This window comes from Ovis canadensis, chromosome 9 (genome assembly GCF_042477335.2).
Source record: "Ovis canadensis isolate MfBH-ARS-UI-01 breed Bighorn chromosome 9, ARS-UI_OviCan_v2, whole genome shotgun sequence".
In the NCBI taxonomy this organism is placed as follows: domain Eukaryota; kingdom Metazoa; phylum Chordata; class Mammalia; order Artiodactyla; family Bovidae; genus Ovis; species Ovis canadensis.
In genome coordinates, this window is record NC_091253.1 from 44,859,412 (window position 1) to 44,990,213 (window position 130,802).

The window sequence follows — 130,802 nt, forward strand, 5'->3', positions numbered from 1 at the left end:
TGTATATAACATTTCCTGCATTTTGGATGACTACCTCAAGGCAAATTCCTGGGTGTAATATTAGTATAATAAATGGGCATGAATATTTTAATGATTCTCAATCTAAATTGTAAAACCGCTTCCCCAAAGAGTTTTATCACTTTGTATTTCCTTCTCTGCCTCTGCTTACTCTGCTCCCTGTGGGGTCTCTGCAATGAAGGCCCTGCCCACAGCAGCATCTGAGTGATCCTGGAGGCAATTACAATTATGTCAAGTACTTTATATACTGTAGCTACATTTACCTGAATCTTCTAAATTTTTGTTACATTTTCTAATGTCATTCTTAACATATAGTAATGCATTTGATTTTTATATGTTAAGCCTTTAACTGTGTGGATCACAATAAACTGTGGAAAATTTCTGAAAGAGATGGGAATACCAGACCACCTGACCTGCCTCTTGAGAAACCTGTATGCAGGTCAGGAAGCAACAGTTAGAACTGGACAGGGAACAACAGACTGGTTCCAAATAGGAAAAGGAGTACGTCAAGGCTGTATATTGTCACTCTGCTTATTTAACTTATATGCAGAGTACATCATGAGAAACGCTGGGCTGGAGGAAGCACAAGCTGGAATCAAGATTGCCGGGAGAAATATCAATAACCTCAGATATGCAGATGACACCACCCTTACGGCAGAAAGTGAAGAGGAACTAAAACACCACCGCTTGTTGAAAGTGAAAGAGGAGAGTGAAAAAGTTGGCTTAAAGCTCAACATTCAGAAAATGAAGATCATGGCATCTGGTCCCATCACTTCATGGGAAATAGATGGGGAAACAGCAGAAACAGTGTCAGACTCTATTTTTGGGGGCTCCAAAATCACTGCAGATGATGATTGCAGCCATGAAATTAAAAGACATTTACTCCTTGGAAGGAAAGTTATGACCAACCTAGATAGCATATTGAAAAGCAGAGAAATTACTTTGCCAATCCATCTAGTCCATCTAATCCAAAGGTCCATCTAGTCAAAGCTATGGTTTTTCCAGTGGTCATGTCTGGATGTGAGAGTTGGACCGTAAAGAAAGCTGAGCACAGAAGAATTGATGCTTTTGAACTGTGGTGTTGGAGAAGACTCTTGAGAGTCCCTTGGACTGCAAGGAGATTCAACCAATCCATCCTAAAGGAGACCAGTCCTGGGTGTTCATTGGAAGGACTGATGCTGAGGCTGAAACTCCAGTACTTTGGCCACCTCATGCAAAGAGTTGACTCACTGGAAGAGACCCTGATCCTGGGAGGGATTAGGGGAAGGAATAGAAGGGGATGACAGAGGATGAGATGGCTGGATGGCATCACTGACTCAATGCACATGACTTTGGGTGAACTCCGGGAGTTGGTGATAGACAGGGAGGCCTGGCGTGCTGCAATTCATGGGGTTGCAAAGAGTCAGACACAACTGAGCAACTGAACTGAACTGAATCACTTTATTCACATCTTGTTTTTTTATTTTCAGTTGATTGCTTTAATGTTTTAGTCATGAAAAGTGAACTATACTTTTCACTACAAAATGATCAGTTTTCTTTCTTGCCAGTATTTGTTTTCTTATTTGTTTCTTGTCTTATTGTAGAAGACAGAACGTCCAAGCTAATGTTTAAAAAACAGTGGTTTGTTTTTATCAGAAACATTCTTTGCTTCTAGAAGAGTTTTGGGAACATAAGGCTGCAGTATTTTTAAGAAGAGTTTAGGAAAATGACAATCCACTAAAAGTAAGGAAGAGAAGATCACCAAACAGCACACAGAATTGCAGAAACCAATACAGGGTTTCTGCGTCTACTTCAATGTGTAACTGTAAAAGGTCTTTTCCTGTAAATGAAAAGAAATATATGACATTTGCTTAACCAGGACTGGCTTAAACTGGGAAAGATAAGTTTAAAGAAGATTTTATTTAATCTCATTATAATGAAGTGAAGAAAAGAAAGATTAAGATTAAGGATAAATTTTAATCTCTAATTATTAAGGGTATAATTGTGTTCATAGTATTTTGATGTACAGTAAAAGTAAAATTTAGCTAAATTTGTATTTCTCATCAACTGATTATTATTGGTTTGGATTTCCCAGATTTTATTTCATGAGCTCATTTTTCCTTTGCTTTTCATAGACCCTAAAATAGCTAAGTAACCTGAAATGCAGTCATGTACAGACTTGAGAATTGGACCAGAAAGAAGGTTGAGCATGAAAGAATTGATGTTTTTTAACTATGGTGGTGGAGAAGACTCTTGAAAGTCCCCTGTACAGCAAGGAGACCAAACCAGTCAATCCTAAAGGAAATCAATCCCGAATATCCTTTGGAAGGACTGTTGCTGAAGCTGAAGCTCCAATCCTTTGACCATCTGATGTGAAGAGTCAACTCATTGGAAAAGATGCTGATGCTAGGAAAAATTGAGGGCAGGAGGAGAAGGGGTGACAGAGGATGAGACAGTTGGATGGCATCACTGATTTAATGGACATGAGTTTGAGCAAACTCAGGGAGATGGTGCAGGACAGGGAAGCTTGATATGCTGCAGTCCATGGGGTCTCAAAGAGTGGGACATGACTGAGCAACTGAACAACAGTAAATGATCCCTAATAGTAAGAAAAATAGGCTCACAATTAGGCATAATTTAGATATAATACTCTGTGCAGTGAAAATTCATTGTCTTTTCACTTTCCCTCCCAACATAAACACTGAAAACTTCCCTTAAACTTGCTACAAAACTTTATTTCTGTATTTCCCTCTGTATTATTCCCTCTTCTCACTAATGATCTCTGTACACACATGTGTATACACACATATTATAATACAAGCTTTCAATAAGCTTTTAGAGAAGAACGGTCATTTATTTTAACTTATCCCTTGGAATATCTTTTCAAAAACTAAGTACTAAATTTTTTGCATCTACTAAGCATGGAGGGGAAACACTAAGCCCCTTGGAATTAATGTCCCCAGATGAAGAGTTTCTCAAACAAGCTGCCTTCTGATAGTAAAAATACCACCTAACCTTCATCAGAAACACTCACAATCTTTATCATCTTCATCCCAGGATTCCCACTATACCCATATAATTGGCTAGTTCATCCACCCTAATCTACTTTAGTGTCCCTTCCTGCCCATCAATCACCACGGCCACTGTCTCATTCTAAGCCCTCCAGCCTCAATTCTAGATCATCCGATTGTCTAAGAGCTGACCTTCCTAACTCTGCTGCTGCTGCTGCTGCTGCTAAGTCACTTCAGTCGTGTCCAACTCTGTGCGACCCCATAGACGGTAGCCCACCAGGCTCCCCCATCCCTGGGATTCTCCAGGCAAGAATACTAGGCTATGTCTATGCAGGTCCAACCTCCTTGCTACTGTCAGCCTACTCTTTGAAAAACATCACTTTAACCAAGTCATTCCTTAGCTTTATAACCTTAGAGTATTTCTCCCAAATAAAATTAACATCATACAAAACCGCTGTGTGTTTCATGAGCTCCTGTTTTTGTCTCGCCATTGCCCAATCTAATTTCTAAATTCCCAATACATGCCCATCTTTCTGGTCCAACTATATTCTATCCATACATAAATACACAGTGTTCACTTACACTTCTGGGCTTTCTGTTAGGTGATGTGTTTCACAGGTTGTACCTTTCTTCCTCCCTAGCTATTTCCCAGATTGTACCCAGTTATCCAGTCTCAGCTGGTCTCAATTTCTTTTTAACATCCGCCATTCATCTCTTCCTTCTTCAAATGCTGGGGTCTAGACCACAACACTGAGTGTGCCTGAGTCTTTGCATTGTCTGGGTTTTGTCTCATGTTTGCTGCCCATGCTTCTCCCCGTATTACACAGCACACCCTCGCAGCCTACCTTACACCTAGTAGTTTGTACCTCCCTCCTCCTAATCCCTATGTTGCTCCTCCTCCCATCACTTACATCCACTAGATTTTATTTTCAGTATCTGTGAGGCTTGCTTGCCATTGGCTTTTGATGACAGAGAAACTGCAGAGCAAGCCCCCGCCAGAAAGAGAACCAAGGTGGCTTCTTCGCCCGCCAACAGCTTCTTTTGTCTCCTTCGCCAATGAAGCTGTCAAGGTCAGAGCTCAGAAATCTTTCCCATTAAAAAAAAAATTAATGCATCATGTTTTTGCCAAACTAGCATCTGTTTCCATGGAGACCCACAAAACTCTGAAGTTAGTAGCAGAAAGCCCTGGGTCTGGATCCACTTGGCCTTCAGTGTCACCTGGCGTCATCACAGGGTCTGGACATGTCTGGGCCATGGGGCCTTGGTTGTCATAGAGAGAAATGATCTTGCCTTTCATACTTTTACCTGGAAGAACCCCATCACATTTGCATAGGTTGACTGACAGGACGTGTCATTCTAACATAGATAGTGCGGTGAAGAGGGCGCTGGGCAGGGAGGACAGCCCGTGGGAAGGGTATGCAGCCAGGGCCACACCCCACCTGGAAGGTGGGGTGGTGGGTGTTCTTCTCCCACTGCAGCTCTGGGGGGCAGTAAAAAGGGGTGCCAAGAGGGGGCTCTGATCCATACATTCTGCAAATAGCTCTGTGCAAGGGACTGTGTTCAGCAGGAGACAAGCAAGCTCAGCCTTACCTTCACCCCAGTGAGTGGGCTGTGGCATCTGAAAGATGTGGCAGGAATACAGGTGGGTTTGTGCCAGGAAGGACACAGAGGCCTCAGGACAGGTGAGACCGTGAAGCAAAGCAGTGAGAGAAGGAAAGAAGAGTAGCCAAGGAGAGGGACTGTCACCCAGAATCATCACCTTGCTACACAGCTGCATGACCTTGAGCCAGGGGCCAGCATCTCCTGCCTTACAGCATCTCCGAATCTTACAATAAAGGAGAATAAGAGCCAAGCGTGCTTCTGGGCGCTGCACCAGCTCTACACCTGGCAGGTCTCATGGGTTGGCAGGACAGCTGCCTTCCTGGAGTGGAGGCGGGGCCCACCCCCAAGTGCCCTGCGGCTCCAAGATCTGGGGTATCTGTGCACGAGGCTGGTTCTTCACTTCGCACACATTGCACAAAGCAGTCTAAATAGTCGGATGCGCTGACACTGTTAAAGAAAGCAAGACAGAGGTGAAGAATGAAAATGCTGTTTCTTTGCAGGAACTGTTATGGTAAGTGGCAGAGAAAGGATGATCCGTGCTGGAAGCTGCAGCCCAGGGGCAGCTGGGATGTGAAGGGCACAGGGCTCCCGGCTTCACGGAGTCACTTGGTCACCTGTGACTCCAGTCAGTCCCAGTGCCCTCCTGGCCGCAGCTTCCTTCCCTTCTGGGATTTTTTCACACTTTTAGATTCTGTCCATGGAATAATTTTATTAGGAGTAAAAAAAATTTGAAGCATCGTTTCTGCTAAATGCACATCACTTCCACACCATGTCAAAAAATCCCGAGTCACAGCATTAACATCAGGGGCATCTCTGAGCTCAGTTCTTCTCCTGGTTCTGCTGTGCTCAGTGTGGTTTCAGTCCCCCTTCATCCCCTTGTCTTGGTCTTATCACTGCTCCTCTTCCCTCCTGGAAGCTTTTGTCTGGGAGAGTCTATCTGCATCCACAGATGAAGCTCAAGTGTGCAATGCTGTGTCCTCAGACTACCTCTGTCTCCACCCTTCTCATAACTTTCCCATAATTCCAGGTCCCCAGGGCACTGCTCCCATGCACCTCTGCCCTGCAGTTATCATGGGCTCTCATCCTCCCTCGACTCCAGCCTCTCGCCCCCTTTCTTCCCACCACATCCTCCTCCACAATCTTGCCATTTGTCTTCTGGGTCTGCCAGACCAGTTCTTCCTGCCCTAGTCCATATTCCATGTTACTACCAGGATGACTCTTCAGAAGCAAGATTTGATGACTGCTACACCTCTAGTTAAAATCTGTCAATGGCTAGCCATCGCCTAAAAGATAAAATCCAACTGCATGCTTGACATACAAGGAATTTCTCATCTATATCAACTCACCAGCATCCCTGGCTTCATTGTTGATGATGCTCTTTTCAGAGTCTCAGCTTCAAGGAGTTCTCTTTACTCCAGAACTACTCAGTCTTCACCTCCATTCAAGGCACCCTTATACTAATCACAGGGCTTCCTAGGTGACCTAGCATTAAAGAATCCGCCTGCCAGTGCAGGAGATACTGGAGATGCAGGTTCAATCCCTGGGTCAGGAAGATTTCCTGGAGGAGGAAATAGCAACCCACTCCAGTATTCTTGCCTAGAAAGTCCCATGGACAGAGGAGCCTGGTGGGCTACAGTCCATGGTGTCATAAAGAGTTGGACATAACTGAATGAACTGAGCACGCACATACTAATCACACTATATTAATTACACATCAATTGCCACTCTCAAATTCTCACCTTCTCATTGACAGAGGGCATTGTGCTGCCCACATTTGTTCCTCCAAGGCCTGTAATAGCACCCATTGCATAGCAATTCCTCCATGAATGTTAATTATACTAGAAGGGGAAATCAGTTCTTTGTTTCTGAGCCTTGCAATCTTAGAAAAGGATTTTGAACAGAAAAGGTAATATCTATTTCATCACCATTTCAGTAAACTCTAGCCTATGTTTCCATTAAGACACCAACACAAGTAATAACACTTTATTATTCCTATACAAGGCAGCTAGGAATTAGACCGTATATAGCCTAGAAATATTCAAGCTCCCAGTGTCCCTGCCAGGCTTAGTCCCATACTTTCCCTGATTAGATAAAATTACTAAACTTCTCCCAGGGCACCAGGCACTTCCAGAACATAATCGCTGTGATGCTCTAAAAACGATGTCTGGTTTTCCAGTCTGCTAAGATATTATTTAGAACTTTTGTATTTCTAAGTGTTTCTCAGCCTCTGAGAAACAGCACCACTTCCAAAAGACAGCTACTGACATTTCTCAGGATTCACTTGTGAGCTGGGACAACCCGGTCTATTATGTACAATCAACCAAGAACAGCTTGGTCTTTAAAATTTCCCTCGCTTGCTGAGTTTGCTCTGTTCACGTTGACCCCAAGGTTTATTTTAATTTAGATTGTGCAGGAAACATGTGTTGACCCACTGGGCATTCCATCAGGCTCGACTCGCCAGGTGACTTCCTTTAGATGTGGACCTGTCTGGAGTAGACTGATGAATTGAACTACGCTTATTAAATGGGAATAACAGCGAGCATGTGAAATCAAATCAAAGGTGCTTCTGAAGAAAGGCAGAAACACAAATCCTACAGATGAATATTTCAGCACAACATGGGTAGTCATTTAATTCAAAGACTCTAGTTTGCCAGAGAAAGTCAGCACGCAGAACATGCAGCTCATCAATCTTAATTGACTCTAACAGCCGCAGCAACCCTGAGCGGTGTCACATGCAGACAGAAGACAAGCACAATTACACCGCAGTTCTCAAAAGACCTGCAGACATCTCCAATCAGATAAAGGGAAAGGATACTGAAAATCAAGCTGAAAGAGCTGATCGAAAATTAGGCTTAGAAAGTGTTGTTTTTTTGTTTGTTTTTTTTTTTTTTGGTGAAAAGGGCCCATCCTATTATAAATCCTGATGAGTTCAACTACTTTAGAAAATTGTCCAGCAGTAACAGGTGGTGAGAAGGAAGTGGCAACCCACTCCAGTATTCCTGCCTGGAGAATGCCATGGACAGAGGAGCCTGGCAGGCTACAGTCCATGGGGTCGCAGAGTCAGACACGACTGAGTGGCTAACACTAACTACCCAGGTGGGAAGACAGCTTGACAGGAGTGGGCATGACATGGGGGACTGGCTGGCACTGTGGTGCTAAGGGGAGGAGAACATGTAGCCCAAAGCACAGTGGGGCACCCAGGTGGGCACAGAGGGCCCAGAGTCATGTGTTCAAAGACTCAGCAGGTGAACCCCCAATCAGGCAGGTGTGGAGGGTTAAGAGGAGGGTGTGCAGGGGTGGTGGGCAGGGGGAGATTGCTGAAGTTGGAGGTCAGCGCAGCAGCGGGTGCAGAGGATGCTGGTGTCAGAGGAGTTCTTCCTTCCTACCTGGGTACCAGTGATGCTGCGAGTGAGGGGCCAGCTCCACTTCAGGAGGAAGCAGCCAGAGCGGGCAGGGCTAGGAGGATCCTGGGAAGAGACAGGGAATTTGTGAATTGAGACACACTCAGGAGTGCTAATAGTCCCTTGGCTATCCAAGTGTGTATGGGGATTTCAATCAAATAGCACCTTCTGACTGATGACCCCCAAAACTGTGTCCTCAGCCGTGCCTGCCTCCCTGGGATTCAGACTCACACACCCACCACCACCTTGACAGTCCCGCTGCGCGTCTCATCCTCCTCTTGACCGTGACATACCGAACAGAACACTCACTTCTCCACCCACCTGACCTGCCGTGACCCGTCTCCCCGACTCAGTAAACAGCGTTCCCCTCTCCCCCAGCTGCTCAGAGAAGACTCATTCAAGCTGTTTTATTTCCTTCAGAGCTCCAGCACCACTCTGAAACTAGCTGTTTTATTCTACAGGTTTGTGTCTGGTGCCCACCTCCCCACCCCCCACCCGGAATGCAGGCTCCAGGAGCACCAGGGTTTGTGCACCGTCATCCCCCTTACCCCTCCTCGTACCTAGAGAGACTGGATAGCTCGATGAACACAGATGGGAGGCGTGTAATTCAGGAGCACACGGTCACGCCAGCTTCACTGAGAGCCGCCCACCTCCATCTAGAGCAGCAGCTCAAACTCATGTGGAGAATGAACTGGAGGTTAAAGCATGGGTCTCCAGAGTTTCTGAGCTGTTGGCCCAGGATGGCAGAGCCAGCAAGCCCCCAGGTGAGGCTGACAAGCCCCTAGGTGAGGCCTGGGGTCAGGTTGAACATCACGGCTTCAGCCAAAACCAGCACAGAGGTACTGAGAGCACTCCCACAGGCCCCCGGGGATTCTCCCCACCTGACAGTCCTCTGGCCAGGCAGCCCGGGTGGGACCCACAGGAACATGGAGGAAAGAGGAGGGGCTACAGCAAGATAGGGGTGACCCACCCGTGGTGGCTGGTCTGTGAGGCAGAAAGAGTGGACTTGAGTGTGTCAAAGGAATTCCACTGAAGAACAGAGCCGGGGCTCAACCGAAAGGAGCATTGCAATCAAGTTCATAGGTCTGGTTGGTAAGGAAAGGGGAGGCTTGGAGAATCTGTAAGTCTTAGATCTGGTTTTGAAAGATCATCTCAAGGAACAATATGGGCCACAGGAGGTAAGGAGGAGAAGGCAAATGCAAGCTTCCAGAGCAATCTCTGCACAGGAAATATTTGAACATAGGACTTCTATTTAGGAAGTTCGGTTTTTATTCATCGAGTTTGTTTAAAGTTGTGTGAGCATGCACTACATTTTAATCTGATGAAACAAAGGAAGGAGAGTGACTCAAGTCTGGTTTCCTTTCAGCTGGAAAATGTCATTATGATCGCAGTGGTGTCTAGAGGCCAGGGGACAGTCACAGAGACACTCACAGTTCCTCTGAAACGGCCTCGTCTCAAAAGATTGGCTTCGTTTATTTAAGGCTTTCAACACAACCATGTGTTCATGAAACAGGCAGCAGGTAACAGGAGACGCAAACTCCCAGGGCTCAGGTTTTTCACTCTTTGCAAAATGTAGAAAATTCATTGTGGGGTGAAATTAAAGTCATAACAGCACATGTTGTCCGAACTCCAGAAAGGCCTGAATTACACAAAAAAAAACAAAGGAAAAAGGGGAAGGTGGTAGAAAGAATGATTGTGTGTCTTCTTAAAACCAGACACTTTTGTTATAAATAAGACCATGAATAGGCTTCTGTAATTTTTAACTGGGGTTTCCCCTGTGGCCCAGCAGTAAAGACTCTGCCTACATTGCAGGAGATGCAGGAGATGCAGGTTTGATCCCTGGGTCGGGAAGATCCCCTGGAGGAGGAGATGGCAACCCGCCCCAGTATTCCAGCAGTGCTGCAAGTCATTTCCGTTTCAATAGCATCGTTGAAGCCTTCACACTCTGCTAGCCTTTGGTTTCATTCCGGGTGAGCCCAGGGCCAGTGCTAGAGGGAAGCCCGGCTCTCAGGCTGAGCAGAGACCCTGGTGGGTGGACACTGGTGCTCAGCATGGGATGGAGAGAGTTGTCCAGCTGGCAGTACCATTGGGCATTTTCATAGGATCATGTACTCACACAGCAGTTGGTAAAACACGTGAACAAACATAACGCCCGATTACTTTTCAAGATGGCGCAGCACTTAACAAGTACAAGGTTATTTGCTGACCTTTCTTAGGAAAAGGATGAGCGCCTTGACCTTTTTTAAGTATTGACAAAAGTTTATTTCACAACTACTAATATAGAGTGATATATATGATATTAATTATATAGGTGTGTGTTTGTGTATAGGATATAAACTGAGTTCTAAAATTTTAAACATAATTATTAAAAAAAAAATCAGGTTTCCCCTGTGGGGAGCCTTGACTTCTATATCCCCAGATACAGCACACAGTAGGTACCCAACAAATATTTGATGAACAGATAAAGGAATTTTCTGACAGTGTCTCAGATTCATCTTATTGTTCAAAAACTTCCCTGGTGGTCAAGTGGTTAGGACTGGGTGCTTTCACTGCCAAGGGCCTGGGTTTGATCCCTGGTCGTGGAACTAAGATCCCACAAGCCAAATGGAGTGGGCAAAAATCTATATATATCATTGTTCAGGCAGGTCAGTGCCCAGGGATCCCACAGTCATCGGGGTTCACTGTATGAACTAGCCTATCTTCCATATTTATAAATGTTTTATTAAAAGGTCCAGGTTTATATGGAAACCTATTCTGCAACTAGGCAGAAACTAAAGTACAGCTTTTTATAAAAAGATATTCTGTTCTAGCTTGACACTAATCAAAAAAGCTTTTAAAATGAACATTTTCATTATCCTGAAGTTTCTTTTTAGTGACAGTCTCATTTATGTGTTCACTGATTCAACCTCTTCCTGAGACTGTCTTTGTCACTAAAACCAATTTTCCTTTTCTTTCTCTACAGACAGGTTTGTATACTTAAAAACTTAAAGAGGCATCATCATTAAACCAGGTTTATTTTGAATCTGTGAGAGCTGACCAATCTACCCCCTCTCCAACATCACAGTAAGTACAGATTATATATTATGCTTTCTAACTATATACCAAAGGCATACATATAAATGGGAAAAACCACATATATATTTGCCTTTGTCAATTCACTGCCATTCATTGTAATGCACTGGAAACCTAGGTTTTCATGCAAATTAAAACAGAAATTCCAAAGGTGAGCTCTTCTGTTCCCAACTCAGATAAACAGAAAGGATGGTATTCTACACTAAAGGCAAACACTGAATAAGCCAGACACTGTATAACAAAAAGCCTAACCCTTAGAGGCTCAAACTGAAATGATGAAAGTGCACAGACAAAGCACTATGCAAATATAAATCCCAGGAAAATGGAATTCTCCTGAGCTCCACCCTGGAGTGCTTTTCTTGCTGGTCAACACACTGCCTTCCAGTCTTGACCATTGCCTGGAGAGGGTTCTGCCCTGACCCCGAGTCCAAGCTGAACACCCACTTATTTAAAACTCTGTTCCTTGGAAGAAAAGCTATGACAAAACTAGACAGTGTGTTAAAAAGCAGAGGCATCACTTTGACGACAAAGGTCTGTATAATCAAAACTATGGTTTCTCCAGAGGTCATGTACAGATGTGAGAACTGGACCATAAAGAAGGCCGAGCACCGAAGAATTGATATTTTCAAACTGTGGTGTTTGGACAAGACTCTTGAGAGAATGAGATGGCTGGACGGCATCACCAATTTAATGGACATGAATTTGAACAAACTCCCAGAGATGGTGAAGGACGGGGAAGCCTGGTGGGTTGTAGTCCATGGGGTCATAAAGAGTTGGACGTAACTTTGTGACTGAACAATGACGAATTTCAACTTATTATTTGGAATAACCTGAAATTTAAACTTTGGGAAGGGGGAGAAATATGTCTTCTTCCAGCATTTACACTTAGGAAAACAAAAGCTTCATGCACCTGATGAAAACTAATTTTCCAGGAGTCTTTTATTTCCCCGGGGCCAAGGGAGGATCCAGTCCACTTTCATTTGCAAGCTCTTACTCCCCATTCAGCTCAGAGGCTTGAGCTATGGTGTGAGAGCTCGGTGTCTGGTTTCCTTTCCAGATCTGAGAGGAGCTCTGGTCCCCCACTAGACAATGAAGACTTAAGAATAAAACTGACCAGCTAGCATCCATGTCCATGAGTTTCATTATTGGCAGGAGCCAGCAATGTGTGTGAACAGGAAAATATCTCAACCTGAGAGCAGGAAAGAACTCTCATCTGCCGCTCGACAGCTCTCCTGGGAGACAGGGCGGCAAGCACACAGCTGGGAGGGTCATGCCCTTGAAGGGGCTGGCTTTTGACATCTCAGCTCGAGCTGGGGCCAGAAGCATTCATAGTTTCTCATCTGCTGCTACGTTTCCAATCTGAAAAAGGCCAGGAAAGTTTCATCATCTGCTACAGCGAAGGAAGGACCAAATTGCCTGCCCTCTCCTTCAAGGTCTGCACAACGGCACAGCCTCAGCCCTGAGTATTCACACCTCCTCCTAGAGACATAGTCAGACAGGAGCCCCCTGCAGACCAGTGCTTCTCTGCCTTCTGGTGTGAATTTCTTTACTTAGCTATCACATTGTCTGTTGGGATATAACATCCACGAGAGCAGGGCCTTTATCTCCTAATCTCCAGTGTGTGGACTGTGTGTCTGTGCTAAGCTGCTTCAGTCGTGTCCAACTCTTTGCGATCCCGTGGACGGTAGCCTGCCAGTCTCTTCTGACCATGAAATTTCCCAGGCAAGAATACTGGAGTAGGAAGCCATTCCCTCCTCCATGGATCTTCTCGACCCAGGGATCCAACCCATGTCTCTTATGTCTCCTGCATTGAAAGGAGGGTTCTTTACCACTAGTGCCACCTGGGAAGTCCAGCATGTAGATCAGTACCTTGAAAATACTCAGCAAATATGTTTTGAGTAAATCAATTTATAGATGAATGAATTTGCACATCGGCCTTTAGCACTCTAGCTCCATGCTGCAATTGCCTGTTTCTAACACCTTCTACATTCTTGGTTTTACTCCATGAAGCTGTCATTCCACAACAAATTAGACAGCTGCGTCACAATCCACAGCTTTGTTAGACAATCGACATCCACCACCCTGTTCTAACACGCAGCCGAGCTCTGAAACTGCCATTGCCAAAAGATGTTGACAATTCCAGGGAGAAGGAAAACAGAAACAAACAGATACTTGTTATATACAACATGCAAGATTTTTGTGTGTGCATGAAGCACTACACACTATGATTATGGTGGCTCAGTGGTAAAGAATCCACCTGCCAGTGCAGGAGTCACAGGTTCGATCCTTGGGTCAGGAAGATCCCTTGGAGAAGGACATGACAACCCACTCCAGTATTCTTGCCTGGAAACTCCGACAGACATAGGAGCCTGGTGGGCTACAGTTCATGGGGTTGCAGAGTCAGACACAACTTAGTGAATGAACGGCAGCACATATCCTAAGCTGACCACTGAGGAGCATGTCTCATCTTGATGAGGCCATAAGAGGTGGACTATTACCCTAAACCCCCAACACCCATGGGTGATCAAGACAGGAACACATACTCTGAGTTGGGCAGATTTTTTCAGGACTTTGGAGCCACTATTTTAATCCTGCCTACACCGAGGAGAACTTCTCATGAATGACAAAGGATTCTCTATCACAAGATTTTAAAATAACATTCTCATGTCACATTCCGAGACAGATCTCAGAAATTAAAGCATCAGGTAGTTTTAGGAGAAGCAACAGTTCCACGAAGCTCATCGTTCTTTTGTTCCTGTGGTTAGCAGCCCTTTGCTCTAGATGTTTCATGGTAAGTTACTGAGCAGATCCCCAAGTCCTTACACGAGCAGGTGTGCCCCTCAGGAGGACCTGTCTGTGCACCAGGAACTCCTCTGGAAGGGATTGGATACATATAGCGTGTCCCCAGTTCTGTAAAAACTTCAGTTTTAATGAATGTGATCCTGATGTCCTTACCTGTCAGACCCCAGATACTGGAAGAGGCAGAGCGTGACCAAGAGAAACATTCTCCCCCAGGTATGTAAATTGCTCAGTATCAATCACATCATATAAATACAGCACAGCGGCCCTGCACTCACGCAGCATGCATGCATGCCAAGCATCAATCGTGTCTGACTCTTTGCAACCCTATGAACTTTAGCCTGCCAGGCTCCTCTGTCCATGGGATTCTCCAGGCAAGAATGCTGGAGTGGGTTGTCGTGCCCTCCTCCGGGTGATCCTCCCAACTCAGGAATTGAACCTGTGTCTCTTACATCTCTTGCATTGGTAGGTGGGTTCTTTACCACTAGCACCAAATGCTCCTTCATAAATTCACTGATGCCTGACAGTATCACTAGGGTCTATCAACAGTTCTTCATCCAGGAACCTAGACTTACATAAGCATATAAGTGTGGATGGTGTACTTCAAGTATTAATTAAAACATAAAAAGATGGGGACAATCTGAACATCACTTGTCAAGGAAATGGCTAAATAAATGATGGTGTGCCCACATGATGCCATATCACTCAGCCATGAATATCCACAGTATTGGGATTTTATTTTAATCGTATTGAATATCTTGTGGGAGAAAATTCTGGTGTAGGTACCTGTGTCTGGAGAGACACAGCACAGTTCATTGTAATTTGCTCTAAGAAGGGAAAGGTTGGAGATGAAATTAAAACAGAGAATTTTCTTCATTTTAATTGCACCTATATTGTCTGGGTTTTTCACATAAGCAGGTATCATTTATCATCAAATAAAAATGTAAAACTATGTAGGTGGTAAGCATTAAAAATCCCCAAGTATAGATACATAGATAGCAAAGTAAGTAGGTAGATAGATAGAGATTACTTTGTGTTCATTCCTAAGATAAACCTACTGAAAGCTGGCAATTCAGGATTTGACTATCATGACAAGAACACAAAGAAAATTGTTCTCTTAGGATTAAAAGGAAAAAGTAACTGCTTCCAATTCATCTGGGGTAAAATGACTTAATAGACTCCACTCTGACTCCTCCAATGTCAAATTGACCCATAATTTCTTTCCCTTCACTTCTGTGCCCATTTTTAAAAGACATACAAGTCATATGATATCAGCCTTTTATCAACAGAGAAATTTTACCAACCCTGGATTTCAAGAAATCCTTCAAAGTTTCAACCTCAACTAATTTCACCCTCAGAGCCAGAGGCTGCAAGACCTGAGCTCTCCAGACATGCTGACAAAGACCAAAGGAGATAAATGGTTTATAGTCACAGACTCTGCCCTTTGTTCAAAGCTGAGTCTGAGCCGGGAAATGTAAAGTTTGGATGAAACTTGAAACTTTCATCACAGCAGCAGAACTTTGTTCTTGTGTGTCTGGTCTTGCCCTCAAAGACTCAGTTTCCACACACCCTCTACAGACCAGGAAGACAGCTTTTGGTTTCATCTTCTCTTTTTAGAAATAAAAGGAGGACAAGAATCTTAACAAAGCTCTAGATAATACATAGATACAAAGCGAAAGGCACCTGCAAAATTCGCAGCAGATACAAATAAGCTCTGTTATCACTTAATATATACGTTGTGGTATATATTTCCTATGTGCATAGATACTCATGGAAGTGAAACTGTTAGTCGTTCAGTCGTGTCCAGCACTTTGTGACCCCATGAACTGTAGCCCGTCAGGCTCCTCTGTCCATGGGCTTTCCCAGGCAAGGATACTGGAATGAGTTACCATTCCCTTCTCCAGGGAATCTTCCCAATTAAAAGACTTTAAAATTAATACGCTATTTGCTAGCCTGTTCTCTTTTAAACAAAGCTGTGTCCCAGATATCTTTCATCTTAGTCTATAAATATAATTTACACCATCACATTTAGTCACCACACAGCATTTCCTCATATAGATCAATTATAATTTATTTAACCAATCATCTACTGATTTACATTTAAGATATTTCCTCATTGTCTCTGTGACCTGTTGATTCTAAAATCGCATCAAACACTGTCACCATCTATGTAGTTTCAGATTAGAGTAAAGGGTGTCATCACCATCTCCTCTGCATCCTTTGGACGATGGGGAATTTGCTGGAAAGAGAATTAGAAAGTGACCAAACTGACGGGATTTTAGAAATTCCAAATTATTATTAAAAGATTTGAATTAAAAAATCTGAGGCTCACCAAATTAGAGCACAATTGCAAACGCAATAAATCTTGCATATGCATTGTTATAACACCACTATATTCTAGAGAACAATTTATAAAAAAAGACTAAACTTGGCTATCACTTCAGATCCTGGGATGTAACCATCTATGTCATTTTCCTTCTTTCCCTCTCAAAAATGATATTTCAGGTCTCTGCCTATGTGAAAGTGCTGATACTTCTTGAAGAATAACTGACATCACCTCATTATTCCTTGTCATTCTCAAACGAAAACGTTTCAAACAGATCCACTAGTGTTATCAAATTTCATGTCTGTTCCATAGTGTTGGTGAGCACCACGCACACTACTGAAATATCACCTGCTACCTATTCAATTAAAACCGTAAGCAACTTAGAGTCATTGGATATTTTCGTTAGCTTAAAACTCCTTTTGGAGGTTGGATGTTGCATTGGTTTCTTGAGCCTGCCAGTTATGGCAGGCTAGGTGGTTTAAATAGCAGCTATTCATTTCTCCACAATTCTGAAGGCTGGAAGTCAGAGGTCCAGAGTGGGTAGGCTTGGTTTCATCAAAGGCCATTCTCTTTGGCTTGAAGACATCCACCTTCTCCTTGTGTCCCCACGTGCTTGTCCCTCTGCATGTATCTCTGGTCCTAATTGCTCTTTTTGTAGAGACATCGGTCCTATTGGATTAAGGCTCACCCTAATGATCTCATTTTAACTTAACTACTTCTGTTTAAAAAAAAAGTGAAAGTCACTCAGTTGTGTCCAACTCTTTGCAACCCCATGGGCTGTAGCCCTCAAGGTTCCTCTGTCTGTGGGATTCTCCAGGCAAAAATACTGGAGTGGATAGCCATTCCCTTCTTCCCAAAACAGGGATCAAAACTAGGTCTCCTTCCTTGCAGGCAGATTCTTTACCTTATGAGCCACCAGGGAAGCTTCTCCTTGTAAAGATCCTATCTTCAAATACAGCTGCGTTCTGAGGTCCTTGGGGATTAGCACTTCAACATGGAAGATGTATGTATACATGGATGGATGGACAGATGAATGGGTGGATGGATGGATGAAGAGAAAGACAGAAGGCTTCAAGAGGTCTCAGAGATGTGAGATAAAAGATAAAAATATTAAAAAAATGATCCCAAATAATAGAATTCTGATCTGAAATTTGGTACCAGGAGACATGATTGCACTTTGCTTTATGTTTGCTTAAATATATAAGTGGAATGTCTTTAAAAGGATTTACTTTATCAAAGACACAGAAAGAAGAAAAGGAGTCAAATTATGAAGGAACACAGATTAACACAGCTGCTAGGAAACATTTCTACTTACGAAACACATTAAAGGTGATGCAAGATAATTAGCAGTGTTAACAGTACTAAAGGTGATTTCTATGGTAACTCAGCACATCAATTCTGTGCACATTATTAATTCAGCAGATAATTTTTCCAGCTGCAGACTCATAGCTTGTAAAAATTAAAATACCCCTTAAGCAACTCAATTACTTCTACTGTGTAACCGCTGGGTCTCCTGAAGAACTGATGTCCCGTTTGCTCTTATTGATGATTCTCTCTTGCCCTCCGCCCTCCTAGCAGCTTCAGGTCACACCCAGGACAGACCCCTCTCCAGTTGGAAATGTACATTTCATACTAATTATTATTAAGATATTATGTTTGATCTGACTTCTCTGTAGGAAATGAACTGCATCTTTGGGAATCAGTAGACGTTTAACACATCAGAAAAGCAATTAGCTAAGTAGCAGCCTAATATCCTGAGACTACTCCTCTATCTCTGAAAGGCAGCTAATTTATTCCCTGTTGACTAATGAAATGATCCCTCAGGTTACTGTTAAGTATTACTTTCAGAAAGAAATCCTTACATTTCCTAGCAATTAAATACAACTTGCTGCCCTTTAGCATCAAAGATAATATTTCAAGTTAAAGTACGCTGCCCCCTCTCCAAACTCTCTTACCCCCTCCTCCAAACACCACTTTCAGAACAGTTCAGTTCAGTTCAGTCGCTCAGTCATGTCTGATTCATCGCAACACGCCAGGCCTCCCTGTCCATCACCAGCTCCCGGAGTCTACCCAAACTCATGTCCATCGAGTCAGTGATGCCATCCAGCCATCTCATCCTCTGTTTTCCACTTCTCCTCCTGCCCCCAATCCTTTCCAGCATCAGGGTCTTTTCCAATGAGTCAACTCTTCCCATAAGGTGGCCAAAGTATTGGAGTTTCAGCTTCAACATCAGTGCTACCAATGAACACCCAGGACTGATCTCCTTTAAGATGGACTGGTTTGATCTCCTTGAAGTCCAAGGCACTCTCAAGAGTCTTCTCCAACACCACAGTTCAAAAGCATCAATTCTTCAGCACTCAGCTTTCTTCACCATCCAGCTCTCATGCCCAGACATGACCACTGGAAAAACCGTAGCCTTGATTAGATGGACCTTTGTTGGCAAAGTAATGTTTCTGCTTTTGAATATGCTATCCAGGTTGGTCATAACTTTCCTTGCAAGGAGTAAATGTCTTTTAATTTCATGACTGCAATCACCATCTGCAGTGATTTTGGAGCCCCCAAAAATAAAGTCTGACACTGTTTCCACTGTTTCCCCATCTATTTCCCATGAAGTGATGGGACCAGATGCCATAACTTTCAGAACAACCAGGCTTGAATTTTTCAGTCTTCAATTTTGAAGTAGTTTCCAAACCTCTCTAAGCCTCTATTCTCATCAATAAAATAATCTTACCAGGATGTGGCACATTAATGAAATAATATGTGCAAAGGACAACATATAGGTTATCAATAAATATCACCTTGGCTAACAGATTGTGAGATTAATTATATGATTATGAACAGACATCCTTTCATGGAAGCCATGCCATTCTCTTGTCAAATCAGATGTGATTTTATTTTTGGTTCTAGTTTCTATGGGAAGCACAAACATGAGTCTTCTAGCATCGTCTGGTTCTACAGGGTTCAGCTAGCCCCCTCATTTGGTATGGACAATCTCCTCCTCCAAGGTGTACATGTGAAACATCAAGTCAGCTAAAGGGTGAGACAAAGAAAGGGCCTAGGACAGGGCAGAACATGGTGTCTGTGCTGCTTGACCTCCGTGCATGTTGTCACACTTCTGGTCTCTGCCTGAACCTATTCTATGTTGTTATTCTTTAACACCCAGTCCTGGGAGCCTGGTCTTAATACATTTTATAGTAAACAACATTGTGTTTATCTTGATCCATTCTGAAAATATTGACCAAGCAGCTGGTGTGGGCCAGGCTCTGAGTGGATGTGAGTCCTGCCCTCCAGAAGAGAAGAGCATCTGGGACAACATCAATAGCAGCATGGTACAGACTTATTCTAGCCTAGGGCTCCCTCCATCCACACACAGAATGAAGCTAGACATTTGCCAGCTTCTTGATTAATCCTGCCCATCCTCCTCCCAGCTCTTCCTCTCTGAGCTCTGTACTCCTTGGGAAGCCCCCTTTCACCTGGAACTTCTTGCATCAGCTTGTCAGGGGCCCCTCAGCTGTCTCACCCTGGACCACATGAGCTGCTGGTGCCTTCAGTGCCTGTGTGTGGGTCAGAGTTCAGAGCCCTCTTCTTGACCTTTCCCTCAGCTTCCTCCTCCCACAGCCCCTTCCTCTAGGTAAAGGTTCTCATAGATGGTCCACAAACACTTAGGGGTCCTAGAGACCATTCCAGGTGTGCACCAGAACAAAAGTTTTCACAATAATTCATAGACCTCTCCAATCTCAAGGACTTTCACAGCGACAGTGCAAAGCCATGGTGGGCAAAACGGCTGGTGCTTAGCATGAATCAAGGCACCGACTCCAAACTCTGCCAGACATTATTGAATCCATCACCTCAACTTTAGAGTCAGATAATAACTGAGAACCTGCTGTACAGCACAGGGAACTCTACTCAATTCCCTGTGCTGACTTAAATGGGAAGAAAATCCAAAAAAAGGAGGGGATATGTGTATCCGTAGAGCTGTTTCACTTTGCTGTACAGCAGAAACATTCTAACACAACATTGTAAAGCAACTGTACTCCAAAAAAAATTAATTTTTTAAAAAAGCCAGAGCCTACTTAAGAAGCCTAGGAGACAGCCTCTTGGAGCAATGCCACTTAATTTTTCCAGGGCTGTCTGGCTAGGTCTGGACTGTTATGTGAGAGAGAAATAAGTTTCTAGATTGTTGAAACAACTTTTTCATGTGTCTTTTGTTGTAATGTGCTTGTACCAAATCAATGCATAACTGAGGACAATTTCTTAATAGCTACATTTGTTTCTACTGTATTCTCAGGTTTGACTCTCAGAATTTTGAGTGCTAACTTATCATCAGGAAGCGAAATCAAGGATCATTACCGCCCCAGCTCAAAGTACTGGGAGACAGTGATTCTCCATTACTCTTCCCCAAGGTGGGGATATCAGGCTCTGAGTTCACTGCCTCTGCCACAAATAGACACTCTTTTCCAAGAGACTGCTGTGCACCTCTCCATGGCATCTTCTTGCCAGACAGTTTACCAAATGATTCAGGGAATGTGGGGTATGAGTAAGAAATTAATAAGAAGTCCTTAGACTGTATTGTTGCTTTAGTTCCTCAGTTGTGTCCTGTTCAATCCTGACTAGGAATTGAACCCGGGCCCTCAACAGTGAAGGTGCCAAGACCTAACCACTGGACCGCCAGGGAAGTCCCCTGTTTGCTCTTTCAAACTGTCTATTACTGCCTCCTTGGTACTATTTTTAGCAACAAGTAGTTTTCCTTTTTAATTGTCTTCTTTCTTTCATTTTTTTTTTCAAAATTTCTGGGAATAGAACATGCTTGCTGGCCAGTACAATGCCTCTGGCACATGGTACCTTGCTGAGGCCCCCCGGTAGGTGATGTGGAGCCCTTCCTTCCAGGACTTTCTCCAAGTTTACACAAACAGTGCACACTTAGAGTCACAATTTAGAGAAGGTTTGGGGTTATAAAAAAAAGGTTTGCTTTTGTAAAAAAAGAAAAAGATATGATGAGAAATGTGTCACCTTGCTATGTTTTTGTCCATACATATGTCCTTAGGATAATTTCTTTAGCCAGTAAAATATCTGATTTGATGATAAAACACTTCTTCTTGATATCATATATCCTTCTGAATTGATAGCATCTGAGTTAATCGACTAGGTGGATGGGAAAATAAAAGCCCAGATGATTAGAAAACAGTATGGAGGTTCCCTAAAAAACTAAAAATAAAGCTACCTGTGATCCCACAATCCCACCCCTGGGCATATATCCAAAAAGAAGAAAACTCTAATTGGAAAAGATACTCTACATGCACCTCAGTGTTCATAGTAGCACTGTTTACCACAGTCAAGACCCAGAAGCAGCCCAAGTGATCATCAACAGGTAAATGGATAAAGAAGATGTACATATGTACAGTGGAATATCACTCACCCATAAACAAGAATGAAATTTTGCCATTTGCAATAACATGGATGGGCCTAGAGATTATCATACTGAGTGGAATAAGTCAGAGAAAGAAATATTATATCACATACCTGTGGAATCTAAAAAAATAACAAAATTATTTTAAAAATAGACTCATAGACATAGATGCCAAATTTATGGTTACCAAAGGGAAGCAGGGTGGGGATAAATTAGAAGTGTGGGATTAACACACTACTATTCATGAAATACATAAGCAAGGATTTATAGCACTGAAAGTTGTATTTAGTATCTTTTAATAACCTGTAATGGGAAATAATCTGAAAAAGCATATAGTGTAGTGTTAGTTGCTCAGGAGTGTCTGACTCTCTGCAACCCTATGGACTGTAAGCCTCCAGGCTCCTCTGTCTATGGAATTCTCCAGGCAAGAATACTGGAGTGGGTTGCCCTTTCCTACTCTAGGCGAATCTTCCTGACCCAGGGATCGTACCCAAGTCTTCTGCATTGCAGGCAGATGCTTTACCATCTGAGCCACCAGGGAAGCCTGAAAAAGAATATAGATATAGATATATCAGAATCAGTTTGCAATATACCTAGAATGAACACAATATTATAAATTGATAGTTCAATACAAAATGAATAAATAAAGATAAATGTCCAACATGGGCTTCCTTCATAGCTCAGTTGGTAAAGATTCTGCCTGCAATTCAGGAGACCCAGGTTTGATTCCTGGGTCCAGAAGATCCCCTGGAGAAGGAAATGGCAATCCCCTCCACTATTCTTGCTTGGAAAATCCCATGGACAGAGGAACCTGGTGGGGCTATAGTCCATGGGGTCGCAAGAGTCGGACACAACTTATTGACTAAACCACCACCACCACCAAATGTCCAACATGGAGTTACAGACACAAAACAGCAACCAGATCACACAGTCTTATGTGCAATGCTTGAAAAACAAAACTTAACACTAAAGAGATTTTAAGTAGGATGGTGACAAGCTAACTTTTGTTTTCAGTTATTTGCTCTGATGGCAGACAAAATAAAAAAGGCTGGTACCCAGGACAGAGAAAAGTAGAATACTGTGAGATGTATTTAAGAGATGAAGTAAACAGCACTCAGCGACTTGATGACTGCTATGAGAAAACATCAAATCTGCTGCTGCTAGTTGGCTTGTCTAGACAGAGGCTGGAACTACCCAGCTGAGAGACAGAAGGCAGAGAGGCTAGTTTGGATAGCTTATAGATGTGTTGAATCTGAGGATTGTCTTTCACGGCCAGGAAGGGTTAGCCAGCAGTCAGAACACATGTAAGACTAGAGAAGCGGGCTGATTAGAAATCAGTAACTTGTGAGAGAAACTGCCAAGCTATGCAAACAACTGGAATTATCCTGAGAGTTTGTGGGAATAGAAGGCACGAGTCAGGAGTGGGACCATTGAAAATACCACTGTCAATTTGTTGCCACCAGTTGCATGACTGTGTGATGTTTGAGCTTTAACTGTGTTAGTTCATTCAATCTCATATCACAGATCTGCCTTCCCATTTTTCTTACTAGAACTTCTGCAACTAATTTGTAAAAAAGTACTTACATTTACATGGACATCAAACTTTTATATTGGGTAGGGTAACTTATGATCAGATTTTCTCATAACTTTTTAAGCTCTACAAAATTATGCCGATCTTCTAAGATTAAAATTTGATGCTGTAATAAAGAAATTTGCCACTGTAATAAAGAAATTTGCCTGATTATTAAAGCACACGTATAAATATAATTGAAATTCACCTTTGAAAACAAGCCTAGCAGGTCATGTTTATTCTCTAAAAATAGTTATTTTGTCAGTGAGTAACTAGTTTTTAAGTCAACTGCACTGTGAGATAATGGAGCTTTCCAGGTGGTGCTAGTGGTAAAGAACCTGCCTGCCAACGCAGGAGCCGCATGAGACATAGATTTGATCCCTAGGCCTGGAAGATCCCAAGGAGGAGGGCATGGCAACCCACTCCAGTACTGTCTGGAGAATCCCATGGACAGGGGAGCCTGGTGGGCTATGGTCTCAGAGTTGGACGCGACTGAATTGACTCACGCACTCTGTGAGATGATGCAAGTCACAAGGTCTCCTGGGGCTCTGAAATTATGAGAGTCATCCTGCCTGCTTGCTCTGAAAGAGCTGTTTTCTCTGAGTCAGAAATGTATCTATACAGACCTAACTATTTTACCATAATATTGGACCTCTAAAATAGGAAATATTCCATTTTTATTCTACTTACATATATTTGTTTCTAGAGCTCATTGTTCAACATTTAATAAAGAACTGTTCATTGTGTGGATAAGAATTTATGTTTCCTCTCAAACATATCACTTAATGAACTTAATTAAGAATGTGCTGGAGGTCTGCTTCTTAGGGGGACATTTACAAACTACTCTGGGCTTTAACAAATTAAGAATGTGTTCCTTGAAGTCAGATTATTACAGAAACATCAAATTAAATTTTGGATGTGTTTTACTGTTTAAGCATGCAGGATGAGCTTCATGATGCTTAACTTCTGAGTTTGTTTAATTATGAACTGCTAAGCTAAGATCATGGCATCTGGTCCCATCACTTCATGGGAAATACATGGGGAAACAGTGGAAACAGTAGCTGACTTTATTTTGGGGGGCTCTAAAATCACTGCAGATGGTGATTGCAGCCATGAAATTAAAAGACTCTTACTCCTTGGAAGGAAAGTTATGACCAACCTAGACAGCATATTAAAAAGCAGAGACATTACTTTGCCAACAAAGGTCCGTCTAGTCAAGGCTATGGTTTTTCCACCTAACCTGCCTCTTGAGAAATCTGTATGCAGGTCAGGAAGCAACAGTTAGAACTGGACAGGGAACAACAGACTGGTTCCAAATAGGAAAAGGAGTACATCAAGGCTGTATATTGTCACCCTGCTTATTTAACTTATATGCAGAGTACATCATGAGAAACGCTGGACTGGATGAAACACAAGCTGGAATCAAGATTGCCAGGAGAAATATCAATAACCTCAGATATGCAGATGACACCACCCTTATGGCAGAAAGGGAAGAGGAACTAAAAAGCCTCTTGATGAAAGTGAAAGAGGAGAGCGAAAAAGTTGGCTTAAAGCTCAACATTCAGAAAATGAAGATCATGGCATCCGGTCCCATCACTCCATGGGAAATAGATGGAGAAACAGTGGAAACAGTGTCAGACTTTATTTTTGGGGGCTCCAAAATCACTGCAGATGGTGATTTCAGGCATGAAATTAAAAGACACTTACTCCTTGGAAGAAAAGTTATGACCAACTTAGATAGTATATTCAAAAGCAGAAACATTACTTTGCCGACTAAGGTCCATCTAATCAAGGCTATGGTTTTTCCTGTGGTCATGTATGGATGTGAAAGTTGGACTGTGAAGAAGGCTGAGCCCCGAAAAATTGATGCTTTTGAACTGTGGTGTTGGAGAAGACCCTTGAGAGTCCCTTGGACTGCAAGGAGATCCAACCAGTCCATTCTGAAGGAGATCAACCGTGAGATTTCTTTGGAAGGAATGATGCTAAAGCTGAAACTCCAGTACTTTGGCCACCTCATATGAAGAGTTGACTCATTGGAAAAGACTCTGATGCTGGGAGGGATTGGGGTCAGGAGGAGAAGGGGACGACCGAGGATGAGATGGCTGGATGGCATTACAGACTCGATGGACGTGAGTCTGAGTGAACTCCGGGAGATGGTGATGGACAGGGAGGCCTGGCGTGCTGTGATTCATGGGGTCGCAAAGAGTCGGACACGACTGAGTGACTGAACTGAACTGAATGTACGGATGTGAGAGTTGGACTGTGAAGAAAGCTGAGCACTGAAGAATTGATGCTTTTGAACTGTGGTGTTGGAGAAGACTCTTGAGAGGCCCTTGGACTGCAAGGAGATCTAACCAGTCCATCCTAAAGGAGATCAGTCCTGGGTGTTCAATGGAAGGACTGATGCTAAAGCTGAAACTCCAATACTTTGGCCACGTTATGGGAAGAGTTGACTCATTGGAAAAGACCCTGATGCTGGGAGGGATTGGGGGCAGGAGGAGAAGGGGACAACAGAGGATGAGATAGCTGGATGGCGTCACCGACTTGATGGACATGAGTTTGAGTAAACTCCAGGAGTTGGTGATGGACAGGGAGACCTGGTGTGCTGCAGTTCATGGGGCCACAAAGAGTCGGACATGACCGAGTGACTGAACTGACTGACTGACTGAATGCATTTATAATTATCACGACTCTTAACTTAGGAATTGTATATATGCTGACTTCTTAAAATCCATCACTTCCAGATTGTAGTAGACGTTTCTGTAAATAAATACCCCTGCTCCCTGAATCAACTTTGCTGCTGTTTACGTCTCTTCTGCTCTCTATATAATTAGACTATTATTGGTTAGGTTCTACAATTATTATTTCACTTAATCACCATGCAATACCACTGATGGGATTAAGTGTCATTATCTGCATTTTATAGATGGAAAATAAAAAGGGAGGCTAGTGAGGTTAGAGGACTTTCCCAAGTTCAAACACGAGAAGTGGTAGAACAAGGATTTGAACTCATGTCTTTCTGACTCCAGAGTTCACTCTTCTTCATCACTGCATGATGAAAGCCTCTTTAAGCAGAGCACCTGTCTGTTGACACTTGTCTGTCCACCCCCGCCACAGTCCATGGTACTGCACCCTCAAGCAGTCTTACTGGATCAATGAAGGAATAAGAAAATGTTTTCAAGATGAAGTCATGTGGGAATACATAGTATAGTAATTCTCAAAGCAAACACCACTGGGGTAGATATAGAATGAGTACCATCCCAATTTGCCAAGTGAGGAAACCAAACCTCGAAAGCCAACATAACTAAGACCAACTAACACCTGGTAGGTTTGAGCCACACCAGGTCTTTTATCCCCAGAATCAGTTCTGTTTGCACTGCATCCCACAGAAATTTAATGTTGTGGTGTTCACTGAGAGGGAGACACAAAAAGATCAATGGAATAGAATAGAAAATTCAGAAAGCCACACAAACACAACCAACTAAATTTTTACAAGGACATAAAAGGAATTCAGTGGAAGAAGATGGTCTTTTCAACAAAGGGAACTAGAGCAATTAGATATTCATAGGCAAAGAAGAAGGAAAAGACAAACTTCAAACTACGTGTCATACTTTATACAAAATTAACTGAAAATTGATCATAAATTTAAATGTAAAACTATAAAAATTTTAGAATATAGGAAAAAATTTCCAGAACCTAGATCTTTGTGAAGAGATATTTCAGACATAACACCTAAAGCATGAACCCTGAAACAAAAGTTTGGTAAATTGAACTTGAAAAATATTTATTCTACAAAATATCCTGCAATGATACAAAAAGATAAGGTAGATATTGGGGGGAAATATTTGAAAACCACGTAGCTGACAAAGGACTTATGTCTAGATCCCTCAAACCTCAAGAATAAAGCCACAATCCAGTTAGAAAATGGGCAAAAGACATCTCTTCAAAGATGGTATACAGACAGCATATAAGCATATAAAAAGATGCTCAGCATCACTAGCCTTTAGGGAAAGAAAGTGGAGACCACAGTGAACCATCACCGTACAGTTGTAGGAAATAACTGTTGTTCATTTAACAACAGTTAAATGAAAAGTGGTGACAATACCAAATGCTGGACAATGCAGAGAAACTGGACTTTTCATAGATTGCTGGTGGCAATGTAAAGACTATACAGAAGAATTGTACAAAAAGATCTTCGTGACCCAGATAATCATGGTGGTGTGATCACTCACCTAGAGCCAGACATCCTGGAATGTGAAGTCAAGTGGGCCTTAGGAAGAATCACTACGAACAAAGCTAGTGGAGGTGATAGAATTCCAGCTGAGCTATTTCAAATCCTGAAAGATGATGCTGTGAAAGTGCTGCACTCAATATGCCAGCAAATTTGGAAAACTCAGCAGTGGCCACAGGACTGGAAAAGGTCAGTTTTCATTCCAATCCCAAGAAAGGCAATGCCAAAGAATGCTCAAACTACCACACAATTGCACTCATCTCACATGCTAGTAAAGTAATGCTCAAAATTCTCCAAGCCAGGCTTCAGCAATACGTAAACTGTGAACTTCCAGATGTTCAAGCTGGTTTTAGAAAAGGCAGAGGAACAAGAGATCAAATTGCCAACATCCGCTGGATCATGGAAAAAGCAAGAGAGTTCCAGAAAAACATCGATTTCTGCTTTATTGACTATGCCAAAGCCTTTGACTCTGTGGATCACAATAAACTGTGCAAAATTCTGAAGGAGATGGGAATACCAGATCACCTGACCTGCCTCTTGAGAAACCTCTATGCAGGTCAGGAAGCAACAGTTAGAACTGGGCATAGAACAACAGATTGGTTCCAAATAGGAAAAGGAGTACATCAAGGCTGTATATTGTCACCGTGCTTATTTAACTTACATGCAGAGTACATCATGAGAAACGCTGGGCTGGAAGAAGCAAAAGCTGGAATCAAGATTGCCAGGAGAAATATCAATAACCTCAGAAATGCAGATGACACCACCCTTATGGCAGAAAGTGAAGAAGAACTAAAGAGCCTCTTGATGAAAGTGAAAGAGGAGAGTGAAAAAGTTGGCTTAAAGCTCAACATTTAGAAAACTAAGATCATGGCATCTGGTCCCATCACTTCATGGGAAATACATGGGGAAACAGTGGAAACAGTGGCTGACTTTATTTTTCTGGGCTCCAAAATCACTGCAGATGGTGATTGCAGCCATGAAATTAAAAGATGATTACTTCTTGGAAGGAAAGTTATGACCAACCTAGATAGCATATTCAAAAGCAGAGACATTACTTTGCCAACAAAGGTCGTCTAGTCAAGGCTATGGTTTTTCCAGTGGTCATGGGTGGATGTGACAGTGGACTGTGAAGAAAGCTGAGCACGGAAGAATTGATGCTTTTGAACTGTGGTGTTGGAGAAGACTCTTGAGAGTCCCTTGGACTGCAAGGAGATCTAACCAGTCCATCCTAAAGGAGATCAGTCCTGGGTGTTCACTGGAAGGACTGATGTTGAAGCTGAAATTCCAATACTTAGGCCACCTTATGGGAAGAGCTGACTCATTTGAAAAGACCCTGATGCTGGGAAAGATTGAGGGCAGAAGGAGAAGGGGACACCAGAGGATGAGATGTTTGGATGGCATCACCAACTCAATGGACTGGATTTGGGTGGATTCCGGGAGTTGGTGATGGACAGGGAGGTCTGGCGTGCTGCGGTTCATGGGGTCGCAAAGAATCAGACATGAACGAGTGACTGAACTGAACTGATGTAAAATGGAAAACAAATTTGTCTTCTTAAAAAACTGAAATTATACTCACCAATCTAGCCATTGCACTCCTGGTAATTTATCCCAGAGCGATGGAAAGTTATGTCCACAAAAAAACCTATATGTAATTGTTTATAGCAGCTTTATTACTACTGACCCCAAATTGAAAATAACCAAAATGTCCCTCAGTCAATGGATAGTTGAACAAACCATGGAATATATATATGTTGTTATTGTTCAGTCACTAAGTCATGTCTGTCTCTTTGTGACACCATGGCCTGCAGCATGCCAGGCTTTCCTGTCCTTCACCATCTCTCAGAGTTTTCTCAAACTTGTGTCCAATGAGTTGTAATGCCATCCAACCATCTCATCCTCTATCACCCCCTTCTCCTCCTGCCCTCAATCTTTCCCAGCATCAGGGTCTTTTCCAATGAGTCAGCTCTTTGCATCAGGTGGCCAAAGTATTGGAGTTTCAGCTTCAGCACCAGTCCTTCCAATGAATATTCAGGGTTGATTTCCTTTAGGATGGACTGGTTGGATCTCCTTGCAGTCCAAGGGACTCTCAAGAGTCTTCTCCAGCTTGAATTCAGATAAATTTCTGCAAGTTGTTATTGATTTCTACAGGAAATTTCCTTTCCTTCCAAAGGAGTAGAATATTATTTTAATTTTCTCAAGTATGTGATAGTAATGTACAAAATCACTCCTCCTGGAAAAGTGTTTTCTAACTCTCTGTTTACTTGATTAGGCATCTGGAGGGAGCCTGTCCGGATTTGAGGAAGTTCATCTGAGCCCCAGGGCCCCAGACCCACCTCCAGGAGCCCTCGGTCAGCAGTGTGCAGGCAACGTCCATACTTCTCTGGCCGATGGAAATGGAGTCCAGGAAGTAGCTCAGAGCCAAAATCAGCTAGCTGTGAATGACAATTTATTTCCATCTCTGATAAACTGCTTACTCCCCAATTAACCTCTTCATCCAGAAAATGCTTTTCTCCCAACCAAGCTCACAGCTTCCTGACAGCAATAAAAACGTTAGAGCCCATCAGCTCCACTGGCTGACACTCAGTGTCGGTGTTACTTGAAGTTTATATTTTAAAAGGCTCATGAGGGGGGAAAGTCATTCAAAACGCATCTAGCCCTTCAAATATGTTCAAACCCAAGGGTTCGCTGTATTCCAATTACTCTGGCAAGTGCTTTACTAATTAAAACTTTTAAAAACTTACAAACAGAACATAACCAGGGAAAGAGAATGGACGATAGCTTCTGCCCAAGAGACAAAGTTAAAAAAAAATTATATTTAAAGTAAGATATTTTAAAATACCGTGTGCATGCTAAATCACTTCAGTCATGTCCAACTCTGTGTGACCCTATGGACCGTAACCCTCCAGGCTACTCTGTCCATGGGGTTCTCCCGGTAAGAATACTGGAGTGGGTAGCCATCCCCCCTTCCAGGGAATCTTCCCGACCCAGGGACTGAACTCGTGTCTCATTATGTCTCCTGCATTGGTAGGCAGGTTCTTTACCACTAGGGTCACCTGGAAAGCCCAAAATACTGAATACTTCAAAGAAAGAGTAGGCTTGATGAAGCAAGCTTCCCGCCCCCCAAGAAACTTAGAAAAAGTCTTCATAAAATCATAAATCCTTCTCTGAAGGATATAAATATCCATGGAAACAAATAACATGTGACAATAAAATTAGCTTCAGAAACAGAAAAAATAGAGGATATTCACGTACAGGGAGAAGAGGTGATGATTCAAGACTCGGTGATCTCTACATATATTTTAAAAATTATTCCCTGCCAGAAAGGATTTGAGATAGCCTTAAAGGATGCATAAAATCTGACCAGATAGCATAAATCAAAATAGGAGACCAAAAGAGAAAGAAAAACAATGTTGTGGACATAAGATAGAGATGGGATATATATCCTCACAGCACAGAATCGGAAGCCAGGGAAAGGCACACAGGGGATATACCCGGCAAGCAGGTCTTTCCTTTAAGCCTCACTTCCTTTCTGCTTCTGCTTCAGCCTCAGACCACATCTCTCCTTTTTATTCTGGGTGACTCCCTGAGGGTAATCAGTGAGGACAAGTGAGAGGATGGGGATTTAGAGACAAAATCCCAAGAAATATTGACAGGAGCTGGGTACTTTACTATTCACCTCTCACTGTGCCAGTTGTCCGTGTGATGGGATCAGAATATAAAGACTATAAAAGGATGTGAGGGACTCCATGGTGGTCCAGTGGTTAACATTCTGTGTTCCCTCTGCAGGGGGCGCATGTTCAATCCCTGGTCTGGGAAGTTCTGCATGTCATAAGGTGAGGCCAAAATATAAAAATGATAAATAAACAGTACAAAATGAGATAAAGCTTGCAAACTTTAAATACATGGGTGTGAGTGCGAATGTTAGTCACACCATCACTTAGCTGCTGATTCCTATCTCATTAAAATGATAAAATTTCTAAAACTTTAAGGATCCACTGGGGATTTTTGCATGCTGAGTCACTCAGTCATGTCCAGCTCTCATGACACCATGGACTGCAGCCTGCCAGGCTCTTCTGTCCATAGGATTTCCCAAGCAAGAATACGGGAGTGGGTTGCCATTTCCTTCTCCAAGGAATCTTCCCGACCCAGGGATTGAACCCGAGTCTCTTGCAGCTCCAGCACTGGCAGGCAGATTCTTTACCTGCTGAGCCATCGGGGAAGCCCATTGGAAGTTTTTTAATGCTGCTAAAAGTTTCTTCTACAACCCTGGTTAGAAAATTAAGTACTCAGTCTAAGCATTAAAGCTTTCTCATTATCATGTGTAAGTTCTTTAGCAAGAGATCTGGGCTAGATCTGAAAACAGAATGCACGTGTTAATTTCCTCAAGCTCCTGGTGGTGTCACGTGATCACCATCTGAAGGACAGGTGATGAAAACGTTTTTAAAGTTTCTTACTCTTTTTGGTACATATTCCAAAAATGTGGGGGACCATCTTGGCTGTTTGAAAAAGCAGCAACCACCCATAAAAAACAGTCCCCCTGTTGCCTTGGTGATCATGAATGATGAAGTCATTCTGCCAGAAACCTCATTCACTTGAAAATTGAAGTCCTTGAGTGACAATAAGCCAAGGACACTGTAATATCAGGGTGGGGGGTAAAAAGGAAGTTGCAAAGTCTAAGACACAGCAAGGCACTCAAACAGGAAGGGAGTGCCTCAATTCACTTTATTGCAAGGTCTAGGAAGAATGGATGGCAGACACACTCACAGGAATCCAGTGTTAGAGACCAGGTGGCTTCCAGAGCTGAAAAGAATGTCAGCTAATTAAAAAAAGGAGAAGAAGAAAATTTACCTGTACACACTTCTATTACAGTGATAAAAAGACAAAGACATGCCTCCAAGACAATGACGCTTTTCCACACAACTGACCTTCTGAGCGCCGAAGAATTGATGCTTTTGAACTGTGACGTTGAAGAAGACTTTTGAGAGTCACTTGGACAGCAAGGAGATCAAACTAGATAATCCTAAAGGAAGTCAGTCTTGAATATTCATTGGCAGGACGGATGATGAAGCTGAAACTCCAATACTTTGGCCACCTAGTCAGATGCAAAGAACTAACTCATTCGAAAAGACTCAGATGCTGGGAAAGATTGAAGGCAGGAGGAAAAGGGGACGACAGAGGATGAGATGGTTGGATGGCATCACTGACTCGATGGACATGAGTTTGAGCAAGTTCTGGAAGTTAGTTTTGGACAGGGAAGCCTAGTGTGCTGCAGACCATGGGGTCACAAAAAGTCACACATGACTGAGTGACTGAATTGAACTGAACTGAAGATGGTGGAGGTAGGGGAAGTGGCACAGAGTGAAAGCCAGCACCCTCACCTTGAACTTGACCTCAGAACTGTACAAAAGTTCTAGATTATCTATGAAGTTGGAGGAGTGGAAAATTTGAATATCTCATTTCATATAGCTCAAAGACTTTGTAAAAATGAGTAAACAAAATAAAAATAAAAGTTGCTCTAGAAAATCTGGAGATTCTTTCATCATGAGCCACTGTTTTGTATCAGAGTATTGGGTACACTGATCTCCAGACCAAGGTTTTCCTGAGGGTGGTCTTCAGAACACCTGTTGCAGAATCAGCTGATGTATTCATTAAATGCGCAGAATCCCAGGAGGCACCCAACTCATAGGTTTTACAATTTCCTGGGTGATACAGGACTGTGCATTTTGAATCAGTTTCCTCCTTCATGGGTGTACTCTGCTATAGAACCAGTGGTCTACATTGCAGGACAGGCTGAATGAGCTCCAAATGACAGTCGAGAATTTCCAACGGTCCTGGTTCCCCTCGTTGCTTTCTGTCACCCTTTTGCAGAGGAATAATCTAGGATATCCCTCCAGAGTAACTTGTCTTGGCAGTCTTTGTTCAAGTGGACAAAATGCTTTCTGCCCTGGAAGTTTCATCTTCAAGCTCATCCAAGAAGATTTGAACAGTTTTCTAGACTTTCCTAGTTTTCCCTCTTTTTCCCAGATTAACAAATGCAGTCAATTGAAGATAAACAGCAAACTGAAAGTCCAGAAATGCTACATCACAGGAAAAAACGACTTCAAGTGGAAAAGTAAGTGTTAGTTATCCAGTCATGTCCAACTCTTTGTGACCACATGGACTATTGCCCACCAGGCTCCTCTGTGCATGGGATTCTCCAGGCAAGAATGCTGAGTGGGTAGCCATTACCTTCTCCAAGGAATCTTCCCTACCCAGGGATCGAACCCCATCTCCTGCATTGCAGGTGGATTCTCTACTGTCTGATCCACCAGGAAAGCCCAGAAATGCTATATCAAAGGATAAGACGATTTCAAAATTAACTCTAAATATGTGGTAATAGAGATCTCTACAAGCCTGCTAGCTTCCACGGATTGTGCGTGTTACAGTCAACCATGCATGGAGTTTTTGTTGAAAACCTGAAGAGACCCATACATCATAGCCCACATTTCCACGTCTGCCATCTTGACTGAAAGTAAATGTTGTCCAGCCAGAGGGGTGGCCCCAGGAAGCACTGGAGTCTCCAGAGAAGGGTGAGTAATCCCTGTCTGGGCAGAGGCTGGCAGCAGCCTCTGTAAAGGGCTGATCTAAATTTATATGCTTTCCCCGCTTTGTCTGCTCTGTCTCTGAATGTCAGTTTCAGGAAACATGCCCCAGAGAAGACATACAGCTACTGAGCTTTCCAGATGGGTGAGGGAAGGTCAAAGTATTTATGGCAGAAAAAAACTGCTCTTGGGTCAAAGCTGACTCAGAAATCGCATGTGTTACTCTGCATTCTTTCACTTTAGCAAAGGCCCACAACCCGCACAGAGGTGCAGAATCAACTTGCTTCTCTTTCTAAGACCCCATTCATATTTTGTAGCCTTCAAAATGTCACTGGAGAGTTATTCAGAGTTATCTCTGAAACAACTTCCTCTCCTGAGTGAATGGGAAAGTCAATCTGGAAGAAGCACAGAAGAAAGTGTGTATAGATTTAAGGTAAGGATTCCCTTATAGCTCAGTTGGAAAAGAATCTGCCTGCAATGCAGGGGACTCAGGTTCTATCCCTGAGTCAGAAAGATCCCCTGGAGAAGGAAACAGCAACCCAGTCCAATATTCTTGCCTGGGAAACCCTGTAGACAGAGGAGCCTGGTGGGCTACAGGTTTAGGGGCAAAAGTGTGGAAAACCAGACCTGACAGTTTGCTAATCATTCATGAGCAGCCCCTGGAGAAATCAATTATGCAAACCATCCATGTTCACATGCAGGCTCCCTGGCGTAGAAAGGACTTGAACCTAGTCACCCTTTCCACTACATGTTCCATCTTCTCATCGTCATTTTCCATCCAGTTTTCAGAAGAAAAGCCTGCTGGGTCATCAAGCCATTCCACATTTGTAAATCCCAAAACTCCGCAGAAATGCTCCTTGGAGAAGAATAAAACTCTAATATCTGATAACATATTATTAAGAGTCATGATCACTGTAAGCTGATCTTAAAGCATTAAAAAAATCTTGGTTTATTTACAAAATATTCAGTTTGTTATTCTTGCTTAGTCACTAAGTCATGTCTGATTCTTTGCAACCCCATGAACTATAGCCTGCCAGGCTCCTCTGTCCCTGGGATTTCCCAGGAAAGAGTACTGGAGAGGGTTGCCATTTCCTCCTTCAGGGGATCTTCTTGACCCAGGGATAGAATCTGCATCTGCTGCTTGGCAAGTGGATTCTTTACCACTGAGCCACCTGGGAAGCCACATAACAGATTTCATTCTAATTTTATAGAAGAAAAAAATTTTTTAGTTAATTTTCATATGTAGAGAAGTAACTTCAAATCAACTCCCAATAATCCAGGTGAAGGACTGCAGGCAATGGCTTGGAATGAGCAAATTGGCAGATTTTTAAAAATCTATTTACCTCTGTATTTCATTAAGATGAATTATTTTAAATCAGTGTATATAACACATGACATATGAGAAAGTTGTTTATATTTTAGATCCTTAGTGCCTATCAATCAGCTAGTTAGTAGGACAACATGAATAAACAAAGAAAGAGAAAAGTGTTTCTCAACTTCAAAGGAAACTACACTGAAGCGGTCTTCACAGTATTATCCAAAAATGAGCAGAGAGCGAGTGCAGACCATGGAGAGACCATTAAACAGTAATCAACAGCTATGAGCAAAGGTTCTGGCACCATTTCCAGAATTTTAGGAGAAAAAAAAAGATTTTATGAAGTATAGGAAAAGTACATTTTATAATTTTTTTAAAAACATTACTAATGCACTTTGCTTGGATTGCACAGGCCATCACAACTGCCTATAAGACAGTTGTGAGAGAGGGGCAGACCGCTTGTCATTGCCCCCATGAACTTGGAGTGGCCGCTGAGGCAGAGAGCTCAGACCGGGAAGGGCGCAGCTGGGACTCACACGGCAGCTCAGAGTCTGAGTCCAGGGCTGATGCGCCTGTGTTGTCAGAGTACCAACGCCATTGTCTTTCTCAACCAAGACATTATGGTAAGAACGGAAGACACGGAGGTTAAGGTGCTCGCGTGCCCACTATTCCAGGTCAGCGTCCTCACTGCGTTTTCTTCTTCCACACTCTGTGCTCCTGTGATAAAAATAAATCAAGTAAGCAGCTTTCACCAACACTGCAGTAATGAATCTACAGCCCTGTGGTTACTGTTCTTCAGTCGCTCAGTCGTATCTGACTCTTTCCGATGCATGAACTGCAACACACCAGGCTTCCCTGTCCTTCACTATCTCCTGGAGTCTGCTCAAATTCATGTCCATTGAGTCGATGATGCCATCCAACCATCTTATCCTCTATTACCCCCTTTTCCTCTTGTCCTCAGTCTTTCTCAGCATCAGGATCTTTTCCAATGAGTTGATTCTTTGCATCAGGTGGAGAAAGTACTGGAGCTTCAGCTTTAGCATCAGTCCATCCAATGAATACCCAGGGTTGATTTCCTTTAGGATTGACTGGTTTGATCTCCTTGCTGTCCAGGGGACTTTCAAGAGTCTTCTCCAGGCCCATAATTTGAAAGCATCAATTCTTTGGCCCTCAGTCTTCCTTATGTTAGCCCTTAAATGTGGCCTGAAGTTGAGTGCCTTTCTGAAAGTATTTTAGAGGATGAAGGAAGGATTGTAAGGTTCTTACTTCAGTTCCCCAAATCAAGTCAAGCTGGAAAGTAATGCTGAATTTGTCCCTTTTCATTCTACTGGAATGTCAATTTCAGACTTCTTTCAATGCTGTTTCACCCTTGAATGGCAAAAGACAAATCAAAGGGCTCACCAAGCAGGGAAGGTTAATTGGCAGCCACTGTAGAAAACAGTATGGAAGTTCCTTAGAAAACTAAAAATAGAGTTACTATATGATCCAGCAATCCTGCTCCTGGGCATATATCCAAAAACGATGAAAGCTCTAATTTGAAAGAGTACATGCACCCCAGTGTTCATAGCAGCACTGTTTGCAACAGCCAAGACATACAAGCAACCTAGATGTCCATCAGCAGATGAGTGGATAAAGAAGATGTGATCCATATATACAATAGAATACTATTCAGCCATAAAATGAATGCAATAATGCCATTTGCAGCAACATGAATGGACTACTAAGTCAGGCAAAGACAAATATCATATGATATCACTTATATGTGGAATCCAAAAAAACAGTACAAATGAACTTATTTTCCATACAAAACAGAAACAGACTCAGTCACAGAAAACAAACTTACAATTACCAAAGGGTAATGGGAGGAGGGATAACCTGGGAATTTGGGATTATCAGATGTACACTACTATATAAAATAGATAAACAGCAAGGATTTCCTGTATAATACAGGGAGCAATATTCCATATCTTATAATGACCTATAATGGAAAATATTCTGAAAAATATATATGTAACTGAGTCACTTCGCTGTACACCTGAAACCAACATAATATTGTAAATTAACTATACTTCAATTAAAAAGAAAAAAGACTCACCAAGCAGATGAGACAAGTTCCCAAACATAGCAAAACACCCAGCCAGGTCCCTTCTCCCGCTTCACCCCACGGGGGTGACATGCACTTGTCACACACCATAGGCCACCAAGGACATCTTCTTTGTCAAGCTGGCCAGCCCTGCACAGACGCAAGGAAATATAGCCACATCCTTCTAGGTCGCAGGATCCTGGGCAGGAAGCATCTCGGTGGGCTGAGATGCTTCTGGGAGGGCTGGCAGAGATGTGCTCAAAATCAGGTTACAAAGACTCAAGGTGAGGTTTTACTCAGAGTGACAGCACTGGGCTGGACTTTAATCCTGCCTTGAATACCACTGCCTCCAAGTTGAGCACAAACTCTGCAGTAATGAATCTGAAGTAATGAATAGTCTCACGTCCCTGAGCGCTATAGCACAGAACCCAGGCCCTTTCCAGTGGGAGGTGAGGGGCCTGTGCCTGTTCAGTCATGTCCAACCCCCTGCAACCCCATGGACTGTAGCCCGCCAGCTTCCTCTGTCCATGGGATTCTCCAGGCAAGAATACTGGAGTGGGTTGTCATTTCTTCCTCCAGGAGATCTTCCAGACCCAGGGATTGAATGTGAGTCTCCTGCATTGGCAGGTGGATTCTTTACCGCTGAGCCATCTGTGAAGCCCAAAAAAGAGGGAGCTGAGAGAGGATTTATTATCTCCCTTCGAAAAGCAAGAGTGAGAGGTGGCTAACAGCCCAGATCTCTACCTGGGAGGAGGGATCCTCTGCTCCTTCACCCCCTCAGTTCAAACACTGACCCTAGGAACTCAGCACTTTGGAGTGACATAGCACTACAACACAGTTTGAGATGCAAATTCACCCTGGTTCCGACCTCAGCCTCAGGCAATCTACTGCTCCAGACGAACCATTCTCAGCTCCCAAGAAAGCGTGGTGACGTCACATGTCACACTCAGATGTCTCTGTCAGCTTGCAGCTTCCTCACCCCGGGCCACCCCTATCTGTGGTGCTCACCCCTGCTCTCCATACTGCTCATGGGTTTCTCATTGGACATGAGTTTGAGCAAACTCCAGGAGATGGTGAAGGACAGGGAACCCTGGCGTGCTGCAATCCATGGGGTTGCAGAGAGTCAGACACGACTAAGCAACTAAGCACAACACAACACTGGTGGCTGCTGTGACTTTAAAATGACCAACCTGATTTTTAAAGCCCTGGGGCTCTCAGGCACCATGAGGAGGGGTCTCCAAGAAGCAAGAGGCTAGGCTCTTGGCAGCACTGTTCCCACCCAGACCAGAGACCCTGCCCACACTGGGGGGCTTAGCACTGCGGGCCTTTGGAGCCCAAGTCTGTTTAACCAGTCCCTGATCAGCACTGTGAACTGAGAATCTCTGCCTCTCTGTCTCTGTCTCTTTCTATCTCACACACACACACATACACACACACACACACACACACACACACACACACACACACACACCATTCCTTGGTGAGAAAACTGCTGCGTAAGATAAGAGAATAAATTCTATTTTCCTTGATTGTACTTTTAAACGTGCAGAACAAAAGATAAGATTCGGGCACTTTTATCTTCAATAAGTGGTTCTTGAAAAAAGTCAAGATAAAGATGAAATGATGCAATAAATGAATCAGAAGTGAATTAGAAAGGAAAGCTTCATTAGAATCATGCATCCCTGGCTCCAGGAGCCACCGTGATTAGTTTAGGTGGCTGCTTTGGGCTTCCATCCACAGATCCTAGGGGACTGAAAGCCCAGAGTGTCACCACCCTAGCTGGAATTCTTGAAGAAATAAAAGGATGGTAGGAAAGAAAGAACAGAAAAATCTCAGAGTTGGACACGGAGTACTGAGCAGGCAGAGGACATCATTGCTTTAATGAGTGCAAACACCATCTGTTCATCTTCTCTCCACCCCCACAAACCTTTTCAACCACTGCTACCTACAGGGGGCTGCTCACAGCCCCCCACCCAGGTGGCTGCTTCACCTTTGCCCACACTTGTCCACCCACAGAACAGCCACCCCCAATGCAATCATGAGGTTCACTGCCTTCCTTGTAAGGCTCTCAGTTCTCTGAGGCAGAAGCTGGGATGATCTCGTCCGCCACCCAGTCCTCAATATCTAACTCACTGCCTGAATTTAGTCGGTGTTCAATTAAATACTTGTGGTCAGGACTGAATGGGCAGTCCTGACCTCAGAAACCCATTCAATGCAGTACTCCAGGCAGACTCTATCAACCCATTTAAGTTGACACAGGACCTGAAATCTGTTTACCATCTGACAATTAATAAGTCTAAGTTGATCAGAAGGCAACATCCACTAGCTGTGGTTGACATGAATTCACGTCATTTAAGTATTTCCAGCTTCCCTGGCACCTCAGATGGCAACGAATCAGCCAATGTGGGAGACCTGGGTTCAGTCCCTGGATTGGGAAGATCCCCTGAAGAAGGGAAAGGCTACTCACTCCAGCATTCTTGCCTGGAGAATTCCATGCACAGAGGGGCCTGACAGGCTACAGTCCATGGGGTCACAAAGAGTTGCACATGACTGAGCGATTAACGGTTATACATGCTAATGGATTCATTTCCTCTGAAAGAGTAAATGGCTTATTGTCAACCTCATTTCACTTGCCATAGAGGAAATCCGCTCTTTACTATAGTTCTAGACACAGAGACATTGTAAATACATTCGCTTGTTCACCTACAATATCTAAACACCAGATGTATGTATTTGTACTCAGTTGTGTCTGACTCTTTGTGACCCCCATGGACTGCAGCATGCCAGTCTCCTCTGTCCACGGAATTTTCGAGGCAAGAATACTGGAGTGGGATGCCATTTCCTTCCCCAAGGGATCTTCCCAACCCAGGGATCGAAGCCTTGTCTCCTGCAATAGCAGATAAATTGTTTACCACTCAGCCACCAAGGAAGCTCAACACTAGACACAGGCTCTAAACAATAACCTGGTTCGACTACTTAATAATAATCCTGAGAATTACTGACTTGTAATACAATTACTGCTTGGACTTTCAAATCCTATTTTATGTAATTTAGTTCCTTTTAATGTGAGGAGACATTTTTATATTTCCAAAGAAAAAATTCACTATCACCATATATTCAATATCACTCCATATGTATATATGGAGGAATGTTTACTTACAACTGGTTAAAACAGTAAATTTTATATTATTTGCAACGAGGGGAAGTAAAGCAGAAGTTGGGCAGGAGAGCAGAGCATAATTGATCAGCATCTGTTCCGGCTGCCTTGTTACCTTAATCAGGATCCATCCACATGAAAACTTTAAGCCTCTGTTTCTTCATACAGAAAACGTTAATCACAATGCCAGACTCACAGATGTTTGAAAGAAAAGAAAGGAGATGCATATAATTGGATGCACAATCTGATTGTTGCCCAGGGACTTGGACTTCTAATTAGTCTGGGTGGCCAAGCCCCAGGCCAGGAATTCATCTAAGGGAAGATACTCCCAGAACGCTACTAACCCGTTCCATGGAGGCCTGGGTCCTCCAACTCAACACTTGGTCTAGAAGGTTGCAGATCCCTGATAGTGAGATGAGTTAGTAAATGAAAACACTAAGAAAATGACCAGAAAAGAGTGAGCATGTATTAGTCAGGATCCCCAAGAAAATCAGATAATCAGGTTGTATTTCCCCACGTGACTCAGTGGTAAAGAATCTGCCTGCAATACAGGGGGCCTGGGTTCGATCCCTGGGTCAGGAAGATCCCCTGGAGAAGGGAACAGCAACCCACTCCAGTACCTGGCAGGCTACAGTCCATGGGGTCGCAAAGAGTCGGACACAACTGAGCGTGAGACTTCCCCTCTCTGTATTATATGACATAGATTTACATATATAGAGAGGTGAGAGGGTACGTGTGTGTGTTCTCCACTGGGAACCATAAATTTTGCAGGGCTGTTAGGATTCCCTTGTTTTCACAGAAATTGGTTCAAACACTTTCCTCAGGCTTGCTTATCCACTCACAAAGATTCCTTGTTGATATACTGTCTTTAAGTTCTGTTTTTCTCATTTTTAAAAAAGTTTTATTTATCTGGTTATCCCATAAAGATGGCTAAGCACCAAAGAATTGATGCTTTCAAATTGTGGTGCTGGAGAAGACTCTTGAGAGTCCCTTGGACAGCAAGAAGATCAAACTAGTCAATCCTGAAGTAAATCAACCTTGAAGTTCATTGGAAGGACTGATGCTGAAGCTCCAAAACTTTGGCCACCTGATGCAAAGAGCCAATTCATTGGAAAAGACTCTCATGCTGGGAAAGACTGAGGGCAGGAGGAGCAGTAGCAGGGGGTGAGATGATTTGATAGTATTATCGACTTAGTGGACATGAGTCTGAGCAAACTCCGAAAGGTAGTGAAGGACTGGGAAGCCTGGCTTGCTTCAGTCCACTGGGTTGCTGAGTCAGACTGAGTGACTGAACAACAACAACAAATGTGAGAGATGACAGGTGTTGGCCAAGCTCAAGGTCAAGAAGTTTTCATTCGAACATGTGATTGTGTTACCATGTAGGCTTGCATCTAGCACTTTCTCTGTTGACTCCACGTGAGAAAAACTGAAGTTCGCTACAGATATTTCAAAGTTACGTAAAATACACGGCAGAGAGCTATTCCAAGCATTACAGGTATTCTTCTGCTCTCTTCTCTCATTGTCCTCTCTGTGGTCTTTGCAGAAATGATAAACCTTGTGAATGCTGATAAACTCACAAAAGATGGAAAAGCTCACCATTAGTATATCAGGGCCACATGAATGTTGAAGATAGGGAGCTAAAGGACTATTGTAACTCCAGCAATCAACAGAGAAAATATATCTGCAGTGAGAGAAATAATTTTTGTGTGCTTCAAGAGCACTGAAAACATTCAGCTTATCGATTTTAAAAGAACTCTCACACACTCTCTTTCTCTCTAAATTTTCCAGCCAGAAATCCATCCGCTTTGTGCAGAAGCCAGGACCACATGGCCTTCTACCTGCAGGAATTTCTTCTCCACTCTTTCTATTGAAATGGGTGCAAAACTTACTGTCAATGTAGGAGATAGTCTGTCCTAAATCAAGAGATAGCCAAGAGAATGAACAATTCTCATGTGTCAGTAATGCCTAACGCGGCTCCCGAGTTAGGCATTACTGACACTAATGTGTCCATCTACCTTGAGACCAGACTCCTGCCTTTGTTTCCTTCATCAATCATTCTCAGTGGTCTGGGCCATCTGGGCCGTCTGTCCCATGACCACATACCCCTGCCGCATGTGGCTCCCTCAGCTGCATTTTCATCCGATCATGCTCTGTCTTTATGAGTTCTTCCCTAAGACACCAGAATGCCTCTGGAATGCCTTCCTTATCCAATATACAGACACCCACAGAAGCAAATTCAATATATCACAAACAATTTACAGGCTCACTTTCATATGACTTCCTGAATCATTTGGAAATTATAGAAATCAACTTTGACTAATTCAGCAGGAATTCAGTAAATGTTATTGAGTGGCTCAAAATATCTCTTAGAGGCTGGAGGACCAGTGGCCGAGGTTACATAGCCAAACAGCTCAAAATCATGCTAGCAACTATCCCTGTGGAGACCTCCCCACAGCCACTGTCTGCCCGGATGCCATCCCCAACACCAGGCTCAGGACCCTTTGCTGGGAGCCCCCACACTCACACCACTGTTCTTGGGAGCGGGCACTGCTCATGCTAAAGGATTTCCCTGGTGGCTCAGTAGTAAAGAATCCACCTGCCAATGCAGGAGACCTGTATTTGATTCTTGGGTCCAGAAGATCCCCTGGAGGAGAAAATGGCAACTCTGGGAAACCCCACGGACAAAGGAGGCTGGTGGGCTACAGTCCATGGGGTCACAAAGAATTGGACACGACCGAAGTGGCTCAAGGCAAATTTGGCCTTGGAGTATGGAATGAAGCAGGACAAAGGCTAATAGAGTTTTGCCCAAGAGAATGCACTGGTCATAGCAAACACCCTCTTCCAACAACACAAGAGAAGACTCTACACATGGACATCACCATATGGTCAACACCGAAATCAGATTGATTATATTCTTTGCAGCCAAAGATGGAGAAGCTCTATACAGTCAGCAAAAACAAGACCAAGAGCTGACTGTGGCTCAGATCATGAACTCGTTATTGCCAAATTCAGACTTAAGTTGAAGAAAGTAGGGAAAACCACTAGACCATTCAGGTATGACCTAAATCAAATTCTTTATGATTATACAGTGGAAGTGAGAAATAGATTTAAGGGACTAGATCTGATAGACAGAGTGCCTGGTGAACTATGGACGAAGATTCATGGCATTGTACAGAAGACAGGGATCAAAACCATCCCCATGGAAAAGAAATGCAAAAAAAGCAAAATGGCTGTCTGAGGAGACCTTACAAATAGCTGTGAAAAGAAGACAAGGGAAACGCAAAAGAGAAAAGGAAAGATATAAGCATCTGAATGCAGAGATCCAAAGAATAGCAAAGAGAGATAAGAAAGCCTTCCTCAACAATCAATGCAAAGAAATAGAGGAAAACAATAGAATGGGAAAGACTAGAGATCTCTTCAAGAAAATTAGAGATACCAAGGGAACATTTCATGCAAAGATGGGCTCGATAAAGGTCAGAAATGGTATGGACCTAACAGAAGCAGAAGATGTTGAGAAGAGGTGGCAAGAATACACAGGAGAATTGTACAAAGAAGAGCTTCATGACCCAGATAATCATGATGGTGTGATCACTCACCTAGAGCCAGACATCCTGGAATGTGAAGTCAAGTGGGCCTTAGAAAGCATCACTACGAACAAAGCTAGTGGAGGTGACAGAATTCCAGCTGAGCTATTTCAAATCCTGAAAGATGATGCTGTGAAAGTGCTGCACTCAAAATGCCAGCAAATTTGGAAAACTCAGCAGTGACCACAGGACTGGAAAAGGTCAGTTTTCATTCCAATCCCAAAGAAAAGCAATGCCAAAGAATGCTCAAACTACCACACAACTGCACTCATCTCACACGCTGGTAAAGTAATGCTCAAAATTCTCCAAGCCAGGCTTCAGCAATACGTAAACTGTGAAATTCCAGATGTTCAAGCTGGTTTTAGGAAAGGCAGAGGAACCAGAGATCAAATTGCCAACATCCGCTGGATCATGGAAAAAGCAAGAGAGTTCCAGAAAAACATCTATTTCTGATTTATTGACTATGCCAAAGCCTTTGACTGTGTGGATCACAATAAACTGTGGAAAATTCTGAAACAGATGGGAATACCAGACCACCTGACCTGCCTCTTGAGAAACCTATATGCAGGTCAGGAAGCACCAGTTAGAACTGGACATGGAACAACAGACTGGTTCCAAATAGGAAAAGGAGTATGTCAAGGCTGTGTATTGTCACTCTGCTTATTTAACTTATACACAGAGTTCATCATGAGAAATGCTGGGCTAGAAGAAGCACAGGCTGGAATTAAGATTGCCGGGAGAAATATCAATAATCTCGGATATGCAGATGACACCACCCTTATGGCAGAAAGTGAAGAGGAACTAAAGAGCCTCTTGATGAAAGCGAAAGAGGAGAGTGAAAAAGTTGGCTTAAAGCTCAACATTCAGAAACGAAGATCATGGCATCTGGTCCCATCACTTCATGGGAAATAGATGGGGAAACAGTGGAAACAGTGGCTGACTTTATTTTTTTGGGCTCCAAAATCACTGCAGATGGTAATTGCAGCCATGAAATTAAAAGATGCTTACTCCCTGGAAGAAAAGCTATGACCAACCTAGATAGCATATTGAAAAGCAGAGACATTACTTTGCCAACAAAGGTCCGTCTAGTCAAGGCTATGGTTTTTCCAGTATTCATGTATGGATGTGAGAGTGGACTGTGAAGAAAGCTGAGCACCGAAGAATTGATGCTTTTGAACTGTGGTGTTGGAGAAGACTCTTGAGAGTCCCTCAGACTGCAAGGAGATCCAACCAGTCCATTCTGAAGGATATCAGTCCTGGGTGTTCATTGGAAGGACTGATGCTAAAGCTGAAACTCTAGTACTTTGGCCACCTCATACGAAGAGTTGACTCATTGGAAAAGACCCTGATGCTGGGAGGGATTGAGGGCAGGAGGAGAAGGGGACGACAGAGGATGAGATGGCTGGATGGCATCACCAACTCGATAGACGTGAGTCTGAGTGAAACCCGGGAGTTGGTGATGGACAGGGAGGCCTGGCGTACTGCAGTTCCTGGGGTTGTAAAGAGTCAGACATGACTGAGCGACTGAACTGAACTGAACTGAAGTGGCTCAGCAACAACAATAATGGCCTACGCTGCTGCCCTCACCTGGATGAAGTTTCTGTTAACCCTGCTTCTTTGGGACACAAGTAGATAAATAAACAGGTATATAATCTTCCAAAATGTGCTACTTTAAAAAAAAATGCATTTGGCTGCACCAAGGTCTTAATTGTGGCATAGGGGATCTAGTTCCCTGACTAGGGGTTGAACCGGACCCCCTGCATTCAGAGCATGGTGTCTTAGACACTGGACCACCAGGGAAGTCCCTAAAATGTGCTACTTTTAAAACCTCTGTTGTTAATTATCTGGGTTAGAAGCTGAAATTTATTCTTGGGGTGACTCCATCTGTGTCCTGGGCTGGACCATTTTTATGAGCAGTTTTGCTCCTACGGGTAAGTCTAGACTGGTCTTGAACATTGCTGAAGAAATCCAAAATACAGATGCTTCCAACGATGTCCATTTTATTATGACTAAATATGGAAAAGTTACCTCTGTGGTGGCAGAATGCGTCTCTGTAGGGATGGACACGAGGTGAGAGCTTTCGGTTTCCCACTGACAGAGCTATAATCAGCGAGTCTGCAGTCCTGGTGGTCTGTTGGGGGAAGACACAGCTAGGAGATCCATCTCCCAGACCTGCCACCTGTGAGAAGGTATCAGAGTCAGTGGGGAAGGATTGTGAAGTGCAGGCAATGACTATGGGGACAGAGCGTGTCAACCACCACCTGTTCCAGGTTATAACTGAGCTGGGTCCCCTCCCAACCTTCACACCAGCCTTATGCTCACCTGCTCTGTTTTGTGGACTAAGGGGGTAGGACCTGTTGGTGGGGTGGGACATAAAACAGATGGAGGGATTCACAGACACAGCAACATGGTGCATGGCCAGAGATGGAAGGCAAACAGCTTGAAGTCACTTCTGTAAGAGGGAATAAGTAAGAGTCAGGAGAAACCCTGACCGCAGCCCAGAACCTTCAGACTCACGCTTTGGGACTTCAGGATGGAGCTTGCAACAGTCCTGTTAGATAAGGGCTCAATTATTTTGTTTAGATATTAATGGGGAGGTTATCCCCAAGGGCTGGAGTTCAAGAACAGAGACATGGGGACTTCCAGTGGTTAAGATTTTGCACTTCCACTGCTGTGGGCATGGGTTCAACCCCTGGTCAGGAAACTAAGGTCCCACAAGCCGCGTGACACAGCCAAAAGATAGAGAAATTACAGAGACCCTGAGGTACACATGAAGTATTCGTTTTTGGGGAGAAGGCTAATGATGACAATAATTAAAAGCTGATAACCAAATCTGAGAATAAAAGCAATAAATTCAAACATATTTTCAGCTCTCTGAATGGGAAATAAGATTTTTAGAATTGGGTTTTCTCTAAAGCAATAATACCACACCAAAATTCACTGCAATAAGAAATTCTCATAAGTTACTGCTCTATTAAAGTATAATGTAATCCCCAAGGAACTCTACAATGGGATTATAGCTAAAATCCCTATTTAGCCTTCATTTCATTTGGCATTAATGACCACAGCTAGGAGATATATACTTTATAATGTGAAAAGATTATGATTAGTCATTCTGGATGGTTTATTAACTTGTCAAGACACTACATGCAAATAAGAACTTGATGCTCTTTTTGTCTATCTCCTCCAACCCCTGATCACTCAGGCCCTGGGGCTTTTCCAGGAGAGGGTGATTTAAGTCCTGGGCAGCTCAATTAATGTACTTTTAAAGCAGGAGGCATTATTTATATATATTTATATCTTTATTTATATTTAAAGTGGTAGGACCAACAAGGTCCTACTGTGTAGTACAGAGAACTCTGCTCAATATTCTGTAACAACCTAACTGGGAAAAGAATTTGAAAAAGGATATCCATATACGTGTATAATTAAATTATTTTGTTGTGCGCCTGAAATTAATACTACATTGTTAATCGACTGTTGCTGTTTAGTTGCTAAGAAGTTTCCAACTCATTGCCACCCCATAGACTGTAGCCCCCCAGACTCCTCCATCCATGAGATTTCTCAGGCAAGAATATTGGAATGTGTTGTCATTCCCTTCTCCAGGGGATCTTCCCCACCCAAGGATAGAACCCACATATTCTGCATTAGAAGGTAGATTCTTTACCCTGTACTCCAATATAAAATAAAAAGCTAAATAACATTATTCTAAAAAAGAGAGATTGAACCATGAAAAAAAAAAGAAGAAGAAGAATTGGTGACAGCCTTTTATATAAAAACAAACTTCGCAGCCTCTTGTCCTCTTCTTGTCTCTTCTTTCTAAGCCAGCCCCTACGGAGCAGATTGCACATTGCACCACACCAGATGGTACCCAGTATTGGTTCACTTTCCCAGCAGGCTCTGTGAAAAGAAACACAGCTTTTGTGCTGACTCAACGCTTCTGACAGCAGATGGGTGGGGTTCTTCCCCACGGCCTGCATGGAGCCAGTGTCAGAACCCACTGGCCGAGGGCTCAGTCCCATGAGTGCCCACCCAATTCAATGCCAGTGTCAAGTAGCGGGGTGCCCAGGTCACCCACACTTCTGTCCAACTCACCTGTAACCCAGGGTCCCCATTACTCTCTCTTTCAGGCTCAATCATTTGCTACAGCAGCTCATAAAACTCAGAGAAAGGCTTGCTTATATTTACCAGTACATTATATAATAAACTGAAAGTGATTCCTGGTGGCTCAGACAGTAAAGAATCTGCCTGCAGTGCAGGAGACCTGGGGTCGAGAAGATCCCCTGGAGAAGGAATGGCTACCCACTCCAGTATTCTTGCCTGGAGAATTCCATGGACAGTGGAACCTGGTAGGCTACAGTCCATAGGGTCACAAAGAGTTGGACATGACTGAGTGACTAACACTTCACTTCACTTTTGTATGATGAAGGATGACCCACCTATGATACACATAGGTCAGAAGGTTCTGGACACAGGATTCCTGTCCCCATGGAGTTGAGGTGGGCTACCCTCTGGCATGTAAGGTCTTCACCAGCCAGATGCTCTCCAACCCTGTACTTTGGGGATTTTTATAGATACTTCTTTTTTCCTTTGGAAAATATAATCATTTTCATTAAAATGCTATCCATGTTACCATGTTATCCGTGTATCCATGTTAACAGGTAGACTAGAGCTATTTTTAAATGAATTAACATTGTAAACCATTCACTGTTAATTTTTGATATGGTAAACATTAATAAATATAATCCATCCAAACAAAGGCCCTTTTATCAATAGTTTCTAGAACAAAAAGTTTGAGAACTTCCACCTTGGAGAAACTACTGCCCAGAGCACCAGAGTTCTGGAAGCAAGCCATGGCCATGCTGGCCTTAGGAGCCAGAAAATGTAGCCAAACCCAATGGCCAGTGAGAAAAGGTCAGCAAACTGTGGTTCTCCATCCAGGGCAGCCTTATATGGTAGAGGCTAAAACAATAAGGAACGCAGCAGTTATATTCATCAATGAGGATGAATCTTTGGAAAATACTGATATTTGAAAACTATGTTGCAGAATTCTTACCATGTGAGCATGTTCATATAACAATGTAAAAAGCACGGAAAACTGAGTGTAGATTAAGGACTCACCTGCACTAAACCATGAAGGAAAGCAGGGGATGCTGAACACAGAATTCAAGATCCTGGTGTGTTTCCTGATTCCTGGCCTACACTCTCCCACCAGGATTGCAGTGCCTTGGACTAACTTTGTCCACAGTGCATTTTAGTCACTTATTTGTAGGCAAAACACTCTCAGAAATAAATCACAGCAGGATCCTCTATGATCCACCTCCCAGAATTCTGGAAATAAAAGCAAAAATAAACAAATGGGATCTAATTAAAATTAAAAGCTTCTGCACAACAAAGGAAAATATAAGCAAGGTGAAAAGACAGCCTTCTGAATGGGAGAAAATAATAGCAAATGAAGCAACTGACAAACAACTAATCTCAAAAATATGCAAGCAACTTATGCAGCTCAATTCCAGAAAAATAAACGACCCAATCAAAAAATGGGCCAAAGAACTAAATAGACATTTCTCCAAAGAAGACATACGGATGGCTAACAAACACATGAAAAGATGCTCAACATCACTCATTATTAGAGAAATGCAAATCAAAACCACAATGAGGTACCACTTCACACCAGTCAGAATGGCTGCGATCCAAAAATCTGCAAGCAATAAATGCTGGAGAGGGTGTGGAGAAAAGGGAACCCTCCTACACTGTTGGTGGGAATGCAAACTAGTACAGCCACTATGGAGAAGAGTGTGGAGATTCCTCAAAAAATTGCAAATAGAACTACCTTATGACCCAGCAATCCCACTTCTGGGCATACACACCGAGGAAACCAGAATTGAAAGAGACACATGTACCCCAATGTTCATCGCAGCACTGTTTATAATAGCCAGGACATGGAAACAACCTAGATGTCCATCAGCAGATGAATGGATAAGCAAGCTGTGGTACATATACACAATGGAGTATTACTCAGCCGTTAAAAAGAATTCATTTGAATCAGTTCTGATGAGATGGATGAAACTGGAGCCAATTATACAGAGTGAAGTAAGCCAGAAAGAAAAACACCAATACAGTATACTAACACATATATATGGAATTTAGGAAGATGGCAAGGACGACCCTGTATGCAAGACAGGAAAAAAGACACAGATGTGTATAACGGACTTTTGGACTCAGAGGGAGAGGGAGAGGGTGGGATGTTTTGGGAGAATGGGAATTCTAACATGTATACTATCATGTAAGAATTGAATTGCCAGTCCATGTCTGACGTAGGGTGCAGCATGCTTGGGGCTGGTGCATGGGGATGACCCAGAGAGATGTTGTGGGGAGGGAGGTGGGAGGGGGAGTCATGTTTGGGAATGCATGTAAGAATTAAAGATTTTAAAATTAAAAAAAAAAAAAAAGCTGTGGTACATATACAAAATGGAGTATTACTCAGCTGTTAAAAAGAATTCATTTGAATCAGTTCTGATGAGATGGATGAAACTGGAGCCAATTATACAGAGTGAAGTAAGCCAGAAAGAAAAACACCCATACAGTATACTAACACATATATATGGAATTTAGGAAGATGGCAATGACAACCCTGTATGCAAGACAGGAAAAAAGACACAGATGTGTATAACGGACTTTTGGACTCAGAGGGAGAGGGAGAGGGTGGGATGATTTGGGAGAATGGGAATTCTAACATGTAAACTATCATGTAAGAATTGAATCGCCAGTCCATGTCTGACATAGGGTGCAGCATGCTTGGGGCTGGTGCATGGGGATGACCCAGAGAGTTGTTGTGGGGAGGGAGGTGGGAGGGGGGGTCATGTTTGGGAACGCATGTAAGAATTAAAGATTTTAAAATTTAAAAAAAAAAAAGAAATATTTTGAAAATTAAAAAAAAAAAGAGAGAGAGAGATGCATTTACTTATTTGACTGCATCAGAACTTAGCTTCAGCACTCCGGGTCTCTAGTTGCGGTGTAAGGGCTTAGTTGCTCCACGGCATGTGGGATCATAGTCCCCTGATCAGGGATGGAACCAGTGTCCTTAATATTTAAGGTGGAGTCCAAACCTAGTATTGCAAGGTGGGCCACCAGGCAAAATCAACCATCTTCAAACCTCTTGGGGGCACAGACAAGGTCATTTAATTTTAGATTCCAGATCCTACCATCCCTCAGATGACAGGCATTTAATATTTATTTGGGAGTGAATAAATAAATACTGTTTTCTTACTTTACAAAACAAAAAAGCAATGGACCGCATACTTGGCGATGGGAATTCAGCCCTGCATTCTGGGACTGAATGAAAAAGGAACAAAGTCTTTCTTATCTACTGGATCAAGTCTTCAGATTTTCAGCCAGGGCTGCTCACAGGTAATTTGAGCAGCAAGTGTCAGATTATCAAGGATATTGTGTGTTTGTTGTTGTTCAATCGCTAAGTTGTGTTGGACAGTTTGTGACCCCATAGATTACAGCATACCGGGCTTCCTTGTCCTTCAGTATCTCCAGGAGCTTGCTCAAACTCATGGCCATTGAGACGGTCATGCCATCCAACAATCTCATCCCCTGTTGTCCACTTCTCCTCCTGCCTTCAATCTTTCCCAGCATCAGGGTCTTTTCCAGTGAGTCAGTTCTTCGCATCAAGTGGCCAAAGTATTGGAGTTTCAGCTTCAGTATCGGTCTTTCCAATGTATATTCAGGGTTGATTTCCTTTAGGATTGACTGGTTTGATCTCCTTGCAGTCCAAGGGACTCTCAAGAGTCTTCTCCATGTGGTGACCCAAGGAAGACGAAAGAGAAGATGAAATCAAGGAGGGTCTTGTAATACAGGAACGGAAAAACCAGACCCTAATTGACCTTCCCTCCCATCCCCAATTCTATAACTATTAATGAATTTCAGGTCCTCCTGACTAGTATAACCTGTCTCCCCTCTGACCCCACAGGGAGAAGGTATTTGCCTTACTCTTCCCCCAACCCAGTATACATGCCTCATCCAAATAGCAAATGACCTGCAAGACCCCTATCCCTCTCCTTGTACCCTGGCTATAAAAGGGGACTAAGGACCCCGTTCAACGTCAGTTCTCCCCTGAGCTGGCCCACTGTTCTAACAGCATCTCCTGTTCTAATGAACTTTATTTCCCTCTCATTCTGTCTCATGTCTGAAAATTCTTTTCCAACCCGCGCCCGGACCACAACATCCAACACCACAGTTCAAAAGCTTCAGTTCTCCGGCACTCAGCCTTCTTTACGTACAACTCATCTGAAAACTGGCAGGGTCATCAGGCACTAATGGGTGGGATTTATTTAACACAAGCGCTACCTAAGGGTGTTGCTAATCATAGTCCTATGAGTTGAGTACCCTTCCTATCACCATTTTACAGGAGGAGTGACACAGAGATGTTGTCACTTGCTCAAGGTCACAGAGCTACTGAGGAGGAGAGTGGGAAAACTGTTCTCTGGGCAACATCAGAGACTCTCGAGCCAGAACCCGAGGCCCTTCCCTCCAACGCTGTCTGTCCTCCTGTGTCTCAGGTGAGGACCACCCTTCCCTCCAGTGCTGCGATCCTCATCCTTGTGTGTCTCACGTAAAGACCTGAAGGGCAGGGCCGTGGCTCAGCCCCAGCACATACGCGTTTTTGTCTGTTCGCCCCATTTTCCCTCTGCACCGCTCACAATGTCTCTTCCTCTATTGTGAGGACTGACTTGACGGTTCTGGTGATCTTGTTCCTCCCTGCACCTTTGAGAAGTATAAGAAAGTGCTGCTCTCCACTCGGCTTGCTGTGTGCCCAGATGAGCACCTAAAAGCCAGCAAGCTACGGTACAGGGCATCACTGCTATTGTCTGCCTCCCTGAAAGGAGGAGCAGAAACTTCATTTGGAGGTCAAGGTTCTCGCAAAAACAAACCCTCTATTGAAATGACATCTCACGACACCTACCGTGAATCAGTGACCAAAACAAGGTCATGATATTCAAGTCCAGAAACCCATTTGCATTCATGGAAATTTAAAAAAGAATCTATCTGTGTTTTATTCACCAAAATTAGCATCACCAAGGTAATGGCTGAGTGGTATTGAAAAAGCGGATGTTGGCAGGTAGCTAGGAAAACAATCAGGCGGCTTGGGAATTCAGGTCGCGAGCAAGTACAGAGAACAGTTACAGACCCACGAGTGCTCTGGACAATGGATCCCAAATTTGATTCTAAATTGAATGTGCACGAGTGTTGCAGAGGGCTCTCCAAGCTGGTGAGCCTCTCTTTGATAAGGAGTCCATCCCACAGACTTCCTCCTGGTAACTGGGGGAAGTCACTAAGTACCGACTCTGTGTCAGGACCTTAAAGAAGCCATTCTTGCAAATTCCTGACCTCATTTCATCTTCATAACAATGCCACCAAATAGCACAATTGACACCATTCTATGGATGGAAAGCTGCACATACAGTTATTTAGCCCCAGGAAATGCAGTGCTAACTCAGTTTAGTTCAATTGCTCAGTCTTTTTCGACTCTTTGTGACCCTGTGGACTGCAGCATGCCAGGCTTCCCTGTCTACCACCAACTCTCAGAGCTTGGTCAAACTCATGTCCATCAAGTCGGTGATGCCATCCAACCATCTCATTCTCTGTCATCTCCTTCTTCTGCTTTCAATCTTTCCCAGCATCAGGGTCTTTTTCAGTGAGTCAGTTATTTGCATCAGGTGGCCAAAGTATTGGAGCTTCACCTTCAGCATCAGTCCTTACAATGAATATTCAGGACTGATTTCCTTTAGGATGGACTGGTTGGGTCTCCTTGCAGTCCAAGGGACTCTCAAGAGTCTTCTCCAGCACCATAGTTCAAAAGCATCAATTCTTCGGTGCTTTGTAGTCCAACTGTCTTTTTAGTCCAACTATAGCCCAACTCTCTCTTTATAGTCCAACTCTCACATCCATATGTGACCACTGGAAAAACCATAGTCTTGACTAGATGGACCTTTGTTGGCAAAGTAATGTCTCTGCCTTTTAATATGCTAAGTTGGTCATAACTTTTCTTCTAAGGAGTAAACGTCTTTTAATTTCATGGCTGCAGTCACCATCTGCAGTGATTTTGGAGCCCAGAAAAATAAAGTCTGTCACTGTTTCCACTATTTCTCCATCTATTTCCCATGAAGGGATGGGACCAGATGCCATGATCTTAGTTTTCTGAATGCTGAGTTTTAAGCCAACTTTTTCACTCTCCTCTTTCACTTTCATCAAGAGGCTCTTTAGTTCTTCTTCGCTTTTTGCCATAAGGGTGGTATCATCTGCATATCTGAGGTTATTGATATTTCTCCCTGTAGTCTTCATTCCAGCTTGTGCTTCATCCAGTCTGGCATTTTGCATGATGTAGTCTGCATATAAGTAAATAAGCAGGGTAACAATATGCAGTATACTCCTTTGCCAATTTGGAACCAGTCTGTTGTTCCATGTACAGCTCTAACTGTTGTTTCTTGACCTGCATACAGATTTCTCAGGAGGTAGGTCAGGAGGTCTGGTATTCTCATTTCTTGAAGAATTTTCCAGTTTGTTGTGATTCACGCAGTCAAAGGCTTTGGCACAGTCAATGAAGCCAAAGTAGACGTTTTTCTGAAATTATCTTGCTTTTTCTGTGATCCAACGGATATTGGCAATTTGATCTCTGGTTCCTCTGCCTTTTCTAAATCCAGCTTGAACATCTGGAAGTTCTGGGTTCACATACTGTTGAAGCCTAGCTTGGAGAATTTGGGGCATTTCTTTGCTAGTGTGTGAGATGAGTGCAATTGTGTGGTAGTTTGAACATTCTTTGGCATTGCCTTTCTTTGGGATTGGAATTTAAGATTTGAAATAGCTTAGCTGGAATTCCATCACCTCCACTACCTTGTTTATAGTGATGCTTCCTAAGGCCCACTTGACTTTGCATTCCCGGATATCTGGATGCTAATTACCATCTTTCACAGGACACATCCCACCAGCCAAACACTGGTCCCCACAGCCCTCCTGCCTGAGAAAGGAAGAGAGCAGAACAGAATAAGGGCCCTTGAACTGTAACCACCTACTCTTCCATAGGCTTTTAGTGAGCATCCCTCACCTCTTCCCTTGTGGCTCAGCTGGTAAAGAATATGCCCGCAATGCGGGAGACCTGGGTTCAATCCCTGGATTGGGAAGATCCCATGGAGAAGGGAAAGGCTACCCACTCCACTATTCTGGCATGGAAAATTCCATGGACTATACAGTCAATGGAGTTACAAAGAGTTGGACATGACTGAGCAACATTCACTTTCGCTTTCACTCGCTTCTTCTGTGAATAGTTCACATCCAAATTGAGCACCTACTGTTTACCGCCCTGAGTGAGGGGCTGGGTGCAGGGCAGGGATACCAAAAACGCTGTGCTTTCAGGGTGCTCGCAACCTTGGGGATCGGCGAGGGAGACTGGGCTCAGGAAGCCTCTTGAGGAAGGCCCCAGGCTCTAAGGAGCCTATGAGGAGAACAGGAGGAACCAGGGGTGTCACCAGAGACGAGCCAGAGGCACCTGGAGGAAGCTCTGGGGGGCAGGTGGGACTGCTCCCCAAGGAGTGGGGTGGGGAGAACCCTCTCCCAGCATCGGGCCCCACTGTGGCAGGGATGGCAGGGATGGGAGTCTAGAGAAGCCTGGGATGTAGTCTGTGCTGCATAGGTCAACTGAGAGGGATGCAGACATGTATACAGAGGAAAATATGTGCTCTAATACTCTTATTCAGCCTTAGTTATCATCATTAAATCATCATTATCATTATTAACCTATATTAATTATTAATCAGTATTAACCATCATTAAAACCTGTAAGTTAACTCAGTAAGGAGGCCATCAAACTGACAAGGCTCTGATGGCTTCATAGCACAGGAAAACAAACCAAAACAAAACCTCAAACTGTGACTGCCTCCCACTAGGAAATTGCACCTAAGTACCATGACAACTGGCCAGCCATGCTGAGCTCCACCAATGAACAGCCTCCTTTCTCCCTCCGTCTCCTCCTCCCCGAGGAGCATCTCTCCAGGCTCCAGCCTCCCTTGACCTCCAGCACCTCCTTCTTCACTCTGCTGCCTGGTTCCCATCAACTGTTGCTCAAATAAACTCTTAAACTCTTCTCTGCACCTCAGCTGTCTTTTAACAAACCGAAGGCCACAAGTTCCAGAAACAATTAAATGGATGCTTTATAATCTTGGGGATTCGCTGGCGGAGCTGAGAGAACCCAGGGAACAGAGCAGCAGATCAGCTGGTGATGCCTCAAGACAGGTGAAGATTCTCTGCAGTCAGGATTACTTTGTATTTTTCACCAAGAAATGGAGTAATACACAATAGACACTCCTGTGAGCTTATAGTCTAATCAAAATGGTTAACTGTTGTAAAACTTTTGATCTTGAGACTCTAATACTGTTCTACTTGTGAGGAATTTTATTTATGGTATGGATGTTATCAAGGCTTATGTTACTTACCAAACGTGGTAGTTAATTCAACTTTGACAGAACTCGCTTTGTTTTAATTGACCCAGATAACAGAAAAAGGTGTATAAATTTTCTTAGAGTTATGAAAAATCATTCTTAAGGTTTCTTTCTTCATCACATAAATTGTACATACAAAAATAAACTGTGATCACAGCAGATCCAAATTATAAATACAACACAAAATCTGGGCTTTTTAAAAAATAAATCTATATATATAGGCATGTATCAACTCACATAATTGAAATTATCTGTATATTTTTGTTCTTTTTTTTTTTTACTTAAAATACAAAAGGCTGCCTTGTATCACTGAGAATTCTTCAACAAATTACCAGTGGCTGTGTAATGTCCTCTGGAGAAGGAAATGGCACCCCATTCCAGTTCTCTTGCCTGGAAAATCCCATGGACGGAGGAGCCCAGTAGGCTGCAGTCCATGGGGTCGCTAAGAGTCGGGCACAACTGAACGACGTCACTTTCGCTTTTCACTTTCATGCATTGGAGAAGGAAATGGCAACCCACTCCAGTGTTCTTGCCTGGAGAATCCCAGAGACAGAGGAGTCTGGTGGGCTGCTGTCTATGGAGTCGCACAGAGTCAGACACGACTGAAGCGACTTAGCAGCAGCAGCAGCAGCAGTGTAATGTCCTCACATACAGATGTTTCTTGACTGATGCATTAACTTCCCTGTTAATGGTTTGGATTTTTTTAAACCATTAGAATAGCTATTCCATGAATAGCTGTGATGAATTTCAGGGAGCGTCAGTTATGATTTCCTTAGACTCCTATAACTGGAGTGACAGAATCCAATGGTGCTAGCATATTCAAAGATCTTGAAACCTATTGCTGTGTTGCCTTCTAAGAAGGGTCACTGAGGGAATTCCCCGGTAGTCCAGTGGTTAGAGCTTGGAGCTGCTGGGGCCAGGATTCAGTCCCAGGTCAGGGAGCTAAGACCCTGTAAGCTTTGTGACACAGCCAAAAAATAATTAATGAATGAATTTAAAAGATCACTAACTACCCCTCCATCCCCTTAGTGAACATCCAATCACTCTTCTCCTGCCTTCTCTTCCTTCCTCGGCCTTCCATTCCTGAGACGCCTAGGGCGTGACCTTCAGCCTGCACTCAGGATGTTTTCTAGCCCAGCTGGACCTTAGTGGCACCGTCTCTCCCCGGTACTGCTGGTCACTCTGTGCCGACAGTACCCTGAGCGGGCGGTCCACCCTGACCGCCCCTTCCAGGTCCCTGCTGATACTGTGCTCAAATGTTGTAAAATCTATTTAGCTACTTTTCCATACCTGCTCCAGCTTCTTCCCTGATGCACCATCAACTCTCTGTCTTTTTCAGGAATAAAGGATGACATAAAAAAAAAAAAAAAGGATGACATGTCCTGAGGCAAGGATAAGGGTGGTTCTGGGGGGCCGAAAGCGCTCACCATGCAGCCTGAACCTCCGTCCCCCACTTCCAGCACCACAGACCCTCAGAGAGCTGGCATAACTCAGCTGAGACTAGGCTGCCTGTTGAGGGGCGTCTACCAGGGGCGTGATGTCATTAGACCCCAGGAATCAGCCAGGTCTCAGCCCTGACTGCGGGATGGCCTGGCCTGCCCAGGGGCAGCCCCAGTCCCAGCTCGTCATCCGTCTCCATCCAGACAGCCTCCCCTTGCAGCCCTCAGAGCTGGTGACTTATAGCAAAGGCCCTTAACCACCACCCTGTCTCAGCAACACTGCCTCCTCCCAGACATCCTGACCCCAACGCTGGGAAAACTCTGGGCCAGAGCCACACTCAGCTTGTGGAGGAACAAAAGCAGGAACAAAAAAAGAGGGAAAGAAAACATGAAAACCAGGAGAGAGAGCAAGAGAAGAACAGAGGGAAAGAAAAACTTAAGAGGAAGGAGGGAGGGAAGAGAGGATGGAGTTAATTGGCTCATTATCTAGTTAATTAGTTGGCTAGTTGGTTGCTTGGTTGGCTAGTTATCTAATTAGTTGGCTAGCTAATTAGTTGTTGGTTGATTGGCTAGTTATCTAGTTAATTAGTTGGTTCACTGGCTAATTAGTTGATTGGTTGGTTGGTTGGCTAGTTGGTTAGTTAATTATTTGGTTAGTTGGCTACTTAGATATTTGGTTGGCTAGTTAGTTTCTAGTTGTGTTTCTCTCATAAGAGAAAGCCTATGGCCTGGCTTTGGGCTCATACCCAGTCCAGCTGACCTAGCTGGTGACAATGCACCCTGCTGCCTGATGGGAGACCAGGTTGCTCCCTCTGGGAGGCTCACGTGACAGAGGAAGGAGCTCACACACCTGGGTCCTCACCTGCAGCGGCCGAGTGACCCGGACCCCAACTGCCCACTGTCTGGGGGATTCTTCAAGGTTGCAGTGAAGGCAGCTGGAAGGCTTTCTTAACACCCTCTGTTCTTGGCTCTCGGATTCTCAAGCACTGTTTTTAGTACATTTGACTTGAGAGTCTTTTGTGTGCTGGAAATTCGGGGAACGGAATTTCTGCTTTTGCAAGGCCAGAAGTTAGCATCAAGGACATGAAAACCTCAGCTTCAAAAAGTTCACGAAACACCCCATTGTTGATGTTTTGCAGAAACCAACAAAATCCTGTAAAGCAATTGTCCTTCAAATAAAAAATTTAAAAAAAAATTTTAAATACATCCTATCATGAGTGTGTGCATTTTCATAAAATTCATGATTTCTTACAGGGTCTCTGAAACCACAAAACAGTGAGAAGCTTTGATTTAGAGCCACAAATTCTTTGTCTTTACCAAATGGGGTGATTTGCCTTAAATAGATGTGGCAGGTAAACAACAGATTTATGCCTGACATAAAGAGAAAAGACTTAATAAAGACTCTCTACATGTTGGGGAAGAAGAATGCAGGAGGGAATGAAGATTCTGCTGAGTCCAGAAAGGGTCCCTGTTCCCAAATCCACAGTTCTGAGCAGTGGGAAAGACAACCAAGTTTCTCACAGCCCCTTCTTGCCCCAAGATGGGAAGTGTGAGCTTGTATCTGGATAGATAAAATGCCATGACCTCAGGCCTTCATGAGACTCCATGTTCAGAGGGTTTGCCCTGAAGATGGATGCGCTGCTCCCAGGGATCAGGGCATGGAAATGAAGGCACCAAATAGAAAGTGGCATTCTCACCAGCCCCACTCTGCATTTGCAACATCACAGGATTGACCAAAATACGATTTCTAAGATTATCTTCACTCAACAGCAATGTACCATATTTAAGGTGGAAAAAACCCCACGTGGGTTTATGGAACTTGGATAAAAAGGTTCACCAAGACCAATACTTCAGATTGTTCTTGTTTTGTGAAGTGGAAAAAAGAGCCAGTGAGGAGCAGTCATGACCTCAAAGCACAGCCCGCGGGGAGGATGCTGTCAAAAGAGATGCCGATGGATGATGAAACCGTCGTCTGTTTCCTTCCCCATGGACAGGTGATGACCTCTCACTGGCTGTCAGTTCAGCGTGGTCCTCTCTGTGGGCTCCCGTGGTGTCCACGCGCAGACAGTTTGGTCTCTTCTCTGGAATGCTCAAGCTTTCCAGGTGCCAATTTTAGCAAGTGCATCTTTGCAAGATGGTCCCAAGAGTGGCTGTGCCTGGTGATGACCTGAGCTCCCTCTCTGCTGAGTAGGTGGGTCACGTCTCATCCCACCAGGATCAGTCAAAGCTGCAAACAGATCACCCTCAGAGACAGCAGGGCTGCTGAAGAACAGCCAGCGCTGTAAAGTCTGTCAGGTGGGGACTGACTCGGACCTACCCCATCTGGCCACAGGATGTCAGCGGTCAGGTGAGGAGGGCAGTCCTGCTGGTGGAGCTCAGAGGAAGCCAAGTGACTGAGGCCTTAGGAAACGCCCCTGGGAAAAGCGACACAGACCTCAAGTCTCATCTCCTCATCTGTAATTTTTTCCTGTTTCTCTAAACCAAAGCAGTACGTCAATCCTGGCAACCACATGAGACATTTTTAATTTTTCTTTTAGAATTAAGCACATTTGCCCTATATTAAAACTGTGATTCCTCTCTCTTCCTATATTATAAATTCTTCAAAGACAGAAGTAGCATCTCTTACACATTCTTTTATATACACATATACACCTGAACACACACACGTGGAAACAAACACACATGGACACACACAAACCCAAAACGACACACACTCCTGGGCACAATAGCTACTTAGGTCAGGTCACAGTAGTTTTTAACAACTTGGTTGATTTGAATTGAATTAATGTACCATACATCAAAAAATTTGCTAAGATTTTTTTCAAATAAATACTGATGGATGGTCTGATTATACGGTGGTGATACAGAAACTCTGTGGCTAATCATTTATTTCCATCTCAGTGTTATGTTTTCACCTCAAAATAAAACGTAATTTGAGTAAATCTGCACCAGACATTAATCATATGCTTATTAAGCATCACTTTGAAGCTTGGTTATGCACAACATGTCTTTTATAGTTCAGTGCCTGGGTTAGTTTTCACTCGGGATGCCACCTGAATTTTAACATGCTTGGAATGTTACAGATACGATAGGAGGGTTTACCTCACACGGCTCAGCCTGAAGCTGGGCCTGTCCAGGCAGATGGGCCTGTGGGAGCCCCTCTCAGGTACCACATCCAAGATCCAGGGAAGTCCCTCCACTCATTTTCAATAGAGTTCTACTGCTCGGTCATCTAGTTGCTTAGGTAGTAAATTGGGTGCTTGTTTTGACTTTAGAATATCTCTGATAGGCAGCTACCCCTGATTTTCCTTGCGTCAACCGGGTGTTAAAGCTGAGGGCAAACCCCATTAAGTTGGCTAAGTCACTTGACCTCACTCGGGCCCTCCACCTTTTTAAAACAGGGGTAACAGCCGTAGCCTCACAAGAGGGCTGTTGCAAGATTCAGACGAGGAAAAGCATTCACAGGACTTGGGGCAGGCCCTGCACACAAAGTCTGATCATGGTCTTCACAGCTCACATTCTATCACGTGCAGTATTTTCATCCTATCTTGTTTTTAATCTCCCAAATTAGTCCTCGCTCATTTACGCTGATTCCATCAAGCTCTGTTCCTGGACTCTATCCTGTCCCTGGTTTATAAACTGATGTTTATGCCAGTTCTACCCTGGCTCTATTTAAAGCCAAGTACTGTTAATGCCTCCAACTTTAAATCTTTCAAAACTGTTTCAGCTCTTCCAGATCATTTGCATCTCCATGCAAACTTTCAAATCAGCTTGTTTATTTCTACATCGAAGCCAGATGGTACTGCTGTTGGGACTACATGGAACCTATGGACCAACCCAGAACTGACACCCTAACCATGTGCATCTCCTAATCCATGGTCAGAACGTATCTCCTCCTGTGTGTCGTCTTTTTTCATTTGCCTCAGGAACCTTAGTTTTCAGTGCACAGATCTTATACTCTTGTTAAATTTTTGAAGTGTTTTTACACTATTTTAAATTTCCAGTTGTTGGTTGCTAGCCCACAGAAGTGTTTTTCACATGTGATGGCCCACCCACTGGTCTTGGGCAGGGGCTCTTGTCCTCTGACTCCCACAAGGGATGCTGGTCTCCCACAAGTCTGGTGACTGGGCACCAATGACCCTGTCCTTCTCACCTGGCTGTCACGCAGCTCACCTGCCACTCTCCTCTCTGCCTCAGGGATTTTTACTCAGGGTTTTACAGCCTTTTCATCTCTAGGTATCTCTTCCACGTGTGTCATCTCACTGCCAGTTACTTTCATCCATGCCTCATGTCAACATCCCAAACAAGACATCCTGGTGAGCGTGTCTCCTCCTGGGCCCACCCCCCTGGGGCTGTCATCTCCAGACTTGCTGCCTGTGGGTCAGGCTCCCATGCTGAGCCGTCAGCTGTGTGGGAGCAATAGGAGGCAGGGCGCGAGCAAGGCAGTGTGTCTGCAAGCCCCACTCAGGACCCCTGCCCTGGGGGGATTACAGGCATTGCTGCTCTCTTCAGAGCGAAAACTCTCACTTTTTCAAGTTTCTCCTGATGTCGGGCTACCCAGGAAGGAAGGTCTTTCTCTCACCATTGACACATCACATGACGCACGTCTGTTTCACCTTGCTGTGTCAAAATGTGGTCTGAGGCGTCCCGCACTCAAATAGAAACACGATGAAGATAAAGCAGCACTATTCTAGAATGAACGTGCTTCTAAAAAGTAGAATCTTAAGGATAAGACTTGTTCTGTGTTATTCCAAACGTAGACCTTGGCCCAAATGTTGAAAATCACTTAAAAAAAAAAAAAAGAAAATCACTAGAAACTGGTACCGTCTCAAAGCCAGAAACATTCTAACCAGGTCTTTTATAATAAAACAGGTACTTGTGACTGTCCAGGTACAATGTGTGGGAATAAGCTTCACCTGCCCTTTTCACATATCTTCTACAATATGAAGGCCGACAAGACACAAAAAAGAAGTTTCCCACCACAAAAAAGAATTTTAAAACAATAAAAGTAGTTAAAAATAATTTTTAAATGGGCAGAGGACTTGAAGAGGTATTTTTCCAAAGACATACAGATGGCAAACAGGCACATGGAGAGATGCTGAACAATAATCACCGGATAACTGCAACTCAAAGCCACAATGAGACGTCACCTCACAGCTGTGAGAAGCTATCATCAGCAAGAGGAGGTAACAAGTGTTGGCAAGGATGTGGCAAAAAGGGATCCCTTGTGCACTGTTGGTGGGGATGTGAATTGGCACAACTACTGGGGAAAAACAGTATGGAGGTTCCTCAAAAAGTTAAAAATAGAGCTACCATACAATCCAGCAATTTCACTTTCGGGTATTTATCCAAAGGAAATGAAAACATTAATTCAAAAAGCGATCAGATTTGTGGTTGCCAGAGGCATGGGGTGGGAGAACTGGGAATTGGATGAAGGTGGTCAGGTCAACCTTTTCAATCTTTTATCCTTAAACAGGAGATGGTGCTAGGAGTGTCTTTCTATAGAAGAAAACTTACCATATAAACTATTAGCCTTACCATCTTTACAATCAGAGAACTGCTCAGAATGAAAAGTGAAAATGAAACAAAAATGAGACTCAGACCAGGCAATGAGGTTAAAAACAAAAGGCTCAGATCTGGGGGAGGTAAATCTCCAGGCCATGGATGCCCCTGTGAAGGCTGGGAGTTCCAGAACAAAAGGTGGGAGGTAGAAATAAAATACCTATTGGCAATATTTAAACCAGAAAGTATTCAAAGAAAACAGACCTGAAGTACTAAAATCCAAGAGTAAATAAGAAATCCGTGAAAATAACCTATAGCTAAAATTCCTCACTGTGCTTCATAAGTCTTTTAGATGACAGCGTCATGGTAAGAGTTCGTTTAACATTTTAAGGTTTTCTCAATATTAGCAGAAGATTGCTGCAATGTGCATGTGTGGATGTGCATGTGTGGATGGGTGGGCGGATGGATGGAAGACAAAACTCCGTATGAATTCAAAACATTTATTTACCATTCACTACCCTGCAAACACAGTTCTCCCAATTCGGTTGGGACGAAAGGTACTTTTGTTATAATAGTTCAAGTCAGGAACAAGGAAACAGAAAAAATGTATTTGGAGTGAGAATGTTTTAATAACCCTATATTCATTCCAGAGAACAATAAATACAGAAATTATGAGCAGTATATGTAACAGTAATATTTTCCTCAGATACAGAAAGCACCTACTTTAAGACAAATTAACGGGAAATCAGCATTGGGAAAAGCTACACAAAGAAGAAATGACACATAAAATGAGGAATGGCTTGAGCTTGACCGCAGTTACTGAGACCCACTCCAAGTCTTCTACCCCAGGTGAGAGGGCAGCTGGAGATCCAAGAGAAGCCCTGAGCCCATTCAGCTCCGGGCAGCTGCCGTCTGCGGCTGTTCAGACTGGAGTTGTTTACCAAGATATTCCCTGAAACACAGGAAGGAAACAGCAAGGGAGGTTAGAACCGAATCAGTAAAGAGTCCTTTTCAAAACTAAAGCACAATATACACTGTCGTCTCTACTCACTTTAACATCTAAAAACTAGCCCTGGAAAACTGATCTTGCCTAAATTCAAAAGTACCAGTACTCCACGAATTTTAAACACTCCATCTACCATGTACAGACGAGGTGTGACCCACGTAAACGAGTAATTCTGCATCCAACCACAAGCAACGTTTGCCTTCCTGTCAAGTCTCGTCTGCTGCGCTCTTTTGCAACCTAATAAGTTCAAAATCAACCTACGTACAAATCCAAGTAGGACCGACACATGAGAAGCCTCCTGACATTAGGAAATACAAGCTGTCTATCCCTAGAGACCGACACAGGCACATGTGAAAACAGCCACTGGAAGTAACCTCCAGGATCCGACAGTTAATCGGAGCCCCTTGTTACTTAGCGCTCACTCCGTCTACACTGGTGGAGTCTGAAACCTTCGCCAAGATGGTACTGCTGAACCCACAGGACAATCACAAGAGCCGAAAAGTGATCTCATTTTATAGAGGAAGCAAACTGTGGCTTAGAGAGGCGGTCTCCAAATGTTTCAGGTGATGTTCTCTCCTTCAGAAAATCAACTGGACAAGCACCCAGTCAGCGTACGTGCTGTGCGAAGTTGCTCCGTTGTATCTGACTCTGCAACCCCATGGACTGCAGCCCACCAGGCTCCTCTGTCCACGGGATTCTCCAGGCAAGAACACTGGAGTGGGCTGCCATGCCCTCCACCAGGGGATCTTCCCAACCCCTGCAGGGATTGAACCCGCATCTCTTACATCTCCTGCACTAGCAGGCAAGTTCTTTACCACTAGCACCACCTCGGAAGCTCACAGTCTGTGTATACTCAGCTCTGAACTGCAGATGGGTACCACTGTGATTCCAGGACAGAGAACCTTTCCCTATCTTCTGACAAAGGACTTGCCTATTGTTTCTGAAGTAACTAATAAGGACAAGAAAAAGGTTTTTTAAGAACATTTACAAGATTCCTCCTATAACAAGGGAAACATCTTGAGTTTTGGACTAGAGATCAGATTCACACTCCAGCTGATCACTTGGTGGAGAGCGGGTTCTCGGTGTTCACTGGGGGGCTGGCTGAGGGATGAGTGTGAAGGTGGCTCAGTGGGTGCAGGGGTCAGCGTTTCCAGCCCTCAGCCACCGATCCACCTCCCCTGGTCTTAGCACCTCCATTAAGCAGCCTTTGGGGGCCCCCAGGATCCACAGGCCAAAGTGACCTGCCATCCTGCACAGGCACAGAACCCAGGGATGGGGTGAGTCTCGGCCCCTGCACTGTCCACCCTCTCCCATCACAGCCTCAGCCCAAAGCCATCCCTGCATGAAGATGCCTGTGAAACAACACAGAACCCAGACAGGGAGAGCATGAGCTCCGGGAACTAGCACAAGTGAGGGGAGAGAACTCCACAGGGCTCGGAGGAGGCTGTGGTTTAAACATGCGAGCATGACTGAACTTCCTGAAGTGTGACAATGGCTTATGGGTTTATCTTTTTATCCTAGTAGGAAAGTTCTTACCACTGAGTTGTTCTAGGTTTCATCCGAAACACATAATCTATTACTGTATTAATGAGAATAACCACCCTAACACAGACAATAGGGATCTTTTCTTCAGCCAACAGCTAAGTTTTAATGTAGGCAAAGGTCAAAAGAGAAGCCTACAAATTTTATTAGAAAATGAAAGAGTTTATAGTCACAGTCAACGCCAGCGCCCTGGGGAAGATTCCAACCAGGGAGCACTTGTGGCTGCATAGGTCTGTGAGGTTTAGGTAGAAGGGGGCTGGGGAGCACAATGCTTACTGCAGAATCCCCAGACCTCAGGCACACAGTCGGCCCTCCACACCCGCAGCATCCTTGTCTGCAGATTCAACCAGCAACAGCAGGAGAACACTCCTCCCAGATGACCCATGGACACAGAGGATCGTCTGTGCAAGGCTCGAGTGGCCAGGGATTTGAAGCCACACTAGGTCCTCGAACAAACACCATCCAGGATTGAATGGAGTAACAAGAGCCTACCCTACACATCGGGGACCCAGTCAACAGAGTTCTGGAGAAAAATCGATTCCCTGGGCTAGGCCTGGAAAGCATGGTGATCTGCTATCCTGACACCCAGTGTGGTCAATTCTAACACTCCTGAGTATCACCCAAGCTACCTGCAAGTCCTGTGTGCCACCGGGCACACGGCAGTCCTGACACCAGGGGCCTGCGCCTGGGAACACACAGAGGTTGCCCCACCCACAGTCAGTTAGAGGCCACCGTGGAGACCTGAGCACGAGTGTGTCCGCATGTCCTCCTCTCTACAGCACCTGGGAGCGGGCGTCTCATCTCCACCTATGGGGGTGCGGGGAAGCTGTGACTACCTGCTCAGGGCAGAGCGGGCAGGTGAACTGCCAGGGCACAGGCCCGTTCCTCTCTTTACTGAGAGGCTGCCTGGTCTCCAACAAAAGAGGGTGCAGAGAGCAGACACTGTTCCATCTTTATAGTAGATGATGATAATAATAACAACAACAACAATACTAGCGAGTAAGTCAAAGTCGCTCAGTCATGTCCAACGCTTTGCAACCCCATGGACTAGACAGTCCCTGGAATTCTCCCAGCCAGAATACAGGAGTGAGTGGTGGTGGTGGTTTAGTTGCTAAGTTGTGTCTGACTCTTGGACTCTTGCAAACCCCATTGCCTGCCAGGCTCCTCTGTCCCTGGGACTCGCTAGGAAAGAATACTGGAGTGGGTTGCCATCTCCTTCTCCAGGGGATCTTCCTGACCCAAGGATCGAACCCAGTTCTCCTGCATTGCAGGCAGATTCTGTACCAACTGAGCTACAAGGGAGAGGATCTTCCCAAACCAGGGATTGAACCCAGGTCTTCCACATAGGGAGATTCTTTACCAGCTGAGCCACAAGGGAAGCCCAAGAATACTGGGGTGGGTAGCCTATACCTTCTCCAGTAGATCTTCCTGACCCAGGAATCAAACCTGGGTCTCCTGCATTGCCGGCGGATTCTTTACCAGCTGAGCTACCATGCCTTTGGGTTAAGGCTACATTACTGTCAGGCAAGAGGAAAAGTGACTACAGACTTCACTTCAAGGGATGAAAACACATCTCTAACAGAACTTCAGAGCTATCTAAATGAGTTATCTGAGTACCGAGTCAGTCTCTCTACACATGAAGATTAATACACCATTTCAACTCACAGTTCACTCAAAGGGCATCTGATTTGTACCAGCAATCCACGGGAGTGGACATTAAACCGTTAACTTCTACAGCCCAAAAAGCAAAATTTGAGGTGTGTAATACTTCCTTCTTTAACATCATCCATAAGTTTGTAGGGAAACAAAATCTGCCACCCCACAGAATATCTCTTCAACATGAGGATTATTTTATGACAATTATTTTTAAGAAACACACCGTTCGTGAAGTCTTTCCTTTCACCTGCCCCTTACCTGTCTACAGACCTCAGATGAAGTGCCTGGCCCAGAAGAGCACTATCCTGGGAGATCTACAAAGAGCACGGGCCGGGTGTGGGGAGCTGGATGGGGCCTGAAGAAGAGTCCTCTCTATGTCCCACCATCCCAGCAAGTTCCCACAAACATCTGTTCTCCAAACACCTGCTTGTCTGTCTCCGTGTGAACTGCCTCCTGCCTGCTGAAGTCCCCATGTCCACCCCCTTCTCTTCCTCCTCTCAGATGCCATGGAAGCCTCCTTAGGACAGGCCCCTGTGTATATGTGATTAAATCTGAGTTTCTCCTGTTAATCTGTCTCATGTCAAATTCTTAGACCAGCTAGAAGAACCTAGAAAGGCAGAGGGCAATGTTTGTCTTTTTCCAAAACTGTAACATCTCTTCAGATGTCAGCACTTCTGAAAACTGAAAAAATGGGGAGTGTGAAGACATATTTCCCTTTAAAAAAATCCAGGTAAGAAACAGCCCACATAAGACATCATGTTGAATGCTGAGAGAGAGCTCATATGTGGTTAAGAAACACAGATTTCGTTCTCTTGTCAGGGGTATAAAAGATCTACATCTCAGCATCCACGATCCTAACAAACAGCTTCCCAGTTGCTGTGAGCACCCCTCGAGACAGCTGAAATCTGAAAGAGGGTCTGAGGGTCTGAGGGTGATGCCAGCCCCAGGGCACCGAGAAGTACTGACCTGGCCTGACTTACACTAACTCCAAGAACAACACGAGGCCTGCACTGTATTACGATTAAGGGCCAAACCCTCACTGTACTTAGGGTTGTTTAAATATTCAAACACTTTTATTCATTCTTTAAAACTGTAGTTGAAGACACTGACTATATAATTTTAATTTATTTATTTTTAATTGAAGGGTAACTGCTTTACAGTATTGTATTGGTTTCTGCCAAACATCAGCATGAATCAGCCATAGGTATACCTATGACTATATGATTTAAAAGCATGGTAACTTCAGCTATGTAATTTAGTGCCAGGGAAAAGAGTGAACTGTCTCCTGACAAACATATTAATCTGAGAAAACTATGGTCTCATTTATTTTCCTTTTTGCCTTGGCTTCCAAGAAGGTCAGTAGAAAATGTACTTTTACTATCATTTTTGAACTATTTTCTCTAGTCTTCATTTTGGTATGTACATTTTCATAACTAAAATGATAATGAACCTAGAATTCTCCATCCCACATCTTTATCATAATAATGATTAAAACTACAACTGAGTCATTATTACATTTCTCTTAATCTTTACCAACTCTGTTTTGGAAAACAATCAGGTATAAATCATATAGGAAATATTCTTTTCTGAACATATAAAAACAATTCATTTTTGAATATATAGACTTTATACCTGTTTCCAGTACACACTTCTACTTAGTAAAGACAAAAACTAAATTTCAAATATGTTATGTATAGTTCTGTTTTTCCTTTCATGCAAATTCACTACAGTTTACTCAGCTGGAGTTATTCATTCAACTTTTATGATGATTTTGAGTATTATACAGAAAGCAAATTATGTTTTATGAACCATGTAAAAAAGCATAGTGCTCTCCCTCATCTGTATCTAACTGACAGGAACACATTTAAACTGCAAACTTAAGTGTGTGTGTGTGTCAGTCGCTCAGTCGTGTCCAGCTCCTTGTGATTGCATGGACTGTAGCCCGCCAGGCTGCTCTGTCCATGGGACTTCCCAGGCAAGAATACTAGAGTGGGTTACCATTTCCTTCCCCAGAGGATCTTCCCAATCCAGGGATCAAACCTGGGTCTCCTGCACTGCAGGCAGATTCTCTACCATCTGAGCCACCAGGGAAGCCCAGGCAAACTGTTTTCACAGCACTTTAAAGTCCCAGCCTGGGAAAAGCCGCGACCAAGGTCACCTGTGCCATCTCCAACATCTGCCTCTTCCAGAGCCCAGCGCTGCCTGCTGGACGTGCATCCTCATCCCTACTCTTCCAGTAACATCCACAGAAGCTACAGCGGAGCCCGTTTTTCAGATGAGGAGCTGGAGTTCAGCACATTAAATGACATGTTGTAATGTGAGGCTGCTTAGCAGTATGTAGGGTATGTAAACCCAAGTCTGTCTGATTTAAACCTCAGAGTCTTCATCCCTAAATAGCACTGCTTCATGGAACATTATTTCAGCTCCTGGTGGCTGAAGACATGTTATTGTGTGGATGTGAGAATAAACAGTTTAAGAACATCACAGCGTGAGTCCTCAACCTATTTTCTCAAATATATTTTCATCACCATTAGCTATTTCATTTTCTAATAGCATTTAAATTCAAAGACTAAACAAATTAGCAGTATCCCTAAAGAGGTGATCCACAGAATTTAAAAAAAAAAATCAGTCATTCTAAAAGTAGACTCTCTATTTACATGAATTCTGGTCCTAAGAAACAAAAACATAAGTTTTAATAGCCGTTGTATTACAGTCTATTATGAAAGCAACTTGGGCAAAATTCACAATAACAAAGATATCTTTCCCATAGGAATTCAAGCAATCAAACCTTTACAAACTAGCTATAAAATCTAAATATCATTAGCCAAATCCAGAGTTTCTTCAACTCCAGCTTATGTTCAGAATAGTCCAGTCCCTCCTTACCCATCACCTCTACCTTCTGTTATCCACAGAGCAGCAGTCTTAGGTACTTCATCGTTTTTCTCACACACAGTATGATGTGCCATGCACTGGGCCACTCAAAGCATTAGGATTGGCAGCAAATGCCCCTTTTCCTTTTTTTAGAGGAGTTTTAGGTTCACAAAACAATCGAGACAAAGACACAGAGATTTCCCAGATATACCTAGTCCCCACAAACATGGAGCCTCCCCCACCATGAACGCCCCACATCAGAGGGTATATTTGCTACCAAGCATGAACTGATACTGCAACATCTTAATCACCCAGAGTCTTAGCTTGCCTAGCTTACATTTGTACACCATCCAAAGTGAGCCCCCAGGTGTGCTAGGACTCTGAGTGGTTAAGATGTGTTAGCCTTGGCTCACACTTGGTAACAAATGCTTGGACAAATGTATAATGATGCATGTCCATCATGATAATTTCACACAGTATTTTCAATGTCCTAATATTCCCCCGTGCTCTGCCTGTTCATCCTTTCCCTGAGTCTCCCAATTGATCTTTTCACTGTCTCCACAGTTCTGCTTTTTCTAGATGCCGTATATTGGAATCATACAGTATGTAGCCTTTTCGGATTGGCTTTTTTCAGTTGTTTAGTTGCTAAGTCATGTCCGACTCTTACAACCCCAGGAACTGTAGCCTGCCAGGCTCCTCTGTCTATGGGATTCTCCCACTCCAAGAATACTGGAGTGGGTTGCCATTTCTTTCTCCAGGGGATCTTCCCAACACAGGGATTGAACCTGGGTCTCCTGCATTGCAGGCGGACTCTTTACCACTGAGCCGCCTGGGAAGCCCTCTTTCACTTAAATCACATGCCTTTAGAGTTTCTCAATGCCTTTCCATGACTTGATAGCTCATTCCTTTTTAACACTCAATAACGGTCCACTGTCTGGACATATCACAGTCTGCTTATCCATTCACTCAAGGAAAGACATCTTGGTAGCTTCCAAAATGTCTGCTACAGACATCCATGTGCTGGGTTTTTGTGAGGATGTGAGTTTTCAAACGCTGTGGGTTAATACCAAGGCATGCAACTGCTGGATCACAGAATATATAAGAATATGTTCAGTTTTGTAAGAAAATACCAACTGTCTTGCAAAGCAGCTGCACCATGTAGCATCCCCACCAGCAACACATGAGGATTCCTGCTGCTCCACACCCTCACCAGCACTTGGTGCTGCCACTGTTCCAGATTTCAGCCAATCTAATAGGTGTGTGGTGTTATTTAGCTTTTGTTTTAATCGGCATTCCCCTGATGACATTAGATGTGGAGCATCTTTTCTTCATCTTACCATCAGTATATCTTCTTTGGTGAAAGAAAGAAAGTGAAAGTGAAGTTGCTCAGTCGTGCCCGACTCTTTGCAACCCCATGGACAGTAGCTGCACCAAGCTCCTCCGTCCACAGGCTTCTCAAGGCAAGAGTACTGGAGTGGGTTGCCACTTCTTCTCCAGGGAATCTTCCCAACCCAGGGACCACATCCAGGTCTCTCACATTGTAGACAGACGCTTTACCTTCTGAGCCACCAGTCTTTGGCTCATTTTGTACTCAAGTTGTTCTTATTGGTGAGTTTCTGGAGTTCTTTGCAGGGAATTCCCAGTGGTTCAGTGTTTAGGACTTTGCACTTTCACTGTCAGGGGCCCAAATTCAATCCCTGGTTGAGGAACTAAGATCCCACAAGCTGCATGGCACGGACAAACAAATAAAAAATAGAAGTTCTTTGTGTATTTCCGATAACAGTCCTTTATCAAATACACCTTTTGCAAACATTTTGTCCCAGTCTGTGGTTTATTCTCTTGACACTGTCATTCACAGAGCAGAACTTTTTAATTTTAATGAAGTCCAACTTCTCAATTATTTCTTTCATGAATCAGGCCTTTGGTGGTGTATCTAAAAAGACATCACCATGTCCAAGGTCACCTGGATTGTCTACATTATCTTCTAGGAGTTTTTGTGTTCGGTCCACGATCCATTTTGAGTTAGCTTTCGTAAAGGTTGTAAGGTCTGTGTCCAGGTCCTTTTTTTTTTTTTTTTTTTTTGTCATGTGGATGTGCAGTTGTTCCAGCGCGATCTGCTGAAAAGACTACTTTTATTTCACTGCATTATCTTCACTCCTCTGGCAGAGATCAGCTGATTATATTTAAGGGGCCCTATTTCTGGGCTTTCTATTCTGTTCCATTGATCTGTTTGTCTACTCTTTCACCAATACCATACTATCTTTATTACTGCAGTCTTATACTAAGTCTTCAAGTCCTATGTCCCTTGCTGGTACATAGGAAAGTGATTGACTTTTGTGTACTAACCTTATTTCCTGCAGCTTTGCTATAATTGCTTATTAGTACCAGGAAGACTCTTTTTTTGTCAAGCCTCTAGGATTTTCTACATGGATGATCATGTCATCTAGGAGCAAAGACTGTTTCATGTCTTCCTTTTCAATCTGGATACCATTTATTTTTTCTTGTCTTAATGCTTTGGCTAGAACTTCCAGTACAAAGAAGTTGTGAGAGGAGACCTCTATGTTTTGTACCAGATCTTTGTGGGAAAGATTCCAGTTTTTCAGCAATAAGTATGATGTTAGCTGAAGGGTTTTTAAAAAATAGATATTACTTATCATATTGAGAAAGAACTCTATTCCCTCTTTGCTGAAAGTTTTTTATCATAAACAGGTGTTTTATTTTGTCAGATGCTTTTTCTGCATCTATAGTTATAATTCAAGAGTTGGTGCAAACTCCAGGAGCTGGTGATGGACAGGGAAGCCTGGCACGCTGCAGTCCATGGGATTGCAAAGAGTCGGACACAACTGAGTGACTGAACTGAACTGATGGGTTAAAATCATGTGATTTTTCTTCTTTTTGTTGATGTGATGGATTATATTAACTGATTCTCAAATGCCTAACCAGCCTTGCACATCTGGAATAAATTTCACTTGGTTTTGGTGTATGATTCTTTTTATATGTTGTTGGATTCAGTGTGTTAATATTTCGTTGAGGATTTTTGTATCTATGTTCATAAAAGATTCTGGTCTATGGTTTTCTCATAATGTCTTTGTCTGGTTTTGGTATTAGGCAATGCTGGCCTCACAAAATGAGTTAGGAAGTATTCCCTCTGCTTCTAACCTCTTAAAAAGATTGCAAAGAACTGATCTAACATTTCTTCCTTAAATGTTTGGTAGAATTCAACGGTGAACCCAAGTAGGCCTGGTGTTTTCTGTAGACAGCTGTGTCCAGTCTACTAATAAGTCTATCAAAGGCATTCTTCACTTCTGCTACAGGACTTTCGACCTCTAATATTTCTTTTTGGTCCTTTCTTAGGATTTCTCTCTGTTTAACTTGTTCATCTGTTCTTGCATGCTGTCAACTTCATCCATTAAGGTCCTAAGTATGTTAATCATGGTTGTTTAAAGTTTACAGCCTGATCTCCCAACGTTCTTGCCATGGCTTGTTCTGATGCTTCAGTTCAGTTCAGTTCAGTCACTCAGTCATGTGCGTGCATGAATCGCAGCACACCAGGCCTCCCTGTCCATCACCAACTCCCGGAGTTCACTCAGACTCATGTCCATCGAGTCAGTAATGCCATCCAGCCATCTCATCCTCTGTCTTCCTCTTTTCCTCCTGCCCCCAATCCCTCCCAGCATCGGAGTCTTTTCCAATAAATCAACTCTTTGCATGAGGTGGCCAAAGTACTGGAGTTTCAGCTGCAGCATCATTCCCTCCAAAGAAATCCCAGGGCTGATCTCCTTCAGAATGGACTGGCTGGATCTCCTTGCAGTCCAAGGGACTCTCAAGAGTCTTCTCCAACACCACAGTTCAAAAGCACCAATTCTTCGGCGCTCAGCTTTCTTCACAGTCCAACTCTCACATCCAAACATGATCACTGAAAAAACCACAGCCTTGACTAGACGGATTTTTGTTGGCAAAGTAATGTCTCTGCTTTTCAATATGCTATCTAGGTTTGTCATAACTTTCCTTCCTCCCCCAACATTCTTGCCATGGCTTGTTCTGATGCTTACTTTTTTTTTTTTTCTTTGTGGTATGCTTTGCAGTATTTTCTTAATAGTTGGATTTGGTGTACTGGGTAAAAGAAACTGTTATAAATAAATCTTAAGTAACATGGTGGTGAGGCAGGGTGAAAGGAAGCTTTCTGGAGTCCTATGATCTGGTCTCAGTCTTCACTGAACCTGGACCCTGAGACTGTGACCTTCACAAGTGTCCCTTGGGGTTTTTCTACCCTTCTGGGTAGGAAAGGATGGTCAGAGTCTGCTGGTACTGGTCATTTCTCTTCCCGCAGGTCAGTCAGACTCTGATGACACCCTGGCAGGCTGGGTTAATGAATCTCTACTGAGTACAGGCCTGGTTAAGAACAAGAGCTCTGGGCTGTTTCAGAATGGTTCCTCTCCCCTTTCTGACAAAAGGCCGTGGGAGTTCTCCTTAACTATTTACTGTGAGACACTGGTCTGGCTTCTGGAGAGAATTCTCACTGTATTGGCCCACTCCCCAACCCCTCGTCTAGATCCCCTAGCCTTGTGCATACTGCACCTCCTATGATTCACCAGCCATAGTCCAGCCTCCTCCAGGTGCTGGTCCCTCACTGTCCCCTGGTCTGAGTCCTGCTCCCCTGAGCAGCAACTCTACATTCACATGCCTCTTCAGTGTTGGCTGCAAAGTGTATACTGTTCTCTCCTGTGGGTTCAACAAGGGTTGCTTGATTTTTCAGTCTGTTCAGCTGTTTACTTGTTCAGATGGAGTGGAGACTTCAAGCTCCATACCTGTAGAACCAGAACCAGAATTCCCTCCTTTTCACTTTAAATGCTGGTTTTGGATCAAGTAGTTATAACCAAAAGCAATTAGTACAATGCAAACACACCTGAAATGACCACAGCACATACAAATCTAGTTATGCAACACGTAATATGCCGCTACAAGCACTCTTATTAAGGGGACAGAATGGGAGCAAAGTCCATACTCAGGGCTTATTGTAGACTCCTTTTACTTGAATTATATTTAGAATGTAATAAATAGTCTTACCTGAGCATTCCTCCACTAAAAATGTCATAAGAAGAATGTGGAAAATTCCAGGCAGCCCAAGACAGACCACAATTTTCTAAATTAATTTTGGAACATGTTAAATTCGGAAATGTCATATGTTATGGGGAACACATGTACACCAATGGTTGATTCATGTCAATGTATGGTGAAACCACTACAATATTATAATTAGCCTCCAATTAAAATGAATAAATTCATTTTTTAAAAATAAAATAAAATCACATGGACTGTTATAGTAACATGATTGTTAAGGCTAAGAAATTAAAACTTACTAAGGGGTTTTTCCCTTCAATTCTGTTCATAAGTAACTCTTTTAATCACTTCATTTATGGCTATGTACTTACAGAATAACTAGAATACCCCAGTCAGATGTAAAGATTGAAGAATAAAAGCAGCATCACCCACACCCTTGGCTTTGTGAGGTCTCTCTGTTATATTATTTACCTACACATAAAAGAACTAGAGAGTCTAACACTCTTAACTTATTATTCTGCTTGAAAATAGGTTGAAAAAGAATCTAGAAACAAAGAGAAAGTTCTACACAAGATCCTCTACCTACAAAATTCAGTGTTTCTTTCCTGAAGTCCTGAGCTGTCCATATGCACATATGGCTGCTTCTGAATTAGAGGCTGATTACATTTAAAATCATTCTGTAGGAGAGAAACGATGACATTGTATGACGTTAGATTATTAACACAGAAGCTGAGGGTCTATACAAAAGTTCTCTAGACTAAGTTGTCATTGTTTATATCTATTTTGCCAAATTCATGAATATAAAAATCCAGTCTTGTTCAAAAGAACGAGGGATATACCAGGAAATGCACGTGGGGACGGGAAGGCCAGAGCCTGCACATCCACTCAGCAGGGCCATGGCTGGGACTGGACCATTCAAAGCTCCCTGAACTACAGAGACCTCGGTGTGTGCCTACTGCCCCCTCCCTCCATTCTGCCCCTGACACCCCACCCACATGAGTTGGGGCTACATGTAACCCATTATTTCATACACACAGGTGTCCAGTGGAGGGGGAAATGCTGGCTACTCTATGTCCTGCAAGTCACAGAAATAATCCAGAAATCAGTCATAAACTCCTGACAAAGAAGTGAGCAATATTTTCACATGATACTGTAAAACTCTACACTCCATTTTCCATAAACCAGGGGTAAATCCATCTTTGCATCAACAAGAAAAGTGAACTGGATGCTTCAGAGCAGAATCCGAATTGAGAACCAGAGATAATCCAGGTCCATGATTTCCTAAGTTTCTAGTTTATACTCATAATGTAATTTTAGACTAAAAACCAAAAGACCATTCTCCGCAGTAAAAAAGAAATTCTAACTTTACTAAATCCACAATTATGATTTAGTCTAATCAACAGAAATCTTGGGAATAATGAAACACCAAAAACCTAAAAATGATTTATGGTAGAAAAGTCAAACAGTAAACCTGGAAAGTGCTGGAAATCTGGAAACCGGGCCTCAGAGCAAAGCAGTAACAGAGAAAACATGCTCGATCCTGTCAGGAAACGCTGCTGCTGCCGCCATTCAGACAGACTCGTATTTTACCCATAGCTGTATTTTAATTATTTTCAATATTTCTGTTACTGTGTTATACTAAAATACACCACTTCTACAATTTTGTTTTCATTAAACCAAGACAAACTAAATGCTCAGAGGAAACCAAATCAATTATATTTTCAGGTTTTATTTGGTGTGAAACATCTTCTAAACACCAGTACCATGGTTTAGTTAAAAAGCCTCTATTTTCGGAAAGTAGAGCAGTAGGCTTTACCAGCTTGGTTACCTGCATAAAAATACTGATTCAAAATCCTTTTACATTTGGAAATAATGCTGCCAAAGGTTTTCCTTCCAAATGACATTCTATTTGGTCTCACACCAATTTGATGTTGAATAACTTGCTATTACTGGAGCAGTTTACATCCTCTGGCACAAAGTGCCATAGAAATGTGTCTGTCACAACAAACGCTACAGTCTAATCAACTGTGTAATCCACAGTTAGAATTCTTTCTAACTGGATTCTAATCTTCATATGAAAACTCTTTTACTAAAGAAAGTACAGGAAATGCTGAGGCTAAGCTTCTCCACTAAAAAGGATCTATCATAATTAAAACACTAAAGCTAAAATATTTTAGCACGTAACTAGAGAAAAGGGAGAGAAAGGATGGATATTCTCTAATTGGCTAGTCAATAATAAAGAGCAAATACACCAGTCACTGGCCCTAAAAAAATTTACTTTTCCTTTTGTAATCCTACATCAAAAAATTTACTGTGAAACTAAATCAAATTCCTAAATTCAAGGCAAAGTTTTCAAATTTTAAATGTTTCATCTTTAATGCATGATCATTTGAACAATAAAATTCTCGACCAAAAAATTTTCTCCACTGCCAAAGGGAACATTCTAGTTATCCTATGCCATACTCAGCTTTTTTTCACATCATAAATGCACATTTAAAAAATGAAAACGCTGAACAATAAACTTTTCAAGAGAAATAACTATTCAAATGAAATTTTTATTAACAAGACAAGAATTATACTTCAGCAACCCTACTGAACCTGACAGAGGATGGGACGGTTGGATGGCATCACCAACTCAACAGACATCGACTGAACAACAAAGTACTTCACATATGCATTTTTTGAGAACATTAATGCAGCTGTTTCCTAAACTATCACATCACTGCTCTGAATGGCTAAAATCTACTTCTAGGTATTAATCTAAATCACTGCTTCTAAAAACCAGCACTCATGAAAGCATTTCCATAAGAACATGTGGATGGGGACGAGGGGGCCAGGGGACACCTACCAGTTGTGCACCATGAGCTTCTGTACAGCCAGGAGGGCGTTGTAGCGCACCTGCTGGTCCTCGTGGTGCATGTGGTTCATCACCAGCTGCTTCCCACCCAGCTGTTCGATGACCCTGCAGGACAGAAGCCGCACAGTGAACATGCGGCAGTTGACTTTCCAATGCCTGCTGTTAGTCACAGAGAGCCGCAGCCCCCAGCCACCCAGGAGTTTCACAAAGAGAAGTTACCATACTGGTAAGTTAACAACACACATCTTTTTAAAATATCATATCTCCCAAATCAGATTTGAAGCATTCCTACATTTTCTCTTGAACTCCTAATGATAAATCCAATTGTTATCCTCATTTCCTCATCTGGGCAAATATGATCAATCTGGCCTGCTAGGGTAATCTAGATTATAGTGTTCCAGGCAGTTGAATATTAAGTTCTTTATTACCAGCATTTGTAGCTTGCTTAAAAATTAGGATATTGCATACCACCTAACAGCTGAAGTAATATCAGATCAATAATAAGCCCAGTGGCTGCCATTCTGGGAGCCAGATACAGGCTCAGAAGCAGGCGGCAGTGAACACGAGGTTAAAAAACACCTCATAGGAGCCATGTTAATTTCCTGAGAAAGACTCGATTTATTATGATATCTGCCCTTTCCTGCAATGATGGAGTATGCCATTATGACCTTCTGGGCAGTAAAAGAGATGAGAGATTCCTCTTGACAAAAGCACCAAGAGGACTGACAATCACACCGCTGCTGCTGCCGCCCTGCAACACCCTGAAAAATCCAGTTACTACAGACACAAAAGCGAAGTGTAAATAGTTATTGCATCACAAATGGAAGAAAGGTCCCTGTTTGTCTGCCAGGGCAGGGCCCTGCAAAGAGCCAGTGGGTGTCTAAAGTCCAGGCAAGCAGTGTGGGTGCCTGGTGGCCAACACTACCACACAGTCAGTGGCTGGGATGCCTTAGTGCAGCGAGGCTGCTGGTGGTGCAAGACAACCTAGAGAGGAGCACACAGGTTGGGATGACAGAGAGACTTCACCTGGAGACCTTCTTGTATGTTACTTTTAGAACATTTTTTTTTTAATGTACTGTATTGAGAAAAAAGAAACGTGTAGTATAATTATATCCAGTTTTTATGAGTGCTTGTCCCATGCCAGGTACTATGGATTAGAACACCACCTTACCTAACACATCAGCTCAGTCCTCTATCAACTACGTTATAGTAGCTCAATCGTTGAATCTAGCAAATTCTTTCCTGCCAGAGGACAAGGAACCCCCATTTGTGGTGCTGATGTGGGAACTGAAGGATAGGAAGCTGATGTGATTATTTTTCCCCAAAAAGAACTTCTTCCATCACATTCATTCATCCTACTCAGTTCAATAACAATTCAATATTATAACAAATAACAGTAGTAATCAAAAAATCACCAGTACTCATGAAATGGCTTTTAAATTACATCATACAAACCAAAGAAAATCCTGAACATGAATTTTCTAGAGAGCTCTCTACTGGCTAAGGCACAGCTGTGTTCCACACATGTGCTTCTATTCTTATACCACTCATTTTTAATTAGGCTTATCATTTACCATGATTCCCAGCATTATGGTCACCTTGATTCCACTTACTCCATCAGCTCCCAGCTGAATGACTCTACTTTACAGAAGTGTGTGAGTTAGGACCCTTGCTGACCATCCCTGAAGTAACCAGGTTCCTCCCTTACCGTTTGCCTCGTGGGTAATGGCGCACATACTCCCCAACGTCATGGGCCGCAACAGCTAAGACTTGGGGATCATCGGACACCTCCAGAAGTTTGGTCAAAATTCTGAAATAAATTTAATTCAGAGAGACTGACTTCTGTTTCTTTTCTAAAGCACAAGAAAACACAGGTATAATGCTGATACTTTCTCAAAAATGTACATTTACAAATATAACCGTATTTTCTACAAGTTCACTACTACACACAGTACACTGCACATCATTTATTGTACATAAGTTAGCAGCCTTCAGACCTTTTAAACACACATAACAGGTCACTTTCAGATTCATAATGTCCACTGCCCGTGAGTCCCACAGTATCAGGGGGAGAGTGGGAGGGAAAGCTGCAGGGGGCACACGGGGAGATTTCAGGGCAGTGAAACACTTCCACGTGACACAGAACATGTTTAGAATACTTACAGAATTCCTACAAAATGGGGAAACAAACGAACAACAACAAAACCTGACCGGGCATTTCTCCCGGGAAAAAAGATAACCCAAATGGCCAATAAGCATATGAAAAGGTATTCAACCACATTAGTAAGCAAGAAAATATATGTTAAAACCATGGACTATCTAAAAACTTAAAGAAAGACAAAAATATGTCCATGAGTATGTGGAATGACGGAGTTTATTTAGCATGTAAACTGGAATTAACTGAATGTGAAACTTACTTCAAGAGCTCATAATTCTTTTCATTTAACCTCGCAGCATTCTCTCTCCAAAATTTCTCAGATTTGTGCACAGGACTCCACTCCAACCTTCCAGACTTAAGTTCTGAACTGTATTCATCAAATGAGCTATAAAAATTTTGAAAAAATTCGAAGTTTATAAGAATCTCTGAGAGATACTCCAAAATGTAAAAAACGTAGCACATCTTCACTAATGATTTAACTATAGAGACTGAGCATCCTCTATATATTATCCCTAAACAAAGTTTAAACAGCTTAAATCATCTTCCAGTAAGCCACAGGAAACTGATTCAGAGCACTGAGGTCCAACGTTTCTGTCAAATTTGAATGCTCGTCATGAGATGTTAAAAGGAGCATTTGTTTCCAAAATCTTTACTCTAATATACACATGAATATATGTCACTGAAATATCTGATAATTTAGCATTGTTTCTACCACGCCACTTAAAATACTGTATTTAACAGACCACTCAATATGGTAGGATACATTTATGTAAACAGTGTATTACTTTAACATAAAATAAAGTAGTATATTCTATTATACTTTAAATGTCAAACTATGAAATGGCACTACAAAAATAAGAACACATACCTCAGGACAATATTTTTAACCGTGATTACCAACAATGTAGAGATAATCCACTAATTGAATTAGCCCGCTATAGATTAATAATAGAAACAAAACCTCTGTACATGGAACAAATTGAAATGCATTTTAATTCAAAAATTATTCACTATGCCTATGTGCTAGGTTGCTTCAGTTGTGCCTGACTCTTTGAGGCCCTCTGGACTATAGCCCACCAGGCTCCTGTCCATGGGATTGTTGTTTTCGCTTTGGCCCCGTCTCTTCATTCTTTCTGGAGTTATTTCTCCACTGATCTCCAGTAACATACTGGGCACCTATCGACCTGGGGAGTTCATCTTTCAGTGTCCTATCTTTTTGCCTTTTCATACTGTTCATAGGGTTCTCAAGACAAGAATACTGAAGTGGTGTGCCATTCCCTTCTCCAGTGGACCACATTTTGTCAGAACTTTTCACCATGACCCACCCGTCTTGGGTGGCCCTACACGGCATGGCTCATAGTTTCACTGAGTTAGACAAGGCTGTGTGGTCCATGTGATTAGATGGGTTAGTTTTCTGTGACTGTGGCTTTCAGTCAGAAGAATCAGTAAGTAGTAAAAATTGGCTAGCATGGATTAAATAATTTAGAAAGCTATTATTAACCTTATGTATTTTTTAAAAGGATCTCAAATCATTATTACAGAAGAACTAATGATAATTTTTAAAAATAAACATAATAAAATGGAATTTATATAAACTGCAAGCCCATGGCTGGCCTATTATACTACAAAGAGAAAACTCATTTGGCTTTTTTTTATAAAACTCTGTATAAACCACTGATGCAGGTGACAGCTCCCACCTCAACATAGGCATTTGGGCCTTCAGACTATGGACTGCACTGAGTTATTTGGTAAATACATTCCCAGAGCACACATTACACTGAAGGCATGTGCTGGACACCTCACGTTAAATCCTACAAGATTAGAACATTTATCACTATTTTATCAAAAGGAAAACTGAGACTTCAAAATGTCAAGAAACTTGTTCAAGGCCACACGTGGACAAAGTAGCCTAATAATTCAAACCCCAAACCCCAACTCTTCTTAGTATATAACTCTCTTTCCAGAATGTGTCAGTACTTGAAAAACAAAGAATGCATGGGTTAATGGGGAAAACTCTCAAACTATTATTTCACAAAAAAGAACGAAGACCAGAAGAATATGTGGAACCCATTTGCATTTGTGTGTTGGGGGTGGGGGCTAGAAGGTGTTTAGAAATCAGAGCATAGGTGGATGAGGTGGGAAAGATGGGGAAGTGACCTGGAGTCCCTTCTGGACTGTAATAAGGGAGGGATTTTTCTTTCTACTGCATGTACATCACTTGCATAATTTTTTAATATAAACAATAAAGCAACAGAAACTTTTAAAAAAAGCACGAAAAAAATATTATTTCTCTATATGAGCAAACCTCCTCCATAAATGAAATGACTGCTGCTTAAAAAAGGATTCTAAACCGGCAGATTCTCTGAGGGTGGCATCCACAACCTGAGGGAGAACGGTGGCTGGGATTTCAGACAACAGAGATTGGTGGGTTCTCCCCCAGAAGAGGAGAGAGCACACACAGCTCTGACCAATAGTCCCCACGGTGATAAGCCAGTGTTTCCACGTCCCTCAGTTTTCAACAAAAGACACCATGTTTTAGCGTGATCTTCTGAGTTCGCAGTTAGTAACAAATTGAGACTTCCTTAAAATACAAGGCCAGGCAACGGCCCAGGATACCCAGCCCATGAGAATCAAAGAGGACAGCACACCTGAGATCCTGGACACTCTCACCGAGTTTCTCCAAGAGGAACTTTATATCCTCACTGATGTCTTCGTCGTCGTACTTCTGCTGCTCCAAGTTCTCCAGCTGTTTCAGCACTTTGCACTGAATCATGGCCAGGGCATACTCTTGGCGAGTTTCTCGTTCAGTTGACTTCTCTAAGAAGTTCTGGGTTAGACGGAGACACAATGAGAAATGATGTAACCTGTTATGTGATGTTGTCTGCACCTGCCTTCCCACCCTCTCTCCTCCACTTGTTCTGAGGGTACCCATCACCTTAAGTGGATGCCTGTGTCACAAACTCTGACTTCTTGCCTGAGCACCTGTCCCACCTCAGGAGCATTCTTCTGATTCCTTCTTTCTCTACTGGCTCACTAAACATTTTAAATTATTCCCCCAGACAAGCCTCAAAACCCTGCACACATTAACAACAGGGCCATCCCCATCTTTGGTCACAGCCCTGCTCCTGGGGGCACCACTATGAACGCTCTGTTCGTCAGCCACACAAAGCCCATAGGATGCTAAGAAAGACTGCTTTCTCAGTATCCCCTAGTTCTTAATCGGTGACCTTTCTCTCCCCCACATCAACCTATCAGTGCACACAGGACAGCAATATTGCTTCAACAATTATCAGAAGCAATTTTCTGTTTTTAGGAGTACTTACGAAAGCAGCAAAAGAATCTAAGTATTTCTAAAGATAAACTGTTCACTGAATTAACCAATGTTTCTAAGCAAGGATCATGCCCATGCTCAGGTCTGGAATAAGGACAAACAAGCTCTCAAGAAAGCCACTTCAACAAAGTTGGCAAGGAAGGGCTGTCTAATCCCCTCCCCCATGCTCCCACACACAATTCTAAATCAACTGTACCAAAATTTTAATCTTCTTTATTTCTGCAAGGATGTTACATTTCTAACAACTATGCTCAATAAATGCAGAGAGGCTTTGGCTTAGCCGATGAAAATCAGTAAGATTCATCCCTACCAGAATCCTAATGATGTTTTTCACAGAAACAGAAAAACAATCCTGAAATCTGGTTGGAAACACAAAAGCCTCCAAATGTCCACAGCAATCTTGAGAAAGAAGAACAAAGCTGGAAAGGTCACACTTCCTGATTTCAAACTAAATTACAAGGCTATAGTGATCAAAACAGGATGGCACTAGCATAAAACAGATACACAGACCAATGAAACAGAACAGAGGGCCTCTCTGAAGGGGTTATGACTGTGAACTATCTGTAGAGAATATGCAAGGCTGTGCCTGTGTGTGTGCATACGTATGTGGGTGTGAATTAAACATCATAGTTAACACAGCTAATATAAATCCAAATTCAACTGGGTGGTATTTCTTCCCAAGCTTTCATGCAGTCATAAAATATAATTTATCTTATTATCTGACATATTAGGTAGGGTCTGGACTAAGGAGAGCCAAAAAAGAGAAAGAAATTCACAACAGATGAAGAACTCTAGACAACAAATACAGCCCCGAGTGTCTTTCTCAGTCACAAGCCTCAGAACATTCTAATTTATTTTAGGAACAAAAGACTGACATATCAAGTTATCCGATGGAATAACATTTATGGAGACCTGGAGTTCAGCACCTGCTATGAATAAGTGAGACTGACATTTTCAAAAATAAAATTTCACCCAGCCAAATGAAGGAAAAAAAAAACAAAACAGCTGCTATATTTCTTCAGCTCACAGCAGCTCAGCAAGCTTCCTAAAGTCTTCAGCATAAAAATTTTCTTCCTCAGGATGTGTGGAGAAATGTATAATTAGATGATCCTCAAACAACCTCATCAGTGAAATCTTTATTAAAGGTTACAGGAATTTGAGAATGATAAAAACAAAAAAAAAGAACATGTCATTGTCATTTTTTTCACCTATTTGATGGTCTAAATCAAATGGCTTTACTATGTCCTTATTAATGGCTCAATTTTAACTGAGTTACGTACATCAAAGTTTTGGATGTCTAAGGATGTTTTTCTGATATTCAGTCTTTAGTCTAACCATACAATGACTATATTGTTCCACTTTAGTAAGGGGAGTCTAAAAAACTAATATACTTGTCAATAGATCGGGTCTATTTTAAATACTCTGAAATTCAAATTGGACAACAGAAGCCCAAAAATTAACATAAAGTTCCATGCATTGTGTGTGGGTAAAAAAAAATGAATCTGCAAATAAAATTTAAATAAGACTGTTAAATCTTGCTAAATATTAGTAAAACATTTGTGCTGCCTCTTCTAAATCTAACAGAATAGCTCTTGACCTCTGCCTAGGTGCCACATTAACCTAGAATACAATTCATAGAGGTGGGGGTTAAAGAGGCAGATGGTTATTATTTTCTGCTTTTATGGACAGAAAGGGAGGAAGAGAATTATTTACTATTGCCAGGCCCTTTGTCTGTTACTTCATTGAATCCTTACCCAATGCTGAAATGAGTTAAGTTTCACTCAACACTTTCTATAGACGGAGGAATCAGCTCTGAGAGCTCATACCACCCTCCCATCCAGCCATGCCGGGACTCACTCCAGGTCTGTCCACTCCAGAGCCAACACTCTTGCTAACACACTACGTCGAAAGGAAAACTAGAAAAGAGCTACATTAGCCTACTTCTAAGACGTCCATAAAAAGCTGATCAACAATCTGGAGTGCTCCCAAAGCAGGGCCAAAGAAAACAAAGAATCTCAGTCTGGCTGTACACTTCCTGTGACTTTTTGAACGTTGTGACTTCTACAGAGTCCAGCATTGCCCCCCGCACCCTCAACTTCCCGGTCTGTTTAAGGGAAGATGCTGACTGAGGTCATGGCCAAAATCCTAACATCCTAAGAGGACAACTTCACTGCTCAAAGTAACTATTGATCTCTAAAGCTGTCTTAGAAATGACTGCTGGTCAGCAGACCCAGGATCAGAAATACAACTCCATTCTAAAAGAAGGGCCCAGGACAGAAAAAAGAACCTCAAATAGCCTCCTGGAAAACAAGGCCAGCTGAATACAGCACTGTCACACTCCCAACAAGCGTCTGCAATCCTCACATATCATCAATATAGACAGCTTCCTCCCTGGACCCCTCTCCTGCCATAAATACAATCTGTGATATTTCAGTCTAAGCTTACCAGGAATCCATAGCTCCATGACCACTGGGAGAACAAGCAACATTTGCACCTGCTGAAAGGCCTCAGGCTGCACAAAAAATGCCTCTCACACACACACACACATCACACACCCCCCCAACAGAACACACCACACACACACACACACACACAATTACACAGAACACACCACACACACACACCACAGAACACCACTGAATATACCACATGCACACCACACACACATCACACTCTACAGAACACCATACACATCCCCCCCACACACACACCCCATAGAAAATACACACCCCACTGAACACACCCCACGCACACCACACACACAGCATACACTATAGAACACCACACACACACCCCACAGAACACACCCCACATACACACACCTCACAGAACACACACACACCAGAACACCACATATACACAACCCCACAGAACACACATACACCCCACAGGACACATTCCCCACAAAATGCTTACGCGGAACGCTGCGAGGATGATCCTTGTCACCTTCTCTTTGACCGACTCCTGCAGGATGTCGGACAGGACAGGGATGATGTTGTAGCGCCTCAGGTGTTCACACATCTGCGGGCTGAAAGCCAGGAGCCACACGGAAAAGATCATCTGATACTGGAGCTGAAAGCCACACTTGTTACTCAGAACGCCCATGATGCTGAAAGGAACACAGGTGGAGACGACTTTTAGTAATAGGACAGTGCAACCAGAAGTAGAAATAACTGACTGCTCTTTCTGCCCCAGTGCGCCAGTCTCTCAGAATCACGTCCTCTCCTTTCTGCCTGCAGGAGGGAGCGAGCCAGACCCCTGCTCTCAAAGGGCCAGTCCACACTGCCGGAGTCTCAGGACGCTGCCCCCTTGCTCCAGGGCGCGCATTCACACAGTGAACAGCAGGAGGGCCTGACCAGCATTCAGAACGTGACCCTTGCACCTCAGCACACAATTTCCTTTTTAATCTTACCTTTCACTTATATGCTACTTTATATTACTATATACTTTAAAAATACTTCAAATGTCATAGTACAAATGTTCACAAAGGGCAGTTTAATGGACCATGGGGGGTGAGGGGAAGCAATTACTTCAGCGGAAGCCCACCCGCTTTAGCTCCAGTAGTTAAAAAGTCAGCGCTGACCTCCAGACTTTCCAGTAATATAAGAGTGTATTCTTGGTCTTATACAGGCACATAAACTTTCAAAAATAGTGTGTGCCATTCATGTAACTGAAAAGGAAACTACACAGAGAAAACAGGTCCTGGGCTCTTAAACCACAGTCCCCTTCCACTCTCCTCAAGCAGGCTACGCTCACAATTTTTTCTCTTCCCAGGATCCCTGCTTGTGATTTGAGGAGCACCAAAAAGGAAAAAAAGAAAACCTTCAATCCTAAACAAAAGAAATGGCAGAGTAAAAGTACATGTTTTCTTTCTTTAAAAAATGAAAAAATGTAATGACTTTTCTAAACTGCCCCACTCTCGGCAAGGTAACATATTCTACCTTTATTAATGCCTGTTCTCAACTTAAAAGTCTCTGCATTAATTTGATTGCAACTAACCTTGTTGGTGGGTATTACCACATCAAAGAGTGTAGGTTGGACATGACATATTCTAGATTCTATTTATGCCCTTTCTTGTTGCTAAACTGAATAGTTAACACTGGTTCAGTTCATTTCAGTCACAGTCATGTCTGACTCTGAGACCCCAAGGACTGCAACATGCCAGGCTTCCCTGTCCATTACCAACTCCCGGAGTTTACTCAAATTCATGTCCATCAAGTTGGTGATGCCATCCAACCATCTCATCTTCTGTTGTCCCCTTCTTCTCCCACCATCAATCCTTCCCAGAATCAGGGTCTTTTCAAATGAGTCAGTTCTTCACATCAGGTGGCCAAAGTATTGGAGTTTTGAGCTTCAACATCAGTCCTTCGAATGAATATTCAGGACTGATCTCCTTTAGGATGGACTGGTTGGATCTCCTTGCAGTCCAAGGGACTCTCAAGAGTCTTCTCCAACACCACAGCTCAAAAGCATCAATTCTTCGGCACTCAGCTTTCTGTAGATTCCAACTCTCATATCCATATATGACTACTGGAAAAACCATAGCCTTGACTAGATGGACCTTTGTTGGCAAAATAATGTCTCCGCTTTTTAATATACTGTCTAGATGGGTCATAGTTTTTCTTCCAAGAAGCAAGCATCTTTTAATTTAATCACTGCAGTCACCATCTGCAGTGATTTTGGAGCCCAAGAAAATTCACTGTTTCCACTATTTCCCCATATATGTGCCATGAAGGGATGGGACCAGATGCCATGATCTCAGTTTTCTGAATGTTGAGTTTTAAGCCAACTTTTTCACTCTCCTCTTTCACGTTCATCAAGAGGTTCTTTAGTTCTTCTTAAGGGTGATGTCATCTGCATATCTGAGGTTATTGATATTTCTCCTGGAAATCTTGATTCCAGCTTGTGCTTCATCCAACCCAGCGTTTCTCACGATGTACCCTGCATATAAGTTAAATAAGGAGGGTGACAATATACAGCCTTCATGTACTCCTTCCCGATTTGGGACCAGTCTGTTGTTCCATGTCCAGTTCTAACTGTTGCTCCTTGACCTGCAAACAGATTTCTCAGGAGGCAGGTTAGGTGGTCTGGTCGTCCCATCTCTTGAAGAATTTTCCACAGTTTATTGTAATCCACACAGTCAAAGGCTTTGACATTACCATACTCCAAAATACTAGTACCAATAACTAGAAAAGAGCATCTGGTTAGCCTCTCTGTATGCTGTTAGGGTCCACTAGACCAAACTTTAGGTGTTTGAGTTTTTCTTTTGAGCAATTATAACTATTTTTAGAAACAGCTGTTTCATGACTTTTATTCTTTCTTACAGGTCTTTCAAAGAACAAAAAGAAAATGCACTTTTTGTTTAATAGGATAAAATTCAATATATCTTTGACTTCCCTAGTGGCTCAGAGGGTAAAGTGTCCGCCTGCAATGCAGGAGACCTGGGTTTGATCCCTGGGTCAGAAAGATCCCCTGAAGAAGGAAATGGCAACCCACTCCAGTACTCTTGCCTGGAAAATCTCATGGACAGAGAAGCCTGGTAGACTACAGTCTATGGGATCGCAAAGAGTCGGACACAACAGAGCGACTTCACTTTCTTTCTTTCTTTCATTCAATATATCTTACAGCTACAATACAGGTTTATTGGACCCATTTATAAACCTAAGATATACTGGGAGGGGTTGGGGGCAGGAGGAAAAGGGGACGACAGAGGATGAGATGGCTGGATGGCATCACCAACTCGATGGACATGAGTTTAAGTGAACTCCAGGAGTTGGTGATGGACAGGGAGGCCTGGCGTGCTGCGATTCATGGGGTTGCAAAGAGTCAGACACGACTGAGCAACTGAACTGAACTGAACTGATACTATGAGTTTGTTAACTATAATTTGAAGAATCACACTATTTCACCATCCTAGATCTTATTTTATCATTAATCACTCATTATTCTCAAGTATGATTTAAAAAAATAGTAAAGACAAAAGTTATTTTTAAAAAATGGATGATGAAATCACCTAGAAGATGATATAATAGTAAAATGAATAATTATCCTTTCTTACTGCCCTGCCCCAAATATCACATCACTTTGAAGAAGATAAACAGACCAGAAACACCACCTGTGTAGTCACCTTCAGGTTTCTGTGCGGAGGAGAGCTAACACGTGAGACAGCTGTCCTAAGAAGTGGGTTGCCTGCACACCAGGCTCCTGGCTGGCCTCTGGGAACATGACTGGTGATCAGCCCCCTACACAGAAATAGAACTTTGCCTAGAAGATGTTGTTGTTGTTGTTCAGTTGCTAACTTGTGTCTCTTTTGTGACCCCATGGACTGTAGTCCGCCAGGCTCCTCTGTCTGTCGGACTTCCCAGGCAAGAAGACTGGAGTGGGTTGCCATTTCCTCCTCCAGGGGATCTTCCTGACCCAGGGATCGAACCTATGTCTCCTTCATTGGCAGGAGGACTATTTACCGCTGAGGCACCAGAGACTAAACTGTGTACACAAACAAGATGCTATGTCTACGCTGAAGGCCTGCTTTCCCTCTGGAGTCTGGAATGTTGCTTCGGGCAAGGTAGCGAGCACCAACCTGACACACTAACAAGGAAAACCAGGGGCCCTGAGTCTCCAGCATGTTTCCTGGGGAAAAACATCACACAAGACGTTTGAAAAAAAATTTTTTTTTAAAAAAAACACCTTCATTTCAGTGATTAAACGTTGGCAAGTGAGGGCTCACCAGTTCACCCCATCTGCCTCCACCCAGGCGAAGCGGTACTCATTGACTCGGAGCATCAGCTGCAGACACCCGGCCACGCACTGCACATACTGGGAACTCTGCGTGGGAGAAAGCACCTCAGGTCACCAGGTTGCACAGATGCCAGGGTCTGGAGTTTGTTTACTAGGGTTTCTGATGGTAATATCAGAACATCCAAAAGTCTCTTGTTTTTTCAAAAGTCAATTCTCCTTTTCACTTTCCTCTCTGACTCTTAGAAATGAAGCTGACTTCTTTTGTGAAATTAAGGCTACATGGTTCAAGCCTACATCTAATCAGGGAAATCAAGGAACACAGTAATTATGTCTTTGATATGGTTTGATAAACAGCTTATTATCCTGCAGTGTTTCACTTACCCCTGAAGAGAGGCATGATACAGACAATACTGCTCTTCATAATTATATAAATATCAAAGATCAACAATAAAATGAAAAAGACAGAAGTGTAGTCTCTGAGATGGGCCCATATCTGAATGATATGAAGCTGGTTGCTGAACCATCCTTAGTAAGGATGACACTGCTAAGCACTCTGAAAGGGTACTCTTAGGATTAAGTAAAGTAGTTCATATAGCACAGAGTTAAGACATTTCATAGAAACTCAATAAAAAATAACTTAAAAAAAACTATACAGCATATAAAACCTAATTAAACATGTGAAAAAGATTATGACTTTTTAAAACTATCAGTTCAGCAGCAGTTTCTTAGAGAAACTGAGGTTAAATCTGAAGCTTGAAATAAATATGAGTAAATAATCCCCAAGAAGTTGCAGGCAACTCCATCTTAGAAAAGCTGTTGTGACATCTGGCCTGGGCTTCTCCCTAAATATTTACCATGAGCCTTACATCTGTAAAAAATGAAGGAACAAGGGGAAATTTCAGACTCTGGCCTTAAAGAGCATGCTAATGGAAAGAAAAAAGAAAGGAGAGGACAGTGGATGTCATATAAATACACGAAACCTAACACACATGATGCTACTGAAGCTCTACGTTTCAATTTAAACTAAGCTTGTTAAAAGCTGACACTTCAAAGAAATTCCAGGCACTCAAACACAGAAACACAATGATATAAGTATATTTGGTAGAATAATCAAAACTCATCAGGGAAAGGTTATCTTAGGTTTTACCTAGAAACTAGTGAACATAGTTACCCAAAGCACAATATGTCCAATAGATTAACATAAGTTGCCTAAAAACTCAAAATGTTAGCAAAAATTAATGACCTAAAAAAAAGGTGAATTTTCAGTTCTAAAACAATCTTCCATAATGGGAGAAAATATGTATGTATTTTTCCAATAAGGTCAGCAGGTAAGTAGCCCTTCACGAAGGCAGAATTCCGTCTTTCTTGTTGAGAGAGAGTCTGGGCAAGCTTTTTCCAATAATGAACAAAAAGGCAGCCTAGGGCACACTCTCCTCTTCCACTTATCATCAATCTCAACACAAAAATTTCTTGGTTCGCTGTCTTTTTCCGGGTCCATTTACCATTCTATACTGCAATACACGACACATTTTTAAAATGGCTTCTCCGTTGCTAGTTACAGCTTCAGCATTCACACATAAACGAGCAGATAAAAGATGTTGCTTCTAAAACCGCACTCTCGCCTGTGATGCACCAAGAGGCAGTCCAACACCAGCTCAGAAATTATTTTCAGTGAACGAAATGCTGACAGACAACTGAATAACCGCCTTCAGTTAAACAAAGGAAACTATATCACTTCCTTAGCTTTCTCTCACATCATCCTATTTAGTGTCATGTATAAAATTATTCAATGACTTATTTCTAAAGAGAGTAATCAGCCTTCAATCATTGCAGTGAGTCATCGCCTCTGCTCCCACACAGACACAATCCAGGCCCTGCTGGAGACCTGCACCACCACCTGGTGCTCAGGCACTCTCAGCCCTCCCCAGAGCCATGCCTAAGCTCTCACCTCTACCATCACCCCCACCCTCCCCAGAGCCACACCCATGCCCTCCCCAGAGCCATGCCCATGCTCTCACCTCTACCATCAACCCACCCTCCTGCCCTGCCTTCCTCCCTCGTTTCAGCAGCCAGAGAGCCGCTCAGCTGCCAACACCACACCCTACATGGCACTATACCTATGTCCATTCCCACATGCCTCTAGTCCAGCAGAGGCTGGCAGTACTTGCTGTCCAGGCCCCGCAGCCCCAGGAGGCCTGCAGCCCACTCCTCTCTCACAGCGCAACATGTAGCTCCAGTGTCTGTTGGTTTCCTCTACTCACCACCTAAATATACTCTATCTTTCTCACCTTCATGTTATCCCTAAATGCAGTACCAACCTCTGCATCTCTCTTCCTCCTAATACATGACGGTTTCTTGAAAGGTCCATCACCAGGTTCTTACTTCTCTTCCATCTTACCACCCCCGCTACATGGCAACTGCTAGGGTCAGCAGTGACCTTCAAGTGCCAGGTCCAACAGTTACTTTCCCCGTTGAGGACCAGACCTCCACCTCCAGTTACCTCCCAGAACTCCAGCCCCTCCTCTCTCCAGATGAATTGACCCATGGGCTCACACATCTACTCCTCCACCAGGAAAGAAAGGCAGTAACAGAGTATCGCAGTTAAGAACAAAGGCTCTGGGACCAGCCTGCCATACTTGGCCACCTCCAAGTCTCAGGTCCCTGAGTGAGCTTCCCACCAATAAAGTGGGGGAATAACAGGGCACATCCTGTAGGGTGTGGGATAATCTCATTAGCTAACATGTGACAGGCTAGGCGAAGATCCAGCTACAATGTGCACAAGCCTCCCTGGTAGAGAAAAAGCAACTTGACTTCTCAATACATTTAAGAGAAGATCATCAAATACACTCTCCAATATGGCTGACAATGGAATTCTCCTACATTATGGTGCAACTGGCAGAATTCAAGAGGGGCCCCCAGATCCATATTCTGGAGAATTAAAAATAATTCAAGGAGCGAGGAATGATAAAGCAGGAAGGCAACAAAAGATACACATAGGAACTGCAGAGACATTGTGCCAGAGTTACACTAGAGCTGCTACAGTGTTTACAGACCACTTTTCAACACCCGTCTCCATAACGCAGGGATTTAAGTACAAACTAAAAGATAATATTCCTCTAAATTTTGCAATCGTGGGCACTTAAAAAAAAGAAAAAGTCTGCAATGCAGAGAAGAACAGCTGTCTAGAGATAATGGAAACACACGTGTGTCTGGTGGCATCAGTGAAGCACAGAGCTGAACCTATCAAGCACACAACCAACCAAAATAAACCCCAGAAGCCAGCTGTAAATGAAATCCTCCAGGACTGGTGATTAACCCACCCCCAAAGCACTCAATGTTTCATGACTAGGAAACAAATCTTTTCCCATAGAGCTAAGAAGTCAGTGTGGACACCTCACACACACACAAGTGTGCACGTGTAGTTTTTGCTTCTATCATGACATTCACTTTAGAGAGTAATGCAGGACAATGTTAGTGTCAGGAGGAAATTGGAACCATCTCCCTTTGCTGACGGATGTGCAAACTGGTTTAGAAAAGTGACTGGACTGCTGGATCTAAATTCACATGTACCCTGTGCCCTGGCAACTCCATTCCAGAAATCAAGTGCTCCAGGCATGAGTGGTTACATCTACCAAAAGCCATGTACAATGACATAACCCTGTATATATGTAATTAAATTTGATTTTCTCCTGTTCCTCTGTCTCACATCAATTTAATTCTCTGACCAGTCAGAATAACCCAGAAAAAGGAAAGGGTCGTTTTTTCCTCCCCAAAAAGTTATGACATGAAAAAAAAGTAACCAAAGAAAGGAAAGGAGGCAAAGAGGGAGAGAGGCTTTAGCAATCAGAAGTTTTGCTAAATTATCTCTGGCATATCACTGAAACTCTTCAAAATTGTTGTCTCATCAATACAAGAAAGCAATACCAGCCCACCAAATTAAAAAACAACAAACCTCTGCTACTCAAATCTAAACTGACATCAGTTTCCATTAAACACAAAACATTACAATGTACATCATCATTAAAATTACCTCATATTCAGGAACTAAAACACACGAAGCACAAGAATTCTCTTGAAGTTGGGTTATTAAGAGAGACTCTCCAGTCAACATTCATAAAACACCTATATTAAATTAATACCTAAATTAAAATAATTTCATCTTAGATTTGTCTTACCAAAAAAGTAATTTCACTATTAATTTACAAATTTATAAATCTCCTTCAAGTACTGCTTTCAATTTAATTTGCTTAGTCATGTAATTTAATTACATGACTACTGGGATCCTTTATTGTAGGGAAAAATTATTGTGGACTTCAGAAAATATGATTTACTTTATAAATGACAGCTTTGTATGCAATTCCAAGAACATATTTGAAATACAATATTAGGTTACCTTATTATGATAATATATAGCCATGGTAACAAACGTTATGTAAAGGAAAGTCTGGCACTGAAATACTTTACCATTTAATTTCGTTTTGCATTGCTAGAATATACACAATCCTTCCAAACATCTGATCAGAATAGCAAAACTGATAGCTTCTTATCTGTTCTCCTTTTTGTAACATTCATTCTTTGCATATACTTTAATGATCCTCAATGTTTAAAACATACTAATTTTATGACAAGAAAATAAAAGGCAATTGAACAATGAAAATGATCCAGGAAGTGCTTCTGGTAAATAGTAATGCTCTGGAAACCTGCACAAAGACACATAATTGGTCGTGAACTTCTTGAGGTCCTCACAGACTTGACAAGTCACCAGTGAGAGGGGACTGGAGTTAATAACAAGCATGCCCTATCCAGGTGTCTGATGCAGCTCACTCACATCCGCTACTGGGCAGCACTTCTGATAAACTCATCGACAGACGTTAAAGAAACAAATCATGAACGTTCTCCACCTCCTCTGAAAGACTGAAAAGTCTTAAATTAAAAACACAGCCGGGAGAATTTCAAAAGATGGCGGAGGAATAGGACGGGAAGATCACGTTCTCCCTCACAAATTCCTCAAAAGAACATTTCAACGCCGAGCAAACTCCACAAAACAACTTCTGTAGGCTGGCAGAGGACATCAGGCAACCAGAAAAGCAGACCATTGTCTTCAAAAACAGGTAGGAAAAAATATAAAAGACGAAAAAGGAGACAAAGGAGGTGGGGAGGGAGCTCAGCCCGGGAAGGGAAGCCCGTCCCGGGAAGGGAATTTTAAGAAGAGAGGTTTCCAAACACCAGGAAACGCTCTCCCTGCCAAGTCTGTGGCGAGCCTTGGAAACACAGAGGGCAACATAACAGGAAGGAAAAATGGATAAATGATTAAAACCAACAGATTACAAGCCCACCAGTAACTCCCCCAGCGGAAAAGCAGCACAGACGCCTGCATCCGCCATTGGGAAGTGGGGGCAGGGCAGGGACGCGCGGGAGGCGCGGGCTGCAGTGCTTTGCAAGAATCGTGCAGGAACGCCCCACGCGCAACCAGAAGGATCTAACTTGGGCTAGCAAACCAGACTGTGGGATAGCTACCACGCGAAAAGCTCGAACATAAGACACCGCCAGGACCGAGCACAGAACAAAGGACGGAGCGGAAAAAGCCGGCTGCAGACCATCCCCCGCCGGGGACAGGCAGCCAGAGCCGTAAGGACTGGAAAGGGGCAATTGCAGACCCGGAGAGACTTTACTTACCTAACTGCAAGCAGGCTCCTTTGCTAAGACTTCTGGGGGTGCTGGACAGTCACAATCTGCCTCACGGGGTGCGCCAGCGGTCCACCCAGAAAGCTGAGCAGCAGCGGCGGAAAAGGTGACAAGCCGCGGCGATCGCGCTCGCCAAACTCCTGAGCTACTCGGACCTGGGAAGGGCACAAAGCGCAGTCCCAGCCGCATTTGTGCCTCTGAGGGCTGCCTGAGGGCTGAACCTGAGCAGCTTGGACCGGGGAAGTGCACGCAGCCTAGGGCCGGCCCCAGACGGTTCCCGGCTGAGCATCGTAGAGCCGGAGCAGTTTGTGCGCCGCCAGACAGGACAGGTCAAGCGGGGCAGAGATACTGTGTGCACACGACAGTGCTATTTGTTTGCAGCATCCCCCCTCCCCACAGCGCGACTGAACTAGTGAGCCTAAAAACCAGCAAACAGAAGAAGTTAAACAGAGGGAACCACCTTGGAAGTGAGCCCACACGGCCCATAACATCAGAGAAGAGCCAGAAATATTTTTAATTTTTTAATATTTTTAAAATCATTCTTTTTTTTTTTTGCTTTTTGCTTTGTTTTTCTTTCTTTTTTTTCCGAGCTTTTTTTTTTAATTGTTAAGTCTTCTATTTCTCCTCTAATTTTTATTTTTATAACCAGTATTACTATTTTTAAAAAAAAAGACTTTTTTTTTTTTTTAAGGCAAACACCATATATACTCTTTGGATGGTTGTTGGTGTTTTGTTTTGTTTTTTGTTTGTTTTTTAATAATTCTTTTTTTTTCTTTATTCCTTTTTCCTTCTGCTTTTCTTTAATATTGTATCTTTGAGACTCCAACCTCTACTCCAGATTTTTAATCTTTGCTCTTAGGTTTTTGTTGTCAATTTTGTACATTTAAAAACCCAAACTTCACTACCCAAGTTTACCTGAGAGCGAGATTACTGGCTTGACCACTCTCTCCTCCTCTGGACTCTCCTTTTTCTCCACCAGGTGGCCTCTGTCTCTTTTCTCCCCCATCTCTTCTCTATCCAACTCTGTGAATCTCTGTGTGTTCCAGACGGTAGAGAACACCTAAGGAACTGGTTACTGGCAGGATTTGTCTCTCTCCTACTCATTCCTCTCTCTTATCCTCCTGGTCACCTCTGTCTACTTCCTCCCTCTCCTCTTCCCCGTATAACTCTGTAAATACCTCTGAGCGGTCCAGACTATAGAGCGCACATAAGGAAGTAACTACTGGCTAGCTTGCTCTCTCCTCTCTTGATCTCACCGCATCTCATTCCAGTTACCTCTAACTACCCCCTCCATCTTCTCTTCTCCTTGTAACTCAGTGAACCTCTCTGAGTGTCCCTCAATGTGGAGAAACTTTTCATCTTTAACCTAGATGTTTTATCATCGGTGCTGTATAGATGGAGAAGTCTAGAGGCTACTGTAAAAATAAAACTGAAAACCAGAAGCTTAAACCCAAAGCCTGAAAACATTAGAGAACTCTTGAATTCAGGGAACATTAAGCAATAGGAGCTCATCAAATGCCTTCATACCTACACCGAAACCAAGCTCCACCCAAGGGCCAACAAGTTCCAAAACAAGACATACCACCCAAATTCTCCAGCAACACAGGAACACTCCCCTGAGCCTCAATATACAGGCAGCTCAAAATTATCCCAAAACCTTTGATGTCTCATAACCCATTACGGGTCACTCCACTGCACTCCAGAGAGAAGAAACCCAGCTCCACCCACCAAAACTCCAACACAAGCCTCCCTAACCAGGAAACCTTGACAAGCCACTGATAGAACCCCACCCAAAGTGAGGAAGCTCCATAATAAAGAGAACTCCACAAATTATCAGAATATAAAAAGGCCACCCCAAACACAGCAATATAACCAAGATGAAGAGACAGAGGAATACTCAGCAGGTAAAGGAACAGGAGAGTTGCCCACCAAACCAAACAAAAGAGGAAGAAGTAGGGAATCTACCGGAGAAGGAATTCCGAATATTGATAGTGAAAATGATCCAAAATCTTGAAATCAAAATGGAAACACAGATAAATAGCCTAGAGACAAGGATTGAGAAGATGCAAGAAAGGTTTAACAAGGACCTAGAAGAAATAAAAAAGAGTCAATATATAATGAATAACACAATAAATGAGATCAGAAACACTCTGGAGGCAACAAATAGTAGAATAACGGAGGCAGAAGATAGGATTAGTGAAATAGAAGATAGAATGGTAGAAATAAAGGAATCAGAGAGGAAACAAGAAAAACGAATTAAAAGAAACGAGGACAATCTCAGAGACCTCCAGGACAATATGAAACGCTCCAACATTCGAATTATAGGAGTCCCAGAAGAAGAAGACAGAAAGAAAGATCATGAGAAAATCCTTGAGGAGATAATAGTTGAAAACTTCCCTAAAATGGGGAAGGAAATAATCACCCAAGTCCAAGAAACACAGAGAGTCCCAAATAGGATAAACCCAAGGCGAAACACCCCAAGACACATATTAATCAAATTAACAAAGATCAAACACAAAGAACAAATATTAAAAGCAGCAAGGGAAAAACAACAAATAACACACAAGGGGATTCCCATAAGGATAACAGCTGATCTGTCAATAGAAACTCTTCAGGCCAGGAGGGAATGGCAAGACATACTTAAAGTGATGAAAGACAATAACCTACAGCCCAGATTACTGTACCCAGCAAGGATCTCATTCAAATACGAAGGAGAAATCAAAAGCTTTACAGACAAGCAAAAGCTGAGAGAATTCAGCACCACCAAACCAGCTCTCCAACAAATTCTAAAGGATATCCTCTAGACAGGAAACACGAAAAGGGTGTATAAACCCGAACCCAAAACAATAAAGTAAATGGCAACGGGATCATACTTATCAATAATTACCTTAAACGTAAATGGGTTGAACGCCCCAACCAAAAGACAAAGACTGGCTGAATGGATACAAAAACAAGACCCCTCTACATGCTGCTTACAAGAGACCCACCTCAAAACAAGGGACACATACAGACTGAAAGTGAAGGGCTGGAAAAAGATATACCACACGAATAGAGACCAAAAGAAAGCAGGAGTGGCAATACTCATATCCGATAAAATAGACTTTAAAACAAAGGCTGTGAAAAGAGACAAAGAAGGCCACTACATAATGATCAAAGGAACAATCCAAGAAGAAGATATAACAATTATAAATATATATGCACCCAATATAGGAGCACCACAATATGTAAGACAAATGCTAACAAGTATGAAAGGGGAAATCAACAATAACACAATAATAGTGGGAGACTTTAATACCCCACTCACACCTATGGACAGATCAACTAGGCAGAAAATTAACAAAGAAACGCAAACTTTAAATGATACATTAGATCAGTTAGACCTAATTGATATCTATAGGACATTTCACCCCAAAACAACGAATTTCACCTTTTTTTCAAGTGCTCATGGAACCTTCTCCAGGATAGATCACATCCTGGGCCATAAATCTAAACTTGATAAATTCAAAAAAATCGAAATTATTCCAAGCATCTTTTCTGACCATAATGCATTAAGATTAGATCTCAATTACAGGAGAAAAACTATTAAAAATTCCAACATATGGAGGTTGAACAACACACTTCTGAATAACCAACAAATCACAGAAGAAATCAAAAAAGAAATCAAAATATGCATAGAAACTAATGAAAATGAAAACACAACAACCCAAAACCTGTGGGACACTATAAAAGCAGTGCTAAGAGGAAAGTTCATAGCAATACAGGCATACCTCAAGAAACAAGTCAAATAAATAACCTAACTCTACAACTAAAGCAACTAGAAAAGGAAGAGTTGGAGAACCCCAGAGTTAGTAGAAGGAAAGAAATCTTAAAAATTAGGGCAGAAATAAATGCAAAAGAAACAAAAGAGACCATAGCAAAAATCAACAAAGCCAAAAGCTGGTTCTTTGAAAGGATAAATAAAATTGACACACCATTAGCCAGACTCATCAAGAAGCAAAGAGAGAAAAATCAAATCAATAAAGTTAGAAATGAAAATGGAGAGATCACAACAGACAACACAGAAATACAAAGGATCATAAGAGACTACTATCAGCAGTTGTATGCCAATAAAATGGACAACGTGGAAGAAATGGACAAATTCTTAGAAAAGTACAATTTTCCAAAACTGAACCAGGAAGAAATAGAAAATCTTAACAGACCCATCACAAGCACGGAAATTGAAACTGTAATCAGAAATCTTCCAGCAAACAAAAGCCCAGGTCCAGACGGCTTCACAGCTGAATTCTACCAAAAATTTCGAGAAGAGCTAACACCTATCCTCCTCAAACTCTTCCAGAAAATTGCAGAGGAAGGTAAACTTCCAAACTCATTCTATGAGGCCACCATCACCCTAATACCAAAACCTGACAAAGATGTCACAAAAAAAGAAAACTACAGGCCAATATCTCTGATGAACATAGATGCAAAAATCCTCAACAAAATTCTAGCAATCAGAATCCAACAACACATTAAAAAGATCATACACCATGACCAAGTGGGCTTTATCCCAGGGATGCAAGGATTCTTCAATATCCGCAAATCAATCAATATAATTCACCACATTAACAAATTGAAAAATAAAAACCATATGATTATCTCAATAGATGCAGAGAAGGCCTTTGACAAAATTCAACATCCATTTATGATAAAAACTCTCCAGAAAGCAGGAATAGAAGGAACATACCTCAACATAATAAAAGCTATCTATGACAAACCCACAGCAAACATTATCCTCAATGGTGAAAAATTGAAAGCATTTCCCCTAAAGTCAGGAACAAGACAAGGGTGTCCACTTTCACCACTACTATTCAACATAGTTCTGGAAGTTTTGGCCACAGCAATCAGAGCAGAAAAAGAAATAAAAGGAATCCAAATTGGAAAAGAAGAAGTAAAACTCTCACTGTTTGCAGATGACATGATCCTCTACATGGAAAACCCTAAAGACTCCACCAGAAAATTACTAGAGCTCATCAATGAATATAGTAAAGTTGCAGGATATAAAATCAACACACAGAAATCCCTTGCATTCCTATACACGAATAATGAGAAAGTAGAAAAAGAAATTAAGGAAACAATTCCATTCACCATTGCAACGAAAAGAATAAAATACTTAGGAATATATCTACCTAAAGAAACTAAAGACCTATATATAGAAAACTATAAAACACTGATGAAAGAAATCAAAGAGGACACTAATAGATGGAGAAATATACCATGTTCATGGATCGGAAGAATCAATATAGTGAAAATGAGTATACTACCCAAAGCAATTTACAAATTCAATGCAGTCCCTATCAAGCTATCAGCCACATTTTTCACAGAACTAGAACCAATAATTTCAAGCTTTGTATGGAAATACAAAAAACCTCGAATAGCCAAAGCAATCTTGAGAAAGAAGAATGGAACTGGAGGAATCAATTTGCCTGACTTCAGGCTCTACTACAAAGCCACAGTCATCAAGACAGTATGGTACTGGCACAAAGACAGACATATAGATCAATGGCACAAAATAGAAAGCCCAGAGATAAATCCACACACATATGGACACCTTATCTTTGACAAAGGAGGCAAGAATATACAGTGGAGTAAAGACAATCTCTTTAACAAGTGGTGCTGGGAAAATTGGTCAACCACTTGTAAAAGAATGAAACTAGATCACTTCCTAACACTGCACACAAAAATAAACTCAAAATGGATTAAAGATCTAAATGTAAGATCAGAAACTATAAAACTCCTAGAGGAGAACATAGGCAAAACACTCTCAGACATAAATCACAGCAGGATCCTCTATGATCCACCTCCCAGAATTCTGGAAATAAAAGCAAAAATAAACAAATGGGATCTAATTAAAATTAAAAGCTTCTGCACAACAAAGGAAACTATAAGCAAGGTAAAAAGACAGCCTTCGGAATGGGAGAAAATAATAGCAAATGAAGCAACTGACAAACAACTAATCTCAAAAATATACAAGCAACTTATGCAGCTCAATTCCAGAAAAATAAACGACCCAATCAAAAAATGGGCCAAAGAACTAAATGGACATTTCTCCAAAGAAGACATACGGATGGCTAACAAACACATGAAAAGATGCTCAACATCACTCATTATTAGAGAAATGCAAATCAAAACCACAATGAGGTACCACTTCACACCAGTCAGAATGGCTGCGATCCAAAAATCTGCAAGCAATAAATGCTGGAGAGGGTGTGGAGAAAAGGGAACCCTCCTACACTGTTGGTGGGAATGCAAACTAGTACAGCCACTATGGAGAACAGTGTGGAGATTCCTTAAAAAATTGCAAATAGAACTACCTTATGACCCAGCAATCCCCCTGCTGGGCATACACACCGAGGAAACCAGAATTGAAAGAGACACATGTACCCCAATGTTCATCGCAGCACTGTTTATAATAGCCAGGACATGGAAACAACCTAGATGTCCATCAGCAGATGAATGGATAAGAAAGCTGTGGTACATATACACAATGGAGTATTACTCAGCCGTTAAAAAGAATTCATTTGAATCAGTTCTGATGAGATGGATGAAACTGGAGCCGATTATACAGAGTGAAGTAAGCCAGAAAGAAAAACACCAATACAGTATACTAACACATATATATGGAATTTAGGAAGATGGCAATGACGACCCTGTATGCAAGACAGGGAAAGAGACACAGATGTGTATAACGGACTTTTGGACTCAGAGGGAGAGGGAGAGGGTGGGATGATTTGGGAGAATGACAGTCTAACATGTATACTATCATGTAAGAATTGAATCGCCAGTCTATGTCTGACGCAGGATGCAGCATGCTTGGGGCTGGTGCATGGGGATGACCCAGAAAGATGTTATGGGGAGGGAGGTGGGAGGGGGGTTCATGTTTGGGAACGCATGTAAGAATTAAAGATTTTAAAATTTTAAAAATAAAAAACTAAAAAATAAAAAATAATAATAATAAATAAATAAATTTGAAAAAAAAAAAAAAAAACACAGCCGGGCTTCCTTGGCGACCCAATGGTTAAGAATCCACCTGCCAATGCAAGGGACGCGGGTTCAATCCCTGGTCTGGGAAGATCCCACATCCTGTACAGCCACTAAACCTATACACCACAACTACTGAAGCCTGCACCCTAGGGCCCGTGCTCTGCAACAAGAGGCACCGCAACGAGGAGCCTGCACACACAGCAAGAGAGAGCCCTTGCACAGCAGCGAAGACCCAGCACAGCCAAAAGTGAAATAAATAAATTTATAAAAAAGAAAAAACATAGCCTTAAATTTAAAATAGAATCAAAGCTATAAAACTAACTTCACATTAACAAGAATGTTGGAACTGCCAGAAAATATAATTTAAGGAATTTTGCCAAAAGTCAAAAATGCTAAGGTTTCTTTCCCCCTTTCATTCTAAAATGCTGTTACTAAAAACATGATACTTTTAGGTCAGAGAAGCCTGTCACAGATAACCATGTATCACATGACTCACTCACATGAAATGGCTGCAAGAGGCAAGTCCAGAGACAGAAAGCAGGTGAATGCTTGCCAGAGGCAGGCAGGGGGTTAGGATAGGGGTGACTGTTGATGAGAACACGGTTTCTTCCTGGGGTGTTGAAAATGCTACAAAACTAGATTGTGGCAATGGTTGTACAACCCTGTAAAAATATGAAAATCTGCTGAATTGCAAGTGGAAGGACTATATAGTATGAGAAACATATTTTGATAAAGTTGCAAACAAAGCAACCAAAAAGCCTGCATAAAATGGAAAGCTGATCTGCTCACTCACACTTGCCACATTTCTGGGCTCAGGAGCCATGTGTGCGAGGGGCTCCCAGAGTAGACAATGAGAATATGAAGAACAACACTTCCATCATCATGGCAAGTTCCACTGGACAGACCTGCTCCAGAATATTAAATGGCAAGACAGAGTAAGTGACAAGAGAACCTGGCAACTTGACTGTGTTACTTATTGCCAATGAAACTACATCCACCCAGCAATAACCAGGGCTGAGCTGGGTCCACAGCAGAGACAGCCAGAGAAAAGGACATGGCCAGACAGGGAGCAGGCAGTCCCCTTGCTCCCTTGCACACAGGCATGGAAGAAGCTGGACAAAGGGAAAAGGATGTCCAGACTCTTCTAGCTCCTCCAAAGGCTGGGAGATATCACAGGGTTCCTCTTTCTGTCAGGGCATCAGCACAGCAAGCAATGCCAAGGCTATACGATTTCCTTGGAAAAACCGAAAACTAATAATCCACATGCAGGAGTCAGCAAAGAGCTGAATGACAGTAGAACATTAGTCAGCCTAAGTACGAGAAATCTGAAGTCATTCATGATCTTCACATTCAGGTAAACACAACATATGCATTTTAAGCAAAGTTCATCTATTGAACATAATTTAAATAAAAATGTCTACACGGGTCCACTCATAACTTGGGATGTCACTTCTGTGCCATTTCAGAAGCCAAGACTGAGGCATCATGCTTCTCATATTGCAGTGCAGAGCTGTGCCCTGCTTGTCTTATACTGACATCAAGTGGCAGCAGTAGGGAACGCAGTTTACGCAACCCCATTTGTACACTGCCTGAAACCCTAAACGGATTTTAAGATGTAACATGGCTATTTTTTAAAAGTCTGAGTAGGCAAGGCAACTTGGAGAATGTCTAAAGCTCCAGGTTCAGTCCACAGGTCTTAGAACCCCTCTTGGGAAGGACACTGTCTCCATGGCGGTTTTGCCATGACCAGATGACCGTGGGCAAGTGGATGACCTCAGGCAAGCCAGTGTGCCTTTTCAGTGGCCTCACTGCTCATCCCTGAAATGTGGCTTATGGTAAGACCCACATCAAAGACGAGCTATGAATATTCAAGATGTAAATGCCGGGTGACTGAAACAGTGCCAGGCATATAGTAGGAGCTCCATAAATACCAGTTACCAATTCCAATCCCCCTACTAAAATGAAACAGTCAAAGGAGTACTAACACCCCTCTCTCATCTGCTTTCCAAGTGGAGAGCCTTCTGAAGAAGCAGGACCCTTCAGGAAGAGACGGAATATGTTCAGGTGCGCAGGACACTAAAGGGAAGAGACTGGACATCAAAGGCCATCCTCTCTCCACCCAGAATTACCCTCGATGCTACTAACTTTGCTGGGATGTACGTGTCAGGTCCACCAGACAACCCACTTTGACTGACCACCACCAGGTCAACAGGATCATGTGTTCCACGTGACAGACAGAACAGAGCAAGAAAGGGATGTCATGTGACCAGAGCTCAGTCACTGCGGAAGCCTAAATAGCTTCCAAACCCTTTAACAACCAATTCAGTTAATAGACGTGTGTCATTCAAAACACCTTTAAAATATTTGACAAATCTAACCAGATGATTTTCCAAACAATTTTTCAAAATTTCAAACTGATAGGAAAAAAGTCATATAAGACAAAGATTCCTAACTTAAACGTCTGCTTGTGGTTGAGCATCTAGACTTGGAGCCTACCTCCTCCTTCCCCACCCAGCCCCCAAACTGCTCACCTGGTTCTACACCTTGTTCTGATTCCACCTCAGAAGGCTTGTGCTGATTTCTGGCCTAACACACCCAAGTGTGCTAGGGTTAAGAGGTCAAGTCCCTCCACCCACACCCCAAGAGAAGCACCCCTCTTGGCTCTGAAATGGATTTTGTTGCCCTCCCTAGTCTGCGAGCACACATATGGGGTGTTTGCTGCAGATTATGAACACGGATCCCATGTGGCTCCCCCTGAACTTGGCTGAGGCCTATCACAGGCAGGTGGGAATGTAGATACAACTCTTCTATATTTTTAACTCTTTCCCCACCTCTCTCTCAACTGGCACTTACTGTGCCAGCTCCTACTTGTCCACATTTATTGCCAATTCTTGAACTCTTCTGAATACAGTGAAATCAAACCATTCCCATCCAGGGGAGATTATTCTAACCAGGAAAGGAATTTGGGGAGATATGATTAGTTTTAACATTTAACCTTTGGGCTCTACAGAAACGTGGGGCATGTCTGGCCTGAAAAGGGGGGATTTGCCCCCACCATAGGCCTCCAGAAAATCCTGAGCAACAAGGGCAAACAGTGGGTCTTCGGACTAGCAGGGAACTGAACTGTCTCCATCTGCCTGACACAGGGCTCATGGATCTGCCGGACATTAGGGTCTGAAGACAGCAGCTCTGGTGAACTCACTCGAGTTGCTCTGACCCTCAGGCCCGAGATACAGCTGCCTGAAGGGGAACGCAACAGGAAGAGGGCGTCCCACATCCAGAGACAGCAGAATGTGACCCCACAGCCTAGGAAGGCTTATGCACAGCGTTCAGGACTCCACTAACCGAAGTGGAGGCGGCACCAAATCTGTGGACTTACATCCAGGGGATGCTAACTGTCTATGGCTCAAAGTAACTGATGCTTGGGAAGTGAGGAGGCCAGTGAATGAAGAGGGAGTGTACTTACATCGCTTGAAGAGACTGTTCCTGTTTCAGCAGCGACACCGCTACCACGCAGTTTCTATTATGAAATAAATAACTCATTACTTAGTTTTGTTTTTAATCTTATCCTACTGTATCAGCTTACTAATTTTATCATTATTTTCCTAGTCCTATTTAATGGAGTATCATCAACTAATAAAAAGCATGGGGATATATGAAATATTCTAAACACTGTTACATTCTTCCAGATATCTTAATCAGTAAGTTATCCTAAATTATCTTAAAATAATAAACTACATACTAAGTTCCAGCTAAATTGTTTACGTGCACCTGGTGCAAAATTTCCAAGTCTCAGGATTTACTGCCTGAACTGTTTTTCCAATAAGACAATATCTTAAGCCCAACTATCTACACTGTGTTCTGCTTCGAAGCTTTCAAAACAAGTGTCTGATGATGGAAAGATACTATGCGGGACTCAAAGATGAGGCTATCCACAGCAAGGCTAACACGCTATAATGACAATCAGAACCTCACAGGTTAAACAGGAATGGGCAAAGGAAATTTAAAGTAGAAAGCCAGAAGCTGAGTATGCAAGAGAAAATTGATAATGAATTTCTGCAAGGAAATTTTTCTTTTGTTTTATTTAACAACTATTACTGGCTAAGTGCTAGGCATGAGCCGCTATAACACAAGTATAATTAATGCTCAAACTATCAGAAAGAAGGCTCCTAAATGTCACTGTGAAGTCGAAAAACAAAATATTCAAATTTGCACCTAATTCAGACTTTTAAAAGTTTATTTTTATTAGAATCATTAAAGTGTGGTCCTTTTTTATGAGAGAGAAAATGCTTATGATACAGAAAAAGAGACCTTCAGAGACAGTGTTATCACACGGCATTTAAGCAAAGAAGAAAAAAAATCCCGAACAAGTCAATACTTCATTCCTCAGACAAGAGGGCTGTAATTGACTCCTGACCAAAGGCTGGGGGAGGAGTGTCTGCCCACAGCAAGAGGCAGCAGCCAGCCCAGTGGAAGCAGTGACCAGACTCAGAGCACAAGGGGCTGAAAACTCTCCCTGGAACACGATGTGCAAAGCAGAGAAGCTAGACCTGAGCAAGGCCAGAGACTTGGCAATTAAAAAAGAGAGAGCCAGCACGCTGGAAAGACACAGAAAGGTCTCTAAGAACATTCACCTCACACCAACAAGCTCGGGTCTGATGAAAATTGTTCCAAACACTGAAATACCTGCTTCTACTAGGGACTAGAGATCAAATTGCCAACATCCACTGGATCATCGAAAAACCAAGAGAGTTCCAGAAAAACATCTATTTCTGATTTATTGACTATGCCAAAGCCTTTGACTGTGTGGATCACAATTAACTATGGAAAATTCTGAAAGAGATGGGAATACCAGACCACCTGACCTGCCTCTTGAGAAACCTATATGCAGGTCAGGAAGCAACAGTTAGAACTGGACAGAGAACAACAGACTACTTCCAACTAGGAAAAGGAGTACGTCAAGGCTGTATGTTGTCACCCTGCTTATTTAACTTCTATGCAGAGTACATCATGAGAAACGCTGGGCTGGATGAAGCACAAGCTGGAATCAAGACTGCCGGGAGAAATGTCAATAACCTCAGATATGCAGATGATACCACCCTTATGGCAGAAAGTGAAGAGAAACTAAAAAGCCTCTTGATGAAAGTGAAAGAGGAGAGTGAAAAAGTTGGCTTAAAGCATAACATTCAGAAAACGAAGATCATGGCATCTGGTCCTATCACTTCATGGGAAATAGACAGGGAAACAGTGTCAGACTTTATTTTTGGGGGCTCCAAAATCACTGCAGATGGTGACTGCAGATGGAAATTAAAAGATGCTTGCTTCTTGGAAGAAAAGTTATGACCAACCTAGATAGCATATTCAAAAGCAGAGTCATTACTTTGCCAACAAAGGTCCGTCTAGTCAAGGCTATGGTTTTTCCAGTGGTCATGTATGGATGTGAGAGTTTGACTGTGAAGAAAGCTGAGCACTGAAGAATTGATGCTTTTGAACTGTGGTGTTGGGGAAGACTCTTGAGAGTCCCTTGGACTGCAGGGAGATCCAACCAGTCCATTCTAAAGGAGATCAGCCCCGGATGTTCTTTGGAAGGAATGATGCTAAAGCTGAAACTCCAGTACTTTGGCCACCTCATGGGAAGAGTTGACTCATTGGAAAAGACTCTGATGCTGGGAGGGATTGGGGGCAGGAGGGAAAGGGGACGACAGACGATGAGATGGCTGGATGGCAAAACCGACTCGATGCATGTGAGTTTGAGTGAACTCCGGGAGTTGGTGATGGACAGGGAGGCCTGGCATGCTGCAATTTATGGGGTCGCAAAGAGTCAGACACAACTGAGTGACTGAACTGAACTAAACTAGGGGCTAGAGGAATATCCCCCCAACCACTGGCCATGGTTACAACCGCAGCTAATGGTGCTAACAGGGACAGATCACCTGTGAGGCACAACACAAACATTACTCCCATGAGGAGAAGTCTAAGCTGAAACAACCCAGCGTGCTGGAAGCATACAGCAGCAAGCAATCTCTGCTACCCACTCTGGTTTTAAGAGTCTGGCTACCACACAGCCTCACAGCTGATCCCAAAGCAAGATGATGTCTGCTCAAAGGGAAAACTAACCTCAGAATAGGGGGGGAAATGGGAATGAGGGGTTACCTATGTAATTAAACATTCTCATCCCAAATGGTACACACTCACGAGTTTTAAACCTTGTCTTCACATAGCTATTTTTCACTTTCTAAATATCTTCTTTTTGAAATCCCTCAACAATTCTATGAAATCTGCAAACTTGTGGCTCATATAAAAATACTTCTAAAAATTAAGCCCAAAACCTGTAAAAATGTATGCTGTTGACAGAGAAAATAACTGATTTTGTTCAAGACACTTCAGAATCTCCCTGTCCAAACAGAAAAGACTATGAGGCTCCACCCGCCCCCCGCCCCACCCAAACGAAGGCAAGGGAGGATAAGACAAAAAATAAATCCAAGCAAAATGTCATGGTGTCTCTCTCATGCTTCAAATTAAACTCTATTAAGATCATAAGGCCACCTAAAGTCTAAATGACACCTTTCCAAAACTTTATTTCAAGTAGACCTTTATTTGTGATCTAACACTGTCACCACCACACCTACCAGCAATGCTTCTCCTGGCCTCACCCCTGCTGTCACCCACACCGCCACACACACCACCCTGCCTCCTACCTGTCCTTCCATGGATCTCCTCCCCACCCAGTTCGGCTCACTGCTCCCTTGAGGCTACTCCCTCCAAGTGCCCTACCACCTCACACTTGCTCACTGGACCCCCAGAAGGAAAGAAACCCTCAGCTCAGCCCCTGGAAGTGTCCAGTCACCTGTCCTGCTCCAGGGAACCAGGGAGACAAAAGAGACAACTTGTCATCTGCCAGCTGTCACACCCGTGAGCTGTCTTCCTTCACGGAGCAGCGAGGTTCAAGAGGCCTGACAGCAGCAAGATAACCTGCAAGCAGGCCACCTGTTTCCCTGTGGCTGCAAACTCAATCCCAGGAGGACATGGTGGATCCAGAGAGGCAGCTGCTGCATGAGACAGCATCTCAAGCTAGAGACAGTGGCCCCAGGCCACCCAGAGTGTGTCTTTTGAAGCTGTGTGAGTCCTTCCAATCCTCCAATCCATGTGACCTTGGCAGCCGCCTTCTGAGAAGGGCAATCCTCCCCACTTGCAGAAATGCAAGATGGGAAAATCCCAAGTGGCAGAAGAGACAGGAAGGTCTGAGTGGAAGCCAGTCAGAGAGAGAAAAGGTAAAGCCCCTATCAGACCTGTGAGCAGCATGGCTGAGTCAAAGAGTTCAAGATGGCTCTAGTTTAACACAGAGTTTCTGCAACTTCACATAAATATCTTAAGTAGCTTTACAGAACCAGACGCTACATTCTTTTAAGAATACTAAGAGGAGTGTCTCTTACCTGTGAACTCAGTTGAGTCTTTATCCAATTGAAATAGTAATTCAAGTCGCTGCCTTCCATCAGTTCTTTTCCCCAAGCTGCTAACTTGGCAATAATTCTTGCTGCCTGAAAAACAAGAACTGCATTTGAATATTATTCTAAAAATCACAACATCAACCCTAAAAAGCAGGACTTGTAACCATTTTGTAGCATGACTTCTTTTAGCTCTCAACTTGTCCCAACATAACAAATTATATTTCATTTTTAAAAATATTTTAATAAGGTCAAATGCAGTTTTAAATATTTCCATTAAAGTGAACCAAAATCAGTTGTATGTTAAGAATTTCAGGACATTCCCTACCTTATTCTGAGTTTCAAAAGTAAGACTGGGATTCATTACAAGACCAGCAAAGATCAAAAGAACACCAAAGTCCTTAGAGACTCTCACCAAACCACTTGCCAGAGTCCTGAGCCATCTCCACAACACATTGCCAGCACCACCTCACTCATTCAAGCCCCTGCAAGTCTCACACTTTATCTATATCATGATACAAAATATATCCTAGGTATGAAATAGTCATTTCTTGCAATGGAAACAAATACTCTTTTCTCCTCAATCAAAAACTTCTCAATTTTCTTCAAGCTATAAAACAAATCATGAATTTTTTTATTAAATAGGCATTATATGTTCATCAAATCATCATGCATACTTCAAGTATCTTACAGTTTTGCCAGTTACACATCAATAAACCTGGAAATTGACAGATATAGACAGGGAGAAAAAGGCAGTATAAAATACTGCTTCATTCTTTGAGTACTTTTTATAAGCAAGTCAGTGTTTCAAAATTCCAGGCTTTTATGTCAATAAACTCATGGAATGCTCTGCAAAATCTGAACTGTATCAGGGCAATCCCGCCTCCTCTGAGCACCCAGCCCCATTCCCACGGCCCCCATCCCCACCCCCAACACCCGTCACTAACCACCAGTAAGGAAATGGAGCTCTGAAAAATCAGCGTCAGAGCAGCCACTCCTCTGGCAACTGGGAGGTCACCTAATCATAACTGGTGTTCTTCCTGAAATCAGAAACGTGATCAATTCAAAACTCACCATATGAACAGTAAAGAGATCCTGGCGATTCAGCATCGGCAGGAAGTAGGACCAGGCGGTGTTCTTGCTACGTTTAGCATAGTCAAAGAAAATGCTAACACGCTGGTGATTTTCCTTAGAAAGAACAATCATTGATCAGAATGCATTTTGTTAAAGAACATGACAATTATGCACCGCTTCTCAGCCTTTCGTTCTCCGTTCCCTCAATCAGTGTGTTTTTTTCCGGTCTGTATGAGATCTGTCCCCCCATTATTACTACAGTGGAGCAGGGGGTGGTGACAGGGACAGGGGAAGATGTCTTTAAATAAAAATCACCTCTAATGTATTATGATTAATTTAACTGTAGTAAGCCATGCTAACAGATGCCTGCACTTCTCCTCAGCCTGCCCTGCTCCTGACCTGCCCCTCGCACTGCTGTCCGGACACCTTCGCCCTCCATCCACACAAAGTCGGGAGGAGGCAGAAAGACGCCAGTTTAGGTCTAGATGGAAGGATCCACAGGAAGCACCTCAAGCTATTTCCAGGCAGGCAGGGGAAACAGGGAATTAAAGAAATCTCGAATGTTCATGGTTACTCCTAGCATGTTGTGTTAGTAAAATCAGGGCAGGTGTAAACAGCAAAAACCAGCATATACCAGCAGACAGATCTGAGGAACAATTAATTCTTAGTTTCTCAGTTCAAATAATACAAGCTCTACCTCTCACTGAAACGTTCTCTGTGTATCGATGGCTGAAATCCACTACCTGATTCACTAAGTGAATACAGTGGTTAAGAAGCAGTATTTGGCAATGACGCAAATAAACACATCAACAGTCATTCTAATTCTCAGATCAATAAATCTTTTTAAACGCAATGGTTTTGAGACTTCCCTGGTGACTCAGTAGTTAAGATCCTGTGCTTCTGACACAGGGTAGTCAGGTCAGAACATTTGTTGGAGAACTAGGAACCCACATGTTGCACAATAGGGCCAAAATAAATATATACACTGTGTTTTTTTAATATGTATTCACTTGGCCGCACTAGGTCTTAGTTGCAGCATTTGGGATTTTAGTTCCCTGACCAGGGATAGACTCCATGCCCCCTGCACTGGGAGACACTGGACCACCAGGGAAATCCCCAAGGATTTTCATTTTGGTTTATAGTACCAGTTATGTTTTTGAAGAATAGAAAACTATCTCCTTCAGTAACACATCATTAGAGTCTAGAACTGAAATACTCATGGTAATGACTTCATCAAAAAACTGTAAGTCCAAGTAAGTCATCATTAACATCGACAGGCCATGGATTTTGTAGCCAGTTGGCCTGTTTCAAAAAGGATTACTCTGGATGCCAACAATCTAAACCTAGATTATACTTGGGTATAAAAATACAATACTGTGAATAAGAGAGTCTCTGTGTTGAGGGACAACAGAGCACTAAATAGAAACTGTAAGCCACTGGAAAGGTCCCAAATGATGAGCAAAATGTTCTCCAAACACACCGTGCTTCTGAGGGCAAACACCTTGCCTACAGTCACCAGTGAGCTCCCAGTACCCGACACTGGTCCAGGACACAAGGATGCTGAAATCTGTAGAAAGACTGAAGGAGAAGAAGCCGTGTCATCTGTGAGTACGCAGAGCATCCAGAAAGCCTGTGGGGGTACATCAAGCACTGCCGTGTTCAGCACAGAACTCAGAGGAAATGTGGAAAAAAGACACACCAGTCCCCCCAAAATCCTGAAAACCACAATGGCCAGTGTGGGGACAGCCCCATCTTCACCATGATAAGCAAATGACAACTCCACGGTGAAGAAAATCACACCATCACACCCTGAAAGCAAACAAGTGCTTAAGTGAAACCTTACAGAAATGCTACTCCTGGGAAAACACAAGGTAAGGACTGAACATGTCTGCTGAGGAAGACACCCACCTGCAGCGTATCATCCACCAGGGTGAGTATGTACTGAACTGTCTGCTCTTTGGAAATATGAGTCATCAGATTTATAAATGTCTTAGCACACTAAAAAAAAAAAAAGAGGACATGAACATTAATCACTGTTTTCAACTGCAGATACAATGCTCTAATGGAATTTCAGTAAAATATTATTCTCTTGCCTAAATGAGGATGCAATTATAGAAAATGCATCCTTTCACACATATGTGACCAAGTACAGGAGGGCCATACTCACATCAGATTTTTTATAATTTCTAATCATGTCAAATGTTCACTATTTTAAAATGGATAGACCTAGCCATCATCAACGCTTGACACCATAAAGAAGAAGTTACACAGACAATCTAATTTTAAATTTTTGTTTCGATGTTTGGGTTTTTTTGGTCTTTTGGGAAGGCTTATGCATTTATGAGGAAGCAGAATACCAAAACAGCAAAAGTACAGGAATTCAGTTCAGGTGCTGCAATCCTACAATTTAATAACTGAGTCACGATCGCTCTAGAATTCAACAAGACTGGCACTCATAACATGCCTCCTCCCACACTTCCCAGGATTGTACATTTGGGCTAGCCTGTGCACCATATCCTTCAGCCCTTCAGGGCCCCAATTCAGAAATTCTGATGGGTGGCAGTTAGATGTTGTTCTAGTGAGAATACAAAGTAGACAAAGAATTTTCTTTAAAAAAAAAAAAGTTAAGCAACTTTGAAAATACTGTATACTTTGAAACAGCAATTTCCACGCCAGGAATGTACCCTATTTAAAAAAAAAAAAAAGTTTCAGAAAATGCTGGAAAGGGTGGAGGAACATATACACACTCAGTATGACATTTTTTCCAAAATTAACAAAGAAAACTAGAAATCACTCAAATGCCTTCCAACAAAAGAGAATTAGGGTGGAGGAACATATACACACTCAGTATGACATTTTTTCCAAAATTAACAAAGAAAACTAGAAATCACTCAAATGCCTTCCAACAAAAGAGAATTTTTAGTAAAACTATGACATTTGCTTAAGAGGAATGTCAAAGAATCACTGAGAAAATCTCTAGAATGTCTAACAACCCAGGGCAGGGCTTGTGGTCTGCTCTCTGTACTGATCACCTGACTGCCTTCAGTCTGAAGCATCTCCTGCTTCTCCTCAGGACTTCTTTTCATCTCAAATCTTTGAATGAACTCGCAGTCTTCAGAAGAAATCATCTGCCCCCTAGAAAGAGACAATGAGGTTTCTGTTCAGAAAGGACTGAAAGGTCCCTATGAGCTAGTGATACAGAATGCTTGCCTCTCTCCTCTCTCTGCGAGCACTGACCCCAGGCCCAGCACCCACAGACCTGTCTTCAGAGTTTAGCTGCACCACCTCCTGGTCAGGGGCCTCCCAGGATCTGAGCTCACTGACCCACAAGATGCGAACAAGAACCACATTGTCTTTAAAGGGCTGGACTGAAGATGAAACAATTCACATGAGGTGGTCAGCACAGGCCTGGTCCCCCAAAACTCAATAAAATACCACCTCTGGGCACTAGCCAGGTCTCAGCTTGTCCCCACCCAAGCCAACCTAACAGGTCAGCAGCTCTGGCCCCTTCTGTGACAGCCAGCCCAGTCAGGCAGTCCTGACAATTCTTCTTCCTGACCTCACTCTGCTCCCTACTTACCTGCCTCTTGGGGGGGCTCAATCCCATGGCCACAGCGCAGCAGGCTTCTGGCTTCCAATCACACCTTCCTCTATGCCCCTCGGGGGTGGCTCAGCCCCATGGCCACAGCCCAGTGGGCTTCCTGCTTCCAATTCCACCCTCCTCCACACCCCTCTGACCCTGCAGTTCTGTCAAGCGCACATCTGACTGCACATTTACTCCTTTCACCTGGTCAGACTATGAATCTACAAGGCAGTTCTACCTAACACCTAGGCAAAGGCTTTTAACAAAAGTCCTTTTTAAGTCAGTTGACAAATTACAACCTTTATGAGAGGCTTCCCTGATGATCCAGTGATAAAGAATCCACCTGCCAATGCAGGGGACACCAGTTCGATCCCTGGCCCAGGAAGATCCCACATGACGTGAGGCAGCTAAGTCCGTGCACCACATCTTCTGAGCCCTTACACTCTGCAGCCCATGTTCCATAACAAGAGAAGCGACTGCAATGAGAAGCCTGTGCGCTGCAACTAGAGTAACCCCTGCTGGATGCAACAGGAGAAAGCCCAAGCAAAGCGATAAAGACCAAGCACAGCCAAAAATAAGTACTTATATTTTTAATAAAAAACATTTTTTTAAGCACTGTGAGCAGCACAGCTCACCCACTGGAGCCCCAAGCTGTTTCAATCACACTAAGCTGGTGACAGCTAACAGTTCTAAGGAGGAAGTGTTTTCTTCCATATTTGTTGGGCTTTTTCCAGTGTTCCTCTCACAGAAGCATGACCATGAAGAAGGCCAAAGCACAGGCACATGACAGCCCTGATTCACAGCGAACCAGCACTTACTGGAGGTAGGACTGCCAGTTCACTTTGTTCGCACGGACTTCCGCAGCCTTGGCGGCAATGATGTTGGTGGGAACAGCAGCATCCACAGCGCCCCGGATATCCATCTTGGTCATCTAAACTTATGATCTTGACTGTTCTACCGATCTTCAATTTGCATGCAAGGCAAAACCAGAATACAAGGTGTGATTGTTTTTTAACAACTGCTACTATTATCATCAATAGCATCATTATCACCATAATCTCTAGGAGCATTCATCACAAACATTAAAAAGCCTGAACATTAACATCATTATATTTCAAATCTTGTCCAGTTATGCACTACTCCATAAAAGTATTCTCTATAGGTTTTCACTTTTCCAGGAAATGTTTTCCATTTGTTGGCACTAATACCGCAGTAACATTTTAAAAGTAATCATAAGATATTGGGCTTCCCCTGTGGCTCAGATGGTAAAGAATCCGCCTGCAATACGCAAGACCTGGGTTTTATCCCTGGGTTGGGAAGATGCCCTGGAGAAGGGAAAGGCTACCCACCCCAGTATTCTAGCCTGGAGGATTCCATGGACTGTATAGTCCATGGGGTCACAAAAAGTCAGATAGGATTGAGCGACTTTCACTTTCATAAGATATTAAATTCAGAAATCATACTTACTAGAATAGGCATACAAGATAAAGTATTTTAAATCTATATAGTTGCTGCTGCTGCTGCTAAGTCACTTCAGTCCTGTCTGACTCTGTTCGACCCCATGGACTGCAGCCCACCAGGCTCCTCCATCCATGGGATTTTCCAGGCAAGAGTACTGGAGTGGGGTGCCATTGCTTTCTCCGATACACGGTTGAGATCAACTTAAAAATAAGAACTTGCATAATATAGATAGACCCAACTATTTTCTTTACATTTACTAAGTACCATTTTAAAGTGACATGAAAAACCTACATGTCTTTTTATAACGTTATTCAAATTAAGAGATTCAAAGTGGGAATGTAAGATCTTAGAAGGCAGAGCTTTCTTTTTTCAATCAAAATTAATAGCAGTTTCAAAATCAATATTGAGATAATTTTTTGAAACAGAGATTACATTTTAGGCTCAGTCAACAATGGGAGACTGATCTGATGATATGAATGCACAATAATGGGCTTTTAAGTAATTCTGACTCCTAAACTTAAAGATAAAAGCTTAAGCCTGATTGTATCACAACACAAAATATAAGATCCAGTTTACAAAATAAAAGCTCACAGTTAGTTATGACCAAAAACAAGCTAAAACCACAACCCAAATTCTTCTCCAGGGTCCCAACGACCTTAAGTCAGTCTGGAAGGAATCTCTATATCTGAGGATTTGCTGTCTAAACAAAGAGGCACTGCGGACCGGCCGGGCCCAAGTATAAACAGGCTCCGCTCGGTCCAAACTGGGACCGCGGAATCGAGAGGGCCCAGCCTCGGCTGGCCCTCCCGCGGCGGGCGACGGTGCCTGCGGGCGGGCGGTCACCGAGGCCCTGAACAACCCGAACTCCGCGCCGGCCACAGCCGCGGCCCCGACCCGGGGAAAGCACCTCTCGCCCGTTCACGCTCTATCCTGCCCTTCCCTGCGGGGGAGGCTCTGCGGTTCCGCAAACGCCGCTCAGACCGGGAAGGAAAGACACCTGGGAACCCGGGGCTGGAGGAGGGCCGGGGGCGCCTGGGCAGAGGAGGAAGCCAGCGCGCGGTAGGGACGCGGGGAAACCGCAGGCTCGCAGAGCCGGGGCCGCAGCCGGAACGACCCGAGAGCAGCCTCACCCCGCGAACCGCGGGACCCCCCGACGCACCCAAAGGAGGCAGGAGGACGCGACGGTCCGGGAGCCGAGTCACAGCCGAGTCGGGGGTCCTCCCGGTCCGGAGGCCTGGGCGGCGGCGGCGGGAGCGGTCCCGCACCGAGGAGACGTTGAGGGCGGCACAGGCTGGAGGAAGCCGGAGCGGCAGCGGCGGAATGACAGGAGCGCCGGTCACGTGAGCCGGGGCACGTGACCGCGCGGAAGGCGGAAGCCGGGAGGGCCCAAAACGGCTCGCGGAGCGCCCTTCTACGAGGCAAGCAGGGATTCTCCCCACCCCGACACCGGCGCTCCCCGGGACAGGGCCGGGGGCACCAGAGGCGGAGAGCGGGGCCAAAGCTTATTGATCATTTATTGTAACCGTCATTCCGAAAGTGTTAATTTAGAGCTTTGAAATCGGTTAACTTTCACTTGGATTTGACAATTCAGTGAATCAGGCGTTCTTAAAACGAGTCTCAGTTATGAAGCATATGCTGAGACATAGATCCCAAATGTCAGATTTTTACTGTATTCTCAGAGTTGGGCAACCATCACTGCAGTCAGTGTTATAACATTCTCATCGCCCCAAAGAGAAACCTCTTACTCTTTAGCCATCATTCTCCATCTCTCCCCAAACCCCCCTGCCCTAGGCAGCCGCCCCTCTACTTTATGTATCTAAGGAGTGGCCGATTCTGGGTATCTTAGGAGGGGCATTATACAATACGTGATCTTTAGAGATTGGCTTCTCTCACTTCGTATATGTTCAGGGCTCATTCGTGTGTCAATACATATCAGTACTTCATTCCTTTTTACAGCTTAATAAATGTTCCATTGTGCGGGTATACCTTTGTCTATCTTCCACTAGTTGATGCACATGTGGGTTGATTTACAGTACTGGACCCTGCATGCAAGTGTTTGGTAAACATGTTTCACTTCTCTGGCTTCAGCGGATATCTACAAGGGAACTGCTACATTGAATGATAACCCTGTTTTCCAAAGGGAAGGTATCACTTTACATTCACCCCAGCAGTGTGTGAGGGTGCCAGTGCTTGACATCCTCACTAAAGCTTGTCATTGTCTGTCTTTTTGATTAAAGCCTACCTACTGGTATCTCCTTGGTGATTTTGACTTGGAAGTCAAAGATGCTGAGCATCTTTTCATATGCTTTTTGGCCATTTGCCTGTCTTCTTCTGAGAAACATCTGTTTACATAATTCACCCATTGCTAGTTTTTTTTTAAGAGCTCTTTATATATTCTGGATATAAGTCCCTTATTATGTATTTATGATTTGCCATATTTTACCCTATTTTGTGGGTGTCTTTTCACTCTTTTGATGATGTCCTTTGAAAAACAAAAGGTTTTCATTTTGATGAAATCCAGTTTGCCTGTTTTTTTTTTTTGTCACTTGTGCTTTTTGGTATCATGTCTAAGAAGGCTTTGCCTCATCTGAGATCACAAATATTTTCTCCTAAGTTTCCTTTTAAAAGTTTTATAATCTTAACTCTTAAACTTGGGTCTATGATTGATTTCGAGTTAATTTTTTAACATGATGTGTGGTCCAACTTATGTTAGTTTTATATATCCATTTTAGGGGCCTGGGACTATGTTATGAAAGGAAGTTTCTTCAGTTCATAGTCCCCAGCAATGCATACCTGGGGTCCTTACCTCTGTACTCCTCCAGACCCAGCAGAAGCTACCTGGGCCTTAGATACCTTTGACCAAGGATCAAACCCAGGCCCCCTGCAGTGGAAGCGCAGAGACTTAACCACTGGACCACCAGGGAAATCCAATAATCTGATATTTATAAAGCACTTTACAAAAAGGAAGTATGATGTAGAAGCCAAGTTTTGACTTCATGGTTAGATGACTATCGCACAAGGAAATTACTTCAATTAATTCTGTGCTGTGCTGTGCTTAGTCACTCAGTCGTGTCCAACTCTTTGTGACCCCATGGACAGTGGCCCACTAGGTTCCTCTGTCCATGGGGATTCTCCAGAAAGAACAGTGGAGTGGTTTTCCATGACCACCTCCAGGGGATCTTCCCAACCTAGAAATCAAACCCAGGTCTCCTGCACTGCAGGTGGATTCTTTACCATCTGAGCCACCAAGGAAGTCCTCAATTAATTCTACAAGACATAAATAAAAAGTAATAATCTTTGAAGTGAAGTGTGGTTATGAGTTTAGCAAGCATCTCCAGCCACAAAGCCGACTGCTGCTAGAAGGACCTTTTAAGAGACTGAGATAAAATGGCTCCTCTGCCTCTCGAGAGTATAGTCCAAATTTTTCACATATCACACACTACAAATGCAGAATATTACCACATGATTTATTTCCTTTATCACGATATACTAAGCAATATATCACTTGAATCATTTCTTTCAGTTTTGATTTAGCATTAAATTTGAAGTAGGAGTACATTGCTACCTGTAGAGCTGAGGAGCCTGGTAGGCTACAGTCCATGGGGTCACAAAGAGTCTGACACACTGAGCAACTTCACTTTCACTTCACTTGCAACCTGTAGAGGGCAGTCAGAACATACCGAGACTCTCATCCTGGAATAGAGCCCACGGACTGTGGATAAACTGCTGACCCACAACACGGATAATCCTCTTGCTTCGAGGGATGCGACTTTACAGGGAGGCCCCCAGCAGACGAAGCGATGGCCCAGCACCAGCCAAAGGAAGAGAAATAGAGTGGACCCTGGGCTGGTACCGTTAAAATCAAGCTACAGGATTCGATTGAGGCTTTATTGTAAAAACATGCCCAGGCTTTCCCAAGACAACCAACAGGGCCACCAGAAACATTTCTCCAGACCATCGAAGCGGATACGATTTCTGCCTCTGCCATGGGCTGAGGCATATAATGTGAATGTTCACCAAACCGTGGAAAATGAAGGATGTGCCACAGCCACGCACAATGTCAAGGTAAGACCATCTCCCCGGTCCGTGACCGTTCTTGGCAAGGAAAGGGTTTATCCAGAAAGAATACAAAACCATAGGAAAGCTTTAGTGTCAGCGCTCACTTTACCTTATTGAAGATTTATCAAAAAGGCTTCCAAACTAAACCCAAGAGAAAAACTAGAACTTTGATAATAACCTGATTCTTCCAGTTTTCTCCAACATAAACAGCTTCCCTTTACAACAGCAAATGACTACATTTTGTTTGTTTCAGGAAGTAATGTCTTAAAAAGCAGAAAACCTAGCCATAGATTTCTATGGCTACTATCAATGCTTAGATATTCTGACATAAAAGTTATATCCCATATAGTAATGAAAAAAAATGGGCTTCCCTTGTGGCTCAGTCAGTAAAGGATCCACCTGCAATGCAGGAGATATAAGATATCCGGGTTCAGTCCCTGGGTTGGGGAGATCCCCTGGAGAAAGAACCCGCAACCCACTCCAGTATTCTTGCCTGGAAAATCCCATCGACAGAGGAGCCTGGCAGGCTATAGTCCGTGGGGTTGCAAGAGTTGAACACAACTGAGTGACTAAAACACCACCAATGAAAAAGTATAGATTGCTTTCCACCAAAATTGCTTGAGGGAAAAAAAAATTGGTAAAACTAATACAGGCATGAAAGACCATTTAGGAACTAAGGGTGTTTTTCCTAAAGTCATAGTTGCCTAGATGAATTTCTTAAGCATGAATTTCTATCAGTAGACAATGTGATTTCCCCGAAGAGTAACCATTTTCCTATTCAGCGTTGTGTGTATCTTTGCAGAAAGTACAGTTTAAGTCTGTCATCCTCTTAACTATTAATAGAAACGCCTCTTAAAAGGCTATTTAGTATGGAGGGGGATGGACATGTGTTAATGCCTGTGACCAATAATGATCAGAGCTCAGAAGTAAATGCTGATAAATTCTACAACCGCAGACCTGTCCAGATTCTGCAGCACTAGAAACTGTGCCTGTGCCTTCGCTCATATCCTCATAATAATCACGTATTTGCAGATTCTAATTATTTAGATCTGTCCTTTCCCCATAGTTTTTTTGTTTTATCTTTTGACTGCACCATACAGCATATGGGATCTAAGTTCCCAGACCAGGAATGGAACCTTGGTAGCATGGAGTTTTAACTATTGGACAACCAAGGAAGTTCCTCCCCAGTCTTATTTTACCCAACTGGCACAAGAAGTTGTTTGTTTGTTTGTTAAGTCATTGGGAAGCTTTTTCAATAGGAAGGTACTTGATTTCAGTGGCTCAATAGGAAGCTACACTTGATTTCAGTGGTTACACAAACCTTCTCATGTGTTAAAATTGCATAGAACTATACTCACCTGTCGGGCTTCCCAGGTGACTTAGTGGTAAAGAATTCACCTGCCAGCGCAGAAGATGTGGGTTCCATTCCTGGGTCAGGAAGATCCCCTGGAGAAGAAAATGGCAACCCCTCCACCACACACACACATACACACACGGGTGCATACAAACTTATGAAATCTGAATGAGCTCTTAGAATTATACCAATGTGTCTCCTGGCTTTGATGTTGTACAATTTATGCAGTTTCCATTGGGTGGAACTGTGTGAAGAGTGTGTGGGACCACTGTGTGTACATTCTTTTGTGAAACTTCCAGTGAATCTATAATAATTTCAGAATTAAATGTGTAAAAAAAATCCTTCCAAAAGCAGGTTAGACTGAAAATAACAATTCATTTGTGTTGCATAAATGCGTTGTCTATTGTGGTTCTTCTTGCTATTCTTTTTTATTTGGATTCTTAACCAATTTCGTTAGGTCAGAAGTGCTGAGGTGGTCAAACCTTTTTTAGAGATGAGAAAGCATGTTTGTAAAAAACACTGTTACATGTGTGCAGTCAGCTCAGTGGTGATTCAAACCCATGTTTTTTCTGACACTGACTTCGTTACTAAGTCAATAGATTCTGGCTGTGCTTTAGAAGCAGGCTATAATTTCCCAGGCTGGAATCCAGCCTCCTCAGTAGTGATTTATCTGTGCATTCTGCCCAAAGAACCCAACAAAACTGCTAATTTACTACAAAATAAATTAACATCTCTCCACCTACACAGGCACACAGACAGACACACACTTATGAACTTGACTTCATTGGGATTATTTTTTCTCCACCAGGATTTCTGCTTCCTTCCATTCAGAGCACAGAGACCGAGTGGGAGAGGGGGTGCTCCCTGGACCGGGTGCTCTATTTAGTGATAAAAGTGAGAGAGAGGAAACTTTACAGCCACCCTGGTGAGCAGTTATCTACCCATCCATCTGTCAGTACAGATAGATGCATACTCATGTATGCATTCTTTCCCAGTAATAAAAGTGATCAGAGCTTAGACCAGAAAATTTTCTACATAAAATTATTTTTCACGTCCTTTTTTTTTTTTAATTTTAAAATCTTTAATTCTTACATGCGTTCCCAAACATGACCCCCCCTCCCACCTCCCTCCCCACAACATCTCTCTGGGTCATCCCCATGCACCAGCCCCAAGCATGCTGCACCCTACGTCAGACATGGTCTGGCGATTCAATTCTTACATGATAGTATGCATGTTAGAATTCCCATTCTCCCAAATCATCCCACCCTCTCCCTCTCCCTCTGAGTCCAAAAGTCCGTTATACACATCTGTGTCTTTTTTCCTGTCTTGCATACAGGGTCTTCATTGCCATCTTCCTAAATTCCATATATATGTGTTAGTATACTGTATTAGTGTTTTTCTTTCTGGCTTACTTCACTCTGTATAATCGGCTCCAGTTTCATCCATCTCATCAGAACTGATTCAAATGAATTCTTTTTAACGGCTGAGTAATACTCCATTGTGTATATGTACCACAGCTTTCTTATCCATTCATCTGCTGATGGACATCTAGGTTGTTTCCATGTCCTGGCTATTATAAACAGTGCTGCGATGAACATTGGGGTACATGTGTCTCTTTCAATTCTGGTTTCCTCGGTGTGTATGCCCAGCAGGGGGATTGCTGGGTCATAAGGTAGTTCTATTTGCAATTTTTTAAGGAATCTCCACACTGTTCTCCATAGTGGCTGTACTAGTTTGCATTCCCACCAACAGTGTAGGAGGGTTCCCTTTTCTCCACACCCTCTCCAGCATTTATTGCTTGCAGATTTTTGGATCGCAGCCATTCTGACTGGTGTTTCACGTCCTTTTAATTGCTGTCCCTCTGAGAGTGCAGACTTTTAGGTGCTCTCCTGGTCCAGGTGTATGACCCCTTGAGAAGCCCATCAAAGCCCTTGCTGTGAGACATTACACACTGAAAGGAGAGAGATAAACTCCAAGGCCCCCAAAGGTACCTACCAAGACAATGGAGTTTTTATGGCAAAAGCAGGGAGCAGAAAGAAGAAAGGAAAAATCTCTCAGCAAGAAAGAAATTAGGCTTCCAATATCCAGCACCATATACATATATATCGATGTATTCAGAAGACAAAGTTATCCTGTCCTGCCTCCAGTTGTGAAAGAGCGAGTTCCCCAAGGACAGAGTTGGTTCTTCCCTTTCTGAAGGCCCTCTGAAAAGAATCTGTCATAATTAACAACTGAGAGGCTCATAAACTTGCCTAAGGAAAGGCTCATCTGGAAGTCTGTCGTGGTTACATCCTCCATCCTTGGCAAGCAATCCTCAGGGCCGCCTGCAGGTGATTCCAGGTGAGCAGAAGGAGGAGGGTTCCCCAGGCTCCGGACCCAGGGACTCTGAGTTCTCAGTGATCATAGCTACATTGTGTTCCTTTTATGGGGACCATAACAAAGCGCGTGGTGTCGTCCTTGGAAAGGTGTAAAGAGTTCTCCTGCTGCTCAGTTTTGGCTCACAGAAGCCAGGTCAGTGGTGTGGCATTAAGACCAAAACTATGGGAATCTTCCCTGGTGGCTCAGTGATAAAGAATCCCCCTGCAATGCAGGAGATGCAGGTTCAATCCCTGGGTTGGAAAGATCCCCAAAAAAAGGGAATGGCTACCCACTCCAGTATTCATGCCTGGAGAATGCCACAGACAGAGGAGCCCGGTGGCCTACAGTGCTGCTGCTGCTGCTGCTGCTGCTAAGTCGCTTCAGTCGTGTCCGACTCTGTGCGACCCCATAGAAGGCAGCCCACCAGGCTCCATTGCCCCTGGGATTCTCCAGGCAAGAACACTGGAGTGGGTTGCCATTTCCTTCTCCAATGCATGAAAGTAAAAAGTGAAAGTGAAGTTGCTCAGTCGTGTCCAACTCTTTGCGACCCCATGGACTGCAGCCTACCAGGCTCCTCTGTCCAAGGGGTTTTCCAGGCAAGAATACTGGAGTGGGTTGCCATTGCCTTCTCCAGGCCTACAGTGCTTAGAGTCACAAAGAATCGGGCACAACTGAGTGACTTTCACTGTCGAGAGCAAAACTGTTGGGTACTTCTCTGGCAGTCCAGTGGTTAAGACTCCTTGCTCCCAAAGCTGGGGGCTCAAGTTCAACCCCTGATTAGGGAACTAACATGCCACATGGTGCATGGTGCTACAAAAAAAAAAAAGAGCAAAACTATTTTCAGCCTGTCAAAAAGTAGTGTTATCACCCTAGAGTTTTAGATAGTTAATCTGGACTCTATCTTAACTTGATGAAGCATCTAAGATACCAGTTAATGCCTTTCACTGTAATCAATGAAATAGTGATCAATTTTCAATTTCAAAGTGAATCGCTGGGAAGGGGTATAAATTAGGAGTCTTGGATTAACAAATACACACCTAGCACAGGGAACTCTATTCAATATCTTGTAATAACTTACAATGGAAAAGAATCTGAAAAGAATATATATACATATATACAGAACTGAATCACTTTGCTATACACCTGAAAGTAACATTATATTGGAAATCAACTGTATTTCAATTTTAAAAGAATGCATACCTTTAAAATATACATATATATATATATATACACACACAATACAGGCATTAAAAAATGTACAATTATAATCTGTACTTTTCAATTGACCTGAAAAAGTCAGTCCTCTGAGGTTAAAGAGTTGGGTCATTAACTGTTTTCCATTAATTATCATCAGGGAGGCTGCTGGGAAAATGCAATTCTCTCCTCCGCTGGGAATATCACGGAAAAGCCAACTGTTTACTTCCTAAAACCCAGTGTCAGCCTCTCCATTCTCCACAGTGGAAGTAAAGATTTTTCTACTCTGAAAATAATAGTGTACAAAAAAGACCCATGTCAGTCCTATTCTTCAACATTTTAGATAAAAACTTTTAAATAAAGTTTTGGTCATGTTTACAATTTTTTTAATGCTTACATAATTGTCTTTCAGAGTTTTACATTAAAGATTGGGCTTTCTTTGTTCTCCTCAAGGTTGAGAAGTATCAGAGAAAAGAGAGCAATTCTAACAGAACAGGACACTCCCTCCTCCCAACCCCCAACTGTGGGGCTTTGGGAAGCAGGGACAGGCCTTCAGTCCTTGCCTCTGCTGTAGCTTCTCCCTGCGTACAGCACATTTCCTGAGTTGTTTTACAGACGTAAAAACCCTCCGTCAAATGGAAGATGTTGACTACTTGAGGACCGAGAGCACACAGCCCCAGGCCTCCTGGAGCCTAAGGACTGATCTTGTGAGCCCTGAGCCCGGGACGCCTCCTGTGACGTTATCATCAGCCCCATCAGAGAATTGCACACCAGCTCCTCTCACATCCTGCCACCCAACACCTGCTCCCAGCAACCTGGCTTTTAAAAATGCTTTGCTGAAACCCTCCTGGGGGCTCAGGTCATGAGCTTTTCAGGGCATAAGCAACACGTCTCCTTGCAGGACCCTGTAGCAAACCTTGCTCTGCTCCAAAAATAAAAAATTGGGTTTTCCCACTGGGTTATATTTTTAGAGGCAAACGTCTCTACCGGTGCCACCAGGTGGCTTGTTTTAGCAAAGGTAGAGAGCATTTTAACAGGTTTCTTCGCTCCTCTGAAGTTTTTTCTGAATGAGAATCAAGAGTGTATTGTATTATGTAGTTTTCCAACTTAGCATGAGTTTGCTTTTGTTCTTGAGAATGTAAACCTAGAGTTTCTAAACACATGAACAAATGACAGTAATTCTAAAATCAATGGCTTTGTAGGGCTTCCTGTCTTTACCCGTCACACCAGACTCAGGGCACAAGATAAGACGCCTCTTATTCCATGGTGTCTCAGGATTCTAAAACATGTCTTCACTTCCCGGGTGCTGTGATAGAAGCCACACAGGGCTTCTCTGCAGCCTGGGAGGCATTGTAGCCTGGAGTTAGAAACTTTACAGAATGGCTTTATAATTATTGCACTTAAAATGACTGAAGAACGTAATTTTAAAATGTAGCAACTCTTTTGAAAGATAATAGTTTAAACCTTGGAACATATTCAGATGTTCAAGAGTAAAACCCAAATTGCAGACTATGTAATTTAACTTGACATTAGTGATGTAATCAAATATGTTTTTCCAAAGGAACATATTTTGCTTATGTGAAGCTGAATTTTCAACATTAATAATCACCAGGATTTATTCTCAAGTAGGGCTTCCTAGTGGCTCAGCAGTAAAGAATACACCTGCCAATGCAGGAGATGCAGGTTCAATACCTGAGTCGGGAAGGTCCCCTGGAGAAGGAAATAGCAACGCACTCCAGTATTCTTGCCTGGAGAATCCCACAGACAGAGGAACCTGGCAGGCTACAATCCATAGGGTCACAAAGAATCAGACATGGCTGAGCATAGCAACACAGCAATTCTCAAATAAGAGACAATTCCAAGAACTATTACTCAAAAACAGACTGAGGAATGATTTAAATATCATAAGTCTAGTCTCAACATTTGTTTGCAGCTGCCTGTTCAGATTGCACCTGACTGGAGGATAAAAGGAAACGGCAGGAGCCTGGCAGCTCAGGAACCTGACCCCAGGGGTCTGTGGAAGAGTCTGCTCTCCAGGTTCTCACTGCCAGTTCCCAGGAGAGTCGAGTCCAGTGGGGTCTGGTACCCACCCCTGGGTCAAGCCGGTCCTGGCAGTCCTGTCGCCTGTGAGACAAACTTAAACGGTTGTCCAGCACACATTTTGAATGACTGTAAGTTTGAACCAGCGTGTGGCCCTCCCAGAACAACCAGGTACTCGAAGGAGACGGACTTGCTTTCAGGGTTTGAGTTCTAGCATCTTTCTATCCATTGTGTGTGCTCAGTCGTGTTCTACTCTTTGTGACTCCATCAGCTGTCACCCGTCAGGCTCCTCTGCCCATGGAATATCCCAGGCAAGAGGACCGGAGTGGATGGTGAAGGCTTCATGTGACCCTCTCTGCTGTCTTGAGTCAGACCAGATGGATCCAGTGTGGGTCACCTAACCACCCAGATACATGGAGACATGACTGTTTTTACTTCTAAGTTATCAGGAAAGGTTGCTGGAGGTTATGTATAAAAAAAAAAATAGTTGAGCAAAATAGGACCACATGGAATGAATAAAACATTGCTAGAAAGAAATGATCCAAGCATCTGATATTAGCAATTTCACACCACCTTTCCCAATTCTACAGTAAGCATACTCTCTCTGCTTCTGCAAGCTGCGTTTAAGTCTTTTGTCTGTGACCGTTTGCCTGGAAAGCCGTGTGTTGTGAAGGAGATATTTTTTTGAAGTTTTCAGTGAAAAGCTCAGAGTGTTGCCATCCACGCCATCATAGGAGGATATGTACTTAATTACATGGACACTTTCAATGCAGAACAAGTTTGCTGGATTATAAGCATATTAATCAGGAACTAAGAGCCACATCCTAACACTGCCTTTTTTCTGTTCTTGTCTTTTCCTAAAAATAGCTGCAAACTGTTTTTAACAACAAACTAGTGTCATCAAGGTCTCCCCTTTCCCAGGGTTCCAGCCCCAGACCTGTCCACTATGTTTTGGCCCCTGAAGAAGCCCAGGCTTTGGGGGCCCCTCTTCACCCCTCATGCACCCTGATAACACAGAGGAAAGCAGGTGAGGAGGGGAGGACGTGAGGGAAGGAAGCTAAGAAGGTTTCCCAGGCACCACAGCCATTAGCCTGCGCCCACCCCTCACCTCAAACCTTCCCCAACACTCCCAGTCACACCTGGGACACCTCATCCTCTCACTCTGGCCTGACTTCTCCCATTAGGAAGAAAATAAAGTTCAAGTTCATTTGGTGCTTAGATGTGTTGTTGTTCAGTTGCTAAGTCGTGTCCAACTCTTTGCGACCCCATGGCCTACAGCATGCCAGGTTCCCCGTCCTTCACTATCTCCTGGAGTTTGCTCATCTAAGTTTACTTAGATATGAATGAACTAACATATTGTTCCCATCACAAAATGTGCATGGACTGCTAATATTAGGTCCACAAGTGTGAAGTCCCAATAGCATAATCTGGGGCAAATAAAACCTGAGCATGAGAGAGACTTGGTGTGTGCGGCTGTTTCTGGCGCCTCTCCCGAAGCCATGCTGAGGCCTGGTCCAGCCCCAGACCCATCAGACACCAGATTCTACCTCTGGCTACAAAGAAGCCGGCCGCCCTGCATCACCCCTTCACTTCAGAACCTCCTGTGTTCTGCGCAGTCTTGACCAAAGGCCAGGAGAACTCTGCTGCTCTCATCTGTCAGAAACAGGCTCTCTTTTTCCATAAATGACATCAAAAAAGGGAAAAAAATAGAGTGCCTTTGGTAATCATGGAAGCAGAAAGCTGACTGCATTTTCAAATGCCTTCTTGCTGAGTCAGGATTCAGCACTCAGCTGCTCTCTTGGCACCCAGCCCTCCATCGCAGGCACAGATGCAGTGACCACGTTGAGGATCCAAAGAGCAAGATGGCTCTGCTCTGTTTTGTAAAAGACTGAAGGGAGTGATGAATGGTGAATGGCGGAAATTCAAGCAGTGCAGGATCTCAAGCTAGTGAAACTTGAAGCTCCAGTGTATTAATAACTAATTGGAGTCTGATAAATTGAAGACCTCTTTATCCCAGCCACAGGTGTCCTGTTCTGTGCATCCTGGCCAGGGCCAAGCTGCCACCAGAGTGAGGACCTAAAGCAGTGTCTTTGGAATGGCAAGAATGAGGTTTGAATTCAGGTCCAAGTTAGCTTTAATTCTCTTGAATTTTACCATCTATAAAATCAAGACAGCAATACCTGCCAGATAGAATTTCATTTGTTTGGTTCTTTTTTTATCAGATACTTTGAATTTAAAAAAAAAAAACCTGTACCCAAGGATCCAGGTTTCCTATTAGCCCTGCCATCCTGGTAAACTCCCCAGACCCACGTGTTTGATTTGTAGCCCATTTGATGGACAGAGAAGCCTGACAGACTGCAGTCTATGGGGTCACAAAGAGTTGGACACAACTGAGCACGCAGGCACACCGTCTCCAATAATCAGTTGTTAACCTGGTTATTTCCCTCTGCAAAATGGGCCTCCATCTGCTGGGCACATTGTAAGAGCCTAGTCAATACTAATTGGCTGATGGATTAGTAAATAGGATTGCATTATTGCTCTGCTTCCTGAGACCCCAATCAGAGATGTTTTCTCCTGAGCTCTTTAACTTGTTGTTCAGCCGCTGTCCTGTCCGACTCTGTAACCCCATGGACTGCAGCACACCAGACTTCCCTGTCCTTCACTGTCTCTTGGGGTTTGCTCAAACTCATGTCCTTTGATTCAGTGATGCCATCCAACCATCTCACCCTCTG

General features: G+C 43.1%; 1 protein-coding gene across 4 annotated transcripts; it reads right to left on the reverse strand.

Annotated features, from left to right (window-relative positions):
* Window positions 1–64,063: 64,063 nt before the first annotated feature.
* Window positions 64,064–118,427, reverse strand: ATP6V1H (ATPase H+ transporting V1 subunit H). Of its 4 annotated transcripts, none has more exons than XM_069600023.1 (14): window positions 118,225–118,427; window positions 116,423–116,566; window positions 115,054–115,156; window positions 113,930–114,019; window positions 112,022–112,135; window positions 110,936–111,040; window positions 106,969–107,022; window positions 90,787–90,884; window positions 86,976–87,168; window positions 83,377–83,555; window positions 80,988–81,113; window positions 80,279–80,380; window positions 78,562–78,675; window positions 64,064–64,529 (listed from the first exon to the last, which is right to left on the reverse strand). In XM_069600023.1, the coding sequence occupies exons 2-14, from the start codon at window positions 116,533–116,535 to the stop codon at window positions 64,469–64,471; spliced, it is 1,452 nt and encodes a 483-aa protein (XP_069456124.1). In that variant the 5' UTR covers window positions 116,536–116,566; window positions 118,225–118,427; the 3' UTR covers window positions 64,064–64,468. The 4 variants fall into 4 exon arrangements, with proteins under 4 accessions (XP_069456124.1, XP_069456125.1, XP_069456127.1 ...); XM_069600024.1 differs by having other exon boundaries at window positions 118,196–118,363; XM_069600026.1 differs by lacking the exon at window positions 106,969–107,022 and having other exon boundaries at window positions 118,225–118,421.
* Window positions 118,428–130,802: the final 12,375 nt, after the last annotated feature.

Excerpts from the sequence above, each read along its gene's own strand:
- ATP6V1H (XM_069600023.1), bottom strand. The coding sequence starts at position 116,535 with ATGACCAAGATGGATATCCGGGGCGCTGTGGATGCTGCTGTTCCCACC. Across the intron at positions 115,157-116,422 it reads AACTGGCAGTCCTACCTCCA|GGGGCAGATGATTTCTTCTG; the intron begins GTAAGTGCTGGT and ends GTCTCTTTCTAG. Across the intron at positions 83,556-86,975 it reads TCATCCTCGCAGCGTTCCGC|AACTTCTTAGAGAAGTCAAC; the intron begins GTAAGCATTTTG and ends CGTCTAACCCAG.